This window comes from Artemia sp. Qi Xiang Cuo, chromosome 5 (assembly GCF_049724085.1).
Source record: "Artemia sp. Qi Xiang Cuo chromosome 5, ASM4972408v1, whole genome shotgun sequence".
In the NCBI taxonomy this organism is placed as follows: Eukaryota; Metazoa; Arthropoda; class Branchiopoda; order Anostraca; family Artemiidae; genus Artemia; species Artemia sp. Qi Xiang Cuo.
The window spans coordinates 33270455-33414633 of NC_142798.1; the positions used below are offsets into that span (position 1 = coordinate 33270455).

At 34.8% G+C, this 144179-nt stretch overlaps 3 protein-coding genes across 9 annotated transcripts in view; 2 read left to right on the forward strand and 1 right to left on the reverse strand.

Moving 5' to 3' along the window:
* LOC148952048 (ras-GEF domain-containing family member 1B-like) overlaps positions 1 to 17918 on the forward strand; it is a 421272-nt gene extending 403354 nt beyond the window's left edge. For all 3 annotated transcript variants that reach the window (XM_089089511.1, XM_089089509.1, XM_089089510.1), the window contains 3 exons: positions 10959 to 11110; positions 14958 to 15030; positions 16988 to 17918. In XM_089089511.1, coding sequence (XP_088945637.1) covers positions 10959 to 11110; positions 14958 to 15030; positions 16988 to 17012 — 250 coding nt within the window. In that variant the 3' untranslated portion in view covers positions 17013 to 17918. The remainder of the gene's footprint in view (positions 1 to 10958; positions 11111 to 14957; positions 15031 to 16987) is intronic.
* Positions 17919 to 29543: 11625 nt separating this feature from the next.
* Edem1 (ER degradation-enhancing alpha-mannosidase-like protein 2) lies at positions 29544 to 69466 on the reverse strand. The gene is made up of 8 exons (XM_089088815.1): positions 69209 to 69466; positions 53424 to 53534; positions 52195 to 52383; positions 47542 to 47785; positions 42808 to 43138; positions 37639 to 37895; positions 32474 to 32660; positions 29544 to 30257 (listed from the first exon to the last, which is right to left on the reverse strand). Exons 1-8 carry the CDS (start codon positions 69316 to 69318, stop codon positions 29596 to 29598), a joined length of 2091 nt encoding a protein of 696 aa, XP_088944941.1. The 5' UTR covers positions 69319 to 69466; the 3' UTR covers positions 29544 to 29595.
* Positions 69467 to 98801: 29335 nt separating this feature from the next.
* Pkg21D (Protein kinase, cGMP-dependent at 21D) overlaps positions 98802 to 144179 on the forward strand; it is a 263107-nt gene continuing 217729 nt past the window's right edge. The window contains exons 1-2 of one of the 5 annotated variants that reach the window (XM_089089512.1): positions 98802 to 98918; positions 129420 to 129989. In XM_089089512.1, coding sequence (XP_088945638.1) covers positions 129441 to 129989 — 549 coding nt within the window. In that variant the 5' untranslated portion in view covers positions 98802 to 98918; positions 129420 to 129440. Of the gene's footprint in view, positions 98919 to 100984; positions 101136 to 120604; positions 120706 to 129419; positions 129990 to 144179 lie in introns of those variants that run through there. The other 4 variants (XM_089089514.1, XM_089089515.1, XM_089089513.1 and 1 more) reach the window with 4 other exon arrangements.

Below are 144179 nucleotides of genomic sequence, written 5' to 3' on the forward strand. Positions count from 1 at the left end.
AAGATGTTAAAAGTAGAATAGCCAAGGCTCAGGGTGTTTTTTTTTAACAGTTAAAAAAAAGTTTGGAAGAATAGGAAGATAAATCTACAAACCAAGATTAGAATATTAGAAGCTACAGTGGTGACAGTGGTCAAATATGGCTCTAAAGCATGGGTGCTTAGAAAAGCAGATGAAGATTTGCTAGATCTTTTCCAGAGAAATTGCTTAAGGATTGTTCTGGGTACCCGGCTGACTGACTGTATTTCAAACAATAGGCTATACAAAAAATGTGGTTCAATACCGCTCTCTGGGGCTATAATGAAAGAAAGGTTGAGGTGGCTGGGGCACGTTGTGTGGATCAAGGATGACAGATTGTCGAAGATTGTTCTTTTCGGCCAACCGTCTGGGGCTAGGCGGAAAGCAGGTCATCCTCGCCAGGGCTGGAAGGACGTCATAAAGAAGGACTTAAAGGAAATGGGAACTTCGTGGGTGGGTGTAAAAAGGGAGGCTTTAAATAGATTGGGATGGAGGAGGAGCGTGCGTAGCTGTGTTGGCCTCAAGCGGCTTGGTGCTGCGGTGAGTTGTTAGTAGTAGTAGTAGTATCAAAAGAATCGGCTTTTTATGCTGATTTCAAATATATAAATTTCATTAAGTTTAGTCTTACCTATCAAAGGTTACGAGCCTGAGAATATTTTCCTGGTTTTCGAAAAATGGGGAAATGTCTAAAAGTCAAGTGATCTTAATGGAAAGCACACCATCAGATTCAGCGTAGCAGTGAACCCTTCAAGCTTCAAGCTACTATCTGCAAAAATGTGGAATTTGTTTATTTTGCCCGAAAAAAGATCAGGGATGCGTCTTTATTTTTTTTTTTTTTTTTTTTTTTTTTTTTTTTTTTTTTTTTTCAGGGGTGATCGTATTGACCCAGTTGTCCTAGAATATCAGGAAAGGGCTTATTCGAACAGCAATTAAAAGTTCTAGCGCCCTTTTTAAGTGACCAAAAATTTGGATGACATTTAGGCCCCCTCCCCCGCCCTTTTCTTCCCAAAATCGTCCGATCAAAATTTTAGATAGCCGTTTTGTTCGTCATAGTTGGAGGGCCCAATAAATATGCCATTTGGTATAACATGATCCCTCCCCTCCCACAACCTCAGGAGAAAGGTCTTTAAGCTGTAAAATTGGTCCAATTAGTGTTGTTTTTAGTCCAGTTTTGTTCAATTAGTGTTGCATATCCTTGTCAAACTTTGAAGTCTTGGATCCCTTTTAGCTAACTATAAACTGTGTGGATCTAGAGTAGGTTTGCAGCTTTAAATACTTTACTTTACCTTACAACCTTAAACAGATACTCTGAGCTTAAAAAAAGTGAATTAAGTTCCTCGAAAAAGTTGTGACTGAAAAGCTTTGGGCTTTACCAGCTGAAAACTCCGCATCGAAAACCCAATCAGGTCTGGTGGTGGATGCACTGATTTGGAATAGTACCAGCCTTATCCGTCAGTATTTGATATGTAGACATGAATAAAAAAGAGACATACTTTGTCTCTTCAGAAATAAGAGTAATGTGAGCAAGGCCGTACCCATAGGGGGGCTAGGGGGAGTTGACCCCCCCCCCCCGAAATGTTTGTTTGACTCGTAAAAACGTAACAAAAGTGGATATAAACAAATTTTGTATGCGTTTTTTGATTTTTTTGTGTAACCCCCCCCCCCCCCGAAAAAGAGCCTTTGAGTAAAACCCCCTCCGAAAAAAAAAATCCTGGGTACGGTCTTGAATGTGAGTGGCTTACAAAAAGAGTCCCAAAGTACGGTTATCATTCTTTTTTTTTTTTTTTTTTTTTTCTTTTTTTTTTTTTTTCTTTTTTTTTGCCTTGAGATTGTCGCGCGGAAGAATAAACAACATTTTGATTCTCTTCTATAGGTTTTTTTTTATTCATATCTTAATACCGAGTTTCCAGTCCTATCTCACTTTGAAAATGTAAGCTATTTAATTATGCTTTGACGAATGGAGAATCTCTTGCGTCATTCCAAGGAGAAAAAGACACTTTGAAAAACGCTCTAATTGCAGTGATTTTTTTTTCTTTCTTTTTTTTTTTTTTTTTTTTACCCAAAAAACTAAAATTTTAAAACTAAAGAAGGTAATAATATATTTTATAACTATTCAGGGCCAACTTCCTAAGTCATGACTTTCCCGAACAATACATTTGTTTTTACTTTTTAGTGTGTTTATTGATAAGAACTTTTTTTTAGCTATATGTATTTTTGCTCTGTTCAGTTTTTTTTCTATTTCGTAGTAAATTTTCATGCTTCATAATTTATCCTTATTATTTTGATCCCTTGGACGACGCCTAACTCTTCTAAAAACTACCACTATCCATAGTCAGGGCTGTAATGTCTTCAAAACCATGGAGAGGGGAGTTGAAGCTGATTTTCCTAAGTCGAGTGAACATTATCAAATGAAAAATGAGCCATAAAATACCAGAAAAGCAAAGGTATACCGAGAACTGGTCTGTTCCTTGGGATGCTTGAATTATGTAGGCCTAGCTTAGTTTTGACGAGATTTTTGAAGACTCTAAATTTCAGATGAGGTTGGGGCAAAGTGGGGTCTGGAGGGACAGTTGTCCCCCATTGTTATTGCATTTGCATGCCTGCGCATATGGGACTTTTCCAGTTCTACTGTAGTTCATGATTTCGTATACGTGGTTAATTGGTTTAGCAGGATTGATAACCCTAAACAGGCATTTGAGAAGGTGGGCATTGGGACCCAGTCCCTCCCTCCCTCCTCCATGCTCAATCCCAAAGTTTCTTTAATTTCTTGGCACTTCTTATACGGATTATCATTTGGTTTTTTTTATTGGTCTCCTTCCCCCGAAAAAAAAATGTGCCTATACTCCTGACCCAAAATGGTGCATCTAGCTCAAAAACTGCTTTTCGTTAAAAACTTATAGACTTTAGTAGGTAGATTCAATTGTAGTTGTAGACAGAGTTTGACGACTGTTACTCTTGAGTTTACTTTTAATTATATTTCGAAGTCTTCGATGAAATTATTAGTTCAGAGTAACGATGAGATAATTACAATAGAGAACTTTGAAACTAAATTGAAATTTGCATATTTTAAGGGAAAAGTACTCTTGAGGACTACTAAAACATTAAGAAAGCAAATAAATATTCAGATATACAATGTTAATTCCCGATTCCTATAATTCCTAATTCAACTTCTGAAGGAATAAATTATTAAAGAGTTAGTTTGGAAACCAAAACTTTATGTTTATACTGAGGATCTATTTCGCAGGTTCCTTGTGTAGGCGTGTTGCCTTGTAGACGTGTTACTTTTTTTTGACAATAAGAAGTGCTTAGCTTACAATATATTGATGTTTGATTTTGCTTTTTGTTGACTCGAAATTTAGTTGCAGCTCTGATTCTCTTTGACGAATATAAAGATAAATAATTCAGATTTACTGTCCTTAAATGTTTTCTACTTTTCCTGTAGCAAGAATGGTTTATGAAAGCGAATTTGATTAAATGATTTATGAGTTCAGTTAAGTCAAATTGGCCGTTCTTAAATCTTTCTCATTTTTTCCTCCCTTGAAAAACCTCCGTATTTTTAGGGGGTTTCCGTAGTGTCGTTTCCGGTAAGCTACAGATTGAGTTATTTCTGTTAATCTTTTTCCTCTGCAAAGAATATATATCATATAGAAAAACAACTTGAGAAGACGGTGGGTTCTCTTACCCAGTAAGAAAGCTTTTTTAGTTTTTTATAAAGAAAAATATTTTAATTTTTAGGGATCTTCTTTGTGTTATCTTCTTGGAATCTAGGGACCTCCTTGTTTCTAGGAATGCTTGTAGATTAGCTACAGGTGGAATAATTTCTGTTAATGTATTTCTTCTGCAAAAGCATATTACACAAAAAAAACATTTAAGATTCGGTAGGTTTTCTACCCAGTAGGAAACCTCTAAATTTCCTATAAAGAAAACTATTTTTATTTTTAGGGATCTTCTTTGTGATTTCTTTTAGAGATCTCGGGATCTTCGTATTTCTATGGCTGCTTGTAGGTTGGCTTTAGATAGAATAGTTTCTGTTAATGTATTTCTTCTGCAAAGAATATATATTATATAGAAAAATCTCTTTAAGATTTGGTTGGTTTTTTATCCAGTAGGAAACCTTTTTGAATTTTCTATAAAGAAACATATTTGTATTTTTAGGGATCTTCTTTGTGTCTTCTTCTGGGGATTTAGGGATCTTCTTATTTCTAGGGATGCTTTTAGGTTGGCTACAGGTGGAATAATTTATGTTAATATATTTCTTGTCCAAACAATATATGCTATATAGAAAAAGCTTTTTCAGATTCGGTAGGTTTTCCACCCAGTAGGAAATCTTTTTTAATTCTCTATAAAGAAAATTTTTGTAATTCTAGGGATCTTCTGGGTAGCGTTTTAAACTGGATACAGGTGGAATGACTTGTTTTTATCTGTTTTCTATATAAATCATATATATTATATACAGAAACTCTTTTAGGAAACGTTAGGTTTTCTATAAAGGAAAATACTATTATTTTTAGGGATTTTCTTTGTGTCATTGTAACTTGGCTACAGATGGAACTGTTCAAGTTTATATATTTACTCTATAAAGAAAACATATAGATAAATCTAAAAAGATGTATCTACGTGACTTTAGCTTTCTAATGTTAGTGGAAGTCTAAAACTAGCGCTTACCGAAAACACAAAATCGAAGACAAAAATAGGGTGATCCCATGGGAGCAGAAAACTATACATAGCCTGCAGAAACAAAAAAGTAATTTATAAGGCTCTCAATAGTCTTTCATGGTGCCATGATAACCATTAATTTTGGTAAACAATTTTAGTTCTCTAAAAAATATTTAAGGGAAGCTCAGATTTCAAAAAAGCACTAGCTTGTACAATTCTATAAATGTTGGAAAATTTCACAAGTCAGTTTATTTGAGCTAGTATTTTAGAAATATATTTCGTAATAATTTTTGTAATTTCTCGCAATAATGTTTGTAATTTCTAAGTTTGCTCTTTATTTCCTGAAGATAAACACTGTTTTTTTAAATTCAGTTTTTTTATTATTTTTTTTAATATACACATTTTTAAAAACATCTTTGTCTCAATAAGGCATAGGAAACTTTACAATTCAACTTGAATTTTTGTGGAAATAGGACATCAAAAATGGGTTTTACTTCCTATCTCCCTTAAAATTTCCCCTAGAGATACTTATATGTAATTTTACCACATAGATAAAGAGTTCTAGGGGTATATTATCACTATTACCTTAGAAGATTTGGAGAAAAAAAATTCGATTATTTTCATGAAAATAAAAATAAATAAACAAAATTTGTTTTTCCATTAGATAGAATTTTTTTTTTTTCAAAGCGGATAGTTTAGTTTTGGGGCTGGGAACGAGATTATAAATCTCCAGTTCAGAGTTTTTGGCAACGGAGATTGTAATGGTATCCTTGTTGTGCATCCTAACCTTTCCACGTCGGACATAGCACCATAAGTGCCCCTTTTGGTGCCATATGGCACTTTATGATTGAACTATTAAGACGAATTTATGAAAAGCATGTAGAAATGAGCAATAGATTTAAATGAGCTATTTAAAAATTTTCTACTCTCTTGCAGTAGCCTGCTGGACCTGCCTGGAAAAAAAAATGCAAAAGGGGAAACATCACTGCTAACCATACAAAAAAAATTCGATTTTCCTTGTTTTTCGAGACATGGGGCTCACAACCCTGTCAAAGGGTTTTAGACTGTGAAAAATCTATTGCATATCTTATAATTTACATTCCCAGAAATTTGGGTTCTTTTTTTTTTACAAAAATCGGTGAATTGGGGCAAAAAATGGCAGAAAATGTCAATTTATTGTGACACTTTCTTTTGCTTAAAAAGGGGCACCAAGTATCGCGAGTTCTGTATAAATAAGCTTTTCCCCAATACTTTTGACAACGGGTTTTATACGATCCCCTGCGGAACAAATGAGACACATTAGTGGTACCCGTGCAAAAGAGTGACTTTCCATGTTGTTAAATGCGGGGAGCTGAGATTTTCAACTTTAGGGTTTTTAACTATGGTGATTCCAATTGTACACTTTTCATGTTGATACGCCGCCATTTCTACGGTTTTCAGCCTTTTTTCGAAATACCTCCAAATTTGTTTTGGCAAAAAAACTTTACTATTAAGATAAATCTATGTGATAGTGATCATTCCTGAATTACCTTTAAATGAGAAATGTTTCTCACTTGTCGTTTTTTTTTATAAACGCGTCTAAACTTTCAATTATTATAGGTTGTGTCTCACCCTTTAATAAGTTGCAGCTTTTGCTGCAACCATCATTCCGAAATGTGAAATAGTTTTTAATACTTTAAGGCCGGACGGTATCATTCCTGAAAATTAGCTATGCAGGAGAGATCTTACTGTAAAAAAAGGGGGCGGTTATTCTTTGATGAATGCAAACGGGTTTAGAAGGCTGTCCTTAACCTGACTCTGCAAAATTTGAATAGCAGGGTTTCAAGCTGTCACCTAATTTTAGAAGACAAATCGCAAAAAAGGTAAAAAGCGGACATATATGAAGAACTTGGTTTCATTCTCAGTATTTGCTTTTAGTCAAATTGAGGAGACAAGAAATTTAAGAAAGAAGATGAATCGATTAAAGAAAAACGTAAGGACAATTGATAAAGCATTAACAAGAAAAAATGCCCTTATTCAGGGTAAATTATTTGACCATTCATAGAGTATGCAATTTTTTGATTGTTTACACAGGATTTTTCATTAGGAAAGGGTATAAATTAGGAAAGCCATAATTCTTCCACTTGTAAGTTTTTTTCAATTGAAGAGTTGGGGTTGCTCCTATGCCTTTCCTTAAAATTTCTTGGCGGCCTAAATGTCCCTTTGAATACCGCATCTCTGCAGCTGTAACATGGTTATTATAACGCCCCCTTTTGCTAACCATTATATTTTTTCCGCCTATAAACCAAGCAACAATGCCCATAAAATACTCCGCCAAATTACTTGTGCCGTTTCCGATCAGTAAGCGAGCTCGTCTAATGAGGGTGTCAAACGCTTCATAGGCTATATATGGCTAATGAACACACTACTTGGGATTTTTTCGGTTTCCAGTTCCAGGATCTTTCCGTATGACAAAATGGACACTGTATGTGGTCCCCACGAAAAAAATGTAAAGGAATTGCGTTTAACTCTCTAATTAGATCTCTTGACGACCTGGCATGCGTAGTGGTTCGCATAATTGCTTTTCTTGCAAAATGGCAGAACTTCTTTAGTACTGGACCGCTGAGAAATTTTCTACATTCTGCGCTTTCTTTGTATTTGTTATAAAACCTCTTTTTCAAATAGTTACAAGCATGATTGGCGCATTCAATTTTTTCCACTATCCTACCATCTTGTACCTTTGTAATAATTTTCGAATAGGTGCTTGAATCACCATCGGCAATAAACTTTGTATATCTTAGCTTATGCATAGCTGGTCCAACACGAAAGGCCTCTTCCAGTATGTCTGATTCCATCGCAGTGCTAGAACCACTCCAATTGATAAAACATTTATGTTCAGGAACTGAAGTAGATTCTTGCTGTTGATTTGTTATGCATACACAGCAATAATTGTTTCTAATTCCTACATGAAGGAGTCTTTTTGAATAGAATCCAATATAACACCACAACCAGATCTTTTTGCATCTTTTACCATAACTTCGTGTGCACCAACTTCCATAACTATAACACATGTATCGACTATTCCGTTGGAGTCATTCTTTCCATCAGCCTTCAATGCCATTCGGCGCTCTATTTTACCGTTTTCTAGCAAATAATTGTGAGGCGTTATCTCTATGAACTCCCCGATAATGCTTTCGTACTTGGTAAATGTTTTGTTTTTTTTTGCGATGAGCAGTTAATTCCAATTGTAGAGAAAAGTTCTTGAATCTGGGCATGGGTCATGCTGGCGTTTATAGCAGCAACTACTACTTCTTTGTTGATACTTCTAGACCCAGTTTCTTTTTGTTGCCTCTTTTTGTCCAAACCTCTAATTGGCCAGTCGATTGTTTTCCATTTCAGACTGAGCGGTCGTTTATTTGACAGTTCTGTTTTTTCTCTTGTGTTAGGTTACTACTCCTAGATTTTGCATCTTTTTGTGTTTTCACTGGGATATTAGTGTGAAGCATAGCTTCTCATTGGTAAAATTCACATTTGAAGATAAAGCAGGAGCGCAAACCAACAATGTACTCTCTGTCGAACATCATGTTTGAAATAAGACTGAAGTCTTGACACCTACAATAAGAAAACAAATGATCAGTAAAAGCTCCTGTAAAATAGAAGTGCCCAACCATTCTACATCTGATAATCATCCTAACCAAGTAAGTTATGGGAAAAGTTTGTGTAAATATTTGCATTCAACTAAAAACACGTTTTACGAATGCCTCCCATGATACATTACCCTTTCCTGTGGTAAATTTCTGTACCCGTATTTGAGTGGTACCTAGCAATTTTGTTCACCCACTTTTATACTAAAGGTGAGGAAAATCCCCCCGGAAAAAAATCGCGAAAAATACCCCCCCCCCCTCCCGCTGCTGGATGGTTTCTGATCTCTACTTTGCGAATTTTTGACCAGTCATACAGTATTTCTTTTCAACTCCCCGTAAAAAAAAAAATCGTTTTATTATATAATTGACCATAATTGGGGCCAGAAAAATCTTGGGGGGCCATCCCTGTATCTGCTAGTGACTAAGTAGAAGGTCATAGATCTAAGTCTAGTCTTTTTAAGACTTACGATACAGAATAGAATGAATTATAGTGTACGCCTAGAAACTGCGCCATTCGTTATGGGCCTACAAACCCCTGCCCGTCTCCTTGCGACAAAAAAATCGTAACTTCCTTGATTTATCCTACATTTCTAAACATTTGTTTTACTAGGGACCAAATACGATAAAAATTGAAGAGTCATAAGTCACGTGCTTCTTCATAAGGCAAATTCAGTGTATTTTAATTTTAAAGTCTCTAGGTGAATAGAATTACAAAAGAAAAAAAAATATTTAAATAAACTTAAACACAAAATGTATATTTACCCTCTTTGACCGCAATCTAATTTGACGGAGCATTCCAATTTGCATAATATGTTGAAACATTCACTTGTGATGTCAGCCGATACAAGTTGAAACCCTGACCGTTTATTATCTGAAGATTGGTATTTATGCCCGCCTATTGAAACTAAATATGCAACAGTTCAGGAGTTTCTAATATAGACTGATGGTAGCAACTTTTAGCAGAAACAAATTAACTTATGAAAATAGCTTTTTTGAATTAATTTGGAAAAAAAAGAACTTAAAGTCAAGTTGTTCCTTTCAAAATCCTCTACAAGTCCGTGCTAAAACTATTAAACTTGTATGTACCGTTTTCTTAGACAAGTTGAAATAGAATCTGCACGAAAAAGTCTAATTTAGAAATCCCAGAATTTTTTTTTTAGCAAACTCAGATTATGTTGCTAGATCATGGGAACAGATAGAAACCAAAATTGATGCCTTTATGTGTCTGTTGTCACCAGACAAACTAAAAATATTTTTCATACATTTTACCCCTTCCCCTTAATGGAAATGTTTTAGTTCAAAGAAAGTAAAATGCATTATTTTTGAAATGCAATGCTTTCAACGCTTCTAGTGAACGAGTTAAATCACCATTATCTAAATTTTGCTTTTTTTTGCATTTGAGGATAAAGCTTTTTTCACAGTTTATTTTATACTTTATTTTTACAATTCTAAGTTTTGATAAACTTGAAAAAATGTTCACCCTTCATAGTTTATACTAACGGTTTTTGCTTGTAGCCATGCATCATAGAACTTTTGAAATCATAATATAATTATGAGTTTAATGTAAAATAAATCGAAATCTTGATTATAAATTACAAAAATGTCAAGGTACTTTTTTTTAACTTATGATTTGACATGTAAGTAGCTTGGAGGTTCAAAATCTGTGTTTCAAATGTATTATAGAAAAGGCAGATGTCCTGCTAATGTAAACAGTCTTATAAACAATTTTGAACTGTAAATTCCTCCTGCGGGGTTTTGGAAATTTTTAGGGTAGAAATCCGACTCATAGTTGAAGTTTTCTTTCAGCAACTCTTTAGAAAGTTCCACTTGAGCATTTCATGTCAAGTCAGGTTTTATATATATTTATGGACATCTGTTTATATCAACTGGAATTATTAGAATAAACCATCGTGGAATAAAAAATGTTAGGAACTTAGAATATTAATTTAAGTTGTTTTTTTTCAAATTATTAATTTTATATTTTACCACTTTCGCCAACCCTTGTGTCACCAATGTCAAATCCTCGGTTAAGGTTGGGGTCATTGGTGTTACTTGACAAGCTTAGCTGCCCGAGGTGTTGAGGTAATGGACCTTAGAGACCTGAGCCTCGCTTCAGTTACGTCCGCCGCTCCTCAAATAGCAGAAATAGGTGTACGGGGTTTCCTCGAGGAAACCACGAGGAAATTTTTCCTGCATTCCACGAGGAAAGTTTTTCCTAAAATTTTAATAACTTCTAAAGCTTAAAAGCCACACAAAAAAGTGTATTTCGAGATAGCAAATTAATAGGGTGGGACCTAAATGCCTCCAGTGAGTGGCCTGAGCCAAATCAAGTTTTTATCTTAAGATATGATTTATAATTAAGATATAGTTATATATTAGCTTTTATATTAAAATATAATTACAATTTATAATTATTAGATATAATTATATTTAAAGATATAATTTATAATAAAAGGGAAATCATTTATTTTAGTCTGTTCCAGACTTGCTTTCCCCTTTCTTCTTAACCTTTATGGAAACGTCTATTTTATTATTCATTGCTATTAAAATGCAAAGTTCCTAACACTGTTAGGGAACCGGATGGATCCCTTCAGATAATTTTTGTAATTTCCTATTATACGATTTTAGTCTCCCCATTTTCTTTTTTATGTTTTGCTTATCTAGGCTTTCAAATGGCCATATCAACTTTGAAAAATTTTGGCAGTTGGCTAAGCAAGTCACTGAATTTATGACCTGGAAACAAGTTGCCTGCCCTTTTGAAAAGGATAATCAAGTTCTTCAGTTCATGCAAACAGGCCCCATACTATCTGAAAATGGTAAGTCCTTTTTTGTATGCCAAAGCAAAGGAAATGTGAAACAAGAGAATTCGATACTTGTTACTATAACGGTGCTCTTGCACCGTTACGATACTTGTTACTATAACGGTGCTCTTGTTACTATAACGATGCGATTAAAAACGATTGAAAATCGTGAGAAAATCGAAATAATATTGATCGTAACTTTCATATTGCCAATAGATCCTCTTGTTGACAAAATTATATAAACAGTTTGAAAGGAAAAAGATAAGGGAAAATGTAACCAATTTTATGAATGAATGAAGATGAAATCTAATTTTCAAGGACTTTCATTAATATCCTTTTTGTGCTGAAATATGTCTGAAAACTTTGAATTATTCGAGTGAATAAATCCATATAAAATGAAATGGGTAAAGAAATAGATTTATGCTTTTCTTGTGACTAGGGTTTGTTTCTAGGGACTTTTTCAAACTTATTTTGAAAATACATTTACAAAAGTTTTAAAAAGGGCCTGAAATCCCTCGGAAATGGCTCAAAATCGAAATTAAATGTACACCACTAGATTTGCCATTGTAGAAAACCCTGCATAGGAAAATTACAGCCCCTCACTGAACGACAAGGAAAATCACTATTTTGCATGGGCAGCACTCATATGCCCTCTACTTATGTTTTTCTTCTTTTTTTTCTTCATAATGATTTTGAGTTCTCCTAAAATGTTCCACTCCAAAAAGCGCAAATAACGAAAGTATACTTTCTTTTGAGAAGCTCAAAACTTTTTGCAGTCACAACAGTAATAACATGTTTTTTCTGTAATTTTTTTTTTATATAATAAGACATCAAAACCCAAATTCCTTCTCTTTTCATTCTTTTTTTGTCTTCTTTCATTTTATTTCCCTTTGGCTGCTGAATTTTGCATGCGGCGCGAAATTCTCAGGGGTAGTTTCTCGCGGAGAGAATCTTTCCGCGGGGGGATTTTCATGGGAATGAATTCTCCGTGGAGAATATGCCGAACCTCGTGAGATTTGACCACATTTTTGCACTGCTTATTGTTGGATATACAATCATCCGTAATTGTAGTATCGTAATGTTAGGCCTATCATCATATTTTTGCAAATTTTTCCAGTGCAAACTGGGAATTTTTATCGGCTCAGACAAAAAAGACTTGCCGCACTTCGAGTCTTTCTGACGGAACGAGACCAAAACGTGTAATCGTGCTTGGAAAGGGCTCCATAAGCCTAGATCAAAAGGGGCTACTGGACTTAGAACTTTTTCAATTAGCCTTAACCAAAACTACAGGCTGCGGTTCGCTCTTTACTAAGTTGCAGCTATTGCTGCTACCATGATTACTAGACTTTCGTTGTTTGTCATCCGCCGGACCAAAAGTAGCTACAGGATTTGGGATCTATAACGTTTTAGATTATTTTGGGGTTGGTATCTCATCTTTTGCTTATACCCTTAGTGCTCTACTTACAGTCCGAACTTATAGTCCGAACTTATTTTTTTATTTCTACTTACAGTCCGAACTTATTTTTGGGTTGGCATCTCATCTTTTGCTTATACCCTTAGTGCTCTACTTACAGTCCGAACTTATAGATTAGAATTTTTATCGGATTTTGAATACCTATGGGTTTTTGTGCCAAATGGATTTAGCAGAATCAGGATATTTTCAATCAAAATGGATTACAGAGCTTGAAATAATTTCAATTAGCAGACCAAAAGAAGTTCTCAGAATTCAAATATTTGCGACCAGTCTTGATCAAAAGAAGTTACCAGATCTGGAATATCTTTGATGAACCCCGACCAAAGACTCGGAATATTTTCAATCAAACCAGAGCAAAAGGAGTCGCCAAACATGAACCATTTTGACCAGTTCAGAACAAAGAAAATACCTCTTCGGAAGCAAGGGGTTTGCAGCAAACTTCGAAGATTGTTGATCATTATGAAATCCAGGCTTTGGTTCCTGATCCAGGTGCTCCTGGACTTATCACTTTCGATTGTAAAAACATAAAAAAAAACATCTTCCAGATTGACTCGAAACTTAGAGAACGTGCTCTGGGTCGAGGGAACCCCAACACGCACTTAATTCTTTTCAAAAAGATGTAAGTGCTCAAAATCTGTTATAATGTTAAATTGGCTTGAAATTCACTGGGTGTGTATCTTAGATCAGTGAGACTTTAATGCAAAAACAAAAATTTCAAAAGGCATAAATAGCAAATTATTGTTTGTCCAATAGGCTTGAAATTTACTGGGCAAATACCCCGAGCCAAACAGGCCTTACGACACTCTCTGTTTCTTCCAAAATAAACTTTTGATGTCCGATTGGCTCTAATCTTAATTTGGCAGGAAGTTCAATTGAAACTAGGAAATTCTCCTCTCCGTCTGTGTACATACTGGCTATGGACTAATAGTGCGTATGTCTTGTATAGTGCATTTATAGTCTTCTTCTTCTCGGATTAGCACGGGGACGCTTTCGCATAATTACATCGCTGGAATCGAATTTTGAACCCTGCAGTGTCTTGCTACTGCTGAGTTCGAACTCAGTAAATATATAGTAAAATTCCATTGCTCTTCTAGTCAGGGCTCACAAACTAAATATGTAGGTTAAACCGATAAAATGGAGGGTTTTCCATAGCAAGCTGGAACACCAATTATTAAACTATTCCCGTATTTTGTCTCAAGGCCAACAGCAGTTTCCTTTTATTCATAGCCAGGCTTTTTTTCAATAGACCAAGACTGTTGATCTTCCACCCCCAATAGGATGGGGTTACTTTTAGTTTTTTGAAAATTTTTTGAAAATAATAGCTCCAATTTAGTTTGTGGGTTTCATGCTTGAAATTTACTGGGTTTATTATAACATTTATTGTGGAATAATTTCTTTGCTCATTTAACAATTTATGTAATGCAGTATGAGGCTTCGATTCTACTCTGTTAGTTCAGTCAATTAGGTGTATCCTAATTGATCAGTCAATTAGGTGTATCTAATGCCGATGGTGAAGGCCCAAAATTTTCGAAATAAAATTCTTTTATTTGGAATAACTTCTTCGTCCCAGTGGAGAAGGAGAGTTGTAAAAAATATGTGGATTGCAAAACAAACAAACAAAGTCCAGAATTGAGCAAGCCTAGCCATGCTTATTAAAAATAGCAATAATAAACTGTAATTTTTCTGTCATTTAGTCCAGCAGTGATAATTTAACCAACTGTTTCAAGTATTTAGGTTTAAGTTAGTCTCAGGAGTTTACTTACGAAAGAGCCCTGTCAATATGAAAGGGTATAATTCCAAAATATCTGGTTTCCCTGTTGTCTTCTAATAATAAAGAATACAATTTCAGAGAAACACTCTTTTTCATAGTTAACTTCACTTGTCAAATCACTGGTTAGTATTGCTGAGGCGTATACAGAATTAAATCACTATTTTTGTTAAAGTAATATTACCGTTGAGGCGCAAAAATCCGCAAAATTACAATAATATAGTTTATAAGCAAAACTAATGTTATGCATCTTCTGATTTCTTGAAAAATCACAAAAAGCTAGTCACTAATCTGAATGTTTGTTATTTTGATGTGACGCTCGTTATAACCTAGCCTGATTATAATCAGCATAACTTTTCTTTTGCATAGAATATTAAATAATTTGTAGCAAACGTACAGCGTTTAAGTTTTTGCTAAGGGATTTCTTGTATATAGGAAACGTAGCTGATTTTCGTAATTATATGTTTATTGTCTCCGGGGTCCTTTTGTTAGAGACTAATCAATTTTTATTTCAACAGAAGTCTATTTTATAGCATTTTATTAATTAATTTCTATGCTGTAGAGAGTTTGATTACTGCAATTTCAATTGATGATAATCAAGCTCAATTCTTTTTTTCTAGAACTTGGGCTCGTGTCTTTTGATTGTGAACCCCCAGAAAATAATATGGAGAAGGAACGGTGGAAATATTTAAAGTAAGTACCTACCCTTATAGTGTTATTTAACAATTTTGATTTTGATGAATCTACAAAATGGTGTGGATGCTGGTTTTAGGGAAAACATTCTGAACTGAATTTATTATAAAAGTCAAATAAAATTATTTATTGGTTGATGTTAGAAAATACCCACAATAAACACAGAACTTCTTGGGCAAGGCTATAAGCCCGTTATATGATAAACCTAATTTTAACCAGCCTTCATATTTTAATAAAATTGAACATTCATGGTTGTCATATCCAGTGACGATTTTTTTATGTATTATTCATAATTTAATAACGTGAATAACATATAGTTATTATTCCATCAGTTCGTGTCACAACAAGAAGTTCGTCATATGATCAACCTAATTTTAGCCTACCTTTACACTTTGATAAAATTTAACATTCAGGGTTGTCATATCTAGTGACGATTTTTGTGTGTAATATTCATAGTTTAATTACGTGAATATCATATGACAAATATTCTATCAGTTGTTGTCGAACACTGCAGTAAGTGAACTTGTAACGCTTGATCTCGGCAAAAACAATTGATCGTCTAAAATTTTAAATATCGAGATATATGAAACAGTCATGGAATGGTAAAGTTCCAAATTTGAAAAGATTGCAAAGGGTTGGCTTCGGTGGTATATTTGGTTCAAATCAACCTGTAAAATATTGCAAACAGGCGAATTATATAGAAATTTTTTTCAATTATGACCAGAATTGTAAAAGCTACACGATTTTTTAGGGCTAGAGGTTGCGTGGCCTTCTCTAGTAGTTCTTTACTTGCCTTGTCAAATTTCCAATTCTTTTGACATTCAGTCTTGGTCTACTGATTAAGTTGTCGAATAGCATCCCATAGGTTTTGAGTTTGGGTCTCATTAACATAAAATTCTGGCACAGGACTTCTCTGGTATTTTTTTATGTTGTATCTCGATTTATTGTACAAATCTCAAGAGCTCGGTTATTTAGTTAAATATTACAATTATTTCAGTTAATAGAATTTCAAGTATTTTAATACACTTTGTATGCATTTGTAATTGTATGAATTCTGTTCGAATTTCACATATGCAAACGACCGTACTGTAGGATAGAAGCGACCATTAATTAAGAAATAATTGTTCCTATTATTTGAGAACCTTAGCTATCAAAAAAGCTCCTCTAATATGTTCTTAATAAATCCAACTAATTATACATCCCCCTGATCCGTATTACATAACTAAATATTACACCTTAGTTTTTTCATTTCGAAATTGGTTTCAAAATTCATTCCATGTGATGCAACATCAACGCTGAACTTGAAGCAAATGTGTTATATTAGATTTTTTGTATGTTGGAAGGAAAGTGATAGCACTTAGGGAGCAGATTCTAATCCAATAGCTTGCATTTTTTTTCGCTATTTTTTTACATGTGAATAACACATGGAAGTTAGTGAACTAATACTAAATTTTTTAATTTAAACTACGGATTTTAACTTTATATAAAAATGAAACTAAATATTTATATTAACGAAAGTGTTCATTGTTTGTTTCGTTTTCCGAAATGCTTCAAATTAAAATCAACTTGGTGGAAGTGACAAAAAACTTGAGAACCACGGCTGATTAGAGTAAAGCCGAGGCAGATAGTCTCTGTGACTTTACAGAGATTATCTTTAAGCTGGCATAACTTTCAAAATTGCATAAAAATTATTCATTTCACTTGTTGATATATAGTCTATCATCCATCCTAGGACAGAACTAAGGTAGATTGGCATAGAGTAAGGATAATTTAATTAGTCTGTCAGTTCTGTGAGCCTCTCGGCATCTCAGAAAAAAGGATACACTCATACTTCATAACTTCATAATGAAGCTCCCTCTTATTTCACTACTTTATCTTCTTTCTCATACATTTCCGATCATTATTCAACTCCTTATATATTTATTGTTCCTGTTCTAAATTTATTTCATCTTTCCAGGTCCAACAATTCTCCAAAGTCTTGACAGTACAAATGAACTTCAAAAAATTACTTCGCCGAGAAAAATTCTAGTGATACTTCCAGGATTTTACAAAGAAGATCAGTGGCGGATCCAGGGGGGCGAGGGGGGCACTTGCTCAGTTTATCGGATCAACCTATTTTGCACACACACACACCCCCCACCCTAAAAAAAAATCCTGGATCCGCCCCTGAAGAAGATAACATGTGGTTCCAATATGGCTCAATATCAACCTTAAAAATAGAAGAAACACCAAATACAGAATTCCAATCCTTTATTTTAATCCTCAATACATTGTGTGAGTGCAGATAGTGCTGGAGGAACGCCACCCACCTAGTATTTTGACTCAATTTGCCATTACGGAAAGTTGGAGTAAGATGAGGCCTTTGCTATTTCATAGTTCGGATTTTGCCTATATATCAAACATCAAATACAAATTCTATCTTAAAGCTCGAATCCTTGTATATTATTTGCGAGTGCTGCAAGTACCCTAAGCTAGTTTTCATCCAGTAAAGTGAAGCTAATCTTTAGGCTATGAATTTGATCACGTAATTCAATATACTGATTAAGATTGGAGGAAGCTTTTGTGAAGGAAAATAATATGATTTGTCTATGGGCCTTCGAAATTCTTTTATGATCAAATAGTTCATTATTGAGAGATTTTCAATATTTAAGCCTACAAAAAGAGCACTTATTCTATTTTATTAGATTTTGTTGTCAATAGCCTATTTCATAAGTTCTTATGTTCGCTGGTTATGAGAAGAAAGCAGTAATGTTAAAACTGATTATTGAATTTTCTTGCGAAATTGAGCAAAAACTGAGCAGACTTCTCATTGTATAAGAATAGTCTCTCGTCAGTCGTGTATCAAAAGATCGTATCTCCATAATTTCAAATTTTCAGAAGAGCAGAAAAAAAACCTCCCTACTTTTTTATTTCCCTCCAATAACCGTAAAACAAAAACGGATCGATATGTAATTCAGTACATATCAATCCGTTTTTGTTTTACAGTTATCAGAGGGGAAACAAAAAGTTGTGTTTTTTACTGTTCTGAAAATTTACAATTGTGAAGATACAACCTTATGATACCGAACTGACGCTCTGTATAAAGACTTTAATAATAAAACAAATGTTTTTAATATCAAGATTTTATTTAGTTTCATTATGATATGCTTCTTCATGAAGGTCACTTTCAATTTCAGTTATAAATGGAAATTACGGAAAGTCTATTATCACTTGTTTCCCTCTATAATGTGATAGCATTGTGTTTAGAATCCTTAGATGTACTGGTGAAATGAGTATAAATGTTAACGTTCTTATAAACTAGTAGTACTTAACAGAATTCTGAAGTTAGAATTCGATTTTTTTTTTTTTTATGTGGAATCAAGTCAGCAAAGATTCGATCTGTTCGTAGACAGTCTAGGTGGAACCGACTCCACCTTAAAGTGTAACCAGGGCCGTTTTTTTGTTGAATTGAAGCTAGTGTTGGAATCCTTAGAAATACTGGTGAAATTAGTATACTTGATAACTTTCTTATAAACTAGCAGTAAGTAGCAGGGTTCTGGAGTAAGAGTTTAATTTTGTTTTCTTAATACCCGTCTTTTTTTTATTCTTTGGAATCAAGTTCAGAGAGGATGCGATATGTAAGCAGACAGTGAAGGTGACCCGACACCACCTTAAAGTTTAACTAGGGCCTTTTTTAGACTTGGAGCTAGTGTTTGATAGTTCTTTTCTCCACCTTAGAGCCCCGACAAGTTTTAATTGTCGAATAAACTTGAGTAGAGTGTATACCGATTGTAACTTATCCATAGGATTAGTCTAGGAGTACCTGTATTTTATTTCTTTTTATATTAGTGATATTTTATATAAATAATTATTAATATTGTTTGTTGAAATTTTGAGATTTGAATTTTTTTTTTTTTTTGCATAAAGGAAATTTTGTAAGTGTTATAGTTGAATATTGGGAAGGGTTTATTGTTTCTTGTATGAATCGTTCAAAGAATCACTGTACTTATTTTAAAAGAGGAATATTTTTAGAGTGCTTGCTTTAGTGTTTTATTTATTCCAAATATTTTTATACTGTTACTGTAACCAACATTTTGTTCTTTTGAATTATGGTATTTTTATGTGTCTTTGTTTTTATTCCAAAATTACTGTACTTTTTTTTTCCAAAATTACTGTACTTTTAATGTTTCCACTATCTATAAGATCTTTACGTTAAATATTTTTTTTTATTCAGGGTGTAAAGTCAAAAGTAAATTTTCTAGTCACAGATTTAATTCTTCATTTCCTTTTTTTTCATTCAGTTTCATTTTTTTTTTTTTTTAATTCAGTTCTTCACTTTACAACATGTTTAAAACATTTAAGAATGTAAGCATATAAGGTACACTTATTCTTATAAATAATTATTATTCTTATTCTTATAATTATTCTTATAAATAACAATATAATATAAGGTACACTCGATAAAACAGTTAAGCCCCAGTAGGGCTAGGGCTAAGGCTATTATATCTATCATGACAATGTGTAAGGGGCTATTCTTCATCTAAATATTAGTCTTACCTGTAAAAACGTCTGAAGGAATGTTGCTTAAACTTACATTTCAAAGTATAGCAGAAAAGGGGAGGGGATATGTTTGATAGCTCCCTCTTTCAAGAAATGTTTGATAACCCCCTCCGTCAAGAATTCTTCACCCCTTCCTTAAAACTAAGCCATGAAGAATCATTCTTGGTATTCCAGAAATCATATAGATGATGGTAGTGTCTATCCAAAAATAAAAAGACATGTCCGGAATTTCTAAAATATATAGTAAAGTTAGAATGCAGGTTTGAAAACTCTAAGTTTTATACCTAACGTTTTCGTTAATACCCAAAAGCCCTGTTGCAGTTTTAATTACTTTTTGTAAGAGTATTGAGGTTTTGCGTGGCGTTAAAGATTTATCTCAGTTTTTGTATTTTTACTATGTCCTGTAATATAGCCGTTTTTACACTATTATATTGATTCCAGAATATTGCTGACAAATATTAAATAGAACAGGTTTTAGAACCTCAGTAGTATGTTGAAATAATATTTGGATGAAACAAAAATTCCCAAAAAACTCCTCGATATTCCTCAGTGGGGTCAGTGGGAGTTATTCCTGATAAGAAAGCCACTATCTCCTTATAACCAATCAATATCACTGAAGTCACAATTATTAACGAATGAGACATATCTTAAGAAGATTTGGTAGCTTAAAAATCATTTTGCGAGCCTCAACATCAGCTGATTGTCTCAGAGACAAAGGTTTTATTAGCAAACTCTCCCTGGGGATTAGTCATTATTGAAAGCTATTGAGAATTTCTGGTCAATCAAGGCGGGTGACACCTCAAGAACTCCCAAAGCGGTCAGGGCAATCAAATGACTGCTCTTTCAGTGCTTTTCGAGCAGGTATGATAGAAAATTTTAGGGGCTGCTCTTCCATTGGAAAAACATAATCACACTTTCTGATGGTTTAAGTTTCATTAAAATTGAATATGTCTATCTCCGGCACAAAACTGGAGAAACTAAATTTTTTTTTCTAAGATTTCTCGGAAAGTAGGTGTCGACCCTTAGTTTTCTATCGTTTTTACGATCTCTTATCCAAGCTCCACAAGCTGTGGCAAGACCGCCCTGTCAATTGTAAATAGTTTGGCCACACGAATTGAAAACGTTTATTACGGAAGACACAGGATGTTTCTTTATAGTATTGAATTCCCTTAAGTGGGTGCAGTGCAGGCGCTCCTTGAAATGCTCAATATTCCAAAAGCTATGCTTCTTTTAACATGATTTTAAGGCCTTGACAGGGCAGTTGAGCCAATAGATCTTTTTTTAATAAAACAAAACACCTTGTATTGAAATCTCATTGTCAAAATATTTATTTTATTAAAATAGGATTCTTTTCCAAATTCGTTTTTATTCTCTCAGATTTTGCGATGCCAGAATTTGGTATTGCAAAAATTTGCGCATAGTCGGATTATTATTATTATTTTTAAGACGATCATGACAGGTCCTGACGCGAAATTTTGTGTTTGGGGGTGTCCAGCTATTTGGGGAGGATGAAGTTAATTATGAAAAGGTAAATTTATTTCTTTCTAGCGATGAAGCAGCCAAATTGAACGATTGAGTGAAGGACTAAAGAAATAAATGTAAGATTAGTCCAAAGTAAAGATGGCTCTGTAGTTAGGAAAAGAGGCAAGAATCCTTCTGGGGATGTCAAGTGTAAAGAAATCATTTTCTCCCCCACTTTAACAACTTTTTCATTAAAAAATAATTAAAAAAACAACAATATTTTTCACCCAAGGCTGTAGCACCGTGTTTTTTTTTTGTTTTTTTCTATCAAATTCGGTTGTTTTTATTTTATTTTTTAAATATCTCGCTGTTTTGAAAATTTTCCTGATCAACTAATGTTAAACCTTTTGCCCAAGATGACTGGTAGATTAACAAGGAAAACAATCCTGACTTTTCTTTCTTGTCTATTTTTGTTTTACTATTATCCATTCCCCGCTTCTTTCATTCACTCTTAACTCCTATTTTTGTTCATTTTATGGACTTGTTCTCTAAATTTGCTAAATTAACTATTTAGAATGCTACCATTAAAATCGGCACTTAATCCATTTTTTTCTCCTGTTCTTAACTACTTCAAATTAGCACGACACTCTTCGAGGGGTTTTTAAATGTTTTAATATAACCTGTCCTCACAGTTACCTGTCATACCAGCTACTTAACGATACTTTCGAGACTTGTTTTACTGGCTGGCCCTGGCCGAATAAGGCACGCATACACAACTATTTTCCGACGGGTACCCTGATTTGTTTTCCGAGTTAGGTAACAATAAAAAGTCAGAAATTCAAGAAAATATAAGATTCCGTAGGGGGGGGGGGATCCAGTGGCCTCTTTGCCAGGGTATGTTCCTGGGAGTACTATATTTCCGGGGAAGAGGGAGGGGAGAATGAGTTCACCCATGCAGCATAAAAAATCTGGTCTTCCCCGAATGAGGTGGGAAGAGGTCATAAGAAAGAATCTAATAGAAATGGGACTTCTTTGCAGTGCATAAAGAGTTTGAATGGATTGGGACGGAGGAGGAGCATGCGCAGCTGTGTTGGCTTCGGGCGGCTTGGTGCTGCAGAGTTGTTAGTAGAGGTGGCAGTAGTAGAGTACGATCGTAAATACAAATATTTTTGGAAATCAAATTATATAAATAATCAGCATTTAACGAAATTTGTTTTGCACAAAAGTAGTGTTCAAATATTTATACCAAGAGTATGGGTAACTTACGAGAGTGAGAACTAGCGCTAGTGTCGACAAAAATAGCTCGACGCCATCTAGCATTTGGCAACCCTTGGCATTTTTTCAAGCTTTGTCATCGTTTTTCTGTCAGGGACTGAAATCAGACAGTTATTACTACACTCATTTTACCAGCTAAAAAATTTAATTAATTACTCCTACACTGGGAAAAAATGCCAAGTGTCGCCGAACGCTAGATGGCATCAAAAGTTTTTGGTCGACACTAGCCCCAGTTCCCACTCTCGTAGGTTACCTATATTCTTCGGTTTACACCATAATTTCATACTGGCTAATGGTACACTTGCGATTTCTTGTGTCTCGTGTACCTAGTCTATATACTACAGTGAAACTGGATAGAAAATTGTCGAGATTTAGGGTGAGTTCCAGAAGCCAATTATCATTAAATATTATCAATTATTTGTTGCTACCTTCATCCTAAAATGGCTCATTACTACACATTCTACCCTTATAAGCCTATAATAGGCAAAACATGTTGACATATTAGGTTTTTCTTTACTTATATTATAAGAAACTGACTGAATACTTTTATTATACTGTATTTAGGAACGCAAGTAATGAATTATCATTAAATTAATTGTCTTCTGAATGCGCCCTCAGTTGGTTTGTTTCTGTATTTAAACTAAGTGCCCAAAACGCAAGAAAGTCTGACTGTTCAAGCAACCTTACAAAGCGCCCAAAATCATTATTTTATTAATGTTGTGAAACAATCTCTGTTTATAAATATTGCAAATTAACATTTCCAGTTGGGACTATTACCTTGTTATGTATATATATATATATGTTCGTATTTGTAATAAATTGTTAAGATCATTTTTAAAACTCGCTGCATCTTATGATTCTGGTTAGCTATACGCCTTAGATTTTGCTACAAGGATTCTCTCACCGCCCTCCCCCTCAAGTGAAACCTTAATACAGTCGTGGGTAAACCCAGGGGCGTCGTTTGGGGGTGGCAGTTGCCCCCCCCCCCAATAATGGGGAGAAAAAATATTTTACATCCCATTCCCTTTGACTATCCAGATAATAACCCCTCTTGCCCCCCCCAATAAAAATGCTGGAGATTCGCCCCTGGGTATTCTAAAGTTATAAATACAGTCTTGCATAGTTTAGGTTAAAAAAAAAAAGGTAAAGGATACGGCACTAGACCCTTAAAGTCCAAATCGGCGGTGCTGATCTCCGTTTCAAGCCTCTTCAGCCAGGAAGTGCAATGTGTGTGTGGGGGGGGGCAGTCATCCTGTGCTATCGCACACCCTTCCTGAATTCTAAAAAATAACTGCAAGCTTTTTTTTAGGGGGGGAGTCATATGTGTTTATGGATGTTTTACATATAGCTTTTGATCCCTTCCCTGAACCGAAACGATGTAGATAGCATTTTTTTTTTTCATATACTTGAGATGCCATCTCTAAAATACTAATGAAATTAACACAATCCCCGATCTTAATGATTTGAATGGACGTACAATAGAACAATTTTGTAATATGATTTTCTGTGAGAACATCTTCACATATATACGCTTTTGCCAACTTAAGAAAAAGTAAATAAAAGTTCATGTATTTTTCACATTGATTGATTCTATTGCTGCAACACCTATCTTTACAATGGTATCTATTTCCAATTTCCATACCTGGTCTAATATTTCTCCAAGCTGTTGTTTGGATGGAGGTAACACACCCATCCATTCGACTCTCAAAGGAATTCCAGTAATATTCCAGGTAGAAAGATATTTGTTCTGACTACCGCTAACCTGAGAAGCATTTCAACAGTATTTTCCAATCATTAAAATATAAGATCATTGAAAACTGGCACCAAAACTAATACTAAGGTCCTTGAAACTGGGTGGCCATATTTTTGCTCCATACTATTTTCGCTCGGTACTATTTTGGCCCAATGCAGGTCAAAAAGCGGGTTTTCAGCACAAAATGGCGGAAATTGATATTGGCGTGGCATGATCGACTAATTTTACTTAGAAAGGGCATTCAAAATCCGAATTTCTGTTTGAATGAAATATCTAAATCTCCTCCAACCATTGGTTCATAAGGATCTACCCGAAAAATAAACATACATCCATAATTATAACGAATATTCGTTATTCACAACGAATATTCATTACCCCCCGCCTCCCCATTTTCTACAAGGATGTATATTTTCTTGTGTTAATAACGTTTGATGAGCAAGTCGGAGCCAATTTTCCCAAATCAAATAAAAATGACAGCGGAAACTGGAAAATGAGCCATATAGTACCATACAAGAAAATATATACAAAAGAAAACTGATCCATTTCTGTGGATGCTTGAATTATACAGGTTTGTCTTAGTTTTGACAAGATTTTTGAAGAAAGTAAATTTCAGCTGGGGGGCCAAACTGGGGTCAAGGAGGGGGGGGGGGGCAAACCGAGGTCTGGGAGGAGGAGTTTCCCCCTGCCCCATAGCAAATCACGCCCCTGGTAAAGAGGGAGGCTCTGAATAGATTGGGATGGAGGAGGAGCGTACGTAACTGTGTTGGCCAACCCTTTATACGAAAACCACCGTTTATACGAAAATCACCATCTTTTGTATGTGCTAATGATTTGTGACAGCAGAAACAACAAAAATATACAAGTTGTATTATGTTTTTGTTTGTTATACATTGCATAAACTGCCTTGAAAGGAAATAGCCAATAAGGATCTAAAGGAGACAAACTACAAGAATAAACAACAAGAAACAAGAAAAAAAACCGTTTTAATAGAAAACCATACTTGGTATATAAAAATAAGGCTCTTTAATTTAAAACTGCACTGAACATGTACTCCTTACATTGATAGAAAATCAGGAAAAAAAAACAACAAAAAAGAAAGCCTACAAATCAGAAAAATACTAGAAATCCTTTCTTAGCATGGTCAAATTTTAGCGGTTTTTGACATTGGTTTTTAGCGTTTTTGAGACTTGCTTGATAATTATGAGAAGAGCTCAGTAACAAATTTGATAGATCGCATGAGCATCCAGCAAAGAGAATTAAATTAATCCTGATTCGAAATCCGATCAATGATTAGACTGCAAATAGATTTTTACTTAAGGTAATTTCTCTGAAGGTAAGCAGTCCAACCTAAAATTTTAATGAAGGTAAATTACGTGCAAAGTTTACCATCAGGATTTAAAAACAGAATACTGATAGCGCGCCAACAAATTTTCGACTGAATATAATTTTACTGATGATAAACACCTTTGCCTGAAATTTCAGTGAAGGTAAGATTACACCCAGAGTTTTTCATTGGGATTCAGAATCAGAGAGTAATTAGACTACAACGATGTTTTTATCAAAGTCAATTTTACTGAAGGTTAACAACCTATACTGAAATTTTAGCAAAGATAAATGAAGGTTTAATTACATTCAAAGCGTTTCATCAGGTGTCATTATCAGAACATTCATAAGATTACAATAATGTTTTTACCGAATGTAATTTTACTGAAGGTAAACAATATCACCTGAAACTTTAATGAAAGTAAAACCACATTCTAAGTTTTTCGGCAGGACTCAGAGTAGTAATTACGCTACAATAAAATATTTACCGAAGGTAAGCAGCATAACTCAAAGTTTTACCGAACGTAAAATTGGTATAGAAGTTTTGATCAGGATTCAAAATCGAAGTAGCGATTAGACAACAATAAATTTTTTACCAAAGGTTACGAATTCAACCAGCTACAAAATAGATTTATTACGTGAATTGAACCCCTTTTTCCCCCTATCTTTAAAGTTTTGAACTAAAAATATTATTATCAAAAAAGATAAGCCGAAATATAATTTTAAAAGACAAGCCTAAAAGACAAGCTTAAAAGACTTTACCAAAGTATAATCTACTGAACAAGTACAGTCAAAACTCTCCAAAAGTGACCCCGCGTACCCCAGCGCCTCTAGAAGGAAAATGTTGTACTACTTAATCGCTCCGAGCCAATAAATTAAATTTAATACAGCTTTTACGGAACAAGTATAATCACCTACGGAACTTGTGATTTAGTCACCAGGTTCGCATAGGTATGGAATCGTCTCCGGAGACGCGGACAAAGGGTCACTTTTTTTGTGTGGAGAGGATAGGTTTTGTCAGTACTTGTTCAGTATGTGTTTATACTTTGCTTTTTACTAATGTATTCAATGCGTCAAAAGAGAAATTGAGAAGTCACGACGAAACATAGGCCAACAACATTAGTTGAAAACGTAGGCAAGGCGACTGCTTCCACAAAACTCTTCAAATGTGCTTTCATGAGTTTTAAGGTATTGTGATACTAGCAAGTGTGGGAAACTGATTAAGGGGGAGGGGGTCGTTTGGCTCATCAAAATGAGTTTAGCAGGTATTAAAAACTACCAGAGCCACTGACAAAGCAGCGCTACCCAGAAGAACTGGAAAAAATTAAAGAAAGCTTAATTTAATATATTGAAACTTGAATTTAGATTTAAGCTTATTTGAACCCAACCTGAAACTTTGGGAAACAGAGACCTCGTTTTGTCTGAATTTGTGTTCATTATAGATAGTTAAGTCTATAAAAAAATTAAATTATTTTGATTAAGATAGTTAAGACTAGATTAGCACGGACCTAGTCTTAGAGTCTAGGTCTTCAAAAAAATACGTCCTGGTTTTTCAAAAAAATACCCAAATATACCTATAATGTCCTCTTGGGAAATATTGTTTCTTTCTATTTTCGCTCTGAAGTAAAATAAAACTGGAAAAAGAAAAAGGCTTTATTCAGATTTTACGGTTAGCTTTATAGTTTTCCGGGATATCGCTAGATGGCAATGATTGTTTTTTCTCATTGACGGCATTGAGTTTCTCTCTTGCTCTTAGTTTCCACTCGCTATGCTTTGCCAGAAAATTGCAGCGATTTTGCAGATTGCGGATGATTTTGTATCAGCCTCTTCGCAAAAAAACGTAAAACCACATGCATTAAAATTTTAAAAAACAGGCGAGAAAACGTGCTTTGAAATCAAATGAATATATGATTGTTCAATTCAATTGTTTGTATGCCGCAATCTTTTTATGTTTGTATGCCTTAGGCATATCAAGATCAGCAAATACTTTTAAAACTCATCTTTTGTAAGGTAGGCTAAGGGTAGTTGCGATTTTTCCACATCAGACATACGATTTTCCAAGTTTTTTGCGTTTTTTATACGTCATTCGAATTGCGCTTTTCGGCAAATCACAAAATGAAGGAACAAAGATTCCCCAGCTTTCCATGCTCTTCAACTTACACTGAAGATATTTTTAATTGCACAAATATTTTGACACCAATAATATGATATAAAAACTTCAAAAAGCGGACTTTACTACTCTTAAAAACCTCTTCATATGTACTTTCAGCTGTTTTCAGCAACTCGGAATGTAAACTGCAACTCGGAATGTTATAAAAATGAATAAAAGAAATGAAGGGAAAGGGAGGGAAAGCGCTAAGGAGGGAAACGGAGGATTCTAGATACTTTACAGAGAAATTGCCTCCGGACTGTTTTGGGTGCCCCACTGACTGACCGTATCTAAAACAGTAACCTGTACGAAAAATGTGGTTGAATCAAGCTTTCTAGAGCTATAAAGAGAGGAAGTTTGAGATGGCTAGGACACGTTCTGCGGATGAAAGATTACCGATTGTCAAAGATTGTCCTTTCTGGCCAACCATCAGGGCCAGACGAAAATCAGGTCGTCTCCGAATGGGTGGGAGGATGCTGTATGGAAAGAGTTAAGGAAAATGGGAACTTCCTGGGACGGTTTGAAGGCTCAGGGTGTTTTAAAACCAAGATTAGAATATTAGAAGCTACAGTGATGACAGTGGTCAAATATGGCTCTGAAGCATGGACGCTCCGAAAAGCGGATGAAGATTTGCTAGATGTTTTCCAGAGAAATTGCTTAAGGATTGTTCTGGGTACCCGGCTGACTGACCGTATTTCAAACAATAGGCTCAATACCGCTCTCTAGGGCTATAATGAAAGAAAGGTTGAGGTGGTTAGGGCATGTTGTGCGGATGACGGATGACATATTTCCAAAGATTGTTTTTTTCAGCTAACCGTCCACGGCTAAACGGAAAACAGGTCGTCCTCGTCTGGGGTGGGAGGATATCATAAAGAAAGATTTAAAGGAAATTGGAACTTCATGGGAGGGTGTAAAAAGGGAGGCTTTGGATAGATTGGGATGGAGGAAAAGCGTGCGTAGCTGTGTTGGCCTCAGGCGGCTTGGTGCTGCGGTGAGTTGTTAGTAGTAGTAGTAGGATGGAGGAGGAACGTGCGTAGCTGTGTTGGCCTCAGGAGACTTGGTACTGCGATGAGTTGTTAGCAGTAGTAGTAGCAGTAGTAAGAAACTGTCATTAATATGGTTCTACACCTGTGATTGAGAAAACGGATAAGTCCTTCATATATATACGGAAATATTAGTATTGTGGTTTAATATTAGGTTAAATATCTATTGACGAGAAGTTATTAATACAGGTTAAAGATGAATTTCGACGAAGAAAATATTTTATAAATAGAAATGCCTGGCCTGGCCTTTGAGAACCTTTTGAACATTCTCCCACGAGGAGTCACTCGTGTATATAACCTAGAAACTATTCTTGAATCAAAATCATAGTTTAAGATCCACTTCAAACTGACAAGTCCTATCACGAATAGTGTTTTTAGAGAGTACCTTCAAATATGGGAACACTAAAGTGCCAAGTGAGTCAAAGTAAAAACATTATTTGCCGGTAAACTGTTATTTTATTATTTATAATAAAATATTTGAACCGTAAACTGTATATTACTTGCCCGTATCAATATATTGCAGTATACTGAGTCCAAAACAACGAAAAATTGGTAAGACAGAAAACTTTCGCGCTTTGAGGAGGATAAAATATCACTAGCGCCACTGACAGTCCAGCGTTATCCAATAGAACTTACTAAAACAATTTAAAACAGGCTTGTTTTACTGCATTGTAATTTTGACTTAGGACTAAGTTTATTATTCCAACCTGAACCTCCGGAAAATAGGCAAGTTCTATTTCTTTTTTTTACAATATTTTCTTTTTATCATAAATAGTCGGGGTATGCTCGACATGGACTAGTTAAAAAATGTACACAAAAATACCAATTGTCCCATTTGGCTAAAGTGCTTCTTTAAATTTCGGCCCGATGTAAAGTAAAAAAAAAAAGACACAACCAACATTTGTATTAACATTTTTATAATTGACTATTATTTTGCTCATTAACGCTAAATGGCTATAATTTTTGTTTCTCTAAGAGATAAACTTCCGTGTCCCCTCTTATCAGTTTTCCATACGGTTCAACTAAGGATATTTTTCGTTGTACACTTGATTTCCTACCATAATTTTTTGAATAAATGGTGGTTGCTCACATTTTAGAATTTCGAAATCATTGAACCAAGTTTCATTTAATTTAAACCGCTCATCTTCCTCCACTTTCTTTAATAGCTTTTGACTATCAAAGCGTTTCGGCTCTAATAATAGAGACTGACTAAAGCGGACGAACTTTGAATACAATGAATCGTGTTCTTTTAAAATGTCCACCAGGTTGGACTGAGTTTGAATCTTGGGTATATTCTCTTTACTTGGGTTCACTGTCCTCTCTATAACTTTTTCACTTTTCTTATTCACCTTTTTCTTTCTCTTTTCATCTCTTTTCTTACAAATTTGTTGACTATTCTCAATGAATATATCTATTTTTGTACATCTATCAGTATCAAGTAAACCAATTAAATCTGAATGACTAGATGTACTTTCCATATTAGCCTTGTCTGAATCCTGTACCTTCTTTTTCTTCTCTGAAGCTTGACGGTTCTTTATCATTGTTGAGAGTTTCACGCCCTTTAACGAGTTTTTCTTCTTAGGGTCTGATATATCAATAAGACTATTCCAAACGTAACCACCAACCGTTTCGAGACTTATGCCGGTACAACAGTTTAACGCGCTTATGTCGATAGGATGTGCCTCTGAAAAACAAAAAAATTACTTACATTTTTAATTACATAATTTTTTAAATGGATACATTTAACATAACTTATAAAATATAAATTATATTTTAATACACATAATTTTAATTACAAAATTACTTTCTTTTTTTAAGACGAACGAAAGAATAACAGTAAATCGTTTTTTCCCTGTGGGCTTGTCGCCCCTAAATTTAAAATGTATATAGCTATTCCCCGTAACTTCCAATTTGTTACACATAATTTGGCAATTTTTTATTCTGGAATGCAGCGCCCATTCCCCAGATAAAATTTAAAAGAACATCCCACTTAAGGCAGTATCATGCAAGCACACAGTAAAGGTAATATACAGTAGCAAAAAGTCCAATACTCCCCATTGAAAAGTTTTACACAAGATCTAAAACCACACAAGATTAATGACCCCGCCTTCGCGCAAGCGCAATGAATAAATGTTTCCGATGAAAAACCAAGTAGCAATTGAAACCTTGGCTCTGACGTATATTCCCAGAGTCTGTCTATGACCCTGATGTATATACTCAGAATCTAATTACATACTATGAAATGTGCGTCATGTTTGGAAAAAGATTTCTCCACTGGTATATACTTATACTGTGATATAAGCTGTAGAACCATAGACCACAAATTTTTAATGTTTTAAATATAACAAAAAACACATGTGATATACACTGAGACTCAACTGTGAAAATAAGATTATCTAGGCTAGGATACGCTTTATTATTATCTTTTTGAGACAAAAAGATAATAATAAGCTTCTTCTTTTAGTTGGGGCTTGTCCCCCTCTAAAGTTAAATGTGTTTACTATTATTCTGCGTTTACAATATTTTTTGTATTTTTTTTTAATATAACCCCATCCCCCTCCCTGGATAAAATTCTATAAGAATGCCTGAAGAAGGCAGTATCGCCACAAAAGTCGAACTACGTACTGCAGACTTTTAATGTTTTAAAGATAATAGTAAAGACGTATAAAATTACTGAAGCTGAACTGTGAAAATGGGAAGACGTCATAACGTCTAACCGTCAGGAGCAATAACGTCAGGACATCGATAAAATCCGTCATAACATCGACAAAAAATCCGTCAGAACTACTAACCGTCACAACATCTAAAACTTTAGTTTTTTGGGGTTTAGGGGGGAAAAGGTACCTAGGTTAGGTTACGTATTTAATATATGCTATGCTTTACCCCCACCCCCCGGATGTGCAAATATATAGCAGAAAATTGTTTCTAAACTATTATATGCTTATTACTATTATATAAACTTATAAATTTTTTTGTCAATGTCCTGACGGTTAGTGGTTCTGACGGATTTTTATTATAGGTGTTATGACGTTTAGTGCTTGTGACGGTTAGTCGAAATGGTAGCACCCCTGTGAAAATATAACTTCGTTGACTTTTGCGTTGCAATGAGTAGCTCCTCGTTAGGCAAGCCATGGCCTTTCAAAGTTCGAAACTTGAATCTCCAAAGATATTTGAACGCTGACAATGAATGACGAAAAAAAGATTAAGCTAAATATGAAACATAAAATTCCTAATTTCGTGTCACGGGGAGTAAACATATGCCTTGACCTTTAAGTCCTCAGTTTCTTGTTAAAATAACACTTCTAAAACAATGTTGTAAAATACATTAGTCAGACTTTACAGAGAAAAGAGGGCTATGCCCCCTTGAAATCCACGTAGGTATTTTCGATGACCACACTGCCTTTCCATGACGTACAAATAACAGTTCAAATAGGGATAAGTCTCTTTATTAGACAGTGAAAAATAGTGAAACAAATTCTGGATATTTGATCGTTGTGTATGTAATCGAAATATTCAGAATTTGTATCATTGTTTTCCACTGTCTAATAAAAAGATTATATAAACGCAAATAAAGCGACGTATCACGTATATCATGAAAGATGGTCATCCAAAGCAGTAAAAATACACGCAACAGAAAAAATTAAATTTAGGATATTTTTCTCTGTAAAAGCATTGATATTTTCGCAACAAATTGCAACATTGCATAAGCTCTGGAATTACGAAATATTTCGTGGTTTTTGCTTCTTCTTTTCATGTTAAAGCTTAGCGCTAATTCTCGTAGGAGTTTCGACCTTAAAAATTGATTATCTCCTTGAATACAAATTATAACGTATACTGGCGCGCTGAAATGAAATAGACTGTTGATTTTAGAAAAGGAATATTTTTTTGTCACTAATTTACCTGTATTAAAAACATATCCAGCATCGATGACACAGGAGCCAGCCGGTGTTTTGTGCACCTTCCCCGTCTGTCCAACGTTTAATAGGAAATTGCCTGGGTCGAAGAGCAGATACAAATACTTGGTCGTTTCTGCTAAGAAAAAGGATTCCATCCGGTCTTCCAAAGAATGATCTTTTACGTCCCTTATCTAAAAGCATACAAGACATTACTTTAAAAAATACATACATACATCATATGTATATGTGTTAGATAAAAGAAACCACTTCGCGTTCTTTTTTGATGAGCTTTGTTTAGCTCGGTCAAAATCGTAGGCAGATCAAAATTTTTGGGCCCTTGCGAATGAGGCACATCATGTATCATAAACGAATTACGTCGATTCGATGAGAATTTAATGTCGGAGGCTGAACAGGTGTTATGTTACAAAGCTTAAATTTTTCCTGGGAGTGGAAAGTACTTGAAAAGGTGTTTTGGGGTTCAATCCTACTTTCAAGGATCATTTATTTTGCACAAGGATAGATTTCAGAGATATCCAAGATACGGCAAGTTAATTTTAATATTAAAAGCTCTGCGTTTGAGATCAATAACAGAAAAAGCAGAAAAAAAACCTATTGTCTTTTAATTTAGGCTTGCAATCTAATAGAATATAGCTAACGACTAAAATTTACCGACCTTGTTTTTGAAGACCGTAAGTTAATACACCTGTTCCCCCAAAATGACTTAATTTCTCTACATAAAACACCTACCTCCCACTGTTTCTCATTATGAGAAAAGAGGATGTGCCGCATTTTGAGAGGACTATAAGCTTTACAACATCCTCAGAATAAAATAACATAGGAGAAAATAGTTAAACCAGTCGACCAAATTTAGTTTCAAGGATTTTGGTCTGTCCCTTGAACAATTCCTTGACTATGTCCACTTATCCCTACTCATCATTAAGTTCTGGAACACACCCACTGTTTTCTAGAATGGGGACCACAAGGTGAATGAAATCAGGGTGATTCTTAACCCATAAATTTACAAACACCTTTTCAATTATCGTAACCGATCTAACAATTCAGATCTATGACATTGAGGAGAATCTAAATTCTCCTCAAAGTTTTCGATACATTCCTTGTTAAAGCTAAATTACCTTGCCTTGCTTTAGCTAAGTCACCAATCGTATTATTGCTACTTTTGAGCTTGGTCCCCACTGTTTTCAGATAGCTTAGCCTTTCCCAAGCTTGTCAAATGGAATTCAGATAATAGTTTAAGCGCAGTTCAAACAGACGTGTGAGTAAGGCCAGTGCTTTTCCGGAAATTTCGGATTTTTTTTTCTAAAAGAACATTTTTCCCTTTTTTTTATTCACGAAAACAGAATCATATCCTGAATTTTATCAACAGCTGGATTACGTTGAAAATCTTGAGAAATGCACTTTTTCCTGAAATTTGATGTACTGTCAACTAGAAATCTTTACTCAAAAACTAGAATTCCGATAGGGGTAAATTCCTGAAAAGTACAAGAAAAGGATAATTATAAAAAAAATGTAGCATGAATCACAAAAATGTTGATGAAAATTTTCAGCTATGTTCTGTCTCTCAGTCTCTTTATTATTCCCTGAAAAAGACAAAAAAACAAAAACAAAAAAAAACAAGATAGACTGGAAAAAAAGAAGGGCAAGTTCAGACTATCCTCACTTTATCTAATACACTTGTTTTTTAGACAAACTTCACTAGTACAATACGGACTCGCCTCGGTTTTTAATTCTAATGGATATATTAAATTTGTAAATTTCTACCCTGAAGCATCTGAGTCACACTGGAGTATTTATCTCGTTTGATGTATTTATTTATCTTTTACATAATATTATGTTTTTCAACGTCTTCTATGTAAAACATCACCTAGACATAAGCAAAACGTTCCACATGTGATTGGGAGCTGCTACCGATTACCATTTAAATGTTCCGTAATCCGAAATTAACTTTAGAGTTAATCAGGGTTGTCGAAAGCCAAAACAGGATCCCAGGACAAGTTTCTTCATGCCCCCTCCCCTCTTTGTCCTTTTGTAAGAATCAAACTTGTAATGTAAATTTTCACACTAAGAAAAAGGATAAACTCTTGTGCTTGACTCTTTGGAGACTCGGTCCCTAGACCCCCCCCCCCCTTCTAGCCATCCTTGGTTATAAATGAAAACCTTGGAGGGTCTATAGTTTACCCGATCAAGTTTCTTCTAGTCAAATATACCATTTATGAGAAACTGGATATTACCACGTTCCAGATGAGGATCTGTTGGAGAAAAAAGAAGGATCTGAAGGACCAGCTGGTGCCACGAGTCTTCAGTTCTGGAGAGCTAAAGAAGTGCACGTAGTTTACAGACAACTCTCGTCTTAAAAAGAATGATAACTGGCCAAGTTCCGTCCTCTTGTCGCTTTTGTTCAGAAGAACCATGAAGCTGGAAGTTTTCGAAGACAATTTAAGCATTTAGAAGCAAATGGTGCCGTACTTTGGAAGTCACTCTGCAAAAATTTGCATCTATTTTGGACTGATTAGGTTTGGATAAAAAGTATGGTGCATGACATCTTCAGGAAGAAACCCTTTCAAGTTCAAGGTATACAGGGGGAAGAGTAGTAGCCAAGCTGAAGAGAACTGTCTTGGATCTCGAGCTGTCAGTATGATGATAGCAGTTTGCTAGAATCCTTCATGTCAAACTCTAATGTTTTAGGTCGCAGGAACTTTTGGTGATCTTGGGAAACAAACGTTATACTGCGAATGGTACTACTAGGTTAAATCGTCTCAGGAAATGCCCAATAAGGTCAGACGAAGGCTTCAAGAGAGATGAAGGGCATCATTTGATTACCGATCCAATCTTTGACAAAATTAAGCCAACTCATAAATTCACGAGGTATGCAAGCTCGAAAAAATTGAAATGAACTACAACAGTCCATACTGGTAGCAAACTATAACAAGTTCATGGGTAGTGTCGACCTGCTGGAAAGATTTTTGTCGTACTATCGTCCAGCAATTAGAGCCAGGCGATTGTGCAGCCCAATTTTCACCGGAGTCATCGGTTCTCTTAGAGTTACGTCATGGCGCTTGGCCGTAGCTCAGGGATACGAGTCTAATAAGTTACTCGTATTTTTTACTCCAGAAACAGTTTCCCATTCCTGGAAAACCATCTAGCGATGATCCCCCATCCTTCTCCTCCAAATTCAACTCTGACGCTGAACTTCTCAAGACATACATCACATAGTTTGGTGCCCGTAGAAAAGCAAGGGCGACGTCTTCTGTGCAAGAAGAACTGCAGAGTGAGATGTCTGGCCCACTGCTCTCCCACTCTCCAAAATATTTGACTCCGTTCGTTCAATTTGTCCAATCCTTTCCATTATATAACTGAATTTTTTTTTTTTTCAAAAAAGGCAAATATAGCTATCAGTTCCTATGGTTGTTCCCTTTTGGGAACACCTTGTAACTCAGGAACCGATGGTAGAAAAGAAAAAAAATTGCAATGTGACTCTAAATAGATAATGAATCAAGATGCTAGAAAAGCGTCATTTATGTCCTGGATCTACGTCCCACGCCTAAGGAGTTCAATAATAGTGGAAATATAAATTTATTGTTTGGGCCAAAATCAAAATAAGGTACCTCTTTGTAAACAATTCAACTCCAGTAAGTTTAACGAATCAGTCTTTAGACTGTATTTACATTAGGCAATAGTCAAACTTGTCTAAAGAGCATTGCATTTCCTGTCTTTAAGTGGCGTTTATTCAAACATGGCACTTTTTCAGCAGCAACGTGAAGTTGAACTGGCGTCACGTCAGTTCAACTGACGCCCGAGTTTTTAGAATACATTGACACTATCATATTCACAGGACATTTAACCCTCTTAAATAAGTGCATTCCCTGCCACTTACCTTTTAAATAATTAATTTCTTCTAATGAATCGATTTACTTTTTTTCTACAGCTTCTTGGCACAAATAATACCTGTACTTCCAATCTTCATTTACCAGGATTTATAATTCCATAATTATTACAATTTTTCAAGCAGTAGAATTTTTTACATCAACTCTAACTTCCAAACATTAGAGATTTACATTTCGTTACATATAATATATTAATCCGATTTAATAGATCAGAAACTATTTTTCCAGTTAGAAGTCCTTACAAATTTCAGATAAAATTCCAAAAAATGAAGAAATATGAAATACAGAAATTTTCAGCTGTTTCCTCACACAGTCGAATGAGAACACAATAATCAATTCCAAGGTAAAAAAGAGATACTATCCTTCCTTTCATACTAAAAAGAAATTTTGATTTCATTGGTTATTTGTGTGGCGTATTTTCGAAAACTAGTCAAATTATTTCTTATTTCTGGATAGATAAATGGCCCAGTCATTTTTAAAACCAGGTGGTAAAATTCTCGTTTAGGGGCTTCTTGCTATATTGAAAAGTAGTTGAGCCAGGTGAATAAAACTCTTAAGAATGTATCCTGAGCCTTAACAATATCATGCAAGGATAGTTTGAAGCACCTACCTTCATTTTTTCTTCCTCCAGAGGGCGCTGACCTTTGATGATCTCTTACTGTTTTTATACTATGAAAGTGAAACTTACAAACTAGATCTTCTGCTCAAATAAGGCACAAGAAATGTCTTATCAGCCCCGCACCTTTGCTCAATACCAATCTATGAGGTTTCCAACATCTCTAATTATTTTTCTTAAATTTACGGAAAAACTCTTGATATGGCTTAAGACTCTACTGAAAATAATAGGAATTGCAGTTTCAAAAACTAAAGTCAATGAAGAAGAGAATGAAAACTCAAAATCCAGGTAAAAGATTTTTGTCAGAATTCAGATAAGTAAAAGCCCGTCATGTATAAACTCTTTAAAGCTCTGGAAATAAGGAAAGGGTAGACATAGTAGCTTATTAATACCTTCCCAGGAAATATTTTTGGCCTTGGATTCATTCCTGAAAGTTTTATTCACCTGGCTCAAATCTGTATTAAGCATTAAGCCAGTAAAAGAACTAAACGTTTCGAGCCACGATTTTTTGTACAAGTAAACTCTCTATCCCTCTGTGAGAGCGCTGAAAGGGAGAAATTTTCTATGACATCAAAATAGGAATCAACTCCGTTTTTAGTTAACGATCTTGCCCAAACAAGTTTAAAAAGACAACGTTTAGGCTATACTCACGCTAGCATATCCACACGACGTTTTAGCACTATGCTCAATGGCGCGAAGGACATCTTCTCCCATAGTGATATATATACTATCTTTTGTAGCTCTGTACAAATACACCAAAGATTCAACAAATTCGGGCCTTAAAGGATAGCCTTCTCGTTGGCTCCTTACTTCACTGTTGTATACATCGTACATCTCGGGGACGAAGCCATACTGTTTCATTACTTTGTGATAATTGAGTATGCTCCGTTTGGCTGAATTAACGTCTCCTGGTGAAGAAAATTTGTTGACTAAAAATTAAGTAATAAAAGAATTTACAAATTTGGGTGAATTTACATGCCTTGTCAAGATTACATATTTACTAAATGTTTAAGACAATATAAAAGGGCACGATTTTTATGGCTGATTTAACGTCTCTTGGCGTAGAAATTATGTTGACTGGAGACCTGAAAATAATACAACAGGGCATAATTTCTTGTTTTAATGAGGATATTTTTTGGTCCAAGATTGGCCCAGACAGAAGTAAGACTTGAAGCAGTACAAGGGTGGAAGGAGGTCCAAAGAAGGAATTTAAAGAAATAGGAGCTTCATGGGAGGCTATAAAGAGTGAAGCTTTGGACAGCAGAAAAAAAGTTGATTTTAAACGCCATGATTTATCAAAAGCTGATTCAGGGTTTCCCTAGTTTTTGGTAAGTTGGGTAGGTAATTTTCAAGGTGGCTCAAGTTACCAAAACTTTGGATCTAGAAAAAAATATTTCTTTTGTTTCTATATTTCTTATTTCCAGTTCTTTGTGCGAGTGCAACGCTAAAGCTATCTATTTAAGCTCGGAAAGTTTTATTCTGAAGTAATGTTATGCTTCAAATTTTATGTTTTACATTACTAACTATGATTTCAACTTACCACATACAAATAAGCATATCAACACATAAAACTCAAAAATAAGTTGATTCTATAACGAGCATGCATTCATATTTCCAATGAAAATAAAGTACCCATTAAGATTTATATGCGTCAAACTAACGTATGGTCAATTTGACATGGTCGTGATCAATTGACCGTATTATAGAAACTGGTTTCAATTACAAATTTGTCAAAAATCAAACTTGTCACGCATTTCCCTGTAAATTTACTAATATTATAACATATGTTTATTAAAGAAATTCCCAGCTTACCATACATGGACACATGCCAAAGGTTCGCAAGGCTAGCCACAAGTCATACATTTCTGATAAAGTATAATTATTTCACCACAAATAATGGTCTGAGCAAAATGATTCGTAAACGGGTTTATGAAAAACACAAAAAATTTTAATTTTTCAAGTATTTGTTTTTAGACAATTTACCTGTTTTCATGTCCCTCCCCCTCTACTACTACCACTTCTACTGCTGCTAATAACAACTCACTAGACCACCAAGCCACCTGATGCCAGCACCGCTTAGCACACTTCTCCTACCCTCCAATATATTGAAAGGTTCACTCTTTACTGCTTCCAATGTAGTTCTGATTTCGTTTAAATCCTTCCTTATGACTTCTTCCATCTCACTCGGGAACAATTCCCTTGGAAAACACCTAACAAACCTTCCTCATCCTTTTGAAGCACCCAATTGACTACTGTCATGACACGTCATTTCCAATGTTCAAATTTTAGTTTGCAGACTTATCTTCTATCCTTATAAGCTTTTCTCAACTGCGTAAGAAACACTGTGTGCATTGGATATTCTACTTTTCGCATCTTCGCTGCTTCCACACTCCTTACTAATAATACTATAAGGTAAGTGAAGTTATCCACTTGCTAGATTTTATGGCCATCTAACATCCCCTCTTTCCCCTCATTTATCCCTAGCCTGAGTGACTCAGTCTTCTCAACATCAATTTTCAAACTTATTCTAGGAATCTGAACTCTCAACACCTCAAAAAAAGCATTTGTTTTGCTAAGGCTTTTATCTAGGACAATCCAATTATTTTCATAATCTAAGTCTCGGAAAGTTTTATCTTCCTAATTGACATTACATTCTCCTAATCTCAGGCGGTGCTCTTAATCTACGATCCACGTAAACGGGGAGAGGACACAACTCTGTATAACTCCTAATTCCATACAAACCAAGTAGCCTACTAATCTGACTTTCTACCTCAACTGCAGCAACACTGATATCTAACATAACACTAATCACTTTAATGTACTTAACTGGCATACCATACATGGATAGACATTCACTAAAGCAACTCTATCATCTAAATTAAAAGCCTGTTTATCAGTAAACATGTCTGATGATTCAAGCGCTTCTCAATTATTAGGCTAAAAGTTGAAATTTGGTCGATGCATCCTCTATCCTTCCTAAAAGTACACTCTTCTTCTCTTAAAACCTTACATACAGCATCCCTAAGTCTAAAAAGCACCTTTATACTAGTAAAATACTTCCTACAGAAACCCTTCTTACAGAAGGGTTTAATTAGTTTTCCTAAAATTGTTAGGTACTTTCCCTTGTTCAAAATTATATTCATAATCCTCAGTAATGGGTCTGATGGTTTGATGATTCAGACACTTCTCAATTATTAATTGGCGAGTAAAAAATTTGATTGACACTTCCTATCTCCTTCCAAATTTTTTTTCTCTTAAAAATTTATCCATTAGATCTATTAGATCTTACCTATTAGATCTCTTAGTCTAATAGGTATTTATGCATAAACGATAAGGGTAAGCTTGTCGCTTGTGTTATGAAGAACTATGTGCCAAATTCAATCTTCAGCAGAGTTTTATCTCGTTTAGATTTTACCTTTTTTTTTCCTTTTTTTTCTCACCGCCCGAAACTTTTCGAAATACTATTAAGCAAAAAAAGAAAATTTAGAACTGCCTCCATATTCTAATCACATCAAAAATAAAGTTTCCAATATACTTCAACTTTAACCCATTTTCAAAATAGATATTATAATACAGTTTCTTGGGCAAGGCTGAAATAGGTTGAACAAGTCTGATCAAATCATGAATCAATCTGGTAATAATGAAAATCACAACAACTAAACAATAGATTATGGCAAGGCTTTAGCATCCTTTTTGCAAATTCACTCTAAACAATATCACTCTTTGTTTGTGGTTTATTTGAAAAGGAAAGAAAAAATATGCATATAAAATAGGGTACAACTTTTAATAAAGACAGTAAAAAAACACATGTGTGTAGCTCAAATATTTTTATTTCACCCCTAGAAGTCTTTTCATCGGCAAAATAAAATTCAAAATCTAAAAGGGAAAAATATAGTTTTAGACAACCGAAACTCAGTGGAAAATAAGACTAAAATTCACATTTAAATAAAACTTCGGTGGTACTATTTTTGAATTAAAATGAACGTTGGTGGACTGTGATGAAGAAGTTGAGAGCCATGGCTAATTGGAGAAAAAGCCAAGACAGATAATCTGAGTCAGAGACAAAGCTGGCATAAGCCTTTTTCAGAATTGTATAAAAATGATGTCACTTCACTTGTTGATAGATAGTCTATCTTCCATCCATCCTAGGGCAAAACTAAGGTAGATAGGCATGGAATAAGAGTAATTCAAATAGTCTATGAGTTCTATGAGGCATTTGAAGGTAATTCGAGACCTAAATAAACGGTTTTCAAAGATTGATGACCGACAATGTCCACAGGACTTTGAAGGTAAAATCAACGTTGAAGGACTGTGATGAAAATTTGAGCCATGGCTAACTGGAGAAAAAGCCAAGAAAGACAAAGCTGGGAGAGACAAAGCAGTTTGAAAAATTCTTTCTCTGTGTAAAAAATTGTACAATATATGGCACACACGAATGCCAAAAACGGCAAACTGAATAGAAAACTTTTATAATTCAGTTGGAAGGCAGCGTTATCTTATAAATTATTTAAGACTCAATCTAAAAAAAATCATATTGTTTTGATATCCGAGGCGACCAGTCCACGGAGGGTATCTCGAAAAAAGAAAACACAAAATGAGCTATGTAAAATAACATAGATAATTACTAATAATACACTAACGTAGAATAATTAGAAAGATTTCATATGATTGTGGAATGGGGGAAATACAGAACAATGGATTAGATAGATAATGAGGTGGCAAAGATGGTAGAACACATTTTACGTGATCAAGAGGTACAGGTTTGGCATCATGAAAGAACCTCTGATTCCCTGCGGCTCTGCAGGGTGGTAAAGGAGACATGGGGTGGAGAGGTATTTTTCAAGGTGAGTTTAAGGAAGGGAGAGTGAAAGTACACAATTGAATTTAGTACGAAAAGTTTAACACTCCTGGCAATAATAAAATATTCAGGGAGGAGGCAAGGGCAGGGTGATGCGTACTTTTGCTTTATGTGTGGAGAGATGGAGGAGACTGTGGGTCATGCGATGAGTAACTGAGAAGAATTTACTGAGTTTCGAAAGGAAGTGCATGGAGAGTTTAGATTTGATAAAAGATGACTGGCAAGAATAGTTAGGGATGAGTACTTTGCAAGTGTAGAAAGATTGAGATGATTTCTCAGGCTAACAACGGAGCATAGAAATGGATTTTTAAACTTTGTATGATGTTTTTGTTTATGTAGAGACTTAATCAAAATTGAATTTTTCGTTTTATATTACCATGGTCCTAGGGCTTTTAGAGTTACAAAAGTTATTACTATTATACGAAGTATTCTAGGTTTGAAATAAATCTATCAGTATTGGCTTTTAACATTTTTTAGCATTTGTGCACTGCGATTGTTTGTTATTTTTTCTGATTAGCAACCATGCCTGATTAAATTTATCAGCTTTATTTGATTGTTTTTGTCAAATTCAAGCATCTTTATATACTTTATTCTATTCGAGTTATCTTTTCTAATTTAGTCTATTCTAAAAGTGTTCTAATTTATTCTTTTCTACTTCTAATTTATTCCATAATCTATTCAAATTCAACAAGTAGTTATTTGTTGCAGTTGCAATTGTAAAATTTTAAGAATATACTCTTTTAACTGCTTTCGTTTAATGAACATTTATTTATTGCATTACCATTATGTGGTATTTTTAAGAACAAACTTTAATTTTTTGTTCATATTGTCGGTCAGATGATTTACGTGTTCTTCTTTATGCTATAGACCTCAGAGCCTAGCGGAGCGTCATTGCCTCGTGCCTAACATTTTGCACCAGCGTCCATAGAATTTTTTTTTAAGCAGACATTATCTCGACCTACCAATTAGTGTCAAGAGTCCAGGCCAAAATGCTTCCAGATTCTGGAACACAGGCATAGTAACACTTCCTCGAGTCATGGATGCCCAAAAATACCAGTCTTCATGCCTCAAGTATTTATCAACAGCCTTCTTTCCTTCCAAAAACATTTTCATTAGTTCTGGCTTTTGAAGCAAGATAGCGCCTTTCACAAGATATTCATAATAAGAGTCAACGGCCGCACCAATGCCAGCATCAGTAGCCACCCATTGTCCATTCTGAGTATTCAAATGATTACCAAACAGACCGATTGATGACTGATGATGCCACAATGCATTCAAAGCTCTCAATGCCACCTGTCAAAACATTGATCAATATAAGACAAATAGTAAAGGTTAAGATAAGTTAATACATTTGACTAATTATACAACAATAGTGGCACACCAACACCGGCACATTTAACCACCCATTGCCATCTCTGATTATTCGAAAGACTATCAGACAAACCGACTAATGATCTATGATTCCATATTACTTTCAAAAGTCTCAATGGCACCTTCAAAAATAACTGATCAAAAATGAAAATCAACTCATAATTAGCCACCCACTATCCATTTTAACTATTCAATGGTTATTAAACAACCTGATTGACTACTAATGGCCCGCCACAGCGTTCAAATTTCTCAATACCACCAGCCAAAATAATTGATCAATATAGAAAAATAAAGATAGAATAATGATAAAGAAAGATAATAAATGTTGAAGGATAAATAGGAACAAGCGGTTAGACGGAATCCAAAAGTCATTTAAGCGCTACTTTAGTTTCAGAAAGTCTTCCGTGGCAGACAGCAGTTTTATTAACCTTGAGATCAAGCTGTTCCTTAGCAGCACGAAGGGAAAATCTCCAACTGTGGCTGAACCAGTGGCAAAACGTCATCGAAAAGTTTTATAGTCCACATTTGTTGATAACACGTACAGGTTAACCGCAACTTTTTTGTCAAGTAGTTTTACTACTCTCAGCCAATGTCCCGAACCGACACTTTTTGTGCAACTTTTATACTATCCAGCAGTAAGTGAATTTGTCTATTGTAAAAAAAAAGGAAAAAAAAAGACAAAATCCCATTTGGGTTTTGTTCCCTTTACTACGCCATTCCGCGAATTACCAAGATATGGAAAAATTCGAATTGACTTAGTATGACGGTTCTTTTGAATAAATTTCAGAAGCCTATTTGAAAGGCACATTTGCAGTTTTTAGTTTTTTTTTCTTTTTTGGTTGAACAAAAGAGCAGAGTACAGTCACACAAAAAGAATCAAGTAAAGTATGATTCAAAGCCAGCTCTATCAGATGCGTGTCACACATTTGAATTTTGACTTTTTGAATTTGCTGCGGCTTGCCCTAGTATACCCAGCTACCAGGCTCCCAGGTTAATGACTCGCTATTTCAAAAAACACCAAATGTAGACGTATTTTAATGCAATATATGTCATATTCCCGAAAAAAATCATATTCTCGATTCTAAAGAGAGATCGGAAAAAACGTAGCCAAAATTTGAAGGAGATTAAACCAGGAAAAGGTTCGGATTTCCTCTTATGGACGGATTGTTGTTTTAATAAACTAGAATCAACAATTAAAAACAATTCTATTTTAGCCTGACAAGAAAAAAAAACCTCTTGCAAATTAGATTAGTAATTGGAGGCCAAAATATCACTTCATTAACAGCCAAATTGCTGAGCCTTAGATTTCAAACTAACGTTTGAAATGAGCAGCTGAAAAGTCAAATCAATCATTTCCACAAAAAAAGGCGAGAAAACCAAGATAGAAGCTAAACTGTTCAGCTGACTTTAATGTGTCGATCATCTGAGATAGTGTGGAGGCAAAATGTGATTCAGTACATTATAGCAGTGAAATAACCCAGATAAACAAAATACTTGGTAGTCGATGGTACAAAAGTTGCTTGTCGTTCGTAATCTCATTTTTTAGGAAATTTCTACACAAGTTTTCAAAATCAATTTTGCTTCTGAACGGTCCGAATGTGACTCATGTATTTGATGATAAGTCCACAATCCAGATTGTCAGAACGATCTATGAATACCAGTAAAATAAACAAAAAATGTAAAGGGTTTCGTTAAGTTGGATCAACTTCTCAGTTTACTTAAAAATAAATAAAATAAAAAATTACGAGGTTTTTCAAATAACAAGATCCCCTAAAACCCTTCCTCGGCGCCTTTCACTAAATGAGCAGTTAAGCTAAATCATTTATCTCCATAAGACAAACAAGAGAAAATACACAATATTATCTTAACCTTGACAGCAATAAAAGTACCGAGAAGCTCCTTGGAGGTTACAAGTTCCGAGCCTGATAATAACTTTATACTGCTTCTAAGCTAATGACATTCTGGAAACTCTCTAAATTGAGCATAATTACCAAAGCAAGCATACAAGGGTTCTCACATTGAGGATCTTTATCTAAAATGTAGGACTTCAAAATGATACCCCTTAGCATAATTACCAAAGGAAGCATACAAGGGTTCTCACATTGAGGATCTTTAAAATGTTATTTACGTATATAGATATGAGTCACATACATAAATATGTGAGTCACTTTTCACTCATCAGTGCTGTGATTTGTTTCAACGGTTCCATACAGGTTCAAATAGTCTTCAAGTCAGAAGTTAACTTTTAATGACATATTATGCACTTATTAATGTTCTTCCATGGCATTCAAATTTTAGCGCAAAGGATGAATGTTGCTATTCTTATTTACTCCATTTTTTTTCCGCTTACAGATTGCAGCACAAGCGTCTTTGTTGCCTATTGAAGATTACGCCCAAGAAAGTCATACCCGAGGAAGTTGACTTGCAGCCCTTGTGACCCTGACCCTGAGATGCCAGCCCTTTGTGACCCTTGCATTGCAGCCCTTGTAACCCTGATATGCCAAATATACTCGAGGTTAATTATCTCAAATACTTGATTTATAACTTTCCTTAGCAGTTTATGAAAAGTTTGAGAGATTAGAACTTCTCTACTCAAAACGCACGGAATTTGGGGGAAATCCGGGCTTTCTTTTTCTACCAAAGATATAAAGCCTTTCAAGCAGCCCACCATAGACGGAGGTCCATCAATGCTCATCCAATACATGACTTCAATTTGAAACCCGATTTTCTAGATAATCAGATACAAAGTCAAAAGTATCGTCAAAGAGAAAAAGAAATATCACTCTCCTCTGTATTTTTTTTTTTTTTGTATTTTGTTTATTTTTGTGACATATTTTCGTAACTCGATAAACTATATTATTCCTTATTTCAAGAAAGAGAAATAGCCCAAGCTTTTTAAAATCTGGTTTTGAAACCATATTAAGCCAGGAACTTGCATTAAATACGCTGTTTCCGAAAGATGAACGTATATTATTCAAAACCTGATTGGTCCTCTTCTATGGAGTTTAAGCCATTAAAAAGAATGAAACATTTTTGAGTCAAGTAAGCTCTCTATTTTTCCCTGCAATCACAATCTTCACTTGAAGTTGATGATTTTTTCAGTTTGGAAAAAAAAGGCGGAATGTGTAGAAAATATACAAAATAAGGGATGGAGAGGCATTAAAAATCTTGGCATTAGAAGGGAGCCGATCCTATAGGAGGTTCAACGTTTTCCCTAAGGGTTGATTCAAACATTAAAGAAACTGACAAAATCCTTGATAACTTCCGTCATGAACCAATTTTCTCTTTTTAATAATTAGATATAGCACAAAAGACAACTCACAACTTATACGTGCGTTTGGTGCTGTTTTACATATTGAAGTTTACATTATTAATGAAGTTTATATTAATAATATAAGTTTACACAATATTCCTTTTTTAACAAAATAAAATATGTAAACACAATTACTTGAACAGGGTTGTCAATATTAATAGATTCGTAATCATCCACTGCAAACTAAGAACATAAAGTTAAACCATTACGTTTTTTATATCTCGTGATACATCCATTATCCTGCCCTGAATGGTATCGTCTAATATTCGTGAAAATTACTTATTCTAGTGGGGGGGGGGGGAAATATCGGATATGAATTTTACTATGTCATGGGGAATTATCTGCCTCCTCTAACTTATATCTTTGAGTGTTAAAAATGTATTTGAAAACATTTTAGCATTGTCAAATCTGATTAGAAAAGATATTTAACATACTTTTGCAAAAATGTGTCATTTCGTTTTAATTTTTCTTATACTAATGATTTTTTTTTATTTTGTTCTTAGGGGACTTCCTATGAATTTACAAATTAAGAATCAATCAAGTGCCTGGATTCTAAAACCTAAATACAAAAGTTGGATTTAATCGATTTGGCTTCTCAATAGCTTAAATGTTATGACTAAATTTCACTAAGGATTCAATAATACTGATTGACAACGAAAAAAGCCAAGAATTCTAAAAATAATTAAAATAAGATAAATTAAAAGATTTACGACTTCTATTAAATTAGACCGGCTTCTCGGTTCCAATCAATTAGTCAATTTATAAACTTCAAAAAAGTATAAAGAGACAGACTAGAGAATATTCCCTACCTCCATGACTCCATGACCAGGATTTGTTTTCTGGACAACAGATATTCAAATCTTTGAAATTTTGGGTCCTTGGTTGATGTTGAAAGAGCTTCAAATTGGAAGTAACAGAAAACAGAATGGAATAACGGAATACCCTTTTAGTCTTGAAATAGTTTCAAAAACGAAATAACAGACAACGCGATCAGAGTAATATATAAACAGACCTTTTCAAATATTGGATCCCCGGTTAATCTTGAAAGAGCTCCAAACTCGACGATAAACGTTCCAACACCAGCAGTACAAGTGATTGTCGTCTCACCATGTGGAACACCGTTTCGAAGGTTTACTGTTCCATAGGGCATGCCAGTGTTCGTATCAAAAGCGGGAAGTAGCCTCCTTGCAGCATCTTCTGCAAGCCGAAGCAAAGGCCCATTGCACGGCCATCCAGGTTCTAATTCAATGCCTGATCTAAAACAACACAGTGTAAAGCGTATAACCTGATTAAAGCTAGATTATTACTACTAGGAAATTCTTTTCGTTAAGTAGTATGCAATAGCCATCTAATTATAAAAAAAAATACGGTAAATAAAATGTGGGACTCAAAAATTTGCTTGACTAAAATTCGAAAATATATGTAAAAATACCAAAAAAATAAAACAATAAAGGTGTCAAAATATCACGTCCTCTGCGCCATCTAAACTTAACCATGTAGTTTCGCACCACCTCAAGAGGTCAAAAACTAAATTAATCACCTCATAAGCCCCTGAAAATAAATAATACCTAAGTGTAGTCAAGACAAGGTATTAAAAAAAAAATAGGTGTTTATATTTAAAAGGATTGAACAACGCCTACTGTACTAAGGAAATTAAATACAAACAGGAACAAGTATTCACAAAAATAAAAAACAATATAATATCAAAGGAAACAGAAGTGGAGGAGGAAAATCCGACCCCCCCCCCTCCAGAAGTGAAAATAACTTTCACGATTTTTCTGTTAATAATACAGGTATTGGTATTATCATCAAAAAATCACAAAAAGGGAAAATCAGAGTTAATGATTGTCAACAACCCAGATATATTCCGTTCGGATAGAATATTAGAAATACTGAAGACGTCTTGAGGCCTGAAAAAACAGAATGAATGTTGTACTAAATAGCGCTTAGCAAAATGCGGACATTCAATTCATTGTATTTAATCGTTCTCGTAACTAAATATAGGAATGAAATAATTTCCTAATTTTTCAACCCTTTTGGAATTCGGCATCGGTTACCAATATTTTTCATCTAAGAAATAACGAGGGAGTACAAGACAAATAAAATATTTGTGAAAATGGAAAAATAAAAAACTTAATAGAAGAAATGACAAAAAGAAAATGAAATAAACACAATACACCCTCAAAGGAATTTGGATACAATTTAAATTAGACAAATTTTAATACGATAAATACAATGACGTATGAAACCAAGAAAGGAAAGAATATAATAAAAGAAAAATAAAATCAAATAGGTGAGAAAACGAGGATTTTTTAAGCCAATAGCAAAATATGAATACGAAAACCAAGCAAATATTTCGACAAGGACCTCCGCCAAGTCGTCTTCAGTGCTAGTAAAAAACAAAACAGAAAAACAAAATCTAACCTTTCGAAGTGAACTTGACAAGAGGAGAAGGAAAGGAAAAGGCATCTTTTCTCCTCATATGAAAAGGGTATCTTTTCAGGACGAATTGGCGGAGGTACTTGTCGAAATATTTGCTTAGTTTTCGTATTCATATTTTGCTATTGGCTTAAAAAATCCTCGTTTTCTCACCTATTTGATTTTATTTTTCATTTATTATATCCTTTCCTTTCTTGGTTTCTTACGTCATGTATAGTAAGTGTGGTCTTAGAATGTATTTACGATAAATACAATATTAAATAACGATACTCTTATATTGTCCATGCAAATCCACCGTTTTCTGTTTTTGACGGATTTTCCCCGCCTCCTTTCCTTGTTAGAATAAATTTAAGCGTCGATGCCTACAGGGTGTACAAACTAGTAGAGGCCGTACTGAAAACACTGAAGTTTTTCTTTCTTTCTAGGTCAGCATAAAAAAAAAATAAAAATCACACTTCGAAAGAAATAAAAACGGTACGAATGGAAATAGTAACAGCCTCTTCCCTCACCGGCATAGCCCCCGTCAGCAGCTCTCCCAGCCACAGAATGTAAAAAGAAAATTTTAGATGATAATCTAAATGTGTTTGGGATCCTTACAAGGTTAAAAGAATCATGTATTTATTATTAGAAGAACACAGCTATTCTTAAGTGACCAGTTATAGTTCACTCATCAAACTACTTCAAGACCAAATTTGGATTCAAGCTTTTGACATTTTTTTTCAATTTTTATTTTTGAAAAGAAAATCCCTCAAAAATATTTAATAATTTTTTTAATTGCGCATGCTTAGTTCTTTCGTCGCTGATGTCCTATAAAGCCTAATTTCTGTTCAACCACACTCTCCACTTCTCATGACAATTTCTCTGCTGTATCATGTTTTGCTTTTTGAGCCTCAAGGAGATCGAGGCAGTGTTTTCAAGCCCATGGCACACGGTATTGAAATTAATTACAATCCAAGTATTTCTCAGCTGGTTTTCTCAACTTTCACCAAAAACTGCTAAAAAAAATTAGAATTCTTAATGGGTATTTTAAGCATTCAATCCTAGTTGATCAGAGTCAAGCAATAAATGTAATTTTGGTCTGGAACAGCCTTGTCACATAAGCCTTTATGGCTTATCAGACATAAAAGCGAACGAATAAATTTAGCATTAGAAGCACTGTGCAGATACTTCTTTAATTAAACTCATATTAGTGAATATAGACATATAGACATATCCTCCCACTCCAGACGAGGACATATGGAATGGAAAACATCAAAAATAATTTCAATCAAGAAAATATTTGAGAAAATTCTATTATATTCAAGACCTTCATTCTTCCATTTGGGAGATACCTTCCCTTTTGAAATTTTGCTGGAATGTTCCTTCCAGCTGAATGTTGCTGGAAGGTTCCCTCCAGCTGAATGTTGCTGGAACGTTCCCTTCAGGTCAGTGCTACAGCATCAAAAAGTAGTGTCGCCATGGGTAGCATGGAAGTACTTTTTCATTAAAGTAGTTCTTTTTGGATACCTTCTGTGACAGAAGTAGTTTATTAAAACTTTTTCTCAAGCGTTTTGAAACTCTCGAGCGAATTGAACTTATCAATTCATAACAGTTTTTGTTATTTTCCCTTTTCATTTTTATATTTTATTTCAAAATTTGCTAGTTATTTTATTATTTATTTATTATATTAGTACTTATTTATTGTTAATGAATCATTTATATTTATTATTTCTATTTTAAACATTACTTAGCATTGGAAAAAGATTTCCATGTTACTAATTAGCAAGCCTTTTATCTTTTATTGATAATATTTCAACTCCAAAACAATTCCTTCATGTAGTTGCAAGACTGAATTGTTTTACTACTACTAACAACTCACCGCAGCACCAAGTCACTGAGGCCAACACAGCTGTGCATGCGTCTCCTCCATCCCAATCTATTCAAAGCCTCCCTTTTTACACCCTCCCAGGTAGTTCCCATTTCATTTGAATGTTTCTTTATGATGTCCTCCCACCCCATACAATGACAACCTGCTTTCCGTTTGGCCCTAGACGGTTGGCCGAAAAGGACAATCTTCGGCAATCTGTCATCCTTCATCCGCACAAGGTGGTCTTTCACTATAGCCCTAGAAAGCGGGATTGAACCACATTTTTTGTACAGCCTACTGTTTGAAATACAGTCAGTCAGCCGGGTACCCAGAACAACCCGTAGGCAATTTCTCTGGTAAACATCTAGCAAATCTTCATCCACTTTTCGGAGCACCCATGCTTCAGAGCCATATTTGACCACTGTCATCACTGTAGCTTCTAATATTCTAATCTTGGTATGCAGATTTATCTTCCTATTCTTCCAAACTTTATTAACTGTGAAAAAACACCCTGAGCCTTGGCTATTCTACTTTTAACATCTTGACTGCTCCTACCATCTTTACTAATAATACTACCAAGGTAGTTGAAGCTGCCCACCTGATAAATCTTTTCGTTACCCAACATTACCTTTTCATCTTCACTTATTTCTAGCCTTAGTGACTTAGTGAATATAGTGAATTTTTTTTGAATTGAAGTTAGGTTAGGTTAGGTTAAAAATATGGCGCGGTATAATACATTCACACTGATATCTATTCTGCCTGCCGTATTTCCAGTTTTCATGAAGTGGAGCTTCGTAGACAAAGCAGAAAGCAACCAACCAATAAAAAATGCAAGAAAAGTAGCTTCAATGGAAAAACTATCTTTCATTGGCTAATTTCCATTCCACTTTGTCCATAAAAAGTCAAATAAAAACGTGAACTAAGGCAATAGTCACGGCACATTTATTTCCTCAATATTTTTAGGAAGACAAGTCAAAACTACTTTACAGGATTTGTAATGCTTTGGTCAAAGTCCTATTTTTTTGTAGGCTCTATCAAAGTCACTACGTTGGGGAAAAAAGTACTTAAAAACACAAAATTACAATACACTCACACAGTACTCTCTTCTTATTGTTCTTGCAGCAGGACCAGTCATTTTTCCACCTTACCTGGCATCAGGAGCGAAGTGAAATTCAGATTTAAATTGCGAATCTATTTAACCATAAGCTCCCCAGACTCAGGTGCACTACTGCCATCTATCTCGCAATTCAAGAACATGTGGACAAATAGCGTTATATATGTCTTCCAAATTCATGCTGACATTTATTCTATCTACCTAAGACAATACCTATGGCACACCAATTTCATAAATAGATTTAGGAATCAAAGTAGTCTACATACTTGTGAGCTAGGAGATGAGCACTCAAAAGACCACCGACGATTCTAATATTTGTTTCAAAGACTGACACATTGATGTTGCTGTCAAAGTTCTTGCGATTATCCACCAACAGCTGAACCACCTTCGTATATTCTGTTACATTTCCTAGTACTAGCAGTGTGTCCAAAGCGTCTATTAATGTTAATGAATAGCTAAAAAATTGTCAATAAATCAAAATTCAAGGTCAAGAACAGAAAACAATAATTTAAAAAAATGAAAGCGACTTTCCCAATACGAATATAAAAATCACTTTTTGATTTATAGACAAGGTTTAACTAGGAGACACAGACATTCCAAACAAATAATATTACGAGTTCTGGTAACTTCCCGGGGGGGGGGAGACAACTGTCATCCAGGAGTCCCCTGCATAACTAATAATTTAGTATGGGTTAATGCACGTTATTCTCTCACTAATACTACTACTGTTACAATTTCCTCACAACCCAAACCGCCAAAAACCCTAACGTCGCAAGATGTCTTTCCAGTGACAAGTGAGGTTTTCAATTATAAAACAGAGATCATAAAAATTAATAATATAACTAACTTAGAAAATAAAACAACTGTCATCTAGGATTATCATCCATAAATACTTATTTTAATCGGACAGGATCAGGTTCTTACATATACTACGAGATCCCCCTCCGTCCCCGACGCAATGCCTAATTTACATTTCAAAAAGTGAATGCTTGAATTACATTAAGTTATTCGAGTAGGAATTTATGTTTTTTTAATTTGTTTGCCATACAAAAAAACCGAATATATGAATAGAATTTTACCTGAATGCAATGTGTGCATTCACCATTAAAAGCCAAGACAAGCACACCTTTTTCTTCCAGTTTTTAGGAGTGTGTATTTACTAAAAAATCTGGCTTTCACGGAAAAGCGAGCATTTTCTTAGCAAATATTTTAGATCCGTAAAACATGTCTGTTCAAAGAATAAAAATTATTAGAAAAGCCATCAATCGGTATATTAAACGACATTGGATGAGACAAGGGGTTTAAAGCCAGTATATCCGAAAATTCAATATTTAAAAACTTAAGTTTTATTGAGTCAAACTGTGAAATATAAATATACCGCCACAAAAACACACAATAACACCGTTAAATATGCTTATATTAAATAAATACATTTTTCAATAGAAAACACTAAACACGTCTGTTCAGCCCTTGAGTTGGATAAAAACTAGCCTACCTGCCCCAAGTATCTGCTCCTTTGCATGAAACAGGTTTCAGTTCATCCAGAGGGTAAGCATATTTCATGTACCCATCATAAGCATGATAAAACATTTTCTTGACATCATCTCTGAAACAAACAGATAGAGTTAGGTAGCAACTAAAGACATCATACTTGTGTAAGTGTAGGTCTATCAATTTAATTAATACATTAAATTATCTTTTCAAGGTCCACTGCCTACGTTTTGATGTTTGCACATAAAGCTTTATGTTCTATTGTTCCACTTGTTCACAATATTCTTTCTGTTGTAAAACTTATCTTGTTAGTTTTAAGAATTGTTTATTTTACAAAGTAATCAACTAAATTTACAAGAAAAAAGCATTGCCTACATTACTTCAACTACATCTGCAAAAAAAGCATATTAATAAAACTCCATTAATCCGTAGTGACACTTATCAGGTGGTCTCTAACAGCGTTTTCAAATATTTTTATGATACACGTAAAAAGATTTAAAAGCTTTAAAAATTATTCAAAGATGAACAACAGAAAAGATTACACATTTTTAGTTGCTTTCGGGTCATCAGAAATCCGCTCTTAAGCTTCCAAACTACAAAAATGTTAAGAAAACCCATACAACAGTATATTGTTTCATTGGTGAATTACAAGACACAAGTTTTGAATGCTACTAACAGACAGCAAAAGCAGTACACTAAGTTTTAAATAGCAGTAGCTCTGAAGGTTTTGTTATTTAAAAAAAGCTACTACAGAAAAGTATTACCAGCCAATATACACACTCAGATATCAATAATTAAAAAAGAAGAAAAAGGAGAAAAATTTAGTAGTTTATATACATTTTTGACTGACATTATATTCTGCAATTATTTTTAAGGGTGTACTCCAAACTAGATTCTATTTGGATTGTACTAAACGTAATACAATTAGTGCTTCCATATCTATGAATATTCTTAGATTTTTCCTGCAGTTTGCCAAAAGAAATAAGGTTCCCAAAAATCTCTCCAAAATTAACATCAACAAAATCTTACAATTTAGGTCTCGCGTTAACGTCCGTGTACTTAAGAACGTTAATTTTGCAAAGTTTCAAAAAAAAAGAAAAAAAATATTAAGAGATAGTAAAATTACTGATCACCAATTGTGATAAAGGATTTTTGCCAGAATAATCATACCATGAAGTGGACTTTTGAAAAGCTAAAAGCATTAAATCCTCTCCAATAGAAAAGTCACCTGATATCCACGAAAAATCTGTGCGGAATACCAGGGAACATAGCTGTGTATAGGTCTGATACCTATGGCGAGGTAATCAAATGATTTTTTCTGGGGCGTGGGGGGGGGGGGTCAAAATACGAAAACTGTGCATTCATACGCCAAAGTTTTTCCAGTGGCTCCTTTGGGCCAAGCTTCAAGGAAGGAATCCCCCCCCCTTTCAACCCCTTTCTGTGATCAGATATGGCTGGAAATTTAAAGTAGCATCAAATTAGCATAGTGTTAAAGAACAACTAAAATCAACTTTCACGATTCTTCATTAAAAGAAACTTGAGCACAATTTGGAGGGAAAAGAAAATCATTGAGGGGGGGGGGCAGTGTCTCCCCCGCCCTTCCCTCAACTGACGCCACTGAGTCTTTGTCTGTCCGGAGAACATGCCCGAGCCCTTAAATCTGTTTTTGTGACATAGGGAAAAGTGGGGTCAAACTACTTTGTAGTTTGACCCCAGTTTTAGCATAAAGGGTTATGCTTGAAAACCTCAACAACATGCTTTGTACCAAAAGTAGTCATTAAGCCATTTCTCTTCAAGATGTCTAACACATTTTAAAAAATTTTTTTAGTAGCCACCAAAGTGGAGTACCTTCTGTACTCTAAACTGCCACACATCTCTGCTGCTTCCAATTACCATTGACAAAACCCCTTTATTAAGGGCATAATTAAAGCTAACCGTAGACCTTAATCAGATATCTTTCCTCTCGCGAATGTTCCTATGTTGAGAAAATACATCTTGGGCTTTTGCTGTTCTGCCATCTTTATTTTCTTTGCCACCTTCATCCTTATCTACAATCCGTGCAGTAAATTACTTCAAGCAGTTGTACTTGCAATCAAAGTACTTAGGGCCAGAAGATGAAAGAAGTTGTCAGTTCTTGCTTACAAATCACATTCCCTGATAAAGGAAAATTCCCAAGCTATGAAACTTTGAAGATTCCTTGCTCCCAGACCATTACGGCAACCATCTAAAATTGTTTGGGCAAAATCTCCTTAGCTGTGGATATTTATATATTGAATTTGACGTGGACACAGGGACTTCTGTTTAGAAGATACTTGGGGCCGAGAGTGATGTAGGCCTCTGAACATCTGTATTCTCTGTCTCCTTGGACCACGGTATATCCTCCATAAGGTTCAAGTGGGTCTTAGCCCTTCGGTGCCCGGGTCACAGAAGAGGCATAAAACTTAAAATATTGTCATTCGCATTCCCTATTAGCCCAAGGTACTTGAATTATAAGTTTCAGGTCCATTGACGAAAACCAATTTGCCCTCTTTTTTCTAAAATTTGGTGAACCCCTTTGTACCTCCAATGATATAAACTGAAAACACATGCAGTATTCCACTTCAAATGGGATGCAATGTGGCTACTTCCGTACTGAAAAGTGGACAAGGGCCATGGGCCCACTGCCTTTCTATTCATATGGATTGAAAAGCATTGCATGACTACAGTTAAAACAAGGTGCACCATGCCTACTTTATTTTAAAACGAATTTGGTATCGGAGGTGTGAGTTATAGGACTAGCTCACTTTGGTCCTCCAGTCATACATGTTGAAGATCTTTGCATTATTCCAGTTAAAAAAAAGTAGCAACATACACATTAATGCTAGGATATTGGGAGTGCGCTCTTACCAAATATACTGGGCTACTTTAATTCTCCAATCATGCAGGGCAGAAAATCCTTGCATGATTTTGCTTCAAAGAAGATGCAACATACCTAAGTTTCAGCTAAAATTTTTGGAGTATTGAGGAGAAGTAATTTTTGGAGTATTGGAGTATTTTGGAGTATTGTTGGTTGGTGTTGGAGGGGCCATTGGCCCATTTTATGGCTACAATAACTTGTATTGGCCATCCTTGTGTGATTCCACTTCAAAGACGCTACAATCTAATATCTTTGTGCTAAAAAGTTAGAAGTGAGAGAGATGGGGGCTGTTGCAGGGGTCAGGGCTTGCTTTACTTTTTCAAACATAAAGATTCTAAATTATTCCATAATTTCTGCTTTAAACAAAATGCAGCACGCTTTTATGTTAAAAATTTAGATCCATAGAGACAGGGGGTGCTGGAGGAGTCTTTATACTTCCAATAATAAAGATTCAAAATCCTTATTCAATTCTTCTTCTAACAAGATCTTTTTAGTACCTTTGTAACTTGACGAAACCTTTGATACAAATAGAAAAAATTGCATGATTCCAGTTCAAACAAGGTGTATTCTGCTGGTTTACCATACAGAATGAAAACGCTTACATGATTTGGGTTTAAACAGTGTGTAACATACCTAGGTTTTTCTAAAAAGCTATTGTGAGAGAAGATCAAGTTTACCTTGGACTTAGCTTAGGTTTATACCAAGTCAGGACCTAACTTATTTGTGCAACGAGCCAAAATCTAGCTTTTTTGCACCAAACTAAACTTCACTTGTTTCCACACTTAGTCATTTGCAGATTTTGCTGTCACATAGTCATTTGATTCCAATATGGACCTCAAGGATGAAGTTCTCAAATTTGTCCTAATGGTATACCTTAGGAAGAAATTTCTTAACAAAAAAAAATGATGCCACACGTATGAAAACTTGTTAATGCTTTTTGTCAACCATAATTATACGTTTTTAGTAGCATCTGGCCTTTCCGTACTGTTTACTTTAATGGTTCTTTTGTGCATTGGGATAATAGAGCGGTTTATTGGGTATGGGGGAGGCTTAGGCGGTCGTCTGCTGCCCAGCTAGGTCGGTATGCTTAACAGGTCCCCCTGTTGATAATTTTAAAACTTTCAGGGGTACTAATTCACAAAAATAAAAGGAGGTTAAGATTTTACTGTTTTTTTTTAATAAATAAAAAAAGAAATTTTTCGAAATCAATAGAATATAATCTATCTCACGTGTTTAACGACAAATTGACAATTTTCACATTTACGTCGTTGCTCCATGCTGAAATAGTTCTGAAATAAAAGTCATAATCTTTAAGCTACAGAAACTAACATTAATTGTTCCCAGATATAATTAGCATAATCCTAGCTTTGGCTACATTTTTGTTATAATTTACATTTAATGTTTAAGGGACCAGGAGTGCCAGTGAAAGAGGCGAATACAATCTTTCCTAACAGCTAAAAGCCTGCACTAATTGGTATTGCGGCTAGTCTTAATCGACAGTTCATGGTAATAGGAAATAGGAATTCTTTTTTTTTTGGGGGGGGGGGGCATTAATGTTAATTAGGTGAATATGACTAACAAACCTCAAATAAAACACCGTTCTATTTTTATTACTTTACTAGGTTGCAGTGGTTACAGCTTCTACTAGGTCACATAGTTTATTTTAGATTTTAAGCAATTCACGTTTACAGGCGTAATATTTTCCGTATATCTTGCAAGGAAAGGAGCATTGAATTGCAAAAGAGAAAAAAATAGCACTTCCGTTTTTGGTATGTCTCATTATATGATAAGTATATTGTAATGTTTTATATTATTAAATAAAAAACAAGGTTTTTCAACTGAAAATAAGGAGCTATTAAAACTTGAAACAAATAGAAATTATTCCGTATATGAGGGGGACTGTTCCCTCCTCAATTCCTCACTTTTTAAGTAAAGATTTTTAGTACTTCAACAAAAAGTCTTATTCTAATGAAACGGCCCTTATGTCTCAGGAGTTGTTCTAAAAGAATTAGGACTAAAAGTCAAACTTCAGCCTAAAGACTGAGGGAATGAGGAGGATTAGCCCCCCTTGTATACAGAACAATATCTGTTCGTTAAGTTTTAATTTCGTTTTGTTTCTGATTATTTTCCAAGCATTGCCAGGAAATCAGCCTCCCCCTTCCGTTGAAATCCTCCCACGCGAAAAATGTATCGATTGAAAATTCATTCCTTGTGTAATTCCCCCCCCCCAAAAAAATTCTTCCCTCCGAATAATTCCAGCCTTGCTGAAAATTCTCCCGGGAAAATTTCCTGTGGACAATTCCAGAAGATTACTTTCATTTGAAAGAAACTTTTCAAATCATCTCTGAAATCCCTCCCATGGAATTTTTTCTCGGAAACCCCCTGTACCCTATGGAAAATTTTCCCCTGTGGTAAATTCCTCCGTGAAAAATCCCCTTCCATGGAAAAACCCCCAGTCAATCCTAGGCCCGCTGAAAATTTCACCTGGACAGCTCCTCCAGAACCACTCCATATACGCCCCCTCCCATGGAATTTTTTCTTGGAAACCCCCTGTACCCTATGGAAAATTTTCCTCTGTGGTAAATTCCTCCGTGAAAAATCCCCTTCCATGGAAAAATCCCCCCAGTCAATCCTAGGCCCGCTGAAAATTTCATCTGGACAGCTCCTCCAGAACCACTCCATATACGCCAACAAAATTTTAAAAAACACACCAAAAATATAAATTGATATCTACTCCCTCATGATTCATGGGGAATATTTCTGATCTATGTTGTTATTATAAAAGAAAAGAGTAATAGTAAACCCCAAAATGAGTGAATGTTTTCCGTATAGGAGGGGGACTGCCCCTTTCTTACCCATACCTCCACCTCATGATAGAACGAACTTCTAAGGGTGCTCATCAGAAATTAATATTTCAAGTCCTTTTTTATAAGTCAAAAGTGATTGAAGACGAACCAGCCACAGGGTGGGGGGTATTTTCAGAGGGAGAATTTTCTGCGGGGGGTATTTTCCGGTGGTTGTATTTTTTCTCGGGGTGTAAAAAATGCACGCCACATTCTGCAGATAGCTGCCTGAAAACTCTACAATAAGGTTCTTTGATATGCTGAACCTAATTGTGTGATTTTCATTATGATCCCTTGACTTTTTGGGGGTGTTTCCCCCTTTATCTAAAATCAGGCAAATTTTCTCAGGCTTGTAGCTTTTGATACGCAACATTAAACTCGATGAATTTTATATATTTGGAATCTACATAAAAAGCCAATTATTTTGATGTATCCATTTTTTAGAGTTTAATGTTAGAATAGAGAGTTATTTTTTTCATCAATAATATTACACTTCTTTTAAAAATAGTGGAAAGAAATTGTGAGTTGATAAAGCCAGCACACTCAATCAATAACATATACGTAATAAAAACCTACCAGTATCATTATTGTCCCAAAATACATTGACTTTCTCTCTATGCGGAAATTGTAATATTTACAGCATTGATGGTTTGGCAGGAAGCAGCAAAATCTCTATTTGCCCCCCCCCCCCGTGACAAAAAAAAACTAGATCTAGCTCTGTTGATAATACATTGTTGGTCAATAATTATGTTCTAGTGATCAAATAAGTTTACTTGATCAACATTGTTGACAAAAAAGACCAACAATTGATATTGTTGTTTTTCAAGCTTCTTATTTTCAAGCTTCAAGACAGAATATTATGGTGTATTTTTTTTTGTTCTTGAAATTTAAGAAAAGAGAAAAAATTACCTTACCATACAGGCTGTTATATTTATTATTAGCTAGGTCTCTTACCTAAAACTAGACATGAGAGTGTACTTTCTTTTCATTTTCTGCCCCCTTCCCCTCCATAAGGCACCAGAAAAAAAAATACTTGTATAAAACTGAAACTTTCAGAATGTTATCACATTGAAAAGCTGCATGAATAGTGAAAGTTACCAGAGTAAATGTGAGTTTAAAAGAACATGATAAAACAACGTTTGACTGACTGAGAGTATTGCCATTTTATTCCAACAATAATAAAAATTCATGTTATTGTGAAAAGTACTGTTGATAAACAAATCTATTCTCACAACTGTACCTCAGTTCCTAACTTAGAAAATGAAATGACAAGCTCATCTGAACTCGGTAACATATAAGACTAGCAATACTAAATCGTGGCACTTTTGAACCCATACCATTTTGAATCTCTAAACTCTTCTATTTACTATTGTAAAAATACATTTTTGTAATGGAATAAGGGAATATAAACACTTTATCATTTTTCTATTTAATTTGAAACTATCCAAGCATTCTTCCCTTCTTGAAAGAAGCTTTACGTTTGACAGTCAGAACATGGCTGGACATATCAAAAGCTTTTTAGAACAACTTCAGATAATTTTCTTTAATGTTACTTTAAATTGCAATTGCCAGTGATAGGTAGATTCTATAGTCACAGGTCAATGATGATAGTGTGCTGGCTGATCAGGTGAGTCCCAAACTAATAGACAGGGCTTGTTGCACCATTCCTTGTCAACTGATGATTTGAATTACTCAATACTAGCAGAAGAGACTGTATCCTGGTCTAACAAGTTCCATAGACTCATTACCTGATTATAAAATAATTTACTGTGCAACCTTGAGTTGGCATGCTTCTCGAAAAGTTTTGATTGTGTCCTCTTGTTCTCAAAGAGATATCTGGTTGAAAGATATTTGGGATAATTTTTTTATGGTGGAGCAGATTGAATGTCATAATCATATCCCCTCTCTTTCTGCAATAAGCCACTGTGAGTAAATACAATATTTCAATCTGAGAGGAGCAAGGAATGTCACAGAAACCTCTGATGCATTTAGCTGCATGCTTCTGAACTGATTCTAGAGTTTCTTGGTCTGATTTATTAATTGGGACGGAAAAAAGATAAAATCAAAGTGTTGCTCAAACAACACAAAAAGTTCACATATGATAGAAAACATAAAATAAAGAGCAATTGTAACGAATGAAGATATAAAGCCTACAAAACAGAAAGAACCCTGACAAAAATTAAGTCAAATTTAAAAGAAACCATCCCTTAACTATTGAACTACTATCTTGAGCACGGTTCCTCCTTTGGGGCTCAGCTCTGCTTTTGCAGAAGACATAGTTTCCAAAATTCATAATGCAATCCTGCTTGAATACTCGGCTAAGTTTAGCTCTTTTGAAAAAATGTTATCTGGGCTCAAAAACCAAATTGGATCCCTAGAGGACAGAATTGAAGTGATCGAACTGAAAATTGATGATATGGACCAAAAAACGAGATTGAATGCTCTTATTTTCAGTGTTTTAAAGCAAACTCAAGGAGTCGGTGTTGAGACGGCAGCAAAAGAAATTATTGGAGACAAAATGGGACCACCGGTTATTGCAAATTCGCACAAACTCAACATTCGTCAATTCCAATCTTCACACAGTCCAGCCAGTTCTAACGTGTCTTCGTAACCAGGAGGTTGCGAAATCCGTTTTCCTAGCTTGACTGAACCAAGCAAAAACAAGTATATTTGCGTTGGAGTACTTAACTAGAAAGAGTTAAGTTGCTTGACTTGGCTCCCAATGAACTCAGTTCAAAGAAGACATGATCCATAGAAGGAACGATTTTTGTTAAGCAGGGTCCAAACACAAGAAAAATCCGAAGTGCTAATGATATTATCAGTTAAGGACCCTCAGCTTAGTGTTTGAATTAATTTGGGCTATTTTAATTTTTATTTTTGTTTAGGTTTTTCATTTTCGTTTGTCTCTTCTTTATATCCTTTCCTGCCTTCATGTACATTTCGCTTCTTGTTCTAGTTTTACTCTTTATACTTTTTCTCCTTACTGCGTACGGTTAGTTCATGTTAGGGTCTCATGATCGTTTAAAAAATTATAAAGACAATAGGCTAGTTCTGGATGATGTATTTGCAGACATTTCATTTGATGGATCAGAATGGAAAAATGGACTAGCAAAATGTACAAAAGATAGGGCATACATTGAACTTGGGAGTCTTTCTCAATGAGATTCTAGTAAAGGTAATTCTTTACTTTTTTGGAACTGTCAAGGGTATCAATCCACAAAATGTTCACTCCTGTCAGCAATGGACTGTCTTAACTCCCAACCATTGTTAGTAGGCCTATGTGAAACTTTTTTTAAATGACCTTAATGTGAATGTAATGGATTTTTCTGTTCCAGGGTATACAGCTGAATATAGAAGTCATTCTCTTACGCAGAGAGGAAGATTAACAGCTTTGATTAGAAGTAGTGTGAATTATAATGCAACGGATGCCCTCTCACTCTGGCTTGAAGGTAAAGTCGAAACTTTGTTTACTGAAACAAGGTAGTAAAGCTCGAAAAATTTGGTACTTGGAAAGGAATATAAAGCACCATCATGTTCAGATAATTATTTCATAGAAGTTCTTGAAAGCGTTTTGTCTAAAGTTACAAGAGAAAATAAAAAGAAAGCTATAATGGTGATTTTAATATTGATCTGTTGAATTTAAAAGGATGTGTTCCTTAACATAATCTTGTCATCTTATTTATACCCTTTAGTATCAATTCCAAGAAGAGTAAAGCAATCTTCAGCAACTCTAATAGATAATATTTTTGTTGATGGCCAATTATTAAAAGATTGTTTGGCTGACGTTCTTATTAATGATGGATTGGCAAACATGACATTTTAAATATCAGGCCACCAAAAAATGAGCTTATATGTTGAAAATTATCAAAAAATTCAGTTTAAGAAAACTAGCTGAAAATTTAGACCATGTTGATTTTTCGGAAGTTTTTAAAAGTAAGCGTGCAAATGAGGCTTATAATTTGTTTCTGGATACATTTCTTACGGAGTTTGATAAGTGTTGTCCAATTAAACAGGTAAGAAAGAAAAAAAATTTTCCAAGGGAGGAGTGGATGACGATTGGTATCGATGCATCAATTAAAATGAAGAATAGTTTGTATAAAGATTATCTAAAAGACCCCACGGATCAGAAACTCCAGATTTTCAAAGAATACCAAAATAGACTGAATAAAATAAAAAGGTATGCTGAAAAATCATATTATGAAATGGAATTTGATCAAATTAAGGGAAATATGAAGAAGAGTTGGACTAAAATTAATGAAGTACTGAGACACGAAAAAGAAAAGTAGTGAATAAAAAAGATGACTTTTGGTGATGAAATTCCAAAAGAAATTGCAGAAAATTTATGCAAGTATTTTTCAGAGGAAGGTTCAAAACTGTGCCATGAAGCTGCTAAAAGATCATTAAGCTCCCTGTCCCAAAACTCCCACCTCGAAATGTAACTTCTGAATTCCTGTTCACGGAATGTGATGAAAATGAAATAATTACAAAAATGAAATCACAATCTTGTGGAATTGATGAAGTGTCGTTAAAAATAGTTAAAGCAACTAAAAAAATAGTCATCCCTATTTTAGCTTATTTAATAAATTTTTCACTTGGAAAGGGAACATTCCCAGAAAGGCTTAAAGTGGCACGTGTATTACCATAAGGGGTACCTTCATCAAGGAAAGTAAAAAAATGACCTGAGCAATCACTGGCTCATATCCATTCTGCCTTTTTTTCCAAGATTTATAATTACCTCCAGGAGCAGGATATACTTTGTAAAATGCAGTTAAAATTGGTTAATTGGGTGAACAATGCATTTGATAAAGCCCTAATACCAGCAGCATTATTGTTTGACATTAAAAAAGCATTTGATACTAATGATCATGACAAATTACTTCAGATTCTCAAATCAACAGGGATACAATGTGTCTTTAAAATGGTTTCATTTGTATTTTAGTAATAGAGCCCAAGTTCTGTATAATGTAAACCTAACATATGAGCGCCATTTTATACCCTTTGGAGTGCCACAAGGGTTGATACTGGGACCCCTACTTTTTCTTACTTGTGTTTACTGAGTAAAATATTATTTTTCTGAAGCCAACATAATACTTTTTGCTGACAATACACTTCTTTTTGTTGCATGTGAAAATCTACCTTCTTTGTTTACAAAAATGGAAACAGCTCTCATTGAATTTGTCTCATGCGCTGATTCGAACTATTTAATACTGAATTACAGTAAAACAAGAATATCGTCAATTCAAACAGATCTAAAATTAAAAGTAGCTGATAATGTTATAAATAAAGTAAAAACCAGTAGATATCTTGGATTTGTAGTTGATGAGAATCTTTCATGGAAAGAACATGCGAAATTAGTAGGTAATAAACTTCCAAGGTCCCTTGGAGTCATAAATTTCGTTTGCCAAACAAAATCCTGAAAATGATTTATCATTCTATTTTACATCCTCATTTGTCTTACAGCTGCTCCATATGGCCAAGTAACTTTATTTCTTGTTATAAAAGAGTTAAAATCATCCAAAATAAAGTAGTTCAAATTATATCACCTGTTCAACATACAGATTAGTCGTCATTTCAAATTTACCAAGATATTTGATGTATCCAAGACTCGAGATTTCCAGATTGCAAATTTTTGTTTCAAGTATTTCAATAACCTTCTTCCAGCTTCATTTCAAAATCTGTTTATATTAAATCAAGATTTGCACACTTACAGCACACAACATTCTTGTGACATAGGCAAGAAGCACCCTCTATGAAAAGAGCTTTTTTTTAATTAGAGTTGTGTTTTCAGGCACAGGGTTTGAAGAATGTTTTGAGTAGGTTTGACAAAAATCATTTTCAGATTCTCTGTGTTCAACACAGCAAAACTTTAAAGCAGTTTCATCTTGCAAGTTCCAAGTGTGTTGGACATGGGTTCCTCAAAGTTGTAATGCACCAGAATAGCATGGTTGAACACAGGTTCTGAGAAGACATTTGCTCATGTTAATCATGGCACTCAAAACAATAATTTGCACAGCCTGTGTTGACTCCATGTTGGATGTGGGTGGCCTGAAAACAGAGCTTAGATTTTTTGCACTGACTATTTGGAATTCACTCCCCTTAGACATCCAGAATTCAAACAATCTAATATCCTTTAAGCGAGCAGCAAAGGATCATAACAGAAAAAGTGTTTAGTGCTGTCCTCTTCCAGGATTGTTTTTTCTCCTCATTTTTATTTCCCTTTTTTCTTGTTCTCTATTGCTTTCTCTCTCTTCTTCTTTTTTTACCTTTAAAGTTGAAACTATAGGCTGATTTATTTACTGGTTTACTTTTCTCCACTTTTTTTTTCTTCTTGATATGCTCAGTTAATTTGTTGTTTCTGTTTGTTTTTAATTAATATTAGTTAATATCCTGTCCTAGCTAAGAATATTTTTTTGTGCTTTCCTAGCAGGAATGTTATGCAAGTTATGTATTTTGTTCTTAAATATAAATAATTGAAACTTAAAAATATCCACCTCAAATCAACTTACAATGTAATAAAATCTTTACTTTCCATACAAAACATGGGTGCCAATGGGGGGAGAGGGGGTGCCAATCCCCCTGGTGAATGATGCTGCCTTATATTTTATATTATATTTTATTGTTTTGATATTTCTATTATACAGCTTTGGAAGTGTTGATTAGACCAGGTAAGCCCCCCCCCTAAAATTCAGCCTATGGGTACCCACAAAAATTACACTTTAATTTGATTTATTAGAAGAAGGTGCAAGGGGATGTATCTGACATCTTTAGAGGTTTGCTGCACTAAGATCAGAGGTTTGCCTCACATAGATCGACCCATTAAAAGAGCCATGAACAGGAAGAAAAAGGCACTTTCGAAGTACAAGAAGTGTGTATGCACACGACACTGGGAGCATTATGCCAGAGCCAGGAATAAGTTGAGACATCTAACTAGGCATTTTATGGCAGAATATGAGGAGAAGATAGCCTTTAGTAGGCTATAAAGGAAAACCCTAAACGATTTTGGAGGTATGTGTCCAAGAAAGATAAGAACAGGCGATCAATACCATTCTTATTCAACGCTGAAGGGAAAAAGTTGGAAGACCCAGAAGCTATAGCAAACTTGCTTAACACTACCTTCGCTTCGAACTTCTCCTCAGACTCATCAGCTGAACCCTCATGTCCTGACCCCAGACATATCGAACATCTTATGCCGAAACTCATCATCACGACTGAAGAGGTTAAGAAAAGACTATCAAAGCTGGACCCTAACAAAGCCAAAGGACCAGACGGCATCCATCCCAGGCTGCTCAAAGAAATCTCTGATATAGTCACCGAACCGCTCTGCTCCTTGTATAATCTGTCTTTGAAGACAAAGAAACTACCACCTGATTGGCGTACAGCAACAATAACTCCAATATTTAAGAAAGGTTCCAGAAGCCAGCCAGAGAACTACCGGCCCATAAGCCTTACCTCAGTCGTTGCTAAGCTGATTGAAGGAATTGTCAATGATGCCGTTATAGCTCACATGACAAGGAATGGTCTCCTTTACAGCGGCCAACATGGCTTTAGAAAAGGAATGTCCATTGAAACGAACCTGATCCAAGCTTATGAATCAATCACTGAGGTTATCGAATCGGGATCCCCTGTAGACGTGTTCCTACTGGACCAGGCAAAAGCCTTTGATAAAATGTCCCACCGGTACCTGATGATTAAACTGTCAGCATATCACATTGATGTAGACGTAGCCCAGTGGATCCATAGCTTTCTGTCTGATAGAATCCAGATTGCTGCAGTCTACGACCACAACGGAAACCTCGTGTACTCGGCACCAGTAAATGTCAAAAGTGGTGTGCCACAGGGAACTAAGTTGGGCCCGACATTATTCAACCTCTACATTAACGATGCTCCTGAGGTTGTCCAGAATCTGCTGGAATTATATGCAGACGATTCCAAACTCTTTGGACCTGCCGCTTCTGACGAAGACTGCAATGCCCTGCAACAAGACTTAACAAACCTCTGCCATTGGGCCTCAACTTGGACACTAGAGTTTAACCCAAGCAAATGTAAAGTTTTACATCTTGGACTGAACAACCCTTGCCATAGCTACCATATGTTGGACTCTACTGGTGCTATAACACCCATCCAAAGCGCAGAGGAAGAACGTGATCTCGGGGTAATCATAGATAATAAGCTGAAGTTCCATAGTCACTGACGAACTCAAGCCGCAAAGGCAAACAAGATCCTAGGCCTAATCAAGCGATCAGTGACTAGTCGCCACCCCAGGGTCATTAAGAAGCTTTACACAGCCCTTGTCCGCCCTCATCTTGAGTTTGGGATGGCAGTTGCAAACCCCCACTTCAAATGCGATGCAGAGTTGCTTGAAAAAGTCCAGAGAAGAGCTACTAGGCTCCCATTTGCCAATCAACAAATCCCATATGAGCAACGCCTAGAAAAGCTTGATTTGCAAACTCTGACCTACCGTAGAAAAAGGGGGGACGTAATTTTGGCATATAAGTTGATGAACAGCAGTGTTATCAAGCCCATTCTCGAACAGGACCAGTCTAGCAGAGCGCGAGGTAACCCCATAAAACTCCGCCAAAGATTCAGCAGAAAGCGTGAGAAATACAACTTCTTCACCAATCGCGTTGTTCTGTTGTGGAATTCACTGAGCGATTCAACTGTTTCCGCAGCTTCAGTTAACAGCTTCAAGACTGGCGTTGACCATGACTGGAGGAACAAGCCATGGAGGACGCAGTGGGATGAGCCTGCATCCACCACTAGGGTCTATTAGTGTGTGATATTCAACTGTCCTGTATACGTGTAGGATGTGATGATCCACTAATGAATTGTGCAACGAACTCCTGTCAATACTACCTGGCGACATCTACAGGTTCCTGCAACCTTAGTCGCTAGAAGATGCGATTTAAGGTAATTTAAGGTAAATTGCAAAAATATAGAGAGCAGGGATTTTTTCAATTTGTTGTCTGAACATACAAAAAAGTGTCTTCAAAATCAAGAGGAAGGCTACTAGCACTACTGAATATTAACATTAACAAAATTAATAAGTGACCCTTTCATGGGCATACATAACTTATTGTCTAGGGGGAGGGGTGCAGCTGATTATGTGATGAAGGATGGGGGGAAGCTGAAGTTACATTGCCAGTTTAAAAACCCTACATTGCCAGCAAGTTTTATCATACTTATGAAATCTTTACTAATAAGTAATCACCATAAATCATCAAAAAGCTTGAGCATGAATCTTTGTATATTAGAGCCAAATCTTTCCAAGACATTATGGATAATTGCTTCATGTTTGACTTTTATTTTCTAATTTTGGCTGTTTATTTCTAACTTTTTCAACCATCTAACTTTTATCAACTGCTTTTTTAGCCATCTAACTTTTTTAACTGCTTCTTGAACCATCTGCTTTTTCAGCCACATCTAGTTAAATTTGAAGTTCTAGGGGGGAGGCAGCAGCCCCCCTCCCCTATACACCCATGAAACCTTTATAGTAATGTTTGATAGCCTATGCTATTGCAGTTATCCAAAATAGAAATTGCTGTAGAATTAAGAAATGACCTATGTCTAGTGCAAAAATCAATATATTATAGGATATTAATTACAGGAAAAGGCCAGATTCCAAAAATGATCAAAATTCCCCTTTAATATCTTGATTCCAATACAATTTCTGGTTTAGATTCTAGGAATACTAGCCTATCTTTTTTATAGGAGCAATGATAATTATGATAATTTAGGTAGCTACAACAGTCTAGAATTTTACCCTTTTTTTATCTTAATAGCATGTTTTTTTTTCAGAAGAGCAACCCAACTGCAAAAACTTCAAAGCTTTGTCAAGACAAACTTAATAGGCTATTCTGGTGATTGATAGCATTACAATAAGAGTGTAAATGAAATTTTGGCACCCTTATTAAAGGTCATTAGGCTACCTTGTATGACATCTATTTTCTTCAAAGGACAGGGTCTAAATAGGGCCTAGGCTAGCCCATTTTCTATCCAAACTTAAAAATTTGATAGGCCTAGGCAAAGCATTAAGTAAACAACATGCCCTACCTTAAATTGCTTAGCCGCTGCTGAAGATCTCTGTCATTATGCTGTAAAGAGGGGCATACAGTGAACAAAACCCAAATAGTCACAATTAAAAAAATGCCCTTAGTCCTCATAAGCCTTGTTTTTATATTAAAATGAAATAGTGTTGGTACTTTGTTGATTAAGGAAGCTTCTTGATGGGAAAACCGCTAGATATCATTGATGTAGAGAGTGAAAACTATGAAAACAAGGGTTTTCTCAATTTTATTCAAGCATTCTGCGTTTTTAAATTTTAGTCTATGCTCGACTAGGTTGCCTACAAAGATGACTAGACCATAAAATCAGCAGAAACTGCCTAAAGTAGCGCTTTGAGATAAATTGTACCAGTTTTCCGACCAAAGTTGTGCCATAAAAGATTAATTTGTACCATCTGAACAGTAGGTTAAAAATTCACCGCTCGCGTTCCTTTGCGACGCTAGCTGGTAGTTATGTTTTATTGATTTTGCTGAAAACTGAGAAAAAGTTCTAGGGCAAGAGCAGGAAAAATAAACCCAAGGAAATAGCAACCTCATAGCTTGAAATACCAGAAATCCTTATGCAGACATTATCAGCTTAACAATGTAGTAGACCCAAACCATTAAAAGCATTTTAGGAGTAAGTTCCGGTAAAACATTCTAAAAGTGTTCTAGAAGCTGATTGTTGGGATTAATCCTTTTTCTCGAAATTTTGGACATTAAGGCGAATAATGGATAAAGTAAGAAAGCCAGTAACGTAATCTCAACAACTTATAATCAACCTATAGGATGAGTAACGAGTGCCAGAAGCTACAAAAAAATATATCAGCAATCATGCCATGAAAGTGGCTATCACCAAAGATTCCCATAGGTCCACGGACAAAGCTACTCACCGGCGAGTTACGCGTTGACCACATAACTCACTGGTCATTCTAGAAATGTTTTTGGTCGATTCTACTAATCAGAACTAATTTAATTTAACAGAAGTATTTCGACTATATTGCACAAAACTCAGGTTAAACCAAACAAAGGTAATAAAGCTGTAACATTAAAAAAAAAAAAACATTTGTGTTAATTGGTTATTTTTTCTGCTGTTTCTTCTTGTAGCTCAGCTTTCGCATATCCCCTTCCACAGTTTTTTCACATTGGATGCAGAATCATTTTCAAGGGTGGTTTCCAATTCTTTGAGACGATCCGTTTTACACTGAGAAGCCCGTTCAGGGTGGTGAAACCAAAACGATTTCTAATAATAATAATAGTAATAATAATAATAATGTATTGCGAAAACAGACCTCTATCTACAAAAATTTAAATAATCAAATGCTTTATCACTATAATGATTGTGCTGGTTTTGTTCAGATTGACAGCTGAGAAAGTTCACTCAGCAGCAGTGGGAGCGTGTGGGAGAACAAGTAGGCTTAAAGTGAAACGCCCAAGCAGAAGAAAACGCTTTGACCCATTAACATCTTTTGCCTGTAAACCCGAGTCCAAAACATGGCTGGATCTGAGTGAATCGAAGAACCAAGCTCAGAGCAAAAGGGTAATCTCTTCCGCTCTTGGACAATATCTTCCAGGTCATTATCACTCAGTAAATTCAGAAATTGAGCCAGAAGTTGTGCCAGGTTTGACTAATTTTACTTTACTCCCATAGCATAGCGTGGGTGAAGCCTATCGAATTTTTTTACTGATGAACACCTGGAGTTGAAAAAACGCTTTCTCATCTCATCACAAAGCACGATCAAAAATTGCCTACACTCTTTTTCAAACTCAACTGCAGCAGATAGAGATACCTTTTCTTAGGCAAAAATCACTTCCACTCGGCCCCCACATTCCACGTCCTATTGACATAGTAGTTGGTTTCATTTGGATTTATGAGGCGGGAATCGCTTTCTTCGATATAACTAGGCAACAAAAAGTGGGATGTTATTGTCTTGTTAACTTCATAAAAGCGATCAAAAACAAGACGAATCTGGGTGTCCTCTGCATGAAATTACTTGTTTAGGTCTTCAATATACTTCAAAATATACACCAGGAAGGCAAAATAAGCCATGAAAACCGCTGACAGCAGATTTTTTAGTATAGCAGTGGCGTTTCCCGGCTTGTTGGCCTCTTTAAGACTTTCCGCACGGAAGAATAAAGTCAAGCAATCCCACTGCTCCAAATGTCGAGCTACAACTGCTTGTCTAGAGAACCATCGAGTTGCTATATGTCTCAAAATTCGATGTTTTTTCAATTCCATTCAATTCCATTTACAAAATCTCACTGATCTGTTTTGGGCTGCGACAAATATAGCCGTATATATCCTGACAAAAATCTTCAATTTCCTTTTGGCAATTATTTGCCGGCAGCACTAGTACAAATGCGGATGGAATGACATTAACAACCAATTACAAAAAAAACTTGAGCAGTCTTCTGACAGCTTCGCCTAAGCACCACCTTGCTCCTCCATCATAACCGACGCATTGTCTGCGGCAAATCCTATTAGGTTTGCCTCTGGAGCTCCAATTTCTTAAAAAAGTAGTTTAATTATGACCCGGTAAATATCTTCGGCTGTATACTGCTGAACTTCTATAAGTTTCAAGAATGAGTCTCTTACAGGAAAGCTGTCTTCTCGATCAACAGCATTCAGATGAAGATGGCGAACAACTATAACAAGGCTCTTTTTGTTACCCAAGTCTGTGTTTTCAGCAACTATTATCGAGTATTTCTGCTTCTTGGTGATTTCGCAAGGATCTTCGAGCCAAACTTCGTTAATAACGTCTTTCACGAGATGTGAACGACGTTAAAATTTTGATTGTACCAAAAAATTTCAAATGTACCGCATTGTAGCAGGAACTCTAAATTGTACCAAAACGGTACACTTGTACGGTATTGGCAACGTTGGTCCAAAGACACTCTGACTGATACATGACCCTTTTTTAGCTATTCTAAGATAGCGTTCATAGACATCTGTATCTTATACTTCTTTTTATTTGAAAAAAAAAAGCAAAAAAAAACAACACTAAAACTGTAAGCTGGCTGCTTCAATTTTTAGGCTTTGATCAATATGATTAATTGTTTTATCATGTTCAACACAGAGGCACCAATGGGGGGGGGGGGGTACAATTCCTCTCATTTAGATTTCAAAAATTCTTTTATTTCGGTTTTTTTTTTTTTTTAACAAAGATCACCCTAGATTAAGAAAAAATCCTCTTTTCTCATTTTCATAATTACAATCGAAAAAAACATTATTCCACCTCTTTTGTTTTCCCAAATTGGTGCCCTTGATTTATGTTCCCTATCAATGAATCTTGACCAGCAGAAGTCTAACCAGCAGGTTTCCTTTTTTTGCAGATTTTTTTTTGTCCTTTTTAAACGCCTACAAATTAGAAACCATTTTCTTTTTATTCTAGCTGAGCAAGTAACATTACTGGGGTACCATCTAGGATTTTGAGCAATATTTTCATAGTATTTCCGTTGAAAAAACAATAATTTGCCCCTCCCCCTTCCATATTTTAACAAATTGTTTTGGCCATCTCCCTAACAAAATCTCATGAATTGCCATAAAAACATTAATATTTTGACAAAAACATTAAAAATCACATAAAAACATTTGTATTTTTTCAGTAAAGTGCAGATTTTGTTCTGGCCTTGGGAAGGCATAGGGGTTTTGAGCCCAACTCGTGTTAATTTCTGCTCGTTTTGAGTTTGACTCGGTTATTTACTGTAATTTCTCTTCGTTTTAGGTTTCATTTACTTATCGATGCTGGTTTGTGGGAGTTTGACACTTCGTAAGTTATTTGATTTTATTTTTCTAATTTTGTGTTTAATGGAGTTCTTTACTTTTCTTTGAAAAACACATTTTGTGGAAAAAGTTTTTTTAAGTAATTTCTGTTCGTTTTATATTGACAGTCTTTTCAGAGAAAAAGAAAATAATACTTTCTGTTCGTAATTTCTGTTCATTTTGGGTTTCATTTTTGCTCATTTTTGGCTTAATGGAGTTCTTCACTTTTCTTTGAAAAATCTATTTTGTGGAAAAAGTTTTTTTAATTAATTTCTGTTCGTTTTATATTGACATAGTCTTTTCAGGGAAAAAGAAAATAATACTTTAAATCTTTTGGTTTCTCGAAGACTTTATAATTTGGCCTGCTATTTGTATGCTGGAGAAAATTTTCAGCAATTTTTAACAACATACACCCTTTTAAAAATCTGGACACAAATAGTAGTGTTGAATTTAGTTTATAACCTCCTCTAGTTCACCTGAAATAGAAAACTTTATACCGTTCGCAAAAATATCTGTTTACTTTCTTTGATAGCTTAGATACACTTAAGCTATTTTGATTTGGTTAAATGTTGAGAGCAGAAGCAGCCCCGAAAGTTTGAACATAATGCCCTCAGTAGTTCATGGGATACTGCTAAGATGCCTTATTGGGAATTAGCATTAACACAGTGCATTTTGATTTAATCTTATGGCAACATTTAGTTTTTAAACATAAAGTCAAATGGGAGTGTAGGCGTGGGAGGGGGTTTAGTTTCCCTCCAATCATTTTCGACTATTAAAAAGGGCATCAACCCTTTCTATTTTCAATCGAATGAGCCCTTTCCGAAGTTCCTACGAAAACTCCTTCCATACAAGGGCCCTGGTCTAAAGAACAACAACAACAACAAAAAGATAATACATTATATCCACATTGATCTTTGCTATAAAAATGTCAAGCCTTCCAATCAATTTCGACTATTAAAAAGGGCACTAGGCCTTTCGATTTCCAATCGAATGAGGCCTTTTTGAGTTTCTACGACAACACTACCTATAAACACCTTATATGCCCCCAGGGCATAAATTACAACCCTGAGGGCTCTGAGGGTAGTTGTCATCCTCTAAGACCTAATTTCCAGAACTTTCAACTACGTTAAACAAAATGGCTATCTCAAAATTTTGATTGGATGAGGGGCGTTACCCTTTCTCCAATCAATTTCAACTATTAAAAAAGGCACTAGCGATTTCAATTTCCAATCAAATGAGCCGTTTTGAAGTTTCTACGACAACGCTTTCAATAAAAACCTTATATGCCCCCAGGGGATAACTTACGACCCTCACCCTGAGGGTTGGGGGGGGGTCATCCTTAAAGCCCTAATTTCCAGATCTTTCTACTACGTTGAACAAAATGGTTATATGAAAATTTTGATTGGATGGGTTTGGTGGAATTGTGGACGTGAGAGGGGGGTTAGTTACCCTCCAATCATTTTCAACTATTAAAAAGGGCACTAGCCCTGTCAATTTCGAATTGAATGAGGCCGTTTTGAAGTTTTTACGATAATTCTATCATCAAAAACCTTATATGCCCCCAGGGCATAACTTACAACCTTTGCCCTGGGGACTCTGGGGGGTTTGCCATCCTTAAATACATAATTTCCAGAACTTTCAACTACATTTAACAAAATGGCTATCTCTAAACTTTGATTGAGTATGCTTGGGGAAATGGTGGGCGTAAAAGGGGGGTTAATTACTCTCCACTCACTTTCGACTATTAAAAAGGGCAATTTCCAATCAAATGATCCCCTTTTGAAATTTCTACAACAACTTTCTATTTATACCTTATATGCCCCCAGGGCATAAATTACAACCCTTACACTGAGGGCTCTGATGGGGCTATATTCCTAAAAGACCTAATTTCAAGAACTTTTGACTAAGTTGAACACAATGGATATCTTAATATTTTGATTGGATGTGTTTGGGAAAATGGTGGGCGTGAGAGGGGGGTTGGTTGCCCTTCAATCACTTTCGACTATTAAAAGGGCACTACTAGCCACTTCGACTTTAAATTGAATGAGCCCTTTTTGATGTTTTACAACACCACTTTTTGTAAAAATCTTGCATGCTGCCAGACCATAACTGACAGCCCTTGCCCTGAGGGTTGTGGGGGGATGAGATGTCATCCTTAAAGACCTAATCTTCAAAACTTTAAACTACGTTGGATAAAATGGCTATCTAAAAATTTTTATTGGATGTGTTTGGGGAAAAGGTGGGCGTGAGAGGGGGGTTAGTTGCCCTCAAATCAGTTTCGGCTATTAAAAAGGGCACTAGCCCTTTACATTTCCAATCGAATGAGCCCTTTTTCAAGTGTCTACGACAAAGATTTTAATAAAAACCTTGTATGCCCCAGGGCAGAGCTTATAGCCCTTGCCCTGAAGACTGTGGGGGGAGTTTCCTGCTCAAAGGTATATTTTCCTGAACTTTAAACTGCGTGAAACAAAATTGCTATCAAAGAATTTTGATTGGATATGTTTGGGGAAATGGTGGGAATGGAAGGGGTGTTATTTATTTATTTTATTCGTTAAAGGAGGAAGCCATAGGCTTGTCGCGTGTTAGTTGCCTTCCAATCACTTTCGACTATTAAAAAGGGCACTAGCCATTTCAATTTCCAGTCGAATGAGCCATTTTTGAAGTTTCTATGACGACGCGTTCTATAAGAAACTTATATGCCGCGTTCTTATATGCCCCTAGGCCATAACTTACAACCCTTGCCCTGAGGGCTGTGGGGGAGTGTCCTCCTCAAAAACATAATTTCTATCTGGAAATCAACACCGCTGAACAAAAATAGCTATCTAAAAATTTTGATTGGATGTGTTTGGGGAAAAGGTGGGGAGGGAGGGGGGCTAGTTGCCCTCAAATCACATTCGACTATTAAAAAGGGCAGTAGATTTTTGAATTTCCAATCGAATGAGCACTTTTTCAAGTTTCTACAAGTAAGATTTCAATAAAAACTTATATGCCCCCAGGGCATAACTTATAACCCTTGCCCTGAAGACTGTGGGGGAGTGTCCTGCTCAAAGGTATAATTTCCTGAACTTTTACTGCGTGGAACAAAATGGCTATCTCAAAATTTTGATCGGATGTGTTTAGGGAAATCGTGAGCGTGTAAGGGGTGTTAGTTGCCTTTCAATTACTTTCGACTATCAAAAAGGGCAATAGCCATTTCAATTTCTAATCGAATGAGCCGTTTTTGAAGTTTCTACGACAACGCGTTCTATAAAAACTTTATATGCCCTCAGGGCATAACTTCCAACCCTTGTCCTGAGGGCTGTGGAGGGGTTGTCATCCTCAAAGACCTAATTTACAGAACTCAAAACTATTTTGAATAAAATAGCTATCTAAAAATTTTGATTGGATGTGTTTGGGGAAAAGGTGGGTATGAGAAGGGGGTTAGTTGCCCTCCAATCACTTTCGACTATTAAAAAGGGCACTAGCCCTTTGAGTTTCCAATCGAATGAGCCTTTTTTGAAGTTTCTACGACAACACCTTCTATAAGAACCTTACATGCCCCCAGGGCATAACTTACAACCCTTGGCCTGAAGGCTGTGGGGGAGTGTTCTCCTCAAAAACATAATTTCTATCTGGAAATCAACTACGCTGAACAAAATGGCTATCTCAAAATTTTGATTGGATGTGTTTGAGGGAATGATGGGCGTAGGGGGGGGCTGCCCTTCAATCACTTTCGACTATTAAAACGGGCAATAGACACTCCAATTTCCAACCCAACGTGCCCTTTTTGAAGTTACTACAACTTTTTCGATACGAAGTGCCCGGGGATGGAGGAAAAAAAAAAAAAATAATACATTGTGGCAGCATCGTTCTTTACTTAGGCAGCGCTATTGCGCTGCCTATGATTTTGGAATTTTATTTGAATAGTTCCATTCAGAAGATTAATTGAGACATTAACGATACATCAGCAGACATCTTGGCGTTGTGATTTGTGACATTTTTTTTATTTATTTTTATTTAAATATGAGGTTTTTCTTTCATCTCTTTATTCTATCGCCTGTGTTGTCATCTTTGTCTTTTTCAATGTTTTGTTTAGGCTAATTTCTTTTATTTTAATTTTTAACCTATGATAAAAGCTTCCAGGTGTGAAGCCGAAAAATTTTGTTTTTGTCCACTGTCTTGTTTAAAATATTACACCTTTTTTTCTAATATTTTTACATTTATTCAAATTTGAAAACGGAAAGGCTATGTGGTCTTAATAATGTGATTTAGTTGAAAATATTTATGATGATTAAGCAATAGCTTGTACACCATTTAGGGAAGGGAAGGATGCAGCCACACATAATCAGTTACTGTTTTCTACCAGCAATTGGCAACTTTAGGTTTTTCCGAAGCCAACTATAGGGTGGCCGTTTAAGACTGATGAGTTTGAAAAAGTGGTAATTTGCACAATTTCAGTCTCTTTTCATTTCCTGTCTTTGGTCTTGGAGCAAAATCAAAACAGCTTTAAATGGTGTGTAGAAAAACTAGAACAAGTGTGAATGTTTTCTATTAAAATGAAATGTCAATTATTCGAAATTGTTGTTGGACATAAAGTTTTATAGATTCTGATTGTTTTGCCCACCGATTAAACAATAAATATACACTTCAGTTCCTGAATTTTTTGTGCTTATGTATTTACAGCTGTTCTTTGACGCAGCTTCAAAAAAAATATAGTGCTGCTATTTAAAGCGATTTGTATAAGAAAATTATTCTAATATGCCATTCTAAAGATGCAGCTATTCCTATCTCCCAATGAATATTCTTAACAGGGGGGAAATAATTGAAAACTAATTCCGACTTTTCAGACCCTCACTTTTTTAGTGACCACGTTGTAAAGGTTATAGTAAAAAAATCTTGTAACTCGAAAGCTATGAGTTTGTCTCACTGGCTTAAAATTTCGCACAGGAGAACCACTCAGGCGGAATTTAATTCTTCCAGTCTTTTACTGTCTTGAATTTCTAAACAGGAGAATCATCAAATTTTTAAACAAGGGCTTAATTGGCTTTTACTTTCAGACAAACGTTTAATAAATGATGTGATTGGCTTGCGAAAGCACAAAACAAGTGTAATCTAATGAAATTATTGCATTTTCTTTTTACAACTCAACTGCATAGGTTACATAGGTAACTAATCCCTCTTTTTCTCTTCGCTATACTACCGCTGACAATTCACTTAATGCAGCACCGAGCCGCCTGAGGGCAATACTACTGCGGACGCTTGTCCTCCACCCAACCTGTTCAATGCTTAGCTCTTTACGCCATCCCATGCTGTTTTATTTTAAATGCTACCAAATTATATCTTCTTATCCCATTCTTGGACGACCTGCTTCCCGTTTAGTCCAGTAAATCTACGGAAAAAATCGACGATCTGGGACAAAATTGCAATATAAATGATTTTTACACCATTTTGTAGAGAAAATTTCCCTAAAACATACCAAAAGCCCCCAAGAATCCCTTTGGCGGAACAGGGTGAAAAACGGGGGGAAAGGAAAATAGCCAGGGGAAAACTTGGAAATCTACGACCGGTAGTTTTTATGCTGAGAGTGGCATTCCAGACGCTCTTGGGTCAAAAAGATCGAATATGCGTTTTTTTTATTGCTGTGTAATAAGTCGTTTCCCCACTTACAGGGGGAAAAGAGGGGATAAATATAGATCCTGTACAGCAGTCTGCAAGACTTGTTTTCTGGGGTACCCCAGTGCAAGAAGAATGAATATGTTACTTTGATTGCTGTGTCATTAGCCTTTCCCCCGTTTTCCAGTTACTAGGGAAAAGAGGGGGAAATAAAGATATCCTCTAAAGGGAAAAGATAGTCAGACGGCTTTACAAAACTTAGAGAGGAGACAAAGGTCTATCAACTCGGTTTTAAAACCCTCTAACACCATTTTGACGAGAGTTTAATATCCTATTCCCTGGTGCTTCTCTTTTCCTGTTTGCTGGAGATTCACTAACTAATGGTAGGTTCAATTGGTCAAGCAATAATGCAGGCTTGCCGTCCCCAATCTTTGCTCACTCCTTTACAAATATATCATGGAGTCCAGCTACACCAGCAGTATGGTTCACGTTTGGCAGTAACTCATGGTACAGAATTTCCAGGGATGACTTTTAAAACTTTCTTGCAGTTCATTGGCGACAATGTCGACCACAATATTTGCACTATCGACGGAAAAGGTACTTTCCATTACCTTTTCCGTCGATGGGCATGCAGTTCATGGGCATGCTAGCTGCTGCCACACCAAGGCTACCCAAATTTCCAATCATAATCCCAAGAGCAGTTATAAACCTTGAAGTACTCCAGCAAGATGGACGAGTGCCTTTCTTCTTCTACAATAGAAGCCAACAGGAGAACAGTCTTGTGTACAAACCCATCCCGACCATCAAATTCGACGACAAGATCGATGGCATTGACCTACTATGACATACAAGCTGGATATATGACACGAAACGGGTAGAGTGGATTTATGCAAGCAATTCACCATGGGTCATACAAAGGCACTTCGTTGATTGTTTTTCTGCCTATGATCGACTATAATCCCTCCAATATTTCTTATGTATACACGACCTTACGTTTTATCTCCGATAAAGAACACCAGGACGGAATGGTACCAGTTGCTACTTTCGACAAACTTTTGTACATGAAAGCGATGAACATCATCAATACTGAGAATGCTGATAGTCATCTCAAGGCAGCTGTTCCAATAATCGGTGGTCTCCATTGCCGTATGAGCTTTCTTGGAGCGATCGGGCACTTGATGACGGAAGCAGGAGTAAAAGAAGTGCTCGAATGACTTTATGCGGGTAACACCATTAAGCATATCCTTAGCGGTAAGGCTGTTTCAGGAGCCCTGAGAGCGCACTAGCTTATAGATTCAGCATTGCAGATCACTCTCATTTGAAAATCGTATGGTTTCGACCGTAGAGATGACATATGGAAGCATTGGATGACATATGGAAGCATATGGAACCATCAAAGACGATGGAAGCATTTGAATACTTCTGTGTCACGAATGAAACGTTACTTTTGCAAATCTGTTCGAAGGTGTTTCCTGTTTTCCATGGAATATGCTGGAGCGGCCATCCACCATCGACCATGTACTTTCCGGCTCTTTTGATAGGACGTTCACAGGTTTTGCTTTTGCTAATTTCCAAATAGCTTTCGCTAGCTCCGCTTTATCTGGCTGTCGCGGCAGGCTTGACGATTCGAAAAGGGCAGTAGGATAGCTTGAGAGTTCGAATCTGAGAGTTTCTTCCATATCCCCTCCGGCAGTAGTTGCCACTGCTACAAGACGTTGGAACAGAAGATTTCCGTCAATTTGTACGTCTTCACCGTCAGCTTCGGAAATGTTGCCTTGATAAGCCATCTTAATCCCTTTGCTTTTGCGCTTGAAGATGTAACGATCGGCATCGGTGTCGTCTATTGACTTCTGAATTTCTTTTCCTATCGCCTTTGCTGCATCCGCGTTGACATCCCTTGCTGCTTTCACACCATTCGATATATTGCGCAATTGAGTGCAGTTGTTGCACGGACAGGACTACACAAAAAATCTACTACTAACCTTTATGCCCTTTCTATCTCTTTTTACCCGAGCTGGTCTTGCGAAAACGTGCCGTTCAGATGACATGTAGTCAACGCCGGTGAGTGACTGCATAAGCTCATTGATTTCAGCTCTCACTGGCATTGACATTGTCCAGATCAACCTTTGCGTCTCAAGAATTCCATTTCCCCTCGTGAGTTCCCATGCTTGTTTTCAGAAACCTCATCAGTACTTGCTCAATTACTAAGTCGGGAGGGGATCCAGCCCAAAATCTATCGCTTCTTCGAATGACAAACATCCCATTCGCTACGTCTTTATGCAGATTCTGGTTTCTTTCTTTCAGCTCTTCCATTTGCTGAAGATGTATTCTCACCGATTTGGTATAAAGGTTGCTGCCAGCAGCTGCAAAGTAAGGGAGCATCTCAGAGAGTACTGGGTTTTTCTTAAGAAACTAAACAGCTCAAAGACATCAACTTTCTTGAACCCAGAGAGACTTCCACGAACTCCATTGGCTGTGAAATTTCATTCTTATAGAGTCTTCTATCAGGTAATGGAATGGCGTAATACTACGTCAGAATTCAGGTTTGGCGATTATGTGACGGACGCCTCACTCCAATCATGACAGACATCGGACCTACTCCGCCTCATCTGCTGAATGTGATTCATTGCAGCGGTACGCGTTCCAACTGTGACAGTTCACGCTATAGTTGCCAAAAAAATGGATTGCCTTGCACACTTGCTTGCAAAGACTGCCAAGGGATATGTTCCAATAAAGATGTTTTTGTTGATGACAATGAAGAAGACGATGTTTAATACAAATCCTTGATCTTATCCTTTTTAGTTCAATCAAAACCGTAATTATATTTTGCTGTGACTACCGAAGTTGCCAGATTTGTTTCATTTTTTACATTTAGTTTTGTCTTGTTTCTATTATATAGTCGAAGTAAATCTGCCCACGTACTTCGAAGGCCCAACGCATTGTCTCCCCTACGGTGAAAACACTGCAGAAAAGCAAGATACGAATCTAATGCCATGTTTTTTGAAATCATCGAGTCAAAAAATCTTGGGAGCAACATTTTGACCAGCCATATCGCACAACTCTCGAGGATATTGTTTTCCCCCTCCCCCTTCCCCACTAAAGGGGGAAATCAAACCAAGTCCAGGGATAAAACAATATAACTTTCTTTTTCGAGTTCTCCGCGCAGAAAAAGAGCAGAAGTGAAGTTCGAGTGCACAATAAATCTGCCCCTGAATTTTTCCAATTTTCCCCCTTTCCCCCTGTTTTTTTACCCTGTTCCGCCAAGGGGATTTTTGGGGACTTTTGATATGTTGTACAGGTTATTTTTCTCTACAAGACGGTGTAAAAAATCCAAAATGAACTTTTAAACATCAAGAGAATGTAACAGTAACAAGATGAACCGCGACAAAACATTACTGAATCGTGTAACCATCAAAGACGATGGAAGCATTTGAATACTTCTGTGTCACGAATGAAACGTTACTTTTGCAAATCTGTTCGAAGGTGTTTCCTGTTTTCCATGGAATATGCTGGAGCGGCCATCCACCATCGACCACGTACTTTCCGGCTCTTTTGATAGGACGTTCACAGGTTTTGCTTTTGCTAATTTCCAAATAGCTTTCGCTAGCTCCGCTTTATCTGGCTGTTGCGGCAGGCTTGACAATTCGAAAAGGGCAGTAGGATAGCTGGAGAGTTCGAATCTGAGAGTTTCTTCCATATCCCCTCCGGCAGTAGTTGCTACTGCTACAAGACGTTGGAACAGAAGATTTCCGTCAATTTGTACGTATCTTCAGCATATAACAGTGACAAGGTAAATCACGACAAACACTACTGAAATATTCCAACTCTTACTTTTAAGCGAAAAAAAGTCCAAAATGAACTTTGATACTTCAAGAGAATGTAACACTGACAAGGTAAACCACGAAAAAACACTACTGAAATATTCCAACTCTTACATTTTAACGAAAAAATCAACAATGAACTTTAAAACATCAAGAGAATGTAAAAGTGACAAGGTAAACCACGACCGAACACAACTGAAATATTCCAACTCTTACATTTCAACGAAAAAAATCCAAAATGAAATTTGAAACGTCAAGAGAATATAACAGTGATAAGGTAAATCACGACAAAACACTACTGAGATCTTCCAACTCTTACATTTCAACGAAAAAAAAAATCTAAAATGAACTTTGAAACATCAAGAGAATGTAACAGTGATAAGGTAAACCACGACAAAACACTACTGAAATACTTCAACTCTTACATTTCAACGAAATAAAATCCCAAATAAACTTTGAAACATCTTCAGAATGTAACAGTGACACGGTAAAGCACGACAAAACACTAATGAAATATTCCAACTCTTACAGTTCAACGAAAAAAAAAAATCAAAAATGAACTTTGAAACATCAAGAGAACGTATCAGTGACAAGGTAAACCACGACACAACACTACTGAAATATTCCAACTCTTACATTTTAACGAAAAAATCAACAATGAACTTTAAAACATCCAGAGAATGTGAAAGTGACAAGGTAAACCACGACCGAACACAACTGAAATATTTCAAGTGTTACATTTCAACGAAAAAATTCCAAAATGAACTTTGAAACATCAATAGAATGTAACAGTGACAAGGTAAACCATTAAAAAACAAAACTGAAATATTCCAACTCTTACTTTTCAGCGAAAAAAAGTTCAAAATGAACTTTGAAACATCAAGACAATGTAACAGTGACAAGGTAAACCCCGACAAAACACTACTGAAATATTCCGACTCTTACATTTCAACAAAAAAAAAATCCAAATTGAACTTTGAAGCATCTTCGAAATGTAACAGTGACAAGATAAACCACGACAAACACTACTGCAATAATCCAACTCTTACGTTTCAATGAAAGAAAACCAAAATGAACTTTGAAACACCAAGAGAATGTAACAATGACAAGGCAAACCACGAAAAAACACTACTGAAATATTCCAACTTTTACTTTCAGCAAAAAAAAATCCAAACTGAACTTTGAAACATCTTCAGAATGTAACAGTGACAAGGTAAACCACGACAAAGCCCTACTGAAATATTCCAACTCTTACATTTCAACGGAAAAATGCAAAATGAACTTTGAAACATCTTCAGAATGTAACAGTGACAAGGTAAACCACGACCAAACACTACTGAAATATTCAAACTCTTACATTTCAACGAAAACAAACAAAATGAACTTTGAAACATCTTCAGCATATAACAGTGACAAGGTAAATCACGACAAACACTACTGAAATATTCCAACTCTTACTTTTCAGCGAAAAAAAGTCCAAAATGAACTTTGATACTTCAAGAGAATGTAACATTGACAAGGTAAACCACGAAAAAACACTACTGAAATATTCCAACTCTTACATTTCAACGAAAAATCCAAAATGCACTTTGAAACATCAATAGGATGTAACAGTGACAAGGTAAACCATGAAAAAACACTACTGAAATATTCCAACTCTTACTTTTCAGCGAAAAAAAGTCCAAAATGAACTTTGAAACATCAAGACAATGTAACAGTGACAAGGTAAACCACGGCAAAAAACTCTTCAGAATGTAACAGTGACAAGGTAAACCAAGACATAAACTACTGAAATATTCCAACTCTTACATATCAACGAAGAAAATCCAAAATGAACTTCAAAACATCTTCAGAATGTAACAGTGACAAGGTAAACAAAGACAAAAACTACTGAAATATTCCAACTCTTACATTTCAACGAAAAAAATCCAAAATGAACTTTGAAACATCTTCAGAATGTCCAAAATGAACTTTGAAACATCTTCAGAAAGTAACAAAGACAAGGTAAACCACGATAAAACACTACTGAAATATTCCAACTCTTACATTTTAACGAAATAAAATCCAAAATGAACTTTGAAACATCTTCAGAATGTAACAGTGACAAGGTAAACCACGACGAAACACTACTGAAATATTCCAACTCTTACATATCAACGAAGAAAATCCAAAATGAACTTCAAAACATCTTCAGAATGTAACAGTGACAAGGTAAACCAAGACAAAAACTACTGAAATATTCCAACTCTTGCATTTCAACTAAAAAAAAATCCAAAATGAACTTTATAACTTCTTCAGAATTTAACAGAGACAAGGTAAACCACGACAAAACAACACTGAAATAATCCAACTCTTACATTTCTACGAAAAAAAAAAAATCCAAAATGAACTTTGAAACATAAAGAGGATGTAACAGTGACAAGTTGAACCACGAAAAACACTACTGAAATAATCCAACTCTTACCTTTCAACGAAAAAACCAAAATGAAATTTGAAACATCAAGAAAATGTAACAGTGACAAGGTAAACCACGACAAACACTACTGAAATGTTCCAACTCTTACATTTCAACGAAAAAAAAAAATCCAAAATGAAGTTTGAAACATCTCCAGAATGTAACAGTGACAAGGTAAACCAAGAAAAAACGCGACTGAAATATTCCAACTCTTACATTTCAACGAAAAAAAAAATTCAAAATGAAAGTTGAAACATCTTCAGAATGTAACTAAATTAACCCAATTTTATCATATCTCTCTCACTATGACTGTGTGTCTGAGCAGGTGTCTTAAATTTCAACGTAAAAAATCCAAAATGAACTTTGACATATCAAGAGAATTTAACAGTGACAAGGTAAACCACGACAAAATACTACTGAAATATTCCAACTCTTACATTTCAAATAAAAAAAAAAAAATACAAAATGAACTTTGAAACATCAAGAGAATGTAATAGTGACAATGTAAACCACGACAAAATACTACTGAAATATTCCAACTCTTACATTTCAACAAAAAAATCCAAAATGAACTTTGAAACATCAAGAGAATGTAACAGTGACAAGGTAAACCACGACAAAACACTACTGAAATATTCCAACTCTTACATTTCAACGAAAAAATGCAAAATAAACTTTGAAACATCTTCAGAATGTATTTGGAAGAATTTGTTCAGAAGAATTTGGCAAAAACCCACTTCGGCGAGACCATAGTTTACGAAGCAGAAATTCAAATTGAGAGTGTTTTAAGCCATTATAGGCTGATTGAGTCACAATCAGAATGCCCGACGACTAATTAATGTGTGACTTTTCGTTTTTAACTAATATATCCCGTTCTAATAACATAGCTTTTAATAATCTCTATTTAGAATATAATCAGCATGCCAACCTTCTAAGCAGCCCCCCTGTTACCTGAAAAATTGCTAGTAGTAGATACCTTGATTTTCTCAATTTTGCAACCAATTTGAAGCCAAAAATAATAAATAATAATTTCCTTAATGTTCTTTGTTTCAACATCAGAAGCATCCAGGATAAGTGGCTCATGTTTAAAGATTTAATTTCATTTAATGGTGTCTGCCCTTTTGACGTAATAGGATTAACAGAGACATGGATTAACAGAGACATCTTTCCGATAATGATGACACTAGTGATTTTTTACTCCCTGGTTACCAAATAATCCATATGACCAGGAGATTGACAAAGTGGTCTGATGGTATCTCACTTTACATCCGTTTGAATGTAAATTTTACCAGGCTATCAGAGTGCGAATCTATTTTCTCTACACAAATAAATCTCACATGTATTTATTCAATAGTTGTTAACATAGTTATTGGCCAAAATTCCTATATATTCTCCTTATTTTATAAACCTCCTACATTTCCGACCTCTTGTTTTTGTAATCTGTTTGATGATTTTTCTAATTTTATTAATCTACCCCATAAAAAGGCAATAGTTCCTGGGGACTTTAATTGCAACCTACTCAATGTTGGTAAAAATGTTGAATCTGACACTTTTTTTTAATCAGTAACCGCGAGTGGTCTTCTACCCAAAATTTTTTCCCCCAGTAGAGTTGATCCTGTGTGATCAACTTCAACATTAATTGATAACATTTTTGTATCCACATCCCTGGGAAATGACCTGTCCTCAAATTTAATATTTTCGGATCTGTCAGATCATTTTCCTATTTACTTGTCACTACCTTCGCAACCACTACCTCTACGCTAAAGAATTAACATCCCAACACCTACTCGAAATTACAGCTCTGCAAATATAAACCATTTTATCTATTGCCTAATAACCACTGACTGGTCCGATGTCTTAAATTGTCAAGAGGTAAATTCTGCCACAAATGGTTTTGCGCAAAGGCTAAGTGAGATTATCCATTCAACTTTTCCTATTCGTAAACCTAACCGGAAAAATATCCCTATAAGCCCCTGGATGTCAAATAGCCTCATTGTCTCCTCATATCGTAAAAACAAATTATATAAGTTAGCCTGTATGACCAGTAGTGATATTGACCTATCTATTGTATGTATTGGGCTTATTTCTGGATGTTTCTAAGGCCTTTGACATGGTCGATCATAGTATTTTAATAAGTAAATTAAATAGTTACGGTATTCGTGGTGTTCCCCTCTCTTGGTTTGATTCTTATCTATCTGGAAGGGTACATAGTGTGAGCTTAGGTGGAATATCCTCTCAGCCCTTACCTGTTCGAAGAGGTGTCCCGCAAGGCTCCTTTCTAGGCCCTATTTTATTTCTCCTATATATCAATGATCTTGTTATAGACCTGGGCCCTTCAGTGTATCCTGTATTATTTGCTGATGACAGCAACTTCTTCATCACGGGCACCAATCTACCATTGGCAATAACCTCTGCCCAAGTCCCTCTGAACAGAGTCCAGGTGTGGTGCCTTACGAATAACATGACCATTAATAGCAAAAAAAGTCAAATAGTATTATTCAGAACCTCCTGCAACAAAGACGTTATTCAACCTGCTCTTGGTCTCAGGTACTCCTCCGACATCCTCCCACAAGTGGAGGCTGCCAAGTTTCTTGGTGTATTTATTGACTCATGCTTGTCATTCTCTAATCATATTTCTTACATAACAGCAATAATTTTGTGACAAGTAGCTATGATTAACCGTGGGAATTATTCTCTTCCTCCTGACATCCTGGTTACCGTCTATTATTCCTTTATTTTTCCTTACCTTTCTTATTGCGGATCAGTTTGGGGAAATACAAAACGGTCCTTCACTAAAAAACTAAAATTTGCCCAAAACCACGCCATTAAAGCTGTTTTTCGGCTTCCCCGTCTATATCCAACTCGTGATTTATATTCAGATTTTGGCATAGCTCCACTTGATCAAATCATACAAAAACTAAACTTATCGCTTGCTTACTCTGCTTTCCAAAATAATCTTCCACCTCAACTACTAACTTATTATAATATTATTAATTCGGAAGCCCACTGTCTCCGTTCATCTAATAGAGCCCTTAAAATTCCTAAATGCGTTTCAAGTGCTGCCCAGCAATCTCCCATTTACAAATCTATTATTCAATGGAACAAAATTCCCTCCAGTGTTGAACTTGCCACAAGTTTCTGCAAGTTGTATAAAAATGTAACGAAACTTGATAATATAATTTAATCTTTCCATTTTTTACAAATTTGCTCTAATTACCCATGTTTCATTCTTCTATTTTTTTTCAGTGTTACTTTAATTTTTTTATTTTTTTGGTCCTTAACAGGGACCTAGGATCTTTATTGTTATTGATGTTTGTGTTATGTTTTTATTCGAATAATATTGAATTGAATTGAATTGAAATATCATGAGAATGCAACAATGACAAGGTAAACCACGACAAAACACTACTGAAATATTCCAACTCTTACATTTCAACGAAAAAAATCCAAAAGGAACTTTGAAACATCAAGAGAAAGTAACTGTGACAAGGTAAACCACGAAAAAACTCTACTGAAATATTCCAACTCTTACATTTCAACGAAAAAAATCAACAATGAACTTTAAAATATCAAGAGAATGTAACAGTGACAAGGTAAACCACGACCAAACACTACTGAAATATTCCAACTCTTACTTTTCAACGAAAAAAATCCAAAATGAACTTTGAAATATCAATAGAATGTAACGGTGACAATGTAAACCACGACAAAACACTACTGAAATATTCCAACTCTTACTTTTTAACGATAAAAGTCCGAGATAAACTTTGAAACATCAAGACAATGTAACAGTGACAAGTTAAACCACGACAAAACACTACTGGAATATTCCAACTCTTACATTTCAACGAAAGAAATCTAAAATGAACTTTGAAGCATCTTCAGAATATAACAGTGACAAGATAAACCAAGACAAAACACTACTGAAATATTACAACTCTTACTTTTCAACGATAAAAGTCCAAGATAAACTTTGAAACATCAAGACAATGCAACAGTGACATGTTAAACCACGACTAAACACTACTGGAATATTCCAACTCTTACATTTCAACGAAAAAATCCAAAATGAACTTTGAAACATCAAGAGAATGTAACACTGACAAGGTAAACCACAACAAAACACCACTGAAATATTCCAACTCATACATTTCAACGAAAAAAAAAATTTAAAATGAACTTTGAAACATCAAGAGAATGTAACAATGACAAGGTAAACCACGACAAAACACTACTTAAATATTCCAAATCTTACATTTCAATGAAAAAAAAAATCCAAAATGAAATTTTGAAACATCAAGAGAAAGTAACAGTTACAAGGCAAACCACGACAAAACACTACTGAAATATTTCAACTCTTACATTTCAACGAAAAAAGTCCAAAATTAACTTTGAAATATCTTCAGAATGTAACAGTGACAAGGTAAACCACGACAAAACAATACTAAAATAATCCAACTCTTACATTTCAACGAAAAAAAAATCCAAAATGAACTTTGAAACATCAAGGGAATGTAACAGTAACAAGGTAAACCACGACAAACACTACTGAAATAATACAACTCTTAAATTTCAACGAAAAAAAAATCCAAAATGAACTTTGAAACATCAAGGGAATGTAACAGTAACATGGTAAACCACGACAAACACTACTGAAATAATCCAGCTCTTACATTTCAACGAAAAAAAACCAAAATGAACTTTGAAATATCTTCTGAATGTAACAGTGACAAGGTAAACCATGACAAAACACTAGTGAAATATTCCAGCTCTTACATTTTAACGAAAAATATCCAAAATGAACTTTGAAACATCTTCAGAATGTAAAAGTGACATAGTAAACCACGAAAAAACACTACTGAAATAATCCGACTCTTACATTTCAACGAAAAAAATCCAAAATGAACTTTGAAACATCAAGAAAATGTAACACTGACAATATAAACTAAAAAAAAAAACTACTTAAATATTCCAAATCTTAAATATCAACTAAAAAAAAATTCGCAACTGAAACTTATAAACATCAAGAGAATGTAACAGTTGCCATGCAAACAATGACAAAAAAAACATTAAAAATTCTAAATATTAAAATTAAATGAAAAAAACTAAAATTAAATTTTAAACATCTTCAGACTTTAACGGTGACATGGTAAACAACGAGAAAACAATACTTAAATAATCCAACTCTTACATTTTAACGAAAAAAAAAAATCCAAAATGAACTTTGAAACATCAAGGGAATGTAAAATTAACAAGGTAAACCACGAAAAACACTACTGAAATAATCCAACTCTTACATTTCAACGAAAAAAAACCAAAATGAACTTTGAAATATCTTCTGAATGTAACAGTGACAAGGTAAACCATGACAAAACACTAGTGAAATATTCCAGCTCTTACATTTCAACGAAAAATATCCAAAATGAACTTTGAAACATCTTCAGAATGTAAAATTTACATGGTAAACAACGACAAAACACTACTGAAATAATCCAACTCTTACATTTCAACAAAAAAAAGATCTAAAATGAACTTTGAAACATCAAGAGAATGTAACACTGACAAGGTAAACCACAACAAAACACCACTGAAATATTCCAACTCATACATATCAACGAAAAAAAATCTAAAATGAAATTTGAAACACCAAAAGAACGTAACAGTGACAAAGTAAACCACGACAAAACACTACTGAAATATTCCAACTCTTACATTTCAATGAAAAAAAAAATCCAAAATTAAACTTTGAAACATCAAGAGAATGTAACAGTGACAAGGCAAACCACGACAAAACACTACTGAAATATTCCAACTCTTACATTTCAACGAAAAAAAAAAAATCCAAAATGAGCTTTGAAATATCTTCAGAATGTAACAGGGACAAGGTAAACCACGACAAAACAATACTAAAATAATCCAACTCTTACATTTCAACGAAAAAAAAATCCAAAATGAACTTTGAAACATCAAGGGAATGTAACAGTAACAAGGTAAACCACGACAAACACTACTGAAATAATCCAACTCTTACATTTCAACGAAAAAAAAATCCAAAATGAACTTTGAAACATAAAGGGAATGTAACAGTAACAAGGTAAACCACGACAAACACTACTGAAATAATCCAACTCTTACATTTAAACGAAAAAAATCCAAAATGAACTTTGAAACATCTTCAGAATGTAACAGTGACAAGGTAAACCATGACAAAACACTAGTGAAATATTCCAGCTCTTACATTTTAACGAAAAATATCCAAAATGAACTTTGAAACATCTTCAGAATGTAAAAGTGACATAGTAAACCACGACAAAACACTACTGAAATATTCCAACTTTTACTTTCAACGAAAAAAACTCAAAATGAACTTTGAAACATCAAGAAAATGTAACAATGACAAGGTAAACCACAACAAAACACCACTGAAATATTCCAACTCATACATTTCAACGAAAAAAAAATCGAAAATGAACTTTGAAACATCAAGAGAATGTAACAGTGGCAAAGTAAACCACGACAAAACACTACTGAAATATTCCAACTCTTACATTTCAACTAAATAAATCCAAAATGAACTTTGAAATATCTTGAGAATGTAACAGGGACAAGGTAAACCACGACAAAACAATACTGAAATAATCCAACTCTTACATTTTAACGAAAAAAAAAAATCCAAAATGAACTTTGAAACATCAAGGGAATGTAACAGTAACAAGGTAAACCACGACAAACACTACTGAAATAATCCAACTCTTACATTTCAACGAAAAAAAAACAAAATGAACTTTGAAATATCATCAGAATGTACCATTGACAATGTAAACCATGACAAAACACTAGTGAAATATTCCAGCTCTTACATTTCAACGAAAAATATCCAAAATGAACTTTGAAACATCTTCAGAATGTAAAATTTACATGGTAAACAACGACAAAACACTACTGAAATAATCCAACTCTTACATTTCAACAAAAAATACAAAATGAACTTTGAAACATCAAGAGAATGTAACACTGACAAGGTAAACCACAACAAAACACCACTGAAATATTCCAACTCATACATATCAACGAAAAAAAATCCAAAATGAACTTTGAAACATCAAGAGAATGTAACAATGACAAAGTAAACCACGACAAAACACTACTGAAATATTCCAACTCTTACATTTCAATGAAAAAAAAAATCAAAAATTAAATTTTGAAAAATAAAGAGAGTGTAACAGTGACAAGGTAAACCACGACAAAACACTACTGAAATATTCCAACTCTTACATTTCAACGAAAAAAATCCAAAATGAACTTTGAAACATCTTCAGAATGTAAAAGGGACAAGGTAAACCACGACAAAAAAATACTAAAATAATCCAACTCTTACATTTCTACGAAAAAAAAAAAATCCAAAATGAACTTCGAAACATCAAGGGATTGTAACAGTAACAAGGTAAACCACGACAAACACTATTGAAATAATCCAACTCTTACATTTCAACTAAAAAAATCCAAAATGAACTTTGAAACATCTTCAGAATGTAACAATGACAAGGTGAACCATGACAAAACACTAGTGAAATATTCCAACTCTTACATTTCAACGAAAAATATCCAAAATGAACTTTGAAACATCTTCAGAATGTAACAGTGACAATTTATACCACGACGAAACACTACTGAAATATTCCAACTCTTATATTTCGACGAAAAAAATCGAAATTGAACTTTGAAACATCTTCAGAATGTAACAGTGACAAGGTAAACCATGACAAAAGACTACAGAAATATTCCAACCATTACATTTCAACGAAAAAAAAATCCAAAATGAACTTTGAAACATCTTCAGAATGTAACAGTGACAAGGTAATCCACGACAAAAAACTACTGAAATATGTCAACTCTTACATTTCAACGAAAAACTCCAAAATTAACTTTGAAACATCTTCAGAATGTAACAGTGACATGGTAAACCATGACAAAACACTAATGAAATGTTCCAACTCTTACATTTCAACGAAAAAAAAAAAAAATCTAAAATGAACTTTGAAGCATCAAGAGAATGTAACAGTGACAAGGTAAACCACGACAAAACACTAATGGAGGGAGGGGCCCAAACTGTTGGGGGGGGGAGCCCTTCTGTGTCTCAAGCTCGCAAAAAATAGAAGAATTTAAAAAAATGGGGGGAGGGGAGAGTAGGGGTTGGGGGGGCCTTCTATGTCTCAAGTTTCCAAGTCCAAAAAAATTTCAGTCCAAATTTTTTTTTTTTAAATTGGGGGGGGGGGGGCAAAAAAGTTAGGTAGAGGGGGAGGGGGCCCTTCTATGTCTCAAGCACGCAAAAAAAGTATTTAAAAATGGGGGAAGGGGCCAAAAAAGTTGGGGGGAGGGGGAGCCCTTCTGTGTCTCAAGCGTGCAAAAAAAGTATTAAAAAATGGGGGGGGGCAAAAAATTGGGGGAAGGGGGGCCATTCTGTGTCTCAAGCGCGCAAAAAAAGGATTATAAAAAATGGGGGGGGGCTACAGAAGTATCTGCTGGTATCCTTACTCTAGGCTTATTGAGTAGGATACATGCGCTAGAAATCTAGCCTAGTAACATCATTTATTTCAAATATGTCCTGCAAACATAACAAACAAATAACAAGAAAACCATGAAACATAAACAGCAGAACATAACCAACAAACATAACAGAACAAAGAAACAAAATTACTAAGAAACAGCATCAACATAACATAATGTAACATAACATAACCATCAACATAAAATAACATTAAACCACATAATCATCAACATAACAACATAACCATCCAACAACAAAACCAACAAACAGCACAACCATCAACTAAACCATGAAACAAACATCAACATAACAATCATAACCAACAAACATAACATAACCAGCAACATAACATAACATAACAACATAACATCAAACCACATAACCATCCACAAAACCATGAAACAACATTAACATAACCAACAAACATAACATAACCATGAACATAACATAACAACATAACATAACAACATAACATAACATCAATATAACATAACATCAAACCATATAACCATCAACAAAACATAACCATGAAACAACATCGACATAACACTCATAACCAACAAACATAACATAATCATGAAAATCTTATCTGGCAATGTTGTAAACTCCCGTCAGTATCCAATAGGCATAGAAACATCTAGCCACATAACCATCAACATAACAGAACCATGAAACCACATAACTAAGAAACAGCATCAACATAACATTACATAACCATGAAACTCTTATCTGGCAGTGTTGTAAACTCCCGTCTGTATTCAATAGGCATAGAAACATCTATGAAACATCAAACCGCATAACCATCAACAAAACATCAAACATAACATAACACTCATTACCAACAAACATAACATAACCATGAAACTCTTATCTGGAAACTTTACAACTCTTATGTTGTAAAGTTTTCATTCGGAAGTAGACAAGGGTCCCTACTTAGATCTTATAAAAGTACTAAAAAAATCTTTTGCTTAAAGAGCAAGGTATTGACTAGGGGGTGAACCCAATCATATACGTAATATTTTTTGTTCGCTTCAAGTTTTAATGTTGCTCCTTACTTTCAGTTGAAAAACTTTTTTTATATTTAATTTCTGATGTTTTTCTTAAATAATGCTGGGAAATCCTGCGCCCCCTTCATAGCAATGTCCCTTCCCCCATGAAAACTTCATTCATGGAAAGATCCTCCCATATAACCCCCGACCCACCCACCCCCCCACCTACCAGAAAAAATACCCCCTGAAAAAGTCTGTATACTTCCCAATAACCGATACTATATGTTAACATTGGGTAAAGTTCATAATTTCATTCCCCCCCCGGGGACTTCGGGGGATTAAGTCATCCTAAAAGACATAGTTATCATATTTTTGAAAATGCTGAACAAAATGGCTATCTCAAAATTTTGATCGGGTGACTTTGTGATAAAAATAAGCGTAGGAGGGGGCCTAGTTGCACTCCATTTTTTTGGTCACTTAAAAAGGGCACTAGAGCTTTTAATTTCCGTTCCAATGAGCCCTCCAACGATATTCTAGGACCACTGGGTCGATACGATCACCCTGAAAAAAAAATAAAAATAAAAATAAACACGCGTCCGTGATCTTCTTCTGGCAAAAAATGAAAAATACCACATTTTTGTAGATAGGTGCTTGAAACCTCTAAAGTAGGGTTTTCTGATACGCTAAATATGATGGTGTGATTTTCATTAAGGTTCTATAACTAAAGGGGTCTTGATGGATATGATTGATTTTGATGAAACTTATATATTTGAAATCAACATTAAAATCTGATTCTTTTGATGTATCTATTTGTATCAAAATTCCGTTTTTTAGATTTTTGGTTACCATTGAGCCAGGTCGCTCCTTACTTACAGTTCGTTACCACGAACTGTTTGAAAATGTCGAGCCTTCCAATCACTTTCGACAATCTTTACTATTAAAATGTCAAGCCTTCCGATCACTTTCGACAATTAAAAAGGGCACTAGCCCTTTCAATTTTCAATCGAATAAGCCCTTTTTGAGTTTCTACGACAATGCTTTCTGTAAACACCGTATGCCCCCAGTGCATAACTTACAATCCTTGTCCTGAGGGCTCTGGGGGGGGGTGTCATCCGCAAACCCATAATTTTCAGAACTTATAACTACGTAGAAAAAATCACGATCTCAAAATTTTGATTGTATGTGTTTGGGGAAATGGTGTGCGTGATAGGGGGGTTAGTTACCCTCTAATCACTTTCGACTATTAAAAAGGACACTAGCCATTTCAATTTCCAATCCAATGAGCCCCGTTTGAAGTTTCTACGACAACGGTTTCTATAAAAGCCTTATATTCCCCCAGGGCATAACTTACAACCCTTGCCCTGGGGGCTCTGGGGGAGGGGGGGGGGGGGTTGTCATCCTGAAGGACCTAATTTCTAAAACTTTCAACTACGGTGAGCAAAATGGCTATTTAAAAATTTTGATTGGATGTGTTTGGGGAAAAGTTGGGCGTCAGAGGGGGGTTAGTTGTCCTCCAATCACTTTCGACTATTAAAAAGGGCCCTAGCCCTTTGGGTTTCCAATCGAATGCACCCTTTTTCAAGTTTCTACAACAAAGCTTTCTATAAAAACCTTATATACTCCCAGGGCATAACTTGTAACCCTTGCCCTGAGGGCTCTGAGGGGGAGTTGTTTTCATCCTCAAAGACCTAATTTGCAGAGCCTACAACTATGTTGAAGAAAATGGCTATCTCAAAATTTTGATTGGATGTGTTTGGATAAACGGTGGGCGTGAGAGGAGGGTTAGTTGCCCTTCAATCACTTTCCACTATCAAAATGGCACTAGCCCTTTGAATTTCCAATCAAATGAGGCCTTTTTCAAGTTTCTACAACGAAGCTTTCAATGAAAACCTTATATGCCCCCAGGGCGTAACTTATAACCCTTGCCCTGAAGACTGTGGGGGAGTGTCCTGCTCAAAGGTATAATTTTCAGAACTTTCAACTACGTTAAACAAAATGGATATCTAAAAATTTTGATTGGATGTGTTTTGGGAAATGGCGGACGTGGGAGGAGGGGTAGTTACCCTCCGATCCCTGTCAACTATTAAAAAGGGCATTAGTCCATTCAATTTCCAATCCAATGAATCCTTCTTAAGGTTTCTACGACAACACTTTCTATAAAAACTTTATATACCCCCACGGCATAACTTACAACCCTTGCCCTGAGGAATGTGGGGGATTGTCATCCTCAAAGACCTAATTTCCAGATTTTTCAACTACGTTGAACAAACTGGCTATCTCAAAGATTTGATTGTAGGACTTTGGGAAAATAGTGGGCGTGAGAGGGGGATTAGTTGCCCTCCAATCATTTTCGACTATTAAAAAGGGCACTAGCCCTTTGAATTTCCAATTCAATGAGCCTTTTTTGAAGTTTCTATGACAACTCTTTCTATAAAAACCATATATAACTATGTAAACCTTATATTAAGTTATGCCCAGGGCATAACTTAAAACACTTTCCCTGAGGGCTGTGGAGGAGTGTCCTCCTCAAAAACATAATTTCTATTTGGAAACCAACTACGTTGAACAAAATGGCTATCTCAAAATTTTGATTGGATGTGTTTCGGGAAATGGTGGGCGTGAAAGGGGTGTTAGTTGCCTTCCAATCACTTTCGACTATTAAAAAGGGCACAAGCCACTCCAATTTTTAATTGAATGAGCCCTTTTCGAAGTTTCTACGACAACTTCTTCAATACAAAGTGCCCTGGTCTAAAGGAAGAAAATAATAAGTAATACATCGTGCCAACATCGTTCTTATATACCCCCTGGGTAAAACTTAAAACCCTTGCCTTGAGGGCTGTGGGGGAGTGTCCTCCTCAAAAACTTAATTTCTATCTGGAAATAAACTTCACTGAACAAAATGGCTATCTCAAAATTTTGATTGGATATGTTTGGGGAAAAGGTGGGCGTGGAAAGGATGTTAGTTACCTTCCAATCACTTTTGACTATTAAAAAGGGCACTCCAATTTCCATTTTCCATCCAATTTCTCCACAGCCGTTCCAATTTCCAATCGAATGAACCCTTTTCCAAATTTCTACGACAACTCCTTCGATAGGAAGTGCCCTGGTATGGAAAAAAGGCAATAATAATACATTGTGGCTTCATAACAATAGGGTAGTTGCCGATTTATGGGGAGTCTCGATAACAATAGATGCATCAAAAATAGGTAAATCGAATTTTGATTCTTGTTCAAAATATACAAAATTCATCAATTTTCATGTCACGCATCAAAAGTTACGAGCATGAGAAAATTTTCGCAATTTCTGAAAAAAGGGGGAGACTCCCCATAACCATCCAATGATCTCAATGAAAGCCATATCATCATATTCAGCATATCAGAGAACCCTTTCGTAGAGGTTTCAAGCTCCTATATACAAAAATGTGGAATTTTGGATTTTTTGCCAGAGGAGAGATCACAGATGTGTGTTTATATTTTTTTTATGTTTTTCCCAGGGGTAATCCGAGCCAGTGATCCTAGTGATCAAGCCAGTGATCAAACCAGTGATCCTAGAATATCAGGAGAGGGCTCAATTTGTCAGAAGCTGAAAGTTCTAGTGCCCTTTTTAAGTAAACCAAAATATTGGAGGGCAGCTAGCCCCTCCTCACGCACCCCTCTTTTCCCTAAAGTAGTCAGTTCTAAATTTTGAGATAGCCATTTTGTTCAGAATTGTCGAAAGATCTAACAACTATGTCTTTAAGGATGAGCTGACCCCCAACAGCCGCGGAGGAAGGTTCTGGCGAGGGGAGGGGGCTTATACGGGAAGATCTGTTCATGGAGGAGTGTTTCGTGGGGGAAGATTTTCCATGGAGGGGAGCCCGATTTCCCGGGATTATCTAAAAAAAAGGTCAGAAATAAAATTAAAAAAAAAACTTTTTTCAACATAAACTTAGGAGGAACATTAAAACTTAAAAAGAACAGAAATTATTACGTATATGAGCGGGGCTGCTACCTTTTAAGTACCTCACTCTTTACGCTTTACATAGAAGTTTTTTTTATAACTTAAAAAAAAACTTATTATTCTCATTAAACGGCCCTTGTGTTTCAGGAGTCATTCTTAAACAATCGGAACAAAAGCTCAAACCTTAGCATCAAGAACGAAGTACTGAGGAGTGTGCGATTACCTTCATATACGCAATAGTTTCTGTTATTTTTGTGTTTTAATGTTGCTCTATACTATCAGTTAAAAAAAAAATTTAACTTGATTTTAATCTATAGTCAAGAGACTTTGGTTTTGTTTGTTTGTTTTATAATTATTTTCATAAGCTTTAGCCTGTAGATTTGACTAAGAATATTCGTATAATCCATTTTATCACAAAATGCATCAAGATTAATATTCAATGGTCATGTATACTTAGGAGAGAAAGAGATAGAAACAAAAAACCTGATAAAGGCTTATGCTCTGTTAGGTGAACAGTATTGTTTAAGAACCATTTGCCGCTTTCGTGCAAGGAATAGAAATAAAGGGATTCAAAACCACGTGCTAGTCAAATTTCTGAAAATTACTTTCACAAGTATGTTCTCTTCCACTTCTTTATAAAATGAAGGTGCTCCTAATTGTATATATGGATAAAAACAAATTAGTGGTGGGAATTCAAAAACTATTTTATTGCACGATAAACAGGGCTAGATTTAAAGCTCCTTGGCCCATGCGATTTTGCCGCTCCGTTTTTGCAAGAATTTCGAAGAAATCCCCAAAATTCGAATAGTGGAAGCACTGAACAGATCGCATCTGATGAGTCAAAAGTAATGAAGAGGTGATACCGAACTCTCAGTTGCCATTCTTGGGAAACATCTGAAAGTTTGTAAGTGCTCTCGGAATTCCTGTTTTGTTTCAAAATCATTTATCTGAGAATAGGCAGCGCGGCGGCGGTGCAAACCTGGTACTTTGGCGATAAATCACATCAGCTAAGTTTTTTGTTAAGAAAAAAAAATGACTCAGTGATGATTTTTTGCGCCCCTGACATTGTGCACCCTTAGACCCGGCCCTAGTGGGCCTATTGGCAAATCGTGGCCTGAAGACAAAACCTCTACTTCATGAAAGTAGAAAAACGGAAAAATACAGTTTGGGTGTTTTTTTGCTATTATAGACAGTCATTTATTTTTACAAAGGAGTCCGTACAAATTTAGTATATAAAAAATTCCGTTTCAGCTCTTTCTTCTATTTCATCATCGAAAATGAGAAGCACAGGTAATTTTGGATATCCTGAGAGCCCGGGATACGGGGATGATAAGGGGAGCAAGAAGACTGATATGAGGGAATAGTAAAATAGACATATTGATAGAAGGTTCTAACTTTAAGGGGTGGACTGATCCGTAGGTACCCGACTGACTTATCGTATCTCAAACAATAAGCTGCACGAAAAATGTGGTCAAGTCCGCTTTCTAGGGCTATAATGACAGAAAGGATCAAATGGCTATGCCAAGGCCTTACCCAGCATTTTTCGGAGGGGGTTTTACTCAAAGATTATTTTTTTTTTTGGGGGGGGGGGGGGTACACAAAAAAAACTCACAAAATGCTAACAAAATTTGTTTATATTCATTTTTGTTACATTTTTACTAGTCAAATAAACATTTTGCCCGTCAAACAGGGGGGGGGGGTCAAACCCCCCCCCCTAATCCCTCCTCTGGGTACAGCCTTGGTTATGAAATGTTTTGCGGATGAAGGATGACAGATTGAAAAATATTGTCCCTGTCGGCCAACCGTCTAGGGCCAAACCAAAAGCAAGTCTAACCCAAATGTGGTGGGAGGATGTAGTAAGGAAAGATTTAAGGGAAATAGGAACTTTTTGGACGGTATAAAGAGGGAGCTTTTGAATACATTGGGATGGAGGGGGAGCGTCCGTGGCTATGTTGGCCTCAGGCGACTTGGTGCTGCAGTAAGTCGTTAGTAGTAGTAATAGTTGATCCATAGTTTAAAAAGGGCATAAAAAAAATAGTTTTATAGTATTTCCATGCGTATTAATTCACATTTGGGCTCACAAAAATAACTCAATATATTATGGTCTAATAACATAATTATTATGGTTTGCTCACTACATTGCTTTTCCGTTATCACTTTTAAAGGCTTGGAGGGACCGATTTGTCAGTGTGGCTTAGCTTACGATAAGATAGACACTGGAGTACCCTATGGATAATTACTTGATTTTAAAAAGGTCGCTTTAAAGCTATTTCATACCACATTGAATTGAGTCAAAATAAGTAAGTGTATTGCCAAATACAGTAACCAATTCTGGCAGAATCTTGAATTTAAGCCTTCTACATTTTTCCAAATATCTTATTATAGTATTCCTTGATGCCAATAATTCTTTCCTGTTATTCATTTACTGAAAGCGAAAGAAAAATTAGGGTGATGAAGGATTTAAGTAAACATTTGTTTTTTGATCTCTTCCTTTTGCCTAAAATACATCTGATATAAATAAAACGTTCTGGCAATGTCTCTTGAAAGTTGTGTCTGATTTGAAATCAACAACTTTTAAAGGTTTCTTAATTATTGATCCAAAAGAGAAATTGCTAAGAACATTTTTACATTGTATGCTACTAACAAAAAGGATCACTTTAAATAGTTCTTCCTGTGATGAACATATCGGAAGCACTGATTGCTGGGAGTATGCTTCTTACAACTCGGGTTTTAAATTTATTTACTGCAATGAAAGTACTTGGCTATTAGTTGCACCTTGGAATTAGTTTTTATTCTGCTCCCGTTGTGGATAGTTTCAATGCTTTGAAAGGTGTGTATGAATATGCTTTTTTAAGATTTTCACCGAGCAGGTTTCCTACTCCTTGACGAATGAAATGTTGTTTAAGATAAATGAGGCAGGTATGCAACTAATTGAAATAATTTAAGCCGTTTTGATATTATAGAGCTATGACCAAAAAAATTCAGGTCGAAGGAAAGGTCGCCAAGGCCTTATCCCGGGGGGGGGGGGGTACCCGGTTTGCACCCCCCCCCCCGAAATGTTTGTCTGACTCGTAAAAACGTAACAAAAATGGACGTAAACAAATTTTCTATGCGTTTCTTGAGGTTTTTTATTTACCCCCCCCCCTGAGAAGCAATTCTGCGCTTAAAAAAAGCAATACTGCGAAAGGGTATACCTTTGGATCCCTTAACCTTTAGTAATTAATATTTTGTACTTGTGCATTGTATGGTCACTTGTAAAAAGTCAAGTTTGATTAATACTAGTGAAATAAAATAAAACGGGATGAAAATATAATAGTTTATAAACAAATTTGGGCTATATATTTGCACATTGGGGATGGATGGGATGTTGGGTAAAGCATAGCATATATTTAATACGTAAACTAACCTAACCTAGGTCCCCCCCCCTAAAAAACAACAGTTTAAATATCGTAAACGCAGTGAAAACCACGCTTTGCATTGGATTTCTCTATAGCGGTCTCTTGCAATTAACCCTTCTGGCGGGTTTTTCGTGACTGGTTTCCTTGTAAAATATATAAAAGTGACCATATAACGCACCATTACCTAATACTTTAATGATACGATCATTCCTCTGACTGTAGTCAAGATCTAGAAGAAGAATACTATTCGATTCCCCATTCCACACTTCTTACGAATATAATAGTCACTACCGTCGCATCCCTATTCCAGTCCCTTCCCTATAATTAAGCCTGGGATCCTCGAAATCCTCGAAGGAAAAGAAGTCGGTCATGTAAAACAACGGAAAATGCTCCAATCAAAAGTTATGAGTACTGACGTTCAACGAAGGCAAGCCTTTTCAAGCCAAAAACTTTACAAAACATGTTAAATCAAACTAAATAATTTTGATTACTATTACTAAGCTATGTTAGGCCAAAAAAACCTCATTCTATGAGTTATCCCCTGGGGGGGTGACCTAATAACTTTAAATTTCAAACGTCGGCCTCTATGAATTTAAGTTATTAAAAATTAGCAATGATTACCAGTATGGTAAAATTTGTTTGATTTTATTCATAAGAAAATTCGCAGTCAAAATTTTAACCATGTGCTGATTTACCATACTTTTATTCCAAGATTTGGGTGCTTAACATTTCAATTGTAGTACCCTTGCAAAAAAGGGAAATTAACATATTTTTTGCTTCAACCGTTCTGATTTTTTTTTTTTTTTTTTAAGCAAAGAAGCACATTAATACGATATAGGCTAGGAAAACTCGTCTTCGTCGGATTCTAATCCTGCTCAACGGAAGGCTTGCATGTTCAGAACTTGGGATATAAGAGCTTCCACTTGGCACGTACGCAAAGAACTATCTTTTGGAGGACAACGTGGATCGGAATTTGTTAAAAACCCGAAAACCAGGCAGAATATAATCCTGATCCATTATATATATATATATATATATATATATATATATATATATATATATATATATAAAATATATATATATATATATATATATATATATATATATATATATATATATATATATATATATATATATATATATATATATATATATATATATATATATATATATATATATATATATATATATATATATATATATATATATATATATATATATATATATATATATATATATATATATATATATAGACTAGAGTGCTATATAACTAGAGTGCTGAGTTAACGGATAGATTAACTCAGCACTCTAGTTCAATTAATAATACACTTAAAAAGCGGAAAAAACAGAAAATTTTGACTCTGCCCTTGCAGAGCACATTTTTGAAAAACCAGACCATACTATTTTGTTTAATCAAGCTAGTCTTATTTCGCATGACAAAGGTATTGTCCAGCACTACAGAGAAGCTGTTGAAATTTATAAATACCAACAATTAGGTCTAGCTTTAAACAGAGATTCCAGTGATTTAAGAATAAACGAGTCATATTTCGGTTTTCTCAAAAGATAAGCCGATACTTTAGTAATCCCTGAAATAAACCTTGAACCACTTTCCCAGTCATCTAATCAAACACGTGAACAACCCCCTAGGTCTCAAAGGGTGTCTGCAAGAAATGCATTAATTAAAATCCGAAATCAAATGACATAGTTCTCCAACTTATTTAATTGCTGGTTCGTTTTGTTTTTGAGCGAACGAATTGCTTCCTTTTCTTTGTTAGTTGTTCGCTAGTATCCGTCGATGGCAGTTCATATTTTTTTGGATTTTGTGCAAATCGCGGATATTGGCGAATAACTCGTTTTTATGGCTGTTAGGTATTTGGTTTTAATTCTTTTAATCTTTCGCTTTTATCGAATTTTATTCATCTTTTAAGTTTTTGGTTTTTTCTTTGTTTTTTTTTGGTTCTTTTCATATTGATTTTGCGTTTTTGTTTTTTGTTGTTGTTTTTTTTTCTCTTCGGCATTATCCTTGGATACATCGCTACTTTTCGCACTGAAGAAGAGAGACGTTTGTAATCTCGAAATATTCACTTTGTTTTTTCAGTATTTTCATTTGGCCTATAAAAACCCCATTTTTGCTTGTTTTTCTTTCTTTAATTTATCAAAAATACCCTTATCTGTTCCTGAGATGTTGCAGACACGTCTTTTTGACCACGTGTATGCCTATGGTGTCTTTTGATTAATTCAACAGCCTCCCAGCATTCCCTGAAAGTTTCAACTCAATGCCTTAGACGTATTGCAGATACGCCCTTTTGAAAACCTGGTTTCACATAGTGTTTTTTGATTTAGTTCAAAATCCTCCTAAACATTCCCTTAAAGCTCAGCTTAACTCCCTTGCCCATTCCTAAGATATTATAGATTCGCATTCTTGACAACCAGGGAGGCACAAAGTGCCTTTTTATTCAGTTCAACATCCCCTTTACCGTTTCTTGAAAATTTCAATTTAATATAAATTAAGCATAGAAATAGATCTTTGTAATTTGTGTAATGGCTTTGTTATATCCTGTGGTTTATTTAGAATTGATCTTTTTGTTTTGTGTTGTCATCACCCTGGGGCTTTTAGAGCTATAGAAGTTATTATTATAATTATTGTTAATATTACAATTAACCTTAGTTATTTCTGAGATATTACAGATTAGACAGCAAAGGTGAAAATAGTGTCTTTTGATTTAATTTAATACTCTCCTCAATATACATCGACGATTTCAACAGAATACCATGAGCTCGTCCTATATTAGATATTGCACATACTCCTTTTTAATAATCTGACAACACATAATATCTTTTGATTTAGTTTTAAATCTCCCTCAACTTTCCTTGATTTTGTGTGGGAGAAATTCCAGGAGGGAATTTTCTGTGAGAGGAATTCTCCATGTCCGCGGAGCAACTTCCCACTGGGGAGAGGGTTGGTTTCCGAGAAGAACTTTCCACGTAAGGAAAAATTCCGTGGAAAAAATTAAAAATTGAAGTTATTTTCAAATGAAAGTATGCTAAGGATAATTTTCCAGGCGGAATCGTCCGCAAGAAATTTTACGGGTGAATTTTCAGCGAGGATAGAACTGTCAGCACGGAATTTTCCGGGGGGGGGGGTGTATTTTATGAGGGAGAAACTTTCCATGGAAGAGTTTCCCGTGTGGGTAAGGAATTTTTCATGGAGAGGGAGCCAGATTTCCCTGTATTATTTGAAAAATAATTAAAGATTAAAATAAAAAAAACAAGTTTTTTCAACTGAAAGTAAGGATCCGCATTAAAACTTAAAACGAACAGAATGATTCCGTAAATGAAGAGGCTACCCTCCTCCTCAAAACCTCGTTCTTTAAGCTAAAATGTGATCGTTTGCCCAATTCTTAGGAACAATTCGTAAAAAACAATCTAACTAGAATTAGAATAAGAATAAGAAAAAGTTTAATTAGAATAAGAAGCTTTTCTCAAACATACTAAAAAAAAATTTCGCGTGAAGAGCGAGATATTAAGGAGGGGGGCAATCCCCTCATATACAGAATGAATTCTGTTCTTTTTAAGTTTTAATGTTGCTCCTTGCTTTCAGTTGAAAAACTTTTTTTTAAATTTAATATTGACTAAATCCAAAGACTTTAAGTGTATCCGGATTGTCAAAATGACATGTATGCAATATCTCAGGAACGGCTTATGGAAAACCCCCCAGACAACTCCAACCCAGCTGAAAATTTCCCCGGGACAATTCTCCAGGAATATCTCCACATGCAAAATTGAGTCGGCAAAGATAAAGTAAGACAAACAAAACGAATTTTTTATAGGAATTCTGTCAAATCCCCCCAGTGTAAAGTTTCCCTGGAAATTTCGGCTCCGGAAACTTCCCTCCCCACAGAAAATCTCCCCGTGGAAACCCAACCCCACGAGAAAAACTCCCCTCGAAAAATGTCTGTATACTTCCAAATAAAAAATACTATACGCAAACAAAGGGTAAATGTTTTAACTTTAAGTCCTTTCCTTAGAGGCTGTGGGGGTCATGTTACCCCCAAAGGCATATTCAATGGACCTTTCACCTATCATGAACAAAATTGATATTTCAAAATTTTGATCGAACGACTTTGGGAACAATTTTTTGTTCACTTAAAAAAGGCGCTATAACTTTTGATTTCCGATCAAATGAGCCCTCTCCTGATCATCTAGGATCACTGTTCGATACAATCACCTCTAGGATAAAAAATAATAATAAATAAATAAACACCTATCTGTGATCTTTCTTCTGGCAAAAATACAAAATTCCACATTTTTGCTGATGGGAGCTTGAAACTCCTACAGTTCGGTACTCTGATACGCTGAAACTGATGGTATAATTTTCACTAATACTCCTTGACTTTGTGGGGGTGTCTCCCCCATTTTTCAAAATTGGGCCTTTTTTTCAGGCTCGTAGTTTTTGAATGGTAACACTAAATTAATGAATCTTATATATTATATATAAAAAGCTATATATTATATATTATTATTATATAATTATATAAAATATATAATTATATAATAATATTTATATATTGTCATATATATTATATATATTATTACTTTATATATATTATATATAAAGATATATATTATTATATAAAAAATATATATTATATATTATATATAAGAATCTTATTTTTATATATAAAAAGCTAATTCTTTTGATTTATTTATTGCTGTCAAAGTGTTGCTTTTAGAATTTCAGTTACTATTAGTAGTATGTATATAACGATTACAACGAGGGTGTCTCCCTATATAGCTATAATGCTTAAGAGCGGGGTGGTACCCATATAGCTATAACGATAGAGAGCGGACAGTGCTCCCGTCAATACAAGCAGACAGTGTAATGACCGGAATTCAACCACCGTGAAAATTCGTGTCGATCTGTGTTCAAAGTGCGTGATGATTCCTTTGTTTGAAATTGTGAAATTCTTTTTGTAATTTAATTTGTTTGGCTTGGTTGACTTATATTTAACATTGAACTAATTTACATAAATTAATTTGTTATTAATTAATTTACATAATTACAATAATTTACATAATCACATTAATTTACATAATTACACTTTTTTTTTTTAAATAGTTTTTTTTTATTGATGTCATTTTATTGTACTCTAATGATGATATTTTTCTTTTCCAATGATATGATTTTTTACATTCTAAGTATCTTCCCATTGATTTATATGAAATTTGTGTTTGATGTAGGAATCGAACGTGAGACCCGTGATTTCCTAAGGTAAAAGAACGAAACGTTAATCGACTGAACCAACAAGCCTTTGAACATATTATGATTTTAGAAATACATCCAATGAATTGTTTCTGGGACATTGCCCAACTGATGTTAAGCCTCACAATATCGTAACAGGTTCATTCCATTGAACTGGAACAAGTTCAAGCACATTCAATTTATCAATTGGATTTTTGATAGGTATTAAAAGCGACATGTTTCGGGGCATTTTTATGACATCATCATGAGAATATGCATACCACGATGATTTGAGATGCATACTGGACAAACAATTTCTTCTGATACTTGGGCCCCAAGTCCTACCCCTATCCCTCAACCCTATCCCTCCACCATCCTTCCAACCCCTATCCCTCCACCCTCCCTCCAACCCCCCCCCCAACATTTTTTTTTTTACTTTTTTTTTATTTTTCAAAGTTCATTTTGGATTTTTACATTCTCTTGATTTTTCAAAGTTCATTTTGAATTTCTTTCATTGAAATGCAAGTTTTGGCTTATTTCAGTAGTGTTTTGTCATGGTTTACCTTGTCACAGTTACATTCTCTTAATTTTTCAAAGTTCATTTTGAATTTCTTTCTTTGAAATGCAAGAGTTGGAATATTTCAGTAGTGTTTTGTCGTGGTTTACCTTGTCACAGTTACATTCTCTCGATTTTTCTAAGTTTATTTTGAATTTCTTTCATTAAATGCAAGAGTTGGAATATTTCATTAGTGTTTTATAGTGGTTTACATTGTCCCAGTTACATTCTATTGATTTTTCAAAGTTCATTTTGGATTTTTTTCCTTGAAATGCAAGAGTTGGAATATTTCAGTAGTGTTTTGTCGTGGTTTACCTTGTCACAGTTACACTCTCTTGATTTTTCAAAGTTCATTGTGGATTTCTTTCCTTGAAATGCAAGAGTTGGAATATTTCAGTAGTGTTTTGTAGTTGTTTAAATTGTCAAAGTTAAATTCTCTTTATTTTTCAAAGTTCATTTTTGGATTTCTTTCCTTGAAATGCAAGAGTTGGAATATTTCAGTAGTGTTTTGTTATGGTTTACCTTGTCACAGTTACATTCTCTTGATTTTTCAAAGTTCATTTTGAATTTCTTGAGTGAAATGCAAGAGTTGGAATATTTCAGTAGTGTTTTGTCGTGGTTTACCATGTCAATGTTACATTCTCTTAATTATTCAAAGTTCATTTTGAATTTCTTTCGTTTCAGTAGTGTTCTGTCGTGGTTTACCATGTCACAGTTACATTCTCTTAATTTTTCAAAGTTCATTTTGAATTTCTTTCGTTGAAATGCAAGAGTTGGAATATTTCAGCAGTATTTTGTTGTGCTTTACCTTGTCACAGTTACATTCTCTTGATTTTTCAAAGTTCATTTTGGATTTCTTTCGTTGAAATACAAGAGTTGGAATATTTCAGTAGTGTTTCGTTTGGCTTTACCTTGTCACAGTTACATTTTCTTGATTTTTCAAAGTTCATTTTGAATTTCTTTCATCAAATGCAAGAGTTGGAATATTTCAGTAGTGTTTTATCGTGGTTTACCTTGTCCCAGTTATATTCTATTGATTTTTCAAAGTTCATTTTGGATTTCTTTCATTGAAATGCCAGAGTTGAAATATTTCAGTAGTGTCTTGTCATGCTTTACCTTGTCACAGTTACATTCTCTTGATTTTTCAAAGTTCGTTGTGGATTTCTTTCGTTGAAATGCAAGAGTTGGAATATTTCAGTAGTGTTTTGTCATGGTTTACCTTGTGACAGTTACATTCTCTTGATTTTTCAAAGTTCATTTTGAATTTCTTTAGTGTAATGCAAGATTTGTAATAATTAAGTGGTGTTTCGTCGTGGTTTACCATGTCACAGATACATTCTCTTAATTTTTCAAAGTTCCTTTTGAATATCTTTAGATGAAATGCAAGAGTTGTAATATTTTAGTAGTGTCTTGTTGTGCTTTACCTTGTCACAGTTACATTCTCTTGATTTTTCAAAGTTCGTTTTGGATTTCTTTCGTTGAAATGCAAGAGTTGGAATATTTCAGTAGTGTTTTGTCATGGTTTAGCTTCTCACAGTTACATTCTCTTGATTTTTCAAAGTTCATTATGGATTTCTTTCATTGAAATGCAAGAGTTGGAATACTTCAGTAGTGTTTTGTTGTGGTTTACCTTGTCAAAGTAACATTCTCTTTATTTTTCAAAGTTCATTTTGGATTTTTACATTCTCTTGATTTTTCAAAGTTCATTTTGAATTTATTTCATGAAATGCAAGAGTTGGAATATTTAAGTAGTGTGTTGTTGTGCTTTACCTTGTCACTGTTACATTCTCTTGATTTTTCAAAGTTCATTTTGGATTTCTTTCGTTGAAATGCAACAGTTGGAATATTTCAGTAGTGTTTTGTTGTGCTTTGCCTTGTCACAGTTACATTCTCTTGATTTTTCAAAGTTGATTTTGAATTTCTTTCCTTGAAATGCAAGAGTTGGAATATTTCAGTAGTGTTCTGTTTTGGTTTACCTTGTAACAGTTACATTGTCTTGATTTTTCAAAGTTCGTTTTGGATTTCTTTCCTTGAAATGCAAGAGTTGGAATATTTCAGTAGTGTTTTGTCGTGGTTTACCTTGTCACAGTTACGTTCTCATGATTTTTAAAACTTCATTTTTGGATTTCTTTCATTGAAATACAAGAGTTGGATTATTTCAGTAGTGTTTTGTCATGGTTTACCTTGTCACCGTTACATTCTCTTGATTTTTCAAAGTTCATTTTGAATTTCTTTCGTTGAAATGCAAGAGTTGGAATATTTCACCAGTGTTTTGTTGTGCTTTACCTTGTCACAGTTACATTCTGTTGATTTTTCAAAGTTCATTTTGAATTTCTTTCGTTGAAATGCAAGAGTTGGAATATTCCAGTAGTGTTTAGTCATGGTTTACCATGTCCCAGTTACATTCTATTGATTTTTCAAAGTTCATTTTGGATCTCTTTCCTTGAAATGCAAGAGTTGGAATATTTCAGTAGTGTTTTGTCGTGGTTTACCTTGTCACAGTTACATTCTCTTAAATTTTCAAAGTTCATTGTGGATTTTGTTCCTTGAAATGCAAGAGTTGGAATATTTCAGTAGTGTTTTGTAGTGGTTTACCTTGTCACATTTACATTCTCATGATTTTTAAAATTTCATTTTTGGATTTCTTTCATTGAAATGCAAGAGTTGGAATATTTCAGTAGTGTTTTGTTATGGTTTACCTTGTCACGGTTACATTCTCTTGATTTTTCAAAGTTCATTTTGAATTTCTTTCGTGAAATGCAAGAGTTGGAATATTTCAGAAGTGTTTTGTCGTGGTTTTTCCATGTCACAGTTACATTCTCTTAATTTTTCAAAGTTCTTTTTTAATTAATGCTGTCAAATTCCCGATCTGAAATATTGTTTATGTTCATGGTTAGTAGCCAATTTGCCAATTCTAAAGTATCCTTATTTTTTCAAATTAATCCTTAGTCCTTATTTAGTTTAGTTAGTTGAAATACCCTAGCTGTACTCCTTAGTAATTTTGTATTCATGATTTAACTTGTCAATTGTACATTCTCTTTATTTTTTAAATGTTCATTTTTATTTTCTTTCGTTGAAATGCAAGACTTGGAATATTTCAGTAGTGTTTTGTCATGGTTTACCTTGTCACAGTTACATTCTCTTGATTTTTCAAAGTTCATTTTGGATTTCTTTCATTGAAATGCAAGTGTTGGAATATTTCAGTAGTTTTTTGTCGTGGTTCACCATCACACAGTTACATTCTCTTGATTTTTTCAAAGTTCATTTTGGATTTCTTTCGTTGAAATGCAAGAGTAGGAATATTTCAGTAGTGTTTTGTCATGGTTTACCATGTCACAATTACATTCTCATGATTTTTCAAAGTTCATTTTGAATTTATTTCATTGAAATGCAAGAGTTGGATTATTTTAGTAGTGTTTTGTCGTGGTTTACCTTATCACAGTTACATTCTCTTAATTTTTCAAAGTCCATTTTGAATTTCTTTCGTTGAAATGCAAGAGTTGGAATATTTCAGTAGTGTTTTGTCGTGGTTTACCTTGTCACAGTTACATTCTCATGATTTTTCAAAGTTCATTTTGAATTTCTTTCATTGGAATGCAAGAGATAGATTATTTCAGTTGTGTTTTGTTGTGGTTTACATTCTCACACTTACATTCTCTTGATTTTTCAAAGTTCATTTTGGATTTCTTTCGTTGAAATGCAAGAGTTCGAATATTTCAATAGTGTTTTGTCATGGTTTACCTTGTCACAGTCACATTCTATTAATTTTTCAAAGTTCATTTTGAATTTTCTTTCGTTGAAATGCAAGAGTTGGAATATTTAAGTAGTGTTTTGTTGTGCTTTACCTTGTCACAGTTACATTCTATTGATTTTTTCAAAGTTCATTTTGGATTTCATTCCTTGAAATGCAAGAGTTTGAACATTTCAGTAGTGTTTTGTCGTGGTTTACCTTGTCACAGTTACATTCTCTTGATTTTTCAAAGTTCATTGTGGATTTCTTTCCTTGAAATTCAAGAGTTGGAATATTTCAGTAGTGTTTTGTCGTGGTTTACCGTGTCACAGTTACATCCTCTTGATTTTTCAAAGTTCATTTTTGGATTTCTATTGTTGAAATGCAAGAGTTGGATTATTTCAGTAGTGTTTTGTTCTTGTTTACATTGTCGAATTTACATTATTGTATTTTTTCGATTTTCCTTTTGTATTTCTTTCGTTGAAATGCAGGAGTTGGAATATTTCAGTAGTGTTTTGTCATGGTTTACCATGACACAGTTATATTCTCTTTATTTTTCAAAGTTAATTTTGAATTTCTTTCATTGAAATGCAAGAGTTGGAATACTTCAGTAGTGTTTTGTCGTGGTTCACCATCTCACAGTTACATTCTCTTGATTTTTCAAAGTTCATTTTGGATTTCTTTCGTTGAAATGCAAGAGTTGGAGTATTCCAGTAGTGTTTTGTCCTGGTTTACTCTATCACAGTTACATTCTAATTATTTTTAAAAGTTCAATTTGAATTTCTTTATATGAAATATAAGAGTTAGAATATTTCAGTAGTGTTTTGTACTGGTTTACATTGTAATAATTACATTCTATTGACGTTTAAAATTTAATTTTAGATTTCTTTCCTTGAAATGCAAGAATTGGAATATTTCAGTAGTGTTTTGTCGTGGTTTACCTTGTCACAGTTACATTCTCATGATTTTTCAAAGTTCAAATTCCACATTATTGCACAGAAATCTCAAAACCATAGGTTAGGTTAGGCTAGCCTACGTACGCACGCGTACGTAGGCTAGCCTAACCTAACCTATGATTTTGATATTTCTTTGCAATAATGTACAAACCATAACCTAATAATGTACAAACAATAACCTAGCCTATGGTTTTGATATTTCTGTGCAATAATGTTGAATTTGAACTTTGAAAAATCATGAGAATGTAACTGTGACAAGGTAAACCACGACAAAACACTACTGAAATATTCCAACTCTTGCCTTTCAAGTAAAGAAATCCAAAATCAATTTTGGAACATCAAGAGAATGTAAGTAAGACAATGAAAACCAGGACAAAACCCTACAGAAATATACCAACTCGTACATTTCAAATAAAGAAATTCAAATTGATCTTTGAAAAATCATTAGAATGTAACTGTGACATAGTAAACCATGAAAAAAGGCTACTAGAATATTCAAATTTTGGCATTTCAATAAAGTAAATACACCATAAACTTTGAAAAGTAAAGAGACTGTAACTGTGAGATGGTAAACCACGACGAAACACTACTGAAGTATTGCAACTCTTACATTTCAATGAAAGAAATTCAAAATGAACTTTGAAAAATCAAGAGAATGTAACTGTGGCAAGGTAAACCATGACAAAACACTACTGAAATATTCCAACTCTTGCATTTCAACGAAAGAAATCCAAAATGAACTTTGAAAAAAATCAAAAGAATGTAACTGTGACAAGGTAAACCATAGCAAAACACTACTGAAATAATCCAACTCTTGCATTTCAACGGTAGAAATCCAAAAATGAACTTTGAAAAATCAAGAGGATGGAACTGTGACAAGGTAAACCATAACAAAACACTACTGAAATATTCCAACTCTTGCATTTCAAGGAAAGAAATCCAAAATGAACTTTGAAAAATCAAGAGAATGTAATTGTGACAAGGTAAACCACGACAAAACACTACTGAAATATTCCAACTCTTGCATTTCAAGGAATGAAATCCAAAATGAACTTTGAAAAAATCAAGAGAATGTAACTGTGACAAGGTGAAGCACAACAAAACACTACTTAAATATTCCAACTTGCATTTCAACTAAAGAAATTCAAAATGAACTTTGAAAAATCATGAGAATGTAACTGTGACATGGTAAACCATGACAAAACACTACTGAAATATTCCAACTCTTGCATTTCAACGAAAGAAATCCAAAATGAACTTTGAAAAATCAAGAGAATGTAATTGTGACATGGTGAACCACGACGAAACATTACTGAAATATTCCAACTCTTGCATTTCAATGAAAGAAATTCAAAATGAACTTTGAAAAATAAAGAGAATGTAAATGTGGTAAGGTAAACCATGACAAAACACTACTGAAATATTATAACTCTTTTATTTCACGAAAGAAATTCAAAATTAACATTGAAAAACTTAGAAAAATTCAAGAGAATGTAACTGTGAGAAGGTAAACCACAACAAAACACTACTGAAATATTCCAACTCTGGCATTTCACGAACGAAATTCAAAATGAACTTTGAAAAACTTTGAAAAAATCAAGAGAATGTAACTGTGACAAGGTAAACCCTAACAAAACACTACTGAAATATTCAAACTCTTGCATTTCACAAAAGAAATTCAAAATGAACTTTGAATAATTAAGAGAATGTAACTGTGACATGGTAAACCACGACAAAACACTACTTAAATATTCAAACTCTTGCCTTTCAAAGAAAGAAATTCAAAAATGAACTTTGGAAAATCAAGAGAATGTGACTCTGACATAGCAAACCACGAGAGAACATTTCTGAAATGTTCAAACTCTTGAATTTCAATGAAAGAAATTCAAAAATAAACTTTGACAAATCCAGAGAGTGTAACTCTAACAAGGTAAACCACAACAAAACACTACTGAAATATTCCAACTCTTGCATTTCAAGGAAAGAAATACAAAATGAACTTTGAAAAATCAATAGAATGTAACTGGGACATGGTAAACCATGACTAAACACTACTGAAATATTCCAACTCTTGCATTTCAACGAAAGAAATCCAAAATAAACTTTGAAAAATCAAGAGAATGTAACTGTGACATGGTAAACCACGACAAAACACTACTGAAATATTCCAACTCTTGCATTTCACGAAAGAAATTCAAATGAACTTTGAAAAATCAAGAGAATGTAACTGTGACAAGGTTAAAGCACAACAAAACACTACTGAAATATTCCAATTCTTGCATTTCAACGAAAGAAATTCAAAATGAACTTTGAAAAATCAAGATAATGTAACTGTGACAAGGTAAACCACGACAAAACTCTACTGAAATAATCCAACTCTTGTATTTCAATGAAAGAAATCCAAAAATGAAGTTTTAAAAATCATGAGAACGTAACTGTGACAAGGTAAACCACAACAAAACACTACTGAAATATTCCAACTCTTGCATTTCAAGGAAAGAAATACAAAATGAACTTTGAAAAATCAAGAGAATGTAATTGTGATAAGGGAAAGCACAGAAAAACACTACTGAAATATTCCAACTCTTGCATTTCAACGAAAGAAATCCAAAATGAACTTTGAAAAATCAAGAGAATGTAACAGTGACAAGGTAAAGCACAAACAAGACACTACTGAAATGTTCCAACTCTTGCATTTCATGAAAAAAATTCAAAAAGAACTTTAAAAATTCAAGCGAATGTAAAAATCCAAAATGAACTTTGAAAAATCAAGAGAATATTACTGTGACAAGGTAAACCACGACAAAACACTACTGAAATATTCCAACTCTTGCATTTCAAGGAAAATAATCCAAAATGAACTTTGAAAAATCAAGAGAATGTAACGGTGACAAGGAAAACCATAACAAAACACTACTGAAATATTCCCACTCTTGCATTTCAACGAAAGAAATCCAAAATGAACTTTGAAAAATCAAGAGAATGTAACTGTGACAAGGTAAAGCACAACAAGACGCTACTGAAATAATACAACTCTTGCATTTCAACGAAAGAAATTCAAAATGAACTTTGAAAAATTAAGAGAATGTATCTGTGACATGGTAAACCACGACGAAACACCACTGAATTATTCCAACTCTTGCATTTCACGAAAGAAATTCAAAATGAACTTTGAAAAAATCAAGAGAATGTAGCTGTGACAAGATAAACCATGACAAAACACTACTGAAATATTCCAACTCTTACATTTCAAGGAAAGAAATCCAAAATGTACTTTGAAAAATCAAGAGAATGTAACTGTGATAAGGTAAAGCACAACAAGACACTACTGAAATATTCCAACTCTTGCATTTGACGACAGAAATTCAAAATGAACTTTGAAAAATCAAGAGAATTTAACTGTGACACTGTAAAGCACAACAAGACACTACTGAAATATTCCAACTCTTGCATTTTAACGAAAGAAATCCAAAATGAACTTTGAAAAATAAAGAGAACGTAACTGTGACAACTTAAAGCAAAACAATACACTACTGAAATATTCCAACTCTTGCATTTCAACGAAAGAAATTCAAAATGAACTTTGAAAAATTAAGAGAATGTAACTCTGACATGGTAAACCACGACAAAACACTACTGAAACGAAAGAAATTCAAAATGAACTTTGAATAATTAAGAGAATGTAACTTTGATATGGTAAAACACGAAAAAACACTTCTGAAATATTCCAACTCTTGCATTTCACGAAAGAAATTCAAAACGAACTTTGGAAAATCAAGAGAATGCAACCGTGACAAGGTAAACTATCACAAAACACTACTGAAATATTCCAACTCTTGCATTTCAATGAAAGAAATCCAAAAATGAACTTTGAAAAATCAAGAGAATGTAACTGTGACAAGGTAAACCACGAGAAAACACTACTGAAATATTCCAACTCTTGCATTTCATGGAAAGAAATCCACAATGAACTTTGAAATATCAAGAGAGTAACTGTGACAAGGTAAACCACGACAAAACACTACTGAAATATTCTAACTCTTGCATTTCAAGGAAAGAAATCCAAAATGAACTTTGAAAAATCAATAGAATGTAACTGGGACAAGGTAAACCAAGATAAAACACTACTGAAATATTCCAACTCTTGCATTTCACGAAAAAAATTCAAAATGAACATTGAAAAATCAAGGGAATTTAACTTTGAAAAGGTAAACCACGACAAAACACTTCTGAAATATTCCAACTCTTGCATTTCACGAAAGAAATTCAAAATGAACTTTGAAAAATCAATAGAATGTAACTGGGACAAGGTAAACCACGATAAAACACTACTGAAATATTCCAACTCTTGCATTTCATGAAAGAAATTCAAAATGAACTTTGAAAAATAGAGAGAATTTAACAGTGACATGGTAAACCACGACAAAACACTACTGAAATATTCCAACTCTTGCATTTCAACGAAAGAAATTCAAAATGAACTTTGAAAAATTAAGAGAATGTAACTGTGACAAGGTAAATCATGACAAAACACTACTGAAATAATCAAACTCGTGCATTTCAATGAAAGAAATTCAAAATGAACTTTGAAAAATCAAGAGAATGTAAAGATCCAAAATGAACTTTGAAAAATAAAAAAAAGTAAAAAAAAAATTTTGGGGGGGGGGGGGGGTTCGGAGGTAGGGTGGAGGGATAGGGGTTGGAGGGATGGTTGAGGGAGAGGGGTAGGACTTGGGGCCCAAGTATCAGAAGAAATTGTTTGTCTAGTATGCATCTCAAATCATCGTGGTATGCATATTCTCATGATGATGTCATAAAAATGCCCCGAAACATGTCACTTTTAACACCTATCAAAAATCGAATTGATAAATCGAATGTGCTTGAACTTGTTCCAGTTCAATGGAATGAACCTGTTACGATATTGAGAGGCTTAACATCAGTTGGGCAATGTCCCAGAAACAATTCATTGGATGTATTTCTAAAATCATAATATGTTCAATGGCTTGTTGGTTCAGTCTATTAACGTTTCGTTCTTTTACCTTAGGAAATCACTGGTCTCACGTTCGCTTCCTACATCAAACACAAATTTCATATAAATCAATGGGAAAATACTTAGAATGTAAAAAATCATATCATTGGCAAAGAAAAATATCATCATTAGAGTACAATAAAATGACATCAATAAAAAAAACTATTAAAAAAAAAATGTAATTATGTAAATTAGTGTAATTATAGAAATTAATGTAATTATGTAAATTATTTAATAATATATTAATTTATGTAAATTAGTTCAAGGTTAAACATAAGTCAACCACGCCTAACAAATTAAATTACAAAAAGAATTTCGCAATTTCAAACAAAGGAATCATCACGCACTTTAAACACAGATCGACACGAATTTTCACGGTGGTTGAATTCCGGTCATTACACTGTCTGCTTGTATTGACGGGAGCACTGTCCGCTCTCTATCGTTATAGCTATATAGGTACCACCCCGCTCTTAAGCATTATAGCTATATAGGGAGACACCCTCGTTGTAATCGTTATATACATACTACTACTATTGAGCTGCGTCACTCCTTACTTGCAGTTTGTTACCATGTACTGTTTGATCCCTCTCAACATTCCCTGTTAATTTCAAGTTAACGCCTTTAGACGTTCCAGAGATATTGCAGATACACTCTTTTGGAAACCTTGATACACGTAGTTTATTTTGTCTTAGTTCAACCCTCCCTCCCTCAACATTTCCTGGAAGTTCTGACTTAATGAAGTTAGCCCTTCACGAGATTTTGCTTTGACGTCGATTTGACAACGTGGGTGCACATAGGGTCTAGGGTCTTTTGATTTAATTCAGTATCCCCAGAAAGTTCCAACTGAATACCCATAGCTGTTTATGAAATATTGCAGATACGCTGTTTTGAAAACATGGATGCAAACAGTTTCTTCAATTTAGTTCAACATCCCGCTCAATAGTTTCTATTGAAAAAGTTTCAACTTAATACTCTCAGTTATTATTGAAATATTGCAAACATAGCCTTTTGACAACTTGGATGCACATAGTGTCTTTCGGTTAAACATCTTCTTGAACATGTTCCTGAAAGTTTCAACTTACTTTTCTTAGCTGTTCCTGAAACATTGCAGATACCCACTTTTGAGATCCTGGATAAACATATTATCTTTTGATTCAATTTGACATCCCCCTCAAATTTCCTGAAAATATCACCTTAGTACACTTAGCATTTTCGGACGCACCTAGGATCAAACATCCCCCATTCCTAATAATAAATATTATAAGTAAACAATGGACAAGATGAATAATTTGTTACTCTTACCAAAGGAGATGTAGGGGGTTTTGTCATCCCATGAGGCATAATTATTGGTTCTTGCGACTATTTTGAACAAAATGACTATCCCAAATTTTGATGGGCGGCTGAAAATGTCGAAGAGGAGCTAGTTGCCTTCCAATGATTTTTACTATTAAAAATGGCGCTAGAACTTTCAATTTCCAATCGAATGAGGTCCCTCGGAAATTTTTACGACAACGCCTTCGTTGGAAGTAGCCTGGTGAAAAAAAACACGAAAATAATACCTTGAAGTAGTGGCACCGATCCAAGAAAATATTGGGGGATGCATTTTTCAAAATATAGCGGGTGACAGTTTTGTTTATTTTTGGTTTGATCAATGAAAAAGCCCAAAAAATGGTAGTTTTCAATGCAAATATAAAACAGAACTATTTTTTAACATCAAGGGGATGGGGAAAATATCTCAACAAGGAGCGCCGTTGAATGATAGGTTTCTTTTGCTAAGATCTTGTCGTTGAACGTTTCGTAATAAATATTGTAGGAAGGGTATTTACTGTCCAGCTATTTTATGATTGATTTATTTAGTCTAGCATAATTAGTCTAATGCTACAGGTAGTTTTTAAAATTTATCTCGAATCTCAAATTTGATTCTGTAGTTTTTAGTCGGATTGCCTTTTTTAAGGATATTTTCCTATTTTTCTAAAATTATGCAAATCTTCTTATGCTAATAATGTTTTATGTTCAAACTTAATTGATGTCGAACTTTTGATGTTTGAACTTCAAACTTAATGAGTTTTACTCATTTAGAATCAACATAAAAAGCTAATTGTAATTATAAATATATTGTTATCCAAATTCAGTTTCTTTTTTTTTTGGTTTTGGCTCCTATTGACATTGGTGACTCTCTATTTACTACTTCAATGCCATGAACAGTTTGATATATCATTGTCAAAAATTCAAAATTAAATTTTGAACATTTTTTATGAGACTATGGTTGTAACTGTTTGCTATGAAAACATTTGCACAGTTGCATGTGATATCGTTTGCTTAGCCTGCATATCTGATACGCTGAATATGATGGTGAGGTTTTTTAAGATTCCTTTACTTTTGGGGTTGTTTCCCTCCTTCGAAAATCAGGCAAATTTCTCAGGATCGTAGCTTTTGATGGGTAGCAGTGGCGCTAAACTTAATGAACCGTATATGTTTGGAATCAGCACAAAAAGCGAACTCTTTTGATATATCTATTGATACCAAAATTGCGTTTTTTAGATTTTCGGTGACTATTGAGCCGAGCCGCTTCTTACTTACAGTTCGTTTGCACGAACTGTTTAAAGATAAATTGCTACTGTTTGCTTACTTACAGTTCGTTTGCACGAACTGTTTAAAGATAAATTGTTATATCTTATTTGTCTGCTTCAATGTGATCTGATATCTAAATGCTTTTGCTATTAAATACATGAAAGAGCACTTTTTAATGCCCACAGAATCTTCAACGGAAGGATTTTTCTGTGGGGGGAATTTTACTACAAAAAAATTTATGGGGGATATTTCCCGGCAAAACGATCAGAAACTAAATAAAACAAACAATCTTTTTAACTGAAAGGTATGGAGTAGCATTGAAACTAAAACGAACAGAGATTATTCCGTATATATATATATATATATATATATATATATATATATATATATATATATATATATATATATATATATATATATATATATATATATATATATATATATATATATATATATATATATATATATATATATATATATATATATATATATATATATATATATATATATGTATATATATATATATATATATATATATGTATATGTATATATATATATATATATATATATATATATATATATATATATATATATATATATATATACACTTCCAACATATTTCATCATTGAACGAGGCGTTTTTATGAATAGTTGAAATATTTCCTACATGTTAATCGTCAGACATAATAATTGATATGGGATGGAACTTTTCTCGTCCTTTGTTGTTCCCGCACTCTGATTTTCAGAAATAGCTGGTGAAATCATCTTTTGAGATAGTTTAGTAAGTTTATCAACACAGTTTAGATGCATAATAAAAATGCCACGTTTCTTATATAGCCTATAAAAAATGACGTCGGAATTTAACAGCTAATGCATCTATTGTTTGCTGTCGATTTAGCGGGTTTTGCCTTTTGATAAGTAAGTAATGATATTTCAGTATGTAAGTTTTTGAAACGGGGACTTAGGCCATTTAATAATTTCTTCGATGCCACCCCTAAAGGCCGCCTCTGGCATTTTCACATTTCTGAGATATTTACCAGAAAGCATTTGCTGAGCTGTCCTTTAATGGTGGATGAACAGCACAGGCGGTTTTAGGGGAGGGACAGAGGGGGCACTTGCCCCGGGTGCAGAAATTTTAGGGGCACAAAATTTCAAATAAATTATATAACGCTTATAATAATTTTTGAGATTTTATTTCTAGTGAAATAAAGCAGAGGGCACAGTTAACACATGAAAATAATTGATCAATTATTAATTAATTAATAAAAATAAAATAAATATATACTAATTATATCAAAATAATAATATTATTAAAGTAAATTATTAATTGATTAATAAATTGAAAATAATTTTGCTAATAAATGACAATTTGTTAAAATTTTGCCGGAATTTTTTGGGAGACAGGGGAAGGGTGTGCTAATCAAGATTTTGCCCCGGGCTTAAGAGAGGCCAGAACCACCACTGACCAACAGTGCATGAGTGCAATGTGAATCACGAGGATGAAATTATGATTGAATGCGCGTAGCGCTGTTGATTCTCCCTTTGAAGACAGTGCAGCAAAATGTTCATGGTAGCTATATCAGTAATACGAAATTGCCAAGCTATGGTGGGTGGTCATTAAACAAGAACTAGCCTAGCAGTTAGGTATTGTACCATTGATATTTTCGAGGATTTTGAAAGCGAAGATCGTGTTACCGAAAGTCTGTGTAGGAAAGGTCATAGCGAGCTGAATTTTCCCCCTTGAGGAGTGCCTGTTACGGTGAATTCGTCAGTGTAAAGGATGAAACATTCCCGTGGATGGTAGAAAGTGTTCTAAACACTATTGAAAATTCACTGGGATGGACGGTGCTAATAAAAGTCCCCGCTTAAATGAAAATAAACAAATTTTGAATGAATAATCATACAAATGTTGTGAAACGAAAAATCACAAATTTTAATAAAACTCTTGTTTACTGGAATGTTTTGTTCCCCGTCAACCATTTTTTGTCTGATCTCCTGAGTTTCAAATTATCGAGAAGTCGACCATTTCCATTCAAGTGAAATCTAGTGAGATAGAAAAAAAAGAAGCCCTATCTTGTTTCTTTACTGTCTGTGTAAACATACCTGGTACTTTTTCCAAGCGAAGTGCCTTTTTTTATCTAACATTTTGCAAATACGCAAAAACGTAAATTAAGCAAACTTAGCAAACGATTAGAGTTGGCAAAAGTGAATTTATAGATTGTTAAAATTATAAGCGTATAGCTTGGTGGCCTTCATGATGACAAAGACCCACCGGAGGAGTCTAAACGCAAGCCTTTATTGAGGGTTCATTGGTGCAAGCGTCTTTCCCTCAAAGGAGCTGTATAAGTAACAAAAAAAGAAAAAAAAATCGTCGACTTAATTCCATATGCTGATTTATCTTGTTTTAAGCCCCCCCCCCTCAAAACCTGAAAAAACTATAGCAATGGATATAAAATTTAAAAGTACACTTGTCCATGGGCACCCATATAGGGGGGCTGAGGGGGCTCCATCCCCCCTGGCTGAATGATGCTGTATTAAATTTTATATTTTTGTTTTGAGATTTCTATTATATAGCACTGGAAGTGCCGATTAGACCAGCTAAGCCTCCCCTTAAAATTCAGCTTACGGGCGCCAATGCCCTTGTCTGGTCAATCAATTTAGTTTTGAATTTATATAATCTTATACAAGAAATAGGACGCCGCTAAAAAATTGGATGGTAGTATTATTTTTTCTTTTTTTCGAGGTTGTGAGGGGTGTGCTATTTCAAAGTGAGTTGTTTTTCAGCCAAATATTTGGATCTTTACTCATTTTCATAAGGTTGTCAATAAATCAGGATATTTAATCATTTTAATGGGCTTTCCAAATATCTAAGGAAAGTGAATCTATTAAATTGTCTTTAAGGATAAGTAAGCCTGAGGCTTAAGACCTGAAAAGCCTGTGATTTTGCATTACTTGCTATTTGGTAAAAACAAATTCAACTGACTACGCGTTTAGTTACAAGTACAATTGATTATCTTTGCAAGAACATAAATGAAAAAATGGGATAAGCACTTTCTAACTTTCTAGATTTTCTAGCTAATTTTTTAGCTTCTTTGTGTGGCTAGCTGCCGATTTCTTTGATAGAATTTAGCGCATTCCATTTCTGAACTAAGTAAGCCTACTCAATAGATTTTCTTGTTCTTTCGTCATTTCTTTTTTATTTTTGAGTTTCGTGGAAGAATGTTTAGGTTGGGACGGCAACCGGTGTATAGAGGATAGATATTAAGGTCAATATTTATAAACTATTCATCTTTAAAAGTAATTTTAACTGGTATTGACTGGCGCATTTATTGAAATCCTTGTAAGAAATTAGTTTGAACCACGCCTTCCCATTCTTGAGTTGAGGAGGCCTGCTCTAGAGAGAGTTAGAATTGTCAGTTAGGTCCATGTCTAGAGCTTCTCTTGAGTGTATCTGTTTAGACCGGAAATATTTTCATTTTCTTTTCTCTATTCTTGAAGAACCTGGGGGGAAAATGTGTCAACTGGTGATTATCTAGTTTAGAGAGGGAAAAAACTAAGGTTAGAATTTACAACGTATTAAGGCTTAAAAGTTATTTTAATTGATGTTGAATAGCGCATTCATTGAAATCATGTAATAAAATAAAGTCAACTGCGTTTTCTGTTTCATTTTCTATGTAGGATGCTCCAGGGATAATTCTGGAAGAGTTCCTCTGCAAAACATCTTATCTCTTTTCCTTGCCAATTTATTTCAAACAAGCGAAACATAACATACAGTAAGCTTAGAAAATATTTCCAAACATAATTTGTGTTTTGCAATCTACAACTTATAAGTGACACTTCATTCCTTGCCGATTTGCCCCATTATGTGACAAGATGCGCATATAGTAAATATTATACTAACTTCACAATTGAAGATTAAACTACATAAGACATTGCTTTAACAAAAATTTAATAAGATTTTTATGCGTATTATCTTAACGCTATGTAAATACACGATATGTGTATGTCACGCAAGATAACATAGAGACAAATCATAAGGCGGAGGCAAAATCTATACTCTTTATAAAGAATATTGCTTGCGAAATGTATAGTCTCGTCATGTTGAGCTTCTAAATGCAAATTGTAGAAAGCGCTTTGCAAAATACGGTGGACGAAAAATATTGTAACACTTTAGTTTCCGTAGAGGGAGACAAAAATTACAGAGACATAGAAAGGAAGAAGGAGAAGAGAGGGGAGGACAAACAACAGTATCTTATCAACTACAGTTCATGTTCGTTTTTCTGTGTGTAGTCTACAAATAAAAAATATAGCAGTACATTGAAAAAAAATAAAATCTCTTTCAGACAATTTTCTTGGTGCATTTCACCAAACCAGGTTCATCCCTATCTAACAGGGGGATCAGGTGGGCCATTTGACCTAAGAGTTCACAATTTTATCACCTTTTACATTCACGGTTGTTTCATTTTTGAAAATTATTAATTATTATTGAAAACAACAGGCATCGAAATTATGAAGGACTCGGAAACTCTTAATCAAACAGTTCGTGGTAACGAACTCTAACTAAGGAGCGACATGGCTCAATAGAAATTCTAAACAAAATATTTTGATGCCAATAGATATGTCAAAAGAATCAACGTATAATGTTAATTCTAAAACATACGATTAACTATATTGAATGTTGCTCATCAAATGTTATAAGCAAGAGAAAATTTGTCTCATTTTTGAAAAAAAAGGAGAAACACCCCCTAAAAATCAAAGAATCTTGATGAAAATTACGTAATCAGATTCTGCGTATCAGAGTACCCTACTGTAGAAGTTTCAAGCTCATATCTATAAAAATGTGGAATATTTTGTTTTTTTGCCGGAAGAAAGATCACGGATGGGTGTTGGTTTTGTTTTTGCTTCTTTTTTTCAGGGGTGGTCTTATCGACCCAGTGGTCCTAGAATATCAGGAGATGGCTCATTTGAACGGAAATTAAATTTCCAGTGCCCTTTTTAAGTAATTAAAAAAATTGGAGGAAACTAGGCCCCATCCACACCCCCCTTTTTTACCAAAATCGTCCAATCAAAATTTTGAGATAACCTTTTTGCTCAGCATAGTTGAAAAGCGTAATAACTATGCCTTTGGGGATAAAATCACCCCCAAAAAACCCGGGGAAATGTCTTAAAGTTATAAAAATTGCCCATTGTTTACGTATAGCAGTTTTTGTTGGGAAGTATGCATACATTTCTTGGATCGGGGTGGATTTTCTGCTGGAGGGTTTTTCCACGGGGGTAATTTTCCATGGGGAGGGAAGTTTCCAGGGGTTGAACTTTTCAGGGGAAATCTCACACTGGGGTAATTTGCCAGAATTCTTACACGAAATTATTTTTGTAGCCTATGTCTCGCTTTCTCTTTGCCGACTCAATTTTACGTGTGGAGATGTTAAGGATAATTTTTCCGGGGTAAATTTTCACCGGGATTGCATTGTCTAGAGGATATTTCTGTGGGGAGGGGGATTTTTCGTAAAGATGGAACCCGGTTTACTGGTATTATTTGAAAAACGATCAGAAATTGAATTAAAAAACAAGTTTTTTCAATTGAAAGTAAGGAGTACCATTAAAACTTAAAACAAAAAAAAATTATTAAGTATATGAAGGGGATTACCCCCTCCTCAACACCTCGCTCTTCAGACTTGAGTTTGAATTTTGTCCCAATTCTTTAAGAACAATTCCTGAAACTCAAGGGTCGTTTAATTAGAACAATAAGAAGCTTTTTTAAAAGTACTAAAATACTTAAGCGTGAAGAGCGAAGTGTTGAGAAGGAGGCAACCTCCTGTCCCCTTAATAATTTTTGTTATTATAATAATTTTGTTTTAATAATTTTTGTTAGTTTTAAATTTTAATGTTGCTCCTTACTTTCAGCTGAAAAAAGTTTTATTATTATTGAATCTCCCGAGGACAGAGAGTATGATATGACTTCAAGGTTTTAACAGTTTGTAATTTTTAATAATAACAAAATGATTTCAAATTGCAGACTTTTTACGAGCCTACTGTTTTAAAAGATCTTTGAAGGGTTTTTAAAAAACAAATAAAACAAAAACAAAACTAATAAGCCATAGTTTGTTATTTTACTTATTCAGCGAAAACCTTATCTTGTCGTTCTTGTGATAAATTTTAGAATGCCAGGCTTTAACACCCCCCGCCCCCGCCCTTGGGCTGTAACGTGGGTTTAAGAAACATATATATGAAAAGAAGCATGTGCCAAGTGGCTGGTTTCTGCGTTTGAATTTGGATTGAACTTACAGAGTTGCAAACTCAGAGTTAATTGGGACACAGTTGTCGAAAATTGACAAAAACTGCTTCAACGACAAAAATAAACACCCAAACTATTAAGTAATTAAATCGATGTTAACGAAACTCTCAGAAGTAATTCTAGAACAGATTTTGTCTAATCAATTCAAGCTATAAAGAAGCGATAAAACAAACATAGTTTTCGACTCAAATTTAGGTTTTGTGCTGCTTGACAATGTTTATTATTTGTTCAAGCAATTATAAGTTTTCTGAGGTCACTGTGTTAATTTTAACAGCTGTATATAGCGCTTCAGCACAAACTCTTGCTTGACACATCAGCACAAACTCTCGCTTGACACATCAGCACAAATCCTCGCATCAGCACAAACTCTTACTCATAGGCTGGATAAAATAGGTACTTTGCGATTGCGACAAGTTCAGCTCAGAAGAAGGATGCACAATCAATTTTATTTTCAAAAAGACAATGAGACATTACAATATACATCATCGCTTCAATTAAAGGGTAATAATAAATTAGCTTTTTATGGCTATAGATAACTAGTCATAATAAACCGGACAGTAGGTAAACAACAACCCTTGTCCGAAGTAAGTGAAACTCTAAAAACGGAAGTTTGGCAATTGGCATAAAAGAATGTTACATTTGTTTATTACTGTTGCATGTGACTCAGCATGTTTACGTTTTGGATTAAATCCAAGATTTTATCTTGTATGGGACCACTCCATGTTTTAAAAGAGATAAGTGACCAATACATCATCAATTTCCATAGGTTGGTATTCCTCATGTGACCTCTTCCAGGCTACCACGGATAATTATTCTTTATATACAAACAGCTGCAGCTGGCTTAAGGAGCTGTGTACATTTCAGTTTGCGTACTCAAGAGGCACGGGTATTAAGGGAAAGACGGGGCATAACACCCAAAAACTATGGTCGGGGCATTGATAAACGAATATATATGTGGGAGGCGGAAATTGCGAATGAGTGCAGCACGTGTTGCTTAGAAATGGTCATTTTCTAGAAATGACCATTTCTAGGCATATGAGCCCAGAAATGGGCCAAGCATTGGATATATCAATGGACAAGGATATTTGGCACAGAATTTTTAACAAGTGGTATAAGAATTACCTGTATCGGTTATTTATTTGCCATTACTCAAAGGTCCGAAGTCAGGTACACCATTGGCAGGCAGTATATAGCCCCCTGGCAAATGGTGGATTTGGTGCTGGTGTATACATACTTTGCTATTCTAAAGGCAAGCATTGATACTTGTTTGAAATTGATTTATGTATGCTGAATAAATTCCTCTCCATTTGGATTATTAAATGGAAGTATCAGCAGCCTCATTCATGATTTATTAAACTTAAATATAAATCCCTCAATAGCCAAAGCTAATTCCAATTGGAAGATAATAAGCGTATTTTATTGCTCCCTGTCGAAGCTTTTATAAATCGAAATTGCCAGCTGATACCAAAAACTAAATAAGCCAACTGCCAATAATTACTTGCTATTCCTAAAAAAAATGAAGGTAACTTCCGTCCCATATGCATATAAATTAAAAATATAATTGACCATGGCAAGTACAGCAATGAAGGTTGTGGTTTGTGTATACATATATGAGCTTGACTTTCCCTTTGTTTTCCATCATTTGTAATAATAAGCAGATTTCTTTCGGGGAATAACATCAAGCTATTCGGAATAAATGGTGGTAAAGGCCTATTCACTCTTAAATTTTACTAAGACCAATATTTGGTTAGCGTCGATTTGAGCCAATCAGATTTTTTATATAATTTTCTGATTGGATGAAAAATTCTATGAAGTTTCTGATTAGCTCAAATTATCACATGTTAAATCTTGGTATTAATATTCACAATGAGCCTATTCATAATGAGCCTTGAGCACCGTCATTCGTGATAAACTGCTAAAATCAAATTTGTGTATCGAACAAAACCTTGAATTAATACTAAAGGGACAATTAATACCTAAAGCATTAATAAACACTTAGCTTTTTCAGGGGAGGACATATTTATTAAAAAGATTATTTAAATGAAAAAAAAACAATAGAGAATTTCGAAAAAATCTTGTTTTTTAGGGGGGCGAGGGCACCTACCATGCCGACAGCACACATGCCTGATATGTATTCAATTTTATTGGAAAGAGAAAGTCTTTTAGGACCCATTATCCGCCAATAACAAACTTCTTGAGTAGGTGTGTTAAGTCCAAACAAAAATATAATCTCTGAAACAACTTAAAGAAAATAACTAATTATGTACATGTAAAAATAAGTGTAACATGGTTCACAGGTACATTGAACCTTATATTTGGTAAAATATCCGGTGGATTTGGCAAAATACCCGGTGGATTAAAATTGAACTGATTGTCTTCTCCACAAACCAAAAATTCTTCTTAAACTTTCTCGGAAATTTTGAATTTGGTATAAAAAGCTGGATCTTAATAAAAATCGTAATGATTAAATTTTAAGGATAAAAATACCCACACACCTAAAAAAAATACATTAAAAGTATAAAAAAGTATCAACGGCATTTTGCCTGGAGGGGACCAGAACTGGATAAAAGTACGATTCGAGCCGATATTTTCCAGTTTGTCAAAGAGGAGGGCTTCCTCAGACCAATCACATGCAGGAGAGATCGTAATTCTATAAGATTTATTTTTCCTTGCAATATTAAAGACCTAGTTTTGTAGATTACGTAGTAGTTCCAAAGAGAAAAAGATATTCAGTACTTTAGTGTAAAAAAATGTGCTTTAATAGTATTTTCTATTGTTGTGACGTCAATGGTCACATTTTACTAGTCGGTTAGATTATCCCTTAAGCGTATATCAGAAAGGGAAGCCGAATAAGTCCACATTTTACTCGTTATTATATTTACCTGTTGCTTCTACATCAAATTTTGAGTCGGCTCCTGGTCTGTGTCCTCCCTGAACTCTTGTGATTTTTCTTTTTAATTCCTAAATTGTCGATATGTTTTGCCCATGGTTTTAGCGTTTTTTTTTCTTTTTTTTACATTTGCACCTCTTCCAAGGTGAGTTCTTGCGCATGTGCCTGGCTTGGGTAACATAATTTTCCTCCTTTTCGTATACAGAACAACTTATAGACTCTTGTCAGATTTATGCATACACTAAGATATAACATGTTATTATTCTAATATAATATATAATACCATTTAATTGTAATATATTATTTAATATAAGTTATAATATATTGTGCTATTTCTTATTTTTATATTGTAATTTTATTCCTAAAGAATTTCCCCGTGAATACCCAGAAATAAATGTTTTTTTCTATTTATATGCACATATATATATAAATATAATTTTTTTAAAGTTTTATTTTGTTGCCCTGAAGATGTCTTCTCCAGTTGACACAAATGTGACACAAGTGAGTCTCCTTAATGAAGAGAGTGACGATTCTCCCGGCAAAAAGTTAGTTGAAAATGGACAGGAAACAAGAGCGGATAACGCTGCCAAAATGATAGCATATACAAACGAATGTCGTGAAAAATTCAAAACATCACCAAAGTCCGATAAAGTGAAATCTTCTGGGCCTGTTAGTTTATCTCAGATTCTAAGTAAAACGAAAATATCACCGCCACAAATTGTTTCTCCCGGTTTAGTAGTGTCAACTTCAGTGTACAAACCACAAATGGGTAATGGCACTTCTTGTTTCAATGACTCGGAAATACCTGGCATAGTATCGAATAGTGTTGCTGGGGCTAATAAATCTTCAGTGATCCCAACTAGTGTTCGCCCATCAATTGACGTCGTTAAATCGACAGATTCTGATAAAAATATTAGAGTTGGGCAGTTAGAAAGTGAAATTGTCGAGCTAAGACTTCAGCTGAAACGGAAAGAAGAAACAGTAACAAAACTTGAGAAGGAAATACACCAGTTAAGGGTAAGTTATATATTTGGTTTCATCTTATCCATACTTAAATGTACAAATTGGATATATATATATATATATATATATATATATATATATATATATATATATATATATATATATATATATATATATATATATATATATATATATATATATATATATATATATATATATATATATATATATATATATATATATATATATATATATATATATATATATATATATTAAAATAATTGCTGGCAACTCTGATCTGGGTGAACAGATTTGGATGGGGAAATGAGAAGAGGGTACAAGCCTTTAATTGGGGCTATTGAGAAGGATTTCGTCAGCGTTGATTCAATTTATGGGTTTCCTTTTTGAATGTGGCTATATATTCGTACTTTAGGGGGGGGGGGTAACTTATAGTGGAAGTGCCTTCAAAATGAGTTAACTACAATTTTTCTCCGTATCAGGAATTAGGAATGGTCTTCTTAACAAGTTCCCTTTTGAATAGCCCCAATTCTAGACTTGTACCTTCTTCTTACTCTCATGGTTTATTATTCTGTTTCTTATTCTATTTTTGCCTACTATGCTTGCGAGTGCTAAAGTTTATTATTTATATGTTACTAAGCATAAACGGGTTACTGTCGTATCCCATGGTGCTAACTTTGCAGTCAGTTGCAGGATTTTAAGAAATACTTTATTTGAAAAGACAAAATTCATTTGAGAGATAAATATGCAAAATTAAAAAAAAACACCTAAAACTAAATAGGGTTTCACAGAAACAGCAAATTCACGAAATATTGTGTTTATTGTAATTCGCTGTCGTTGTTTTGAAACTGAGTTGGGCGATAAGGCTGATTCCTTGTATTTAGAAATTCCCACTTTAAATTTTTTACGCTGAAGTCTAAAGTATTTTTTTTCGCAAGTTTGACATGCTTTTACCGAATTATATATTTTTTTATCTTTTGAAATAAAAATGTTTTGGTTACATATTTTTATACTATGACATCGTATTATGACATTTACTTCTTAATACATGGCATAGAATATCGCAAAGGAGTTGAAATTTGCTTTTTCCAATAGCTTCGATTTTCTACCATCCTATTTTAAGACAACGCTAATAATGTTTATTTGAAGCCTACGCTATTTGGAAACTTTTCATAAATTAGATTTTGTTGCGGCACTCCAAGACAAAGTAGCGAACTTTGTCTTTGATTTGATTCTCAAAGCAGTTGGAAATGTTTAAGAACCTAGGGATAAATACTTTATCCGGTGACTGACCGGGTAATTCACATTTACAATATAGGCTAGAATAAATACATAAAAGGAAAAGAGCAATAAATAAGACACATAATGGAAAAAACAAAGAACAGAACGTTAGAAAAAAAAACATGAGACGAAAAATCTGAATGAAATTGAGAAAAGGAACCTACAAGTAAACAAACACATTAAACCACAAAATAAACAAAAAAAAAACGCAAAAGTAAATACAAAATATAGCTACTAAGTACTACGGGCGTGTCATGGAGAGGTTAGGAAGCAATGCCCCTGCTCCTGGGAAAGGGAAAGAAAATAAAAAGCTTCAATTTAAGACATAGGCCTACTTAAGATCAGGTCACTGTAATTTTGTTGAAGAGATTAATAACTACACTTCAAATTACTACCGCATTTAAAGTGCTTTAACTTCTCACCGTCACATCTATTCATTGCCTAATAGGAAAATTGCCCCACCCCTCACTGGGAAAATTCTTGGGTAGCGTCTTTGCAATGCACGAAATTACATATATCCTAGAATATTCAAAAATTACGGACACTTTTTTATACCCAGGAGATTGGTATAAGCGATTGTATTTCCAATCGGATAGGTTAATACACAAGCTTCCCTGGGTTCAACTTATTTTTTGGTGACGAAATGTTAAAATAAAAATGAGATAGCAGCTTTTAGGTTTAGGAGGGTAGAACAGATTTCCTTTTAAAACTGAACATGAAATCTAATTCTAGAATTCCTTAAAGAGATAAGCAGCAAAATACAATTTTTGGGAAGGGACTCATAAGTAAAATGGAAATGTAGATCTTTCATCAGAATAAAAAGAAAATGTTAACCTTCTCTACTGGTCATAGATATGGGCAAAACGAACAGTATCAAACGTTAGTTAATATAAAACAGCGGATACTTAGTAACGAATGTAAGTAAATAGTTACAGGTAATAAAGTTCTTAATCCCCACTGGAGTTCCACTTATAAATAAAAAGAAAATATAGAATTATATACAACGGGTAAAATCTTTTAACTGAATAAAATAACGAAGCCAGATGAATGTCTTTCTTTTGTGTTTTTTTTTCAGTTTTTTCTTTTTAGGCTATATCAAGTTTTTATTTTTTCGTGTTTTTTCTTCTGTATTTATTTTTTTTTCTTGTGTTTCTTCTCTCTGGCGATACAAGTTTTCGGATGAAAAGCAACTATTTGGGATGTGAAGAGGGGGAACGGGGGTCAGACCAGGCATTTTCTCTCAACCTGAAATTTAAACAGAATGAATTGTTTTATATTAAAATCGTTTCACTATATAACTAATCCATTTTGAATTTCTTTTTGAAATTTGTAAATTAGTAGTTACTTAGTTTTACCATTTGTGATGGGAAAACATAAATGCGAGCAGGTCCTTCGGTCAAAGATAACAATGAATACATGGACACAGGATGATAAATGGGTGCAATTTAAGTGAGAAAAACCAACAAAGAGAAAAATCTCAAAAAACAAAAAACAAACGAGACTGTGGCCAGTGGAGAGAAAAAAAAACAACAAAAACAAAACAACGCGGATATTTCGCCTTTATACAAACAAGGCGTATTCAGCACGAAAGACAAACAAGAAGAACAAGATAAAAAAAAAAAAAACAAGGTAAAACTAAAAACCAATAAAACCACCACCAAAAAAAAAACAGAAATGTACAATTGGCGCAAACTAATCCACGTAGGGAAAAGATGCTAATATAGAGTTACTTCAGTGAGGACACCAGAGTAACTGAATTTAAGCGAGTGCAATTTTCTTAAAAAAAAAGAAGAAGAAGAGCGTGAAACTTTGTTTATTCTCCTTAGTCAGGTAGTTTTATGCAGGTTGGATGGTAAAAAAAAAAAAAAAAAAAAAAACAATACGAAAATATAGAAAAGCGGCACGTTTAATAACTATTTTTCTAATATTGCCATCCTCGCCAACAAAAATTCCGTAATCCCCCTCCATATAATGTCTTGCATCCGCCGGTGCTTTCTACAGAAATTGGTTATCATGCAAAACCAATTCAAAGCCAAGGTAACAGGTCAGCTCATACGTGTAATTTCTACATTTTCGGTAACTTATTTCTTCTAGCCTAGAGATTTTTGTTTGAAATTTGTATACTACAAATGTTCAAAGTGAATTTGTAGCTGGAAGAGGCTTTATGCTCATGTTTTTACTGAAAGTTTTACTTAAAATAGGTCTGTGGCTAATAGGGCGAAATTCCCGCCTCTCCAAGCTGCAACTTATAGCTTAGAACCCAATGCTGTCACTAAAGCAATAGCTAATGACATTTGCTATCTATTGCACCATTGCACCATTGTATTGCACCATTGAAATGCACCATTGAAAATGGCTTCAGAACCTCCCAATGGAGAAAACCTTCATGTCATTTTGCTAAAATTGTCACACTCATGGTATGCCAGCAACTTGGGCACAAAATATGTTAGTTATTTTCAAAACGCCTTTTTTACGCCATATTTTTATCTACCTTGGTGTTGAATATATGATGAATTCTACCTCAAACTTCCGTTGGAACATAAAAGCTAAATAATTCTGAGATCATGGCTTACCATAAAAAGATAAGATTTAATAGTTTTAGTCTGGACATCAACTAACGTTATATGTTTGCCCGTCAGATCTTTAGCAGCAGTACGTCAAACTTATTAACTGTTAGGGCGTGCCATACTAGAAAACGATAAAGGTTAGTCTACAAGTTTCGTTATGGTTAACAGTCGACATTTATTTTTAACTGTATGTCAATGCATATGCTCCTTCATACTTTTCTGTGAGGCTATACATCACAATTAGGAAGAATAAAGAAAATGACAGGATCTGCTCCTGGCGCTCATAGAAAAACAGAAGTTAATTCATCAATTATATATGACGTCACCTGAACCGATACTGTCAAATTTCAAGATGTATTGACTGAAATGGCCTAAAGATTGGTGAGACTATTCTTCGATTTGTCAGCCGGCTGGATCAATTCCAAAATTTTGAATCTACTGCCGCCTTCATTCAAGCAAAATAGGCTTTAAGTGGTATACAGAGAAGTGACATTTCATTCCCTTTCATGTTTGATCAATGAAATTTTGAAGATTTTTTATTATCAACGATTTGTCATACATATTTGACAGATTTTTTAATGTATCGAATTTTAACATGCAAAATTTTTGAAATATAGCGGTTGAACAAGTTCTGACGGAAAATCCTTTTTGTCAATTTTTTACTCTTGAGGGATCACGGAAGGGGCTGTTCGTATTTAAAAACTATCTACACTAGGTGGCGTAAGGTGGTATGATGGAAAGTGGCATGACATGACAGAGGTTGGCGCGAAATAGTGGGAGGTTGCATGGTGTCGTGGAACACGGCACGGAGTGGCAGGATATTCTTTGGTTTGTCTGCCAGCTGAACCAATACCAACACTTTGAATCTACTGCCGCCTTGATTCAAGCTTGACTGCTACAGAATATCATTTAAGTGATATACAGGGAAGTAATATTTCATCGCTTTTTAGTTTGAACAATTTGTCACATAGACACTTGGCAGTTTTCCAATTTGTCAAAATTAATGATGTGAAATTCTTTCAAAAATTGCATTTACCCATTTTTATTCTACCGGCGAATCCTTTTTACTTATTTTTGCTTTTGAACAATTACCCGGGCCGCCCACTTTCGAAAGAGTATGTATTACGTCGAAAATGGTGGAGCGACTGAACGTGACACGGCGAAGGCCTGGTATAACATGGCATTTTGGGACGTGGCATGTCGTGTAGGAAATGGCGTGACATAGCGGGAACATGTCGTCACGCATTATATCAGGGAAGCAGGGCATGGTATCCTTCTGTAGCCCCTCTTTTATGCAAATTATCAATCCTTGCATTATTCTGATTTCGACAATGTGCAGCTTGACGAAGCTGGGAAAAATTATTATTTTAGTTAAATCATTTGATAATTGACTAATTGAACTACTGATGCTAAAACATATTAATAATTGGTAACTGACATTAAAAATAGGTCCCAGGACCCTTCATTGATGCCTCTATATGAACAAACAGTCTTTGCTAATGATAAGACTGGGGAAAACGCTGTGTAATTTTATCATTGGCTAAGTTTATTCACTGATAAAATGGATAATTGACATGAAATTATGGTGTGTGTATAAAATATCCCCCGTTTAACTCAACCCTCGTTCAATTCAATCCTCGTTCAACTCAACCCCCATTCTACTCATCCTATTTAAATCAACCCTCATTGAACTAAACCCCACTTAACTTAACTACATACAACTCAACCCGTTTAAATAAGCCCCCATCGAGCTCAATCCCATTTAACTCAATCCCCATTCAACCCAATCCTCTTTTAGCTTAACACCCATTCACTTCAACTCCATTCAACTAACCCGACCTATCGTAGGGATTGAATTGAATTGGGGTTGAGTTGAATGGGGGTTGAATAAAACGGGGTTGAGTTAAAGAAGGCTATGTTGCATTGGGGGTGAGTTAAATGAGGGCTGATTTGTGAGGGGGTTCAGTTGAATGAGGGCTGATTTGCAAGGGGGTTCAGTTGAATGTGGGTTGAGTTAAACGGAGGTCCAGGTTAATGGGGTTTAGTTATGTGAGGGTTTAGCTAAACGGGGGCTCAGTTACATGGGAACCTTAAGATATATCTTGGAATTATCTTGATCATCATAATTGTCATTGAACACAGTTCATTTGCTAATTAATAATAAATGATAGTAATTAGCATCTTCTAAATTATACCTGAACGATCCTGATTTGAAAGAGTGTTACAAGGCTTCATCTACAATGCGGAGGGGGATACAGTGGTCAGATGATGCGACGAGATTTGTGAAATTTAGTTGTGTAGCTTATATGATTTTGATTTAAACAGATTCCCTTTTCTACCGAATTAAAAAAAGGGATTCGAAGAAAAGAGGAGAAAAGTAGAAACTGAACTTAAAAGTTAGAGGGAGCATAACTTAAGAAAGGGGTTTGAAGAAAAGAGGAGAAAAGTAGAAACTGAACTTAAAAGTTAGAGGGAGCCTAACTTAAAAAAGTGATTCGAAGAAAAGAGGAGAAAAGAAGAAACTGAACTTAAAAGTTAGAGGGAGCGTATCTTATCTTATATAAGCTGTCAAAATCCAAAGAAACAGAAATTATTACGAATCTAGGCTAAGGCAGTAGCAGTCTTTTACTGTAAACTGAATAGATTGGTTAAATTGAAAGTTTTGTTTAGTCAATTTATTTTCTATAGAAACGACTGGATTAACGATTAGATTATAAATCAAGGATATGAGGTGCATGAAACAAGTAAAGCTCACTTGATTTAGTTAGAAATATATTGATTTTGAAAAAAAATTACGGAAATTTAGCAGCTTTCATTTTTTTGTATATGTTGTACAAGAAAAGAAAAACTGCTTACAATGTATTTTGTTCCCAGTATAGCAATAAAATATTCTTCCCTTTGAGGGTTTGAGGAGGCTCCTTAAATGATCATAAGTCGATAGAGGTGCAAAATATCCATATGCATAAGATTGAGGGAAATGGAGCCACCTCCTCTCTCCTGATATGTTCTTGGGGCTCACCGATTAGAACCCTGTACACCTTTGTGTAATTCTCGTTTCAACAAGTGTAACATGACCATCTTTCCGCTAAAATCTATCTGAGCTGCCTCTGCGTTCAATATATTATCTACATGATGTGTCTGATGCTGGACGCATCTTGCTGCCCCTAGATGCATTTTTTTTTCTTTTACCTTTCGACCATCCTCATTTTAAATTGATATCCGGAAATTTAGACCCTGTGCCTTTTTGGGCTGCACGGGTGCTTGGGGAAATAAACGGCGTTCAAAATCCCGCTATCTTCGGTAAGGTTTCAACATATTATGGATATTAATCATACTATTAACTAATAGCCTTAAGAAGCAAAAAAAAAACTCTAGATTTAATTACATTTGAATAAATTTTGAATAACCGTGAAAAGAAGATTCTTTTGATGTAGCGTATATATCGTTATCAAAATTTCTTTTTAGAATGTCAGTTACCATTGGCACATTTCGCTCTTTACCAACAGTTAGTCACCACGAATTGTTTGATTACGCCAAGGAGTGTCAAAGGAGTAGAATTTCCTGAACACTATTTTCAAACGAAATTTTATCGTCAAATAAGCAGAAATCAGTTAATTTTTCTAAGAATTCTTGGGAAAAACCCCTGGCAATTTCTCCGCCAGAACTAACTAGGCCTCCCATTAGGACAGGATCCGAGAAGGAAACGAATGGTCTGATCCTAGCTTCAAGAAATGATGGTAAAATCTTGTTAAAGCCTTGTTTTCATTTATATAAATCGAGCGACTGGTGGTCATAAAATATGCCTTCATCTCCTAAGTGTTTCTGGAAATGCATCTCTTATAGCTATGACAGTAAATTTATAAGGATGGCTTGATCATTTTAAAAGCAAAATGAAATCTTACTAGTTTGTTTCCTCTGTCCAAATGCAGGGTTATCGAACCAGAGTGACAGGATTATAAACTATTATTGTAAGATCAGTCTATAATGGCTGAAGGTGCTGTAAAAGCCCAAAGATTCGTAAGTTCTTTGCTTGTTCTGATAACACTAGTGTTTACCTCTCTGATGGCTTGATATGAAAACTTAAAATTATCGTTTTGCGGCTATATTTTGTATTTTTTCCATACTTTTTCTTTGATTTTGTTTATTTTGCAGTTACAGGTCTGCAAGAACATGTGGAGTGAGGTCATGGCCGTATCCAGGGAGGGGGGGGGGGTGTGTCTTATGAGGTTTGGCTCCCTCCCACGAAATTTTTGTTCGACTCGTAAAAACGTAACAAAAATGCATATAATCAAAACAAATTTTGATGCGTTTTTTACAGTTTTTTGTAAATCCCCCCCCCTGAACATAAATCCTGGATGTGCCCTTGAGTGTGGTATCCGAAAATATTCCAAAGGGTTTAAAACTTTAGACGTATCTCATTTTGTTATGAGTATAATTCGTTGTTAAGTCTTAAACTGGCAGAGGAAATTGAAACAAAGGATTTCACTAACGTTATCATCTGATGATCAGAACATAAAATGCCAATATGGAACGTTTCAGGCAATACATCACTAAAAGTTCAAGGAAGTCAATTACTAATAGTTAAGCATCAATAGTTTGAATTAAGTATCTTCGGAATGAAAAAATCTGGCTGGTACAACAGATTTTGATTGAGGAGTGGAGTCAAGCCGTTTCAGATAAAGTTCAGCTATGTAGAAGGTCTTATTATACCTCTTTAGCTATTAAGTGACATAATGTAATGTATTTGTATTGTCCACATGTTCGGGGTGGGGTTTCAAAACCCTCACCTCTGCCGGATACGGCCTTGTGAAAAACTGTCACTTAATATGTTTTGCGCTCAAGCTGAAATTTATATGGTGAAAGACCAACAACTCCACGAAATGAAAGTAGGAAACTTATTCAAATTTATGAATACCAAAACTGATGACATTATAGCTCTTCCAGAGTTCTTTATTTCCAACCATAAACAAAAATTTCTTTGAATGCTTTGGGTAATGGACATAAGTGTCGAATTTGTCATTCAAAAATATTAGTATTCTGTAGGGCTAAAATGATGCTTTTTATTCAAATTTATTGCCATAAATTTTGTCCTAAGTTTTAGCACGTCTCCTTCATTTTGGCAATACCACGCTGTTCCGTATGGCCATTAATATCTATGAATATAAATAAAAAAGTAATTCTTCTTAGGAAGGTATAGCCAGAGAAATTTGATATAGCTTCAATTTCTTACGAAGGAATGCTTATTTTTCAAATTGTTTTTTCTTACTATATCTTTAGATGGGTTTTACCTTTATAAGACGTATTAGAAACTTTCCAAAGATCGGTAATTGCTGTTGAAGCACATGTGGTACTGATGAATATTCTCTATCCTGTTTCGGGTTAGCGCCGAACAAAATTCTGTTATAAGGGACATGGACTACCAGTTTTTTGGTAGACATGCATTTTTTGGGTATGAAGAATTAAAAATGGCCTAAATTTGCTCTGTATGCGCGGCCAGGAACACGGACGTGGAACCGGAGACATATAATCAAGCGCAGATGAAAAGAATAGTGCATTCAAGGCCGTATCCAGGGGAGGGGGTTCGAACCCCATTCCCCGCCCTCTGAAATATTTGTCTGACTCGTTTCATAAAGTTTTTTGGTACTTGTGTCTTATAGCCACCACACTCAAGTTCTGTCGAGAAGTGAAGTTTGGTTAATGCTAATGAAATAAAAAAAAAAACAGGGTGAAAATATAATACTTTATCAACAAAATCATGAAAATTACAACTTAGAAATATGCGCCAGAACGCAGAAATATCACTAAGCGAAATGAGCTCTGCCTTCTGCCGTTACTGCCGCCCTCTACTTGTACTATGCTAGGTATGATTTTAAATGATGGCGGGATGTACCTCGGTCCTGTTTTTTCCTCCACTTTGCGGAACTCCGCATTCTGTCTGCTTTTTGGGTCGATGCACCGGTTTCTGTGTCGAGCAAATTCTTTTTGTCGTTCACACTCAAATGTGTGAAACCTGCTTGTTCCAGCTCAGTTGTTTTTGTATCCATTGTCAGACACTATTTCCTATCAACACAGATCGCAAACTGAATGAATTTCACCCTATGGTATGAAAAACCGGTTGTTTCATTACCATTAACCAAACTCCACTTCTCGACAGAATTTGAGTGTGGTGGCTATAAGACACAAGTACCAGTTTTTTTTTAGTAAAACCTCCCTGAAAAAAGTCTTTTGTAAACCCTCATTCCCGAAAAAAAAAAAAAATCCTGGACACATTCCTGAGTGCAATGCTTCTTTCACAGAACGCCGTAAAACCTTTAATGCTTTTAAAACTTGAGACTTAATCTTACGTTATGTAATCTTATGGAGCTAGTTTATCCGTAATGTAGGGTCTACTAAGTGGAATATTTACGTTACGGTGTTTTACGTAATTTATTTCTTTATAGAATTTTAGTCTTTACGTTATTTTACGTTACATCAGTTTATGTTACGACATACAGGAAACAAAAGGAAATTTCTGGATGAAGAATTAACAAATTAAAAAAAAAAAAAAAAAAAAACAGCCAAAATTTCCTAAAAGTCTTTCACGTCTGATCAGAGGTTGAATCCCCATTCAACCATCTCCATTCTGAATTTATTTTATTATTAGTTTACTTGTGGTATTTGCGATGATTTTAGACGATGATTATGATGTTTTTTATGAATTTCTAATTTTGCTTAGCGTGAAAGAACAAGCTGAAGTGTGAAAAGTTTCACTTTACATAGCGTAACTTAAGCATTTAGCATGTAAGATGCCGTAAGTAGGATAAAAGCCGCTGTGCATATCGACCTCTTTTCATATTTTAGACAATTACGTAAGGACGACTGCCCTCGACTGAAATTCTTATTATTAGAATATCACTGAACAATTATCGGCACGCAATAGATACAATTTTGATATTTGAGGCTCATTTACGTGGGTGTGTCCTTGATCTTACTTCTAGTTGATGAAACATTTGTAAAACAATAACTGCGGTTGGGCTGCGGCTATTCGATTGAGCTGGAAGCAATGCATCATCATTTCGCGCGTAACTAATTGATGTGAATTTGTGGGTTATAAACAACAAAAAAAGGAAAGACCTTGGTTCGATTTGTCCGTGAACATTCCTATTTGTGTTAAAATTATAAAATTAATTAAAATCTATTGTCAATCATCTGTCACGCAATTCTATAAATTTAGCCAAATTTAATTTCTAAAAAACCGAAAAACAAATTCCATAAAAATTTGTTATTTTGGAAGCTAACGATTATTTCAAAATGTCTTCGAATATTTCAAAGAGATCTGAATTAATGCATCATCAAAAACTTCAGTAATTAAGTACAAGCAGTTGCCTTGTCTGCCGAAATAAATAGTAGAAGCTGCAAAACATCTTTCATCTTCACTTAAACAATACAACATAGGCTACACATCCATGTAAATTTGTATAGTGTCTTAGTCAACAATGGCAAGGTGATAGAGAACTTCAGTACATATTGATTCGCCCTTATCGAGAGGGCCGCGAGGAAGTTCCCTGCAGAGGGGGCAAGAACTATCAGAAGGTTTGTTCTTACTAAGATTTAAAGTAGAATATTTCTCGTTTCCCTGTTTTATGCATTTTATTTTGAATATGTTCTTGTTTACCAGGGGGAGTATTACCCTTTGTCCCCCGCCCTTGCAGGGGTCCATGATTCATATATTTTCACTGACCGTGAGTAATTTATGAGTTATTCAATTTTGCATGTATTTTGGGCTTGCTTAGAAATTGAGATTAGAATTGAAAGGGCATTATGAACTTTTGCAATTGACATCCTTTCAAATTCAATTAGGAATAAATACGATAATGTATTGAATCTTCTTAAAAATTATTGGGATCACACCAATATTCATCTGTGTGTATAAAATTGCTGTCGGCACTGGAACTTAATTGACGCGCATAATCCTGCAGACTGATAAGTTCTCATAAATTCTTAGATCTGTTTTATTTTCAACATCAGTTGAAAAACAACTTTTGATCATCACATTTCTAGCGATTAAAAGACAGTTAAGAGATGCTTAACGAAATCAGGTGTCAAAACTATAGAGATAGAAAGAATGGTGCTTGTGTATTATCCAGTACACACTCGAGAAGTGAAGTTAGGTTAATCGTAATGAAATATACCAAAATATTATGATAGTGTAATACTTTAGTAATAAAATAATACAAATTACAACAAAGAATTATGGTAGGGGGCCAAACAGAACGCATTATATTGGGTATCTAATTAACCCAACCAAAATACCATCTCTATGTATCAAATATTTAATAAAAATATACCTAAAGCGTAGATTTCAACTGTGCCTAAGCTAACATTCTTCAAATACTGACAGGTATAAACCGGTTATTGTGTGATTCGCAGATCCAACTTCTCGGGCGTGTACTGGATAGAAAAATGGCGTGCCCATAGGGGGCGTGCCCCCGCGCCCCCCCCCCTCTGGATCTGCCACTGATCAGAACCATAATAAGCCTTTTCAAGCACATCTTCTGTGATTTTGTTTTCATCGTACTTCTCGAAAAATAAATTGTAATCAAAGGAAATTCTGCCTTAGATTTAGACAACATTGTTCGGAACATTAATAACCTAAAATTCACATACTGTCCAAAAAAAAAGAAAAAAGACTGCGTAAATTAAGGTCAATAATATGATGTCCCGCATGTTCTACTTTTTGTGTAATCCAGTTTTTGAATCAAGATTTCTTTCCAAAACAAAGCAAAAATGTCACATTTCATAAAATTTTTCTGGGGAAGAAATCCAACAGTTAGGATTACAAAATGTTTGTTTAAAAGAATAAGCTAAAGGAATTAAAAATAAGTTTGAATTGCTTTCGCATGGTCTATGGTCTATCCTTCATGCTGCCAACCTGTCGAGATTCTAAGTCATTATCATAGCTCCACACAGGTCTGATCCTTAGGGAATGGGTTCAGGGACGTATGCATGGGGACATTTGGGCCCGGTCCTCTCCAAAATTTTAAATTTTCTTGAATTTTCGAGTACTTCAAATTCAAGTTATCAATTGAAATTCGTTCTTATGATTACCCCCCCCCCTCTAGGAAAAAATCATTCGTACCTAATTGAATGGGCGTCATTGCATTCTTCCAATTGGAGGGTATAGGCCTGTAAAAGCTGGTAATGCATTTTTGGTTTTTCTGGGAAACACTGTCATTTGGAAGATTTTCGAGAATGGTAGACCTCCTCCTTCTCATATATCTTCCTGTTTACATGTATGGAAGAAGGATCCCTTTGGAATAGGAATCCTATTCCAAGGCAACACCCCGGCGCCGCACCGATGAGGGAAGACCGACGGCGGCTTGGCCAAAAACAGCGCGCCGCGCCACCGGTAAGATGTCCATGGCGCGCTGCCGGCGCGATCAATGTTGTCCGCAAACATTAGTGTTTTCATCAGTCTTTCTCAAATTACAGCTTAAATTTACAACAGATTCGAGCCTATTCATGAGTTCAAAACTTCACAAGTCGCTGGCTGGAAACTGGTCTTCTTCGTTGTTCATCAAGAGAAGTAGAAATCTGGCAGCAACGAAATGACTTTGTCTTTTCAGAACCCTTGCATAATAGTTGAAGTATCTATTAGCTATGTATTCTTAACATAAATAATTATCAAAATTAGTAGTTTTTTTTTCATCGAGCATTGCTGCATACAAAACTTCAAATACCATATGACAAAATTTGTCAGTTATCTGAGCAATAAATTTGAATGTAATTTTGAACTAAGAAGCTTAATTTTTTCATAATGCCCTTTGCCAATGTCTGTATTGTCTCCTTTAAAACAGTTGAAATGGGTGAGTTTGATATTTGCTCTTTTGCTCTTTTTGCTCTTTTGGATTCCTAAAAAGCCTTCCTTGTATTAAATTAAATAAAAAAAAACAAGTTTTTTTTAACTGAAAGTAAGGAACGACATTAAAACTTAAAACAAATAGAATTTATTGCGTATATGAAAGTGGTTTTGTCCTCCGCGCTGCCTTGTTATTTTAGAAAATGTTTTTTATTGTTTAATAAAAATAGTGTTGCGAGGAAGTCCAACTTTAGCGCTAAGAGCGAGGCGTTGAGGAAGGGACAGCCTCTTTCATATACGGAATAATTTCTGTTAGTTTTAAGTTTTAATGTCGCTCCTTACTTTTCAGTTAAAAAAACTTGTTTTTTTTATTTAATTTTTGAACGTTTTTGAATAAATGCAGGTTTTGATCTTGGCTCACAGTAGATGAATAATTAAAACAAAATTTTCATATTAATTTACTTTTATTTGGTTAAATGGCTTTCTCGAAACTTGTTTCATTTTATTTACGAACATTTTTATTAGTAATAAATAAACGTA

Bases quoted from the DNA above. Each gene is read 5' to 3' on its own strand.
- Edem1 (XM_089088815.1), bottom strand. From the start codon at position 69,318: ATGAGGACTAAGGGCATTTTTTTAATTGTGACTATTTGGGTTTTGTTC. The intron at 53,535-69,208 runs GTAGGGCATGTT...TGTTTGTTTCAG, and splicing joins CAGCGGCTAAGCAATTTAAG to AGATGATGTCAAGAAAATGT. The intron at 32,661-37,638 runs GTGAGTATAGCC...GTATGCTTTTAG, and splicing joins CGTCGTGTGGATATGCTAGC to ATAAGGGACGTAAAAGATCA.